The 138,712-nt window shown below is 34.3% G+C and overlaps 20 protein-coding genes, 2 long non-coding RNA genes and 2 pseudogenes across 36 annotated transcripts; 10 read left to right on the forward strand and 14 right to left on the reverse strand.

Moving 5' to 3' along the window:
* Positions 1-904: 904 nt before the first annotated feature.
* On the forward strand, positions 905-2,015 carry LOC140963081 (transcription factor bHLH149-like). The gene is made up of 2 exons (XM_073422308.1): positions 905-1,130; positions 1,266-2,015. Exon 2 carries the CDS (start codon positions 1,319-1,321, stop codon positions 1,841-1,843), a length of 525 nt encoding a protein of 174 aa, XP_073278409.1. The 5' UTR covers positions 905-1,130; positions 1,266-1,318; the 3' UTR covers positions 1,844-2,015.
* A 4,937-nt stretch (positions 2,016-6,952) lies between these two features.
* Positions 6,953-11,624, forward strand: LOC140962874 (alkaline/neutral invertase A, mitochondrial-like). The gene is made up of 6 exons (XM_073421933.1): positions 6,953-8,027; positions 8,840-8,999; positions 9,254-9,465; positions 9,869-10,362; positions 10,532-10,580; positions 10,968-11,624. Exons 1-6 carry the CDS (start codon positions 7,269-7,271, stop codon positions 11,292-11,294), a joined length of 2,001 nt encoding a protein of 666 aa, XP_073278034.1. The 5' UTR covers positions 6,953-7,268; the 3' UTR covers positions 11,295-11,624.
* Positions 11,625-12,057: 433 nt separating this feature from the next.
* Positions 12,058-12,812, reverse strand: LOC140963086 (3'-5' exonuclease-like). Its single transcript, XM_073422313.1, has one exon. It carries the CDS (start codon positions 12,750-12,752, stop codon positions 12,117-12,119), a length of 636 nt encoding a protein of 211 aa, XP_073278414.1. The 5' UTR covers positions 12,753-12,812; the 3' UTR covers positions 12,058-12,116.
* A 522-nt stretch (positions 12,813-13,334) lies between these two features.
* On the forward strand, positions 13,335-15,264 carry LOC140962408 (uncharacterized). Of its 2 annotated transcripts, none has more exons than XM_073421282.1 (4): positions 13,335-13,525; positions 13,896-14,028; positions 14,124-14,292; positions 14,898-15,264. In XM_073421282.1, the coding sequence occupies exons 2-4, from the start codon at positions 13,969-13,971 to the stop codon at positions 15,092-15,094; spliced, it is 426 nt and encodes a 141-aa protein (XP_073277383.1). In that variant the 5' UTR covers positions 13,335-13,525; positions 13,896-13,968; the 3' UTR covers positions 15,095-15,264. The 2 variants fall into 2 exon arrangements, with proteins under 2 accessions (XP_073277383.1, XP_073277384.1); XM_073421283.1 differs by having other exon boundaries at positions 13,366-13,525; positions 13,880-14,028.
* Positions 15,265-15,447: 183 nt separating this feature from the next.
* On the reverse strand, positions 15,448-18,710 carry LOC140963613 (Golgi apparatus membrane protein-like protein ECHIDNA). Its single transcript, XM_073423005.1, has 6 exons — positions 18,551-18,710; positions 17,455-17,511; positions 17,153-17,356; positions 16,982-17,041; positions 16,563-16,689; positions 15,448-15,858 (listed from the first exon to the last, which is right to left on the reverse strand). The coding sequence occupies exons 1-6, from the start codon at positions 18,563-18,565 to the stop codon at positions 15,770-15,772; spliced, it is 552 nt and encodes a 183-aa protein (XP_073279106.1). The 5' UTR covers positions 18,566-18,710; the 3' UTR covers positions 15,448-15,769.
* Positions 18,711-19,180: 470 nt separating this feature from the next.
* Positions 19,181-24,079, forward strand: LOC140962765 (ABC transporter I family member 20-like). Its single transcript, XM_073421745.1, has 7 exons — positions 19,181-19,433; positions 20,241-20,374; positions 20,905-21,024; positions 21,647-21,742; positions 21,850-22,002; positions 22,087-22,164; positions 22,737-24,079. Exons 1-7 carry the CDS (start codon positions 19,262-19,264, stop codon positions 22,971-22,973), a joined length of 990 nt encoding a protein of 329 aa, XP_073277846.1. The 5' UTR covers positions 19,181-19,261; the 3' UTR covers positions 22,974-24,079.
* LOC140962766 (ADP-ribosylation factor) lies at positions 23,846-26,856 on the reverse strand. 3 transcript variants are annotated; one of them, XM_073421747.1, is made up of 7 exons: positions 26,711-26,856; positions 25,709-25,861; positions 25,470-25,540; positions 25,082-25,201; positions 24,487-24,605; positions 24,229-24,310; positions 23,846-24,119 (listed from the first exon to the last, which is right to left on the reverse strand). In XM_073421747.1, the coding sequence occupies exons 2-7, from the start codon at positions 25,854-25,856 to the stop codon at positions 24,114-24,116; spliced, it is 546 nt and encodes a 181-aa protein (XP_073277848.1). In that variant the 5' UTR covers positions 25,857-25,861; positions 26,711-26,856; the 3' UTR covers positions 23,846-24,113. The 3 variants fall into 3 exon arrangements, with proteins under 3 accessions (XP_073277848.1, XP_073277849.1, XP_073277850.1); XM_073421748.1 differs by having other exon boundaries at positions 25,709-25,929; positions 26,711-26,835; XM_073421749.1 differs by having other exon boundaries at positions 26,632-26,794.
* A 1,109-nt stretch (positions 26,857-27,965) lies between these two features.
* Positions 27,966-29,995, reverse strand: LOC140962421 (WAT1-related protein At1g09380-like; annotated as a pseudogene).
* Positions 29,996-30,963: 968 nt separating this feature from the next.
* LOC140963534 (DNA repair protein XRCC4-like) lies at positions 30,964-42,149 on the reverse strand. Of its 3 annotated transcripts, XM_073422894.1 has the most exons (7): positions 42,072-42,149; positions 41,031-41,470; positions 40,178-40,378; positions 39,932-40,074; positions 31,895-32,023; positions 31,672-31,794; positions 30,969-31,451 (listed from the first exon to the last, which is right to left on the reverse strand). In XM_073422894.1, exons 2-7 carry the CDS (start codon positions 41,131-41,133, stop codon positions 31,230-31,232), a joined length of 921 nt encoding a protein of 306 aa, XP_073278995.1. In that variant the 5' UTR covers positions 41,134-41,470; positions 42,072-42,149; the 3' UTR covers positions 30,969-31,229. The 3 variants fall into 3 exon arrangements, with proteins under 3 accessions (XP_073278996.1, XP_073278995.1, XP_073278994.1); XM_073422893.1 differs by having other exon boundaries at positions 41,031-42,119; XM_073422895.1 differs by lacking the exon at positions 31,895-32,023 and having other exon boundaries at positions 30,964-31,451; positions 41,031-42,121.
* A 587-nt stretch (positions 42,150-42,736) lies between these two features.
* Positions 42,737-46,254, forward strand: LOC140963307 (GDSL esterase/lipase At1g09390-like). Its single transcript, XM_073422591.1, has 5 exons — positions 42,737-43,049; positions 44,180-44,365; positions 44,935-45,095; positions 45,367-45,631; positions 45,782-46,254. Exons 1-5 carry the CDS (start codon positions 42,824-42,826, stop codon positions 46,009-46,011), a joined length of 1,068 nt encoding a protein of 355 aa, XP_073278692.1. The 5' UTR covers positions 42,737-42,823; the 3' UTR covers positions 46,012-46,254.
* Positions 46,255-48,662: 2,408 nt separating this feature from the next.
* LOC140962725 (shaggy-related protein kinase alpha) lies at positions 48,663-56,750 on the reverse strand. Of its 2 annotated transcripts, none has more exons than XM_073421688.1 (13): positions 56,585-56,750; positions 53,691-53,849; positions 53,486-53,578; positions 52,687-52,746; positions 52,300-52,572; positions 51,829-51,903; positions 50,743-50,799; positions 50,522-50,662; positions 50,364-50,414; positions 49,711-49,806; positions 49,537-49,620; positions 49,087-49,189; positions 48,663-48,997 (listed from the first exon to the last, which is right to left on the reverse strand). In XM_073421688.1, exons 2-13 carry the CDS (start codon positions 53,802-53,804, stop codon positions 48,915-48,917), a joined length of 1,230 nt encoding a protein of 409 aa, XP_073277789.1. In that variant the 5' UTR covers positions 53,805-53,849; positions 56,585-56,750; the 3' UTR covers positions 48,663-48,914. The 2 variants fall into 2 exon arrangements, with proteins under 2 accessions (XP_073277789.1, XP_073277791.1); XM_073421690.1 differs by having other exon boundaries at positions 56,558-56,713.
* LOC140962726 (uncharacterized) lies at positions 53,856-56,544 on the forward strand. The gene is made up of 2 exons (XR_012172602.1): positions 53,856-54,938; positions 54,984-56,544. It is a non-coding gene; the product is annotated as an uncharacterized lncRNA (long non-coding RNA).
* A 2,472-nt stretch (positions 56,751-59,222) lies between the features above and the next one.
* LOC140962551 (uncharacterized) lies at positions 59,223-60,509 on the forward strand. The gene is made up of 2 exons (XR_012172574.1): positions 59,223-59,769; positions 59,815-60,509. It is a non-coding gene; the product is annotated as an uncharacterized lncRNA (long non-coding RNA).
* A 5,255-nt stretch (positions 60,510-65,764) lies between these two features.
* On the reverse strand, positions 65,765-72,928 carry LOC140962858 (uncharacterized). The gene is made up of 10 exons (XM_073421906.1): positions 72,569-72,928; positions 71,391-71,756; positions 70,418-70,528; positions 70,173-70,263; positions 69,512-69,580; positions 69,087-69,164; positions 68,352-68,426; positions 67,814-67,864; positions 66,447-66,683; positions 65,765-66,352 (listed from the first exon to the last, which is right to left on the reverse strand). The coding sequence occupies exons 1-10, from the start codon at positions 72,685-72,687 to the stop codon at positions 66,209-66,211; spliced, it is 1,341 nt and encodes a 446-aa protein (XP_073278007.1). The 5' UTR covers positions 72,688-72,928; the 3' UTR covers positions 65,765-66,208.
* A 3,012-nt stretch (positions 72,929-75,940) lies between these two features.
* Positions 75,941-78,824, forward strand: LOC140962835 (S-adenosylmethionine synthase 1). Of its 2 annotated transcripts, none has more exons than XM_073421870.1 (2): positions 75,941-76,087; positions 77,428-78,824. In XM_073421870.1, exon 2 carries the CDS (start codon positions 77,436-77,438, stop codon positions 78,615-78,617), a length of 1,182 nt encoding a protein of 393 aa, XP_073277971.1. In that variant the 5' UTR covers positions 75,941-76,087; positions 77,428-77,435; the 3' UTR covers positions 78,618-78,824. The 2 variants fall into 2 exon arrangements, with proteins under 2 accessions (XP_073277971.1, XP_073277973.1); XM_073421872.1 differs by lacking the exon at positions 75,941-76,087 and adding an exon at positions 76,193-76,216.
* A 1,658-nt stretch (positions 78,825-80,482) lies between these two features.
* LOC140963079 (kxDL motif-containing protein LO9-177-like) lies at positions 80,483-82,400 on the forward strand. 2 transcript variants are annotated; one of them, XM_073422306.1, is made up of 4 exons: positions 80,483-80,648; positions 80,735-80,887; positions 81,976-82,093; positions 82,189-82,400. In XM_073422306.1, exons 1-3 carry the CDS (start codon positions 80,533-80,535, stop codon positions 82,076-82,078), a joined length of 372 nt encoding a protein of 123 aa, XP_073278407.1. In that variant the 5' UTR covers positions 80,483-80,532; the 3' UTR covers positions 82,079-82,093; positions 82,189-82,400. The 2 variants fall into 2 exon arrangements, with proteins under 2 accessions (XP_073278407.1, XP_073278406.1); XM_073422305.1 differs by having other exon boundaries at positions 80,485-80,648; positions 81,976-82,400.
* Positions 82,401-84,614: 2,214 nt separating this feature from the next.
* LOC140962829 (probable receptor-like protein kinase At5g18500) lies at positions 84,615-89,049 on the reverse strand. The gene is made up of 8 exons (XM_073421864.1): positions 88,615-89,049; positions 87,453-88,141; positions 87,221-87,325; positions 86,761-86,883; positions 86,510-86,680; positions 86,021-86,150; positions 85,727-85,939; positions 84,615-85,112 (listed from the first exon to the last, which is right to left on the reverse strand). Exons 2-8 carry the CDS (start codon positions 88,118-88,120, stop codon positions 84,990-84,992), a joined length of 1,533 nt encoding a protein of 510 aa, XP_073277965.1. The 5' UTR covers positions 88,121-88,141; positions 88,615-89,049; the 3' UTR covers positions 84,615-84,989.
* A 3,056-nt stretch (positions 89,050-92,105) lies between these two features.
* Positions 92,106-94,679, reverse strand: LOC140962834 (glycosyltransferase BC10). Its single transcript, XM_073421869.1, has 2 exons — positions 93,455-94,679; positions 92,106-92,915 (listed from the first exon to the last, which is right to left on the reverse strand). Exons 1-2 carry the CDS (start codon positions 94,019-94,021, stop codon positions 92,274-92,276), a joined length of 1,209 nt encoding a protein of 402 aa, XP_073277970.1. The 5' UTR covers positions 94,022-94,679; the 3' UTR covers positions 92,106-92,273.
* An 813-nt stretch (positions 94,680-95,492) lies between these two features.
* Positions 95,493-102,120, reverse strand: LOC140962830 (uncharacterized). Of its 2 annotated transcripts, none has more exons than XM_073421866.1 (12): positions 101,984-102,120; positions 101,061-101,207; positions 100,777-100,953; positions 100,211-100,293; positions 99,837-100,035; positions 99,177-99,298; positions 98,382-98,448; positions 97,320-97,370; positions 97,050-97,102; positions 96,718-96,928; positions 96,221-96,391; positions 95,493-95,835 (listed from the first exon to the last, which is right to left on the reverse strand). In XM_073421866.1, the coding sequence occupies exons 1-12, from the start codon at positions 102,041-102,043 to the stop codon at positions 95,773-95,775; spliced, it is 1,404 nt and encodes a 467-aa protein (XP_073277967.1). In that variant the 5' UTR covers positions 102,044-102,120; the 3' UTR covers positions 95,493-95,772. The 2 variants fall into 2 exon arrangements, with proteins under 2 accessions (XP_073277967.1, XP_073277966.1); XM_073421865.1 differs by having other exon boundaries at positions 100,777-100,959.
* A 927-nt stretch (positions 102,121-103,047) lies between these two features.
* LOC140962827 (auxin response factor 1-like) lies at positions 103,048-111,334 on the reverse strand. 5 transcript variants are annotated; one of them, XM_073421856.1, is made up of 16 exons: positions 111,052-111,334; positions 110,158-110,205; positions 109,947-110,091; positions 109,036-109,151; positions 108,563-108,658; positions 108,379-108,435; positions 107,766-107,927; positions 107,591-107,675; positions 106,931-107,021; positions 106,689-106,853; positions 105,640-105,759; positions 105,452-105,527; positions 105,077-105,242; positions 104,520-104,986; positions 103,950-104,140; positions 103,048-103,634 (listed from the first exon to the last, which is right to left on the reverse strand). In XM_073421856.1, the coding sequence occupies exons 3-16, from the start codon at positions 109,990-109,992 to the stop codon at positions 103,466-103,468; spliced, it is 2,007 nt and encodes a 668-aa protein (XP_073277957.1). In that variant the 5' UTR covers positions 109,993-110,091; positions 110,158-110,205; positions 111,052-111,334; the 3' UTR covers positions 103,048-103,465. The 5 variants fall into 5 exon arrangements, with proteins under 5 accessions (XP_073277957.1, XP_073277956.1, XP_073277958.1 ...); XM_073421855.1 differs by having other exon boundaries at positions 111,028-111,334; XM_073421857.1 differs by having other exon boundaries at positions 107,766-107,918; positions 109,947-110,205; positions 111,028-111,333.
* A 1,893-nt stretch (positions 111,335-113,227) lies between these two features.
* LOC140962838 (zinc-finger homeodomain protein 4-like) lies at positions 113,228-115,442 on the reverse strand. The gene is made up of 2 exons (XM_073421875.1): positions 114,067-115,442; positions 113,228-113,435 (listed from the first exon to the last, which is right to left on the reverse strand). Exons 1-2 carry the CDS (start codon positions 114,730-114,732, stop codon positions 113,361-113,363), a joined length of 741 nt encoding a protein of 246 aa, XP_073277976.1. The 5' UTR covers positions 114,733-115,442; the 3' UTR covers positions 113,228-113,360.
* A 2,175-nt stretch (positions 115,443-117,617) lies between these two features.
* LOC140962841 (glutamate receptor 3.2-like) lies at positions 117,618-122,425 on the reverse strand (annotated as a pseudogene).
* A 1,204-nt stretch (positions 122,426-123,629) lies between these two features.
* LOC140962831 (F-box protein At3g07870-like) lies at positions 123,630-125,802 on the reverse strand. Of its 2 annotated transcripts, none has more exons than XM_073421867.1 (2): positions 125,718-125,802; positions 123,630-125,197 (listed from the first exon to the last, which is right to left on the reverse strand). In XM_073421867.1, exon 2 carries the CDS (start codon positions 125,091-125,093, stop codon positions 123,750-123,752), a length of 1,344 nt encoding a protein of 447 aa, XP_073277968.1. In that variant the 5' UTR covers positions 125,094-125,197; positions 125,718-125,802; the 3' UTR covers positions 123,630-123,749. The 2 variants fall into 2 exon arrangements, with proteins under 2 accessions (XP_073277968.1, XP_073277969.1); XM_073421868.1 differs by having other exon boundaries at positions 125,693-125,793.
* A 3,579-nt stretch (positions 125,803-129,381) lies between these two features.
* LOC140963265 (protein STICHEL-like) lies at positions 129,382-133,776 on the forward strand. Its single transcript, XM_073422553.1, has 4 exons — positions 129,382-132,158; positions 132,547-132,766; positions 132,868-133,425; positions 133,538-133,776. The coding sequence occupies exons 1-4, from the start codon at positions 130,077-130,079 to the stop codon at positions 133,774-133,776; spliced, it is 3,099 nt and encodes a 1,032-aa protein (XP_073278654.1). The 5' UTR covers positions 129,382-130,076.
* Positions 133,777-138,712: the final 4,936 nt, after the last annotated feature.

The raw sequence follows: 138,712 nt of genomic DNA on the forward strand, positions 1-138,712 counted from the left end.
TTTATAAGTATTTATTCAAACAAAACAATAAATTAATAAAAAAAGAAAAAGAAAAAGAAAAAAAAGTATGATCGAATAAAATCACGAACTTAGATGAGCTTGGTCGTAATTTACCTCACACATATTATATTATATATACTAAAAACAAGTAAAATGAAGTTCATCACAAGATATCAACGTCGTGTTCAATCGCTTCGCCATAACGACTAGCAATAAGTGAGAATATACATCAAACCATGGCCTTGAAAAATGTTACGTTCTTTTAATTTTAGAATTTAAAATAATTTTAGAATTTAAAATTTGTATTTCAATTAATAAAAAATAATCATAGAAGTGTAGCTACTCGAAAAGTAGTTCGTATAAAAACAACTATAATTCGAAAAATAATTAGAACTTGAACTCAACTCAGGATGATTTGAGTCGATCAAACGCAAGAAAAGTTGCCATCACAAACTTTCTTTAGGGTGATAATTATTTAGTGAAGCGCAAATACCATTATAAGTGTTAGTTGTCTCATATCGGTTAGATAAAATCTCTGAGAGTTGTATAGATGGACTTGGACAATCCTCCCCTCTTGAGCTAGTTTTTGGGGTTGAGTTAGGTTCAAGTTCTAATATTAACATGATATCAGAGCTCAAATTCTACCGTTATGTGTTGGATTGTCCATAGTTGTTGAAACACCCGTTCTGCCTATAATTGAGTCATTTGTTGTAAACTTCACGTTTAATATGTTCATTCTTGGACGTGAGAGGAGTTAGTTGTCCCAAATCGATTAAATAAAATTTTTGAGAATTGTATATATATAGATTTAGATAATCCTATTTTTTAAATTAGTTTTTAAAATGGAGTTATGTTAAAATTTCAATATTAACAAGAAGCAATGGGTAAAAAGGCAAAAAAGAAAAATGGTTACCTCGGCAAACGAAAACGAGAGGGGAAAAGGGGCATATGTGCAGTGCAATAAATAGACGAATGAATGAATGAGGAGCGAGCAGAGATGGCCTCCCTACACTGTTTCTCCATTCTCTCTGCCTTTTGCACCATTATATAATATCAAACCTCTCTCTTCCTCCATACCAGAACCCTCCCACCTCTCTTAGCGGGGTGTTGATTCTGTAGATACACATAAGGTACTGTACAGCTTTTTTCTGTTCAATTGCATGTTCTTGACGTTGGGTTTTGTTATTCGTGATATTCGATCAGTGAATTCTCTCAGTAGAGAACCATAAAATAATGGGTTTGTGTTGTTTTGTTTTGTCTTACAGTTCATTTGTTTTGTGGCATCGAATATCGTGAAAAGGAGGAGTCTGAATCTGTTATGGCGGATACTTCGAATCCCGATACAAACTCCGACCTCCCTCGTAAGAAGCGAAATAAAGCTGGGTCCGGCCGAATTTCCAGGGAATCGTCTCGGGCCAGGTGTAGAACCGAAACCGAGCAGCGGATATACTCCTCCAACCTCATGGATGCCCTCCGCAGTTTACGCCATCCCGATTCCTCCTCCGTACGCGACGCCGCCGACAAGGTGCTAGCGGTCTCCGCCAAGGGAAAGACCCGATGGAGCCGCGCCATCCTCACCGGCCGCCTCAGCTTCAAGCTCTCTCAAATAGACCGAAGACACAAGAAGGCGGCTAAACCAGTTGCGGCATCGAAGAAACCGGCGGCTCGGAATAATCTCCCGCCGCTGCAGAGGAAGGTGAAGGCTTTGAGCCGCTTGGTTCCCGGCTGCAGGAAGCTGTCGCTGCCGAACCTTCTAGAAGAGACGACGGACTATGTCGCGGCTTTGGAAATGCAAGTCAAAGCTATGGCTCTCATCACCGGTCTACTAAACGCGACGTCGTAGGGGATTCCACTTGGCTTGGCTTGGCTTGGCTTGGTCCACACTTAGTATTTTGCTAAGCTTGCCTTTTATTTTCTACAATATAAATTATAATGTTCTTTTTTAAATTATTTTTCTTGTAGTCTATCTTGTTAATAATTGAGCAAAATTAATATATTTTGTACTATATTGTGTAGATTTAATTCATTCCAAATTTTACTTACCGCAAAATAAAATTTAGATGGTATTTCTTTTTTCACGTCACTTTATACATTTCAATACATGAAAAATGATTGATTTTTTTAGTTATTATTTGATCTAGTAATCGATATAAAAACTTGTGTGAAACGGTATTTTGTTAGACAGATCTCTTATTTGAGTCATCCATGAAAAAATATTACTTTTTATGCTAAGAGTATTATTTTTTATTGTGAATATCGGTAGGGTTGACTCGTCTCACAGATAAAGATTCGTGAGACCGTATCACATATACTATTTTATGTTATAAAATCATCAAATAACTTTTTGAATTATGTTCTACTTCATTTAAGTAATAGAATTAGTGTAGGACCGAGCGTTTGTCGCTATACCAAAAATTAATAGTCGGTGGTAATGGTGTAATTCAAATCTTTAAAACCATATAACAGCTCAAGCGTCACGGTTCGATCGTTCTTCCAACAAGGACAATTTTTCCACTCAAGATCATTTGATATTTTATTTTAAAGTTTGTTACAGTCCTGTCAAATTTAAGATTTTTTTGAAATTTATCGGGAAGGCCAAACATCTCTCGCGTTAGATCTATCGTCAAATGAATAACGTAAAACGACGTATGATTTTGCTATTTCCGTTTTGGTTGGGAGACGTATAATTTTACGTATGAGTTGGAACAATCGCATTTGATGGAGTGGGGGCAGGCTTTAACATCACTCGTGTACTCGAATCCATGTGTAGTGGCCGGAGACTAAGGTGCATGATGGAGATCATATTTTGTCTTTGTTTCTATTTATTTATTGCGGTCTAATTTTTTTTTTTTTTTTTGGGGTCTTCATAATCACTTTTAAAGCATCCATCAGTGTCATTCATTCTTATAATGTGCCCACAAATTTTGGTTTCCTACCCTTAAAAACTCTTAACAAAACCATGCTGGATTTTGGCACATACCAAGCCATTAGATTGACGGGTTTTCGACACTTTCCGAGATGGTCGAAGGCTTTGAGTTTATATCTCAAGTATTAACCGAGTCGTCTCACTCGATTTCCTATCCCTTTGAGTTTGTTCTTGAATACGCATGATTGCCAATATGGGGGTGAATATGGCCAAAGCCTTCAACTTTGAAAGTAAGCAAAATCCGCCAAAAGAACAGCATAATGGATAGCAACCTCTGGTCATGTGCTTACATATCCAGGACTACCCCACGCACTAAGGGAGCACATGTCGTATGGTGCCAAAAGATTCAAACATTTTGCTTTAATTTCTCTATATACAATATATATATATATATATATTATAAGATAAGGTAGTCGATTCAATCAATACCCGAACTAATATAATCCTCCAAATCTATGAGTTTTTTTCAATTTCTTTGATACTTTTCTAAACAAAATTAAGTAACTCAATAGTTAAAATTTGGGATCATTTCAAATTCGTATCTTTTTCGAAACCTCCATGGAAGACAAGGAGTCCAAAGTTTAAAAAGATCCCATGTGGATTGTGTGTATGGCGATGAGGCCACGTTTTACATTTTCAGCTCATTCTCAAACCCGAATTTATCGGAAAAGGGTAAAAAAAAAAAGAAAGCAAATCTCATCTTCACTCATTGTCTTCTTCATCTTTTGCCAATTATTGCAGTTCTTAGACCATATTGGGGGGCCATCATAATTAATGGATACAACTAACGACAAAATTTATAGATTCTTAAATTTACCCTCTTCCATTATTTGATATATTTGGACTATTAAAATAATTCGATTTTTTTTATTAGGTTGTACTGGTTGAAACAATTTGAATCGGATTTTATGACTTGATATGAAGTGGATTAGTTCTAAACGACACGGGTATTGAGTAAAGTTCATATATGACCTGATATGAAGTGGATTAAAAATTTATTTTAATTTTGTCTATTCAAGCAAGTAAGAAATTTGAAACGAATCATTCGATCCAAACACAATTTTTATTTATTTTTANGGCTACATTATGGAGCATATGGCGCTATCGAAATGAGAAACTATGGAGCGGTGTGTTTAGACCTCCAGAAACCAGTGTTTCACTCGACTATGATATGTTATGGAACTTGACTCAAACACAAAATAACTCTACAAAAGGACAAGCCTCAAGTTCCCGTCGGGATGCGGATTATCGATAGACGAAACCTTCTGATCCATCTGTGAAGTGCAATGTCGATGCGGCATTGTTTAACGAACATCAAGCTGTTGGCTTTGGTGCTGTGGTGCAAGACTCGGCAGGGGGATTTATGGTGAGCAAAACAAGTGTGAATTACAGAATGTTTGAAGTTAAGGAGGCCGAAGCACTTGCCCTCCTTGACGATATCTCATGGACAACCTCTCTTGAACTCCATTATATTATATTTGAAACCAACTCAAATACGGTGGTAAATGCGATCAGCTCAAAGACTGCTGACCACACAGAGTTTGGCTCAATTATCTCCAGTTGTCGTAAATTTCTCGACGCACATCTTTCATTCGAAATTAAACATGTTAGAAGACAAGCAAATATGTTGACTCATTCTCTTGCTCGAGTGGCCACATGTTATGCAAATCCTTTTATTACGGTTCATCTTTTAGATATATTATGTAATTTTATTTCCCACGATTGTGAGGACAATATTTGATAAATGACATTCTCATTTTTTTTTTAAAAAACCATCCCTTTATTGTTCTTTATATGTTTATTTAACAAAAATATTTATTAGATTATTTTCTAAAACGTATTTTTTTACATTTTGTTTTAATTATGATACACAAATCAGAAATTGAAATTCGGGCTAAACTTACCCAATCCGTACAAGGTTTTTTTTTGTGCTAATTGGACCGGGATAGAATCGAATATAAAGTCTAGTGTGTCGATGGAAATGCAATCTTTGTTGAAGGGAGTAATTTTTTTTTTTGTATATTTGGTATTTTAAATGTCTTTCTTAATTTACGTGGGAAAAAATATGTATATATAATTGCGAAGTGCCATATAACTATTGCATACACATAATATATCATCTTTCTACCAAAACTTTCTCCGTTGATCTACAAGGTTATCTGTATAACGTCATTTGCATGTTATTATATTAGTCTAAGAGTTTATATATAGTCGGCATCAAATAGTAGTAATTGTGAGTTCGATTCTCATTAAAAACACACACACACACACACGAAAATCATTTATGAAAATTATTGGAGTGGCAACGTCCTCGCCAGCCCTGGTAGCCCCACTCTCCAATCCCAACGCGAAGTGTTTGCTGTTTTGACAAAGAGAGATGCATTCACGATTGCAATCGCATTGAATTGGAAAATGAACAATAAAAAGATGTTCGTGCCTACACACATGAAATGGGCCCGAGCACACAACAAATCTCGAGTGTAGCCCACGAGATAACACGTGCGTTTCCTTAATAGTTTTCGAGCCTATCTTTTACCACCTTTGCCTATATTGTCTGGATTTGAAATCTATCCTGAAATTCAATGTCGTAATGGTGTTCAATCGAGGACCACTTCTAGTATTGTCGGTAGGATTACTTCACCAATATATAATACACCATGTATCTATCTATACACGTATAACATTGGATATCAACCACGGTTTAGAAACGGGATTTTGGCACTATAACGCCCTTAAATTTAATATATACTAGTAAAATATGCACACACGTTGCATGTGATATTATTATTTTTAATTTGATCAAATAATATGCAAAAATTAACACGAATTTATTTTCAGTTTAGAAGAGTTGTTCGATTTAAAATAGAAGTTTTGTTTAACACGAAATTATTTTCAATTTAGAAGAGTTGTTTGACTTATTTATCTTCTGTTTGTTTCATTTTCATGGAAATAAATTTCTTTTTTTAGGGGAAAAAAAGAAATTTATAAAACACACGTCATTCATCCACACGCACGCAAGTATCAGTTTAATGACACACACGTATAATGTACAAGTGAAATAATCTTTTAAGCTTTTACACTTTGTCACCGTTTGGTGTAAATGACGACTCATTACATAATTACATATCTTTATTTCGTCCAATGTTCGACTCGATTTCTATAAATCATCAGAGTTAAATATATTCATTTATCATTTTTATATCATACATTATTTACCTTCTACTTATCATATGAGCCAAACGTTGTCTTTCAGGTTTCACAAAGTATGTGTAGTGTTGAATCTTGTTAATTGTAAGAAGATATTCAGTGGGCCCATTTGTACTCGAGGCCCGGAACAAAGTTCGAAGCATGGCCAGCCCAGTCTTGAGGCCAAGTTGGGCCAGGTTCCTAATTGTGCTAAGTTTTTAATTTATTTTCATTGTGAATATAAATCGGCAGAAGAACCCAATAAATATGGTAGAATAGATATGGACAAAAGTTGATTTTAACACACTTTATTTTAAGAGATCAGATGTTTCTCAAAACTTAGAAAAACGATAGATTTTTTTGAGTAGGTCTCTCGTGAGACATGTCAATCTTACCGATATTCATAATAAAAAGTAATACTTTTTATGTATGACCCAAATAAGAGATCCGTCTCACAAAATACGATCCGTGATACCGTCTCACACAAGTTTTTGTCGATTTTTTTTACCCAAAAAAAAATTCTCATTACAAAATATTTTTAATATTATTCCTATCAAATTTACACTATGACCCTTACTACTTTCTACAATTATGATATGAATTTTATTTTAATAAAAATCAAATTAATTAGGAAAAAAATTTGCACTAGTTTTGAGTAAGAATGTGAGCCTACTAGCCTACATTTATGTCAAATGCACCATATTCTTTGTCTTTTATTTCAATCTCAACTTTATAAAATAAAAAAATGTCCAATGAAATGATATTCCCAAATAAAAAAAGCCACACATTCCAAATTGGCGTCCAAATTCTAATATAGGAAAATATCACGCGCAAGAAATGCAATACGATACCCCACTTGTGGAAGCCGCCATTGCCCGTCTAATAACAGGGATTGCTTGCGCCACCAAAATCGACCACTGTCCATCTTTCAAGAATTCCTGTCAGTTCTTTCCCACGAAATCCGATATTGTTTCCTCGATTTTTGCTCTCGTCGCATTTCCTATATCCGTTTGTTTTGCATATGTATATATATATGTAACGGTGACCAAGAACTAGATTTTAGTTGCGTAGTATTTGATTCTTGTACATATTGTACGATCTTTTGACGGATTTTTTCTTGGTTTCGTCTCTGGTTCTTGATAGTACCAGTTTTGGAATGAAATCGGTCAGATTTTTTAACATGAAGCCCGGTTGTAGAATCTTTTTACCTTGTAAGAGCGCGCCTTTCTTGGTTGTTCCTTTTCCCCAAGCCTCCAAGTTTTCGGTTTGTTCTAATTTTCAATTTAGAACCCACAAGTTTCACACATGTTCCTCTCGGTTTTCCGGGTTTAAGACCATATTCAACAATGCTCGGAGATCATGTTCTTCCCAAAATAGGAATTGGGGTCAGTCGGGTATTTTGTCAAACGCCCACTGCCCTGATTCTTGCCCAAGAAGCCATTTTGTGATTGCGTGTGCTGCATCAAATATCAGGGATTTGTCAACTTCTGTTAAAACACACGTGAATGATAAGAATTTCGAGAGAATTTATGTGCATGGTGGGCTTAATGCCAAGCCGTTGGCGGTGGAGAAGATTGATTTGGATTCAAATGAAACGATAAATGAAGATGAGATAAAATCTGAAAATCTTGAAAATGATTTAAAAAGTGAGAGATCAGATGAAACTAAGAGTGTGAGAGCAGGTAAAGAAGAGTCTGAGGTGGAAAAGGAGGCGTGGAGGCTGCTGAGGAACGCCATTGTGTCGTATTGTGGGAGTCCTGTGGGGACTCTGGCTGCCAATAATCCTAATGACAAGTTGCCTCTGAACTATGATCAGGTGTTTATAAGAGATTTTGTACCGTCAGCCTTCGCATTTTTGCTGAAGGGGGAAGGGGAGATCGTGAGGAATTTTCTGCTTCACACCCTGCAGCTGCAGGTATTCACACTGTTTTTTCTCCTAAATTGGTCATGTTACTAAGACTCCATTTTCGATGGATTGAGGTTATGGAAAGTAAATTGTCATAGTGGATAATTTTGCATTTTTTAGAGGTATCAAATGATTACAAAATGCAAACGATAGAAAGTTAACGAAGAGTAGAAGAAATAAGGGGGTATTGGGTTCTAGAAAATAGGGCAGAGGAGTTGAATCTTGGTGTCTGATGGCATTACATAGGAATATAATTATGAAACCTCCAGTGAAATTGTTTATGGACATTGTTAAGAAACTTATTTACCTAACCATTTTTAAAGGAATGAGGCTCAATCAGTTTTCTGGAATTCCAATTCGGTGATTGGGAGATTGGATGAATTTAATCATGAGAAGATTTACAATTTTAGATGCTTTTTCTTATTTATTGCAACAGAGAAGACCTTTTACTCTATTTTTTACTCTGACATATTGGTGTGTGCAGCAGGTTTTCAGTTGATAAGAACTAAAGTGCATTTTAAACTTTACAAAAACGCATGTTGGCTAAGAAATGCAATACTAGTTTCTCTTTTTTGCAATTTCAATTTAAGTTTCAGTCTACAATGTGCTATTCATTTTCTTAGAGCAACTACAGGGTGAACAGATGATAACGTGAAACCAATGAGGTAGATACGAAAATGATCTGTTGCTCAGGCTCAGATCTTGGTTTACTCAAATATTTATCTTACTGATCTTTGTGGAGGTCACTTGGGGTGTGAGTTGGTTACTTAATTCTTTTCATTTATATTTCTTGTTCCTAATGTTCTCCTATTTGTTACTAGAGTTGGGAGAAAACAGTGGACTGTTACAGCCCTGGACAGGGATTGATGCCAGCAAGTTTTAAAGTTAGATCTGTAGCTTTAGATGATAACAAGATTGAAGAAGTTTTAGATCCCGATTTTGGAGAGTCAGCTATTGGCCGTGTAGCACCTGTGGACTCTGGTACCTGTTTCTACATAATGCTAGTGATTAGTAGTTGCACATTTGAGTTCGAGTAAATATGTGGAATTATTTGATCTCTTTTCTTATTTCTGCCCCTTAGTAGTTTCATTTTAATATCCCCCCCCCCCCCCCCCCCTTTTTTTTTTTTTAATGAAAATGAGCTTTGTTTAATTCAACTGCATATGAATTAGAACAGTAAATTGTGTCAATCGACTTGCTAGTTCTTTAAAATTAATATTTTAAGTTTTGTGTAGGACTATGGTGGATCATCTTGTTGAGAGCTTATGGGAAGCTTACTGGTGACTATGCATTACAGGAAAGGGTGGATGTTCAGACAGGGATAAAACTTATTCTAAACCTTTGCTTGTCTGATGGTTTCGATATGTTCCCTTCATTGCTTGTCACGGACGGCTCTTGTATGATAGATCGACGAATGGGTATTCATGGTCATCCCTTAGAGATTCAAGTAAGTTCTTCCATCAGTTCTCGTATATTTACATATAAATATCTTAGCCACTTTTATTTTGGGCCTTTCTTCCAGGCTGTTTTTCTTACTTTGTTGGTCATTCGAAGGTCTTTGTGGTATTCCTTTTCTGTCACTAGCTATTTGAATTTTGAGAAATTGATAGCAATTCTCATTAGCTGTTAAAGTTGGTGAAGGAAAGCTCAATTCATCTTCGGATATCAACTAAAAATTGCATATTTGGTTCACTGTCATATACATGTGATTTACTTTCAATATCAATAGGAGAGTGTGTATGATTAAGCTATAAAAAAATTCCAAGCAAATGCTTACACGCTACAATTTAGAGGTAGAAACCTTGGAACAACTATTCAAAGGTTTGCTCTTAACATGTTTCATACTGCAGGCTTTGTTTTACTCAGCCCTTCGGTGTTCGCGTGAGATGCTTACATTAGATGATGGATCCAAAAATTTGGTCAGGGCTGTCAGTAATAGGCTCAGTGCGCTGTCATTTCATATTCGTGAATATTACTGGGTTGATCTGAAGAAAATTAATGAAATATACCGATATAAGACTGAGGAGTATTCCATGGAAGCCACTAACAAGTTTAATATATACCCTGAACAAATTCCTCATTGGTTGATGCATTGGATTCCTGAGACGGGTGGTTATCTTATTGGCAATCTGCAGCCAGCCCACATGGACTTCAGGTTCTTCACACTTGGAAATCTCTGGTCCATAGTGTCATCCTTGGGTACTCCAAAACAAAATGAGGCTATACTCAATCTTATAGAAGCTAAATGGGTTGATCTTATTGGTCAAATGCCTTTGAAGATATGTTACCCTGCTCTGGAGTCAGAAGAATGGCGAATAATCACTGGCAGTGATCCAAAGAATACGTAAGTTCCCACTTCTTGTGTAATGTGTTGTTTTGAACTTCCAATGGATGTGAAGGTTTATCTATTACAAACACGTATACCTCAGTCCATATGTGTATCATGAAGTGGGCTTGAAAATTTTAATGGCTAAAATATAATGTCCTGAATGTCATTTATTGGAATTTTGCAGACCTTGGTCGTACCATAATGGTGGATCTTGGCCAACACTTCTATGGCAGGTAAGAATAGCATGGAAATTAACTTTTTTTCCATGCAAGATATTAGATCGAATGGAAACTATCCTGTAGCTAAAGTTATCAAATCTTCATTTTGTTTTAGTTGATGAACAGATGGTATTAAATAACATCAACCGATTTTTTACGAAAATGAAGGAAAAGAACCCATAAACATTAGGTTAATATTGGTATAAACTTCAGACGGTGATTTCTTGTATATTTGGTCCGTGTAACTCAAAAACGTATATTGTGAGTATGTTATGTTAATGATACCAGATTCATGTTAATTTGTGCACGTATTTCTCTTAATTGTTCCTGAGGGAGTATCATACTGTCATTGAAGTTAATCGATAAGAACCTTTCTTGAATTCTTCACATATGTTCTCTCAGTTCACATTGGCATGCATGAAGATGGGTAAGACAGAACTGGCCAAGGAAGCAATAACTTTAGCCGAAAAAAGACTTCAAACAGATCAATGGCCTGAGTATTACGACACAAGGAATGGAAAGTTCATCGGAAAGCAAGCTAGACTATACCAAACATGGTCTATCGCTGGATATCTGACATCTAAAATGCTGCTGGATAATCCCGAAATGGCATCCCTTTTGTTTTGGGAAGAAGACTACGATCTTCTTGAATCCTGCGTCTGTGCTTTGAGTAACTCTAGCCGTAAGAAGTGCTCCCGCAGGCTTGCCAAGTCACAGATTCTAGTCTGATGAAAACCAGATTCTCAAACACAGAAGATCTGGCTTATGCTGTACATACAGTAGCGGTAACTTTACGAGTAGTTCAGGATGCGATATTTATAGGAAACAACTGACACGAGATTGTTTCACACATATCGTTGCTTCGAGTAACTCGACTTGGTTAAAAAGCTTGTGCTATTAGGTGGAGGTGCCCTCAAATTTATAAGAGTGGCCTCGTAGTTTATGTTAACTATAGCCAAAATAGAAGTTTATATTGATATATTTCATTTACAAGACATTGAATTTGAGAACTTCATTATGTTATAAATTTCATAGAGCAATTGCTCTAAGAGAAGTATTAATCTTGTATCTTTTGTGTTCATTCTTCCAATAAAGTGCATCTATTTAATATAGTAGAAAGAACATAAAAAAGAAGTCAGTTAAATCCAATGTTCATTTAACAGAAATATTATATATAGGAAGAGAATTGTTGGTCTTAATCTTAAATAGAATTTGATAACTTCTAGCCACACTTACATTGCATACAAAATTCAGTACGAGGCATTAATTGAGCGTTCGATTGCTAACAAAATCACTTGTATTTTAATCTGATAAGGCTTTGCTTCTGGCATGAACATGTATAAACCATAGTTTATATGATATCGTTATGTCAATATCGAATTATATATTTCTAATCTACAACCAAAAACCAAAATAAAATTGAATCAAACTGTATTGTGATTAGTTCTCGTTTTAAAATCAATCCTTCTCCATTCTCATACATAATTTGAGATATTTAGCAGACAATATAGTTTTTTTTTTATTATTTAAAATCCATTAATTTTACCAAACTCAAGCCTCAATAAGGAGCTTGTGACCAATCTTGTAAGAAGCATAAGCATCAAGGCATGCATACTCAATCTGATATTTACTAAGCTCTCTTGCTTCCCAGTTACTCATGGACACGTGAATGGGTTTCCTCATGTTCATCCCACACACTTCGAAAGCAAGATCTTTCAATCCTGGCCGTTTAAACCTCCCCGGCCACCGCTCTTTCGCCGCCTCCCTGACATCCCTGCTGCTGCTGCAATCCAGCCCATATTCATTCTTCAACTTCAAGATATCATCACCCACTTCGACCCCCACGAAGGTGAAGTTGGGGTCCAGAAGAAAATTCTTGAGCGATTCTGGGATTTTATCCATGTAGAAGAGCTGGAGGATTAAGCATTTTCCACCGATGCAGAGTTGGAGGGTGGCTGATTTGTTGCTCATCGATCGGACTGGATGTGGCCGCCATTCGATGTCCAGACCGACCACCATGGGGCTTCCAGCGTAAAGGGCTGTGATCTCACCCACCCATTCGGCAGCGGTTGTTGCTGTGGCGGTGACGGTGGTTTCGATGGTGGCTCCGCCGAAGGTAATGTAGTACTTGGAGACTGTGGGGTTGAATGTTATGGTAGAAGGATTTGTGCTTTGAAAGCCATTCATGTTTGCGTATATCAAAGGCTATTTGCTTCTTTACACGCACTGAAGATATATATATAGATGTGTGTCACACGGTTTGAGAGATCGTATTTTGTGAAATAAATCTCTTATTTGAGTCGTCCATGAAAAATTATTATTTTTTATGCTAACAATATTATTTTTTATTGTAAATCGATAAAGTTGACCAGTCTCACATATAAAGATTCATGAGACCGTCTTACCCTATTTTTATCGAAAGAATGATAAGACTTTTGGTTGGAAAAAGAGATACTATAGCAAAGAAGACTTTTCAAGTCTTTAGATAACAATAATGAATCACTTGTCCATTAAGATGACAATTATTGAGTCCATTTTCCATGGTTTGCACAAACTTCCACTCACAATTGTTGTTTCGATGATGGTTAAAGTCATGGCATGATAACTTTTTCATTATAAAAATAAATTTTATTTTTAATTAATTTAGAATATGTTTTTGTGTTTTAACTAACTAAAAGAAAAATATATATCTAATCTGAATAAAATTTTTTTTTTTTATTAATCAATTTATTATTTTTTCATACACAAAAGCCACTACTAATTATTTGTTAGAGATTATAGATATCATATTTTTTTACAACAACATTTCAGCCCAGCCAAACAAGGCTTTAGAGTGGGGGCAAATTACGCTTGATCATTGAAGTTCACTTCCAAAATCCCAAATCCTACCCAATTGCCCATTTCTACTCATTTGCAGCTTCCGAGATCATCCCAAAATTATCTGAATTCGGAGACCATAGGTATCTTTTTCCTTGTATCTTTGTATTTTCGAGTTTTTGAATTAATGTATGAGCTTTTGCCGTTTAGTGATTTCGATTGTGGCTAATCTGATTGATTTAAATTGATTAACGGAATCTGGGTTTGCTTTTTTATTATTCGTTAGCTGAAATATTGTTATTGGAAATGGGCCACCTGAATTTTTATAATATTTTTTCTTCATTCATCGGGCAACCGACAGTACTTGATGTGCTCCCTGGAATCTTGTGGTGAATTTTTCACGAAGGTTTTATGGATGTATTAATGGTGGTGGTCTTCCTGTTAGCCTTCTGAACTTGATGAAAACCTAAGCAATTGTTGGCTCTTACCATTCACAGTTTCATTTTTGTTCAGCACAAGAGCAATCTTTGTGGAGTCTACATTCGAGATTCCGAAATTAAATCTCGATTGGAGTACCTCATAGACAATGGCAGCGATTTACAGCTTCTATATTATCAACAAATCAGGTGGTCTTATTTTCTACAAGGTTAGCACAGACATGTAAAAACTCGGTATTCGATTTGTCAAGCATTGTAAGCGATACAAGAGAGGAATTAAAAGTTGCATATTTATGTCTTTAAGGATTACGGGTCAGCTGGAAGAATGGACACAAACGATAGTTTGAGACTGGCAAGCTTGTGGCATTCAATGCATGCCATATCTCAACAGCTTTCCCCTGTTTCTGGGTGCTCCGGAATTGAGCTTCTCCAAGCCGATACTTTTGATCTCCATTGCTTTCAATCTCTCACTGGTGTGAAAACACTCTCTTTTTTTACCTCCTTTATCTTTTGTAAGGACGGTCGGTATCTCCTTTTGTGGTTTCTGTTGTTATTTGGCTTCTGAGATGTGTTTTTTCTTGTGTAGATTAGGGCAGATTTATAGTATTGGAAATTGCTTGGTCGAGTAAGTGCATAGATAACTCTGAATTGTTCGGTCTGATTCGAATTGTCTGAATGATGATGACTCATCAACACCCTGATACACCTGAAGTAAACATAGTTAAATAGTCTATTGAAATGAAGCTCCAGGCTAAGCATCAAATAGCAACTCCTGCATCGAACAAATGATTGATAACGGGTAGTCACATATGATCCCAGAACAAAATAGCTGCATATTCCTTGTTATCCTCTCTGCCAACGGTTGACTCTGAACAGAAGAAGATTGAAGTCATTATCTATTAATTTAATTCTTGTAATGTTTATCTTTTCATTCTGATTGATGATAAATTTCGGGGATGTTGTTGCTAAACCCTGAAAGCTTTCTTAATTCAAAACTTGTTTCTTAATCGTTTATGTTGTCAAAACCAACATCTTCACCTCGCGAAAAAAACTATGCTAATCACTTAGTTTCTTTCAGGTACCAAATTCTTCGTGGTTTGCGAACCTGGAGTCCAGCATATGGAGGGTCTCTTGAAATGTATTTACGAGCTATATACCGATTATGTTCTGAAGAACCCGTTTTATGAGATGGAAATGCCAATTCGCTGTGAGCTCTTTGACATAAATTTATCGCAAGCTGTACAGAAGGATCGAGTTGCTTTATTGGGAAGATGATTCAACACCCTTATTTATACTGTTCGCTTCAATACTTTTGTTGAGCTTTCTTTCGTTCATGTTTTCAACCGCGTGCGTCGGTGCGCTCATGCCATTAATGTGTCATTAATGAATTCGAATTCCATTTTGGATTATGATAAAAACTTAATGAATGATATTGTTTTTGATTACTTTATGGTCATAGATGAACTTTTTTCGTTGTCGATGATCTTTACTCACCCGTTCATATAAAAGTAAAACTTATCCCACAACATAACTGCTGCCCTAACTTCTGTCTCGTTCAAACAAAAAGATCAAATATTCGTATTATTCCTAAAAATTTCCCAAAATGTCATTCATGAAAATGCTGGAAATGAGACCAAAACCGCATATAATTTTACGTGATAAGCCTGGTAATAGTTACATTCTGAAGTACATTTACATTTACATACACCAAACGTTCTTGCGATTACAAAAATTTATCAGAATGAGGCAAAATGAGGTAAAGTAACAAGAGAAATCAAACAATTAGATCCCTAACAAGGTCTCAAATTGAAACGATACAAGATCCTCTTCCACTTACTGATAATATATAACGACACTATACCATGAAGTACGAAAAGTGTGCATGTCATAGACCACCAACTCTTCAAAACCTCGTATTTCTCTTCATCACGTCGATTATGTATAAACCATTCAAACGACGCTAAATGCGGATTGAATAGTCGATGAGAATCGAGACGCAATGGTCTGCGTAGCGAATGCTTGAAGCTGCTTCTTAGCATCTGGGAGATCAAAGACAAGTATTATTTATCAATGGATTAATCAAAATAAAAAGTAATACTAAGCTATCTCGATTAAATTTAAGTTCTTCATTGCGCCAGGATATGAACGAAGGCTCATAAGTAAAAACCTTTTCATAAGTACGGCATTGTAACTAGCTCCAAACTAATGCAAAGTAACAAACAACGAGACTTGCATCGATAGCAAAATCATGTAAACAAGGAGCACCATGCTAATAAGTTTCAAAATGAAAGATCCCTTGGAAAACCAAGTGAGTCATTTATGTGCATCCAATGAAAATGTTAGTTGGCTCTTTGTATAAATGATACAGAACTAACAGATGACAGCTTGATGTTGCAGGGGTATCATGAGCCACGAGCATTTTCTCCCCTCAAATTTGAAATTCGGACAGAACACCAAAAAACGTCACATTTAATAATGAGAGATGGAACATTTTTATGACTAGCCAGTGAGTAAGACATTTGCAGCAAAGGGTCATCTCCAGAAAAAACCTTTAAAAGAGGTCAAATCCAAAATTAATTTGGAATATCGTGGTTATTATCTCAAGTGAGGTAATGGAATTCTGTTGCCCCCAAATCAAGGACATTATAGTTAAGTTACTTTTGAGATCCATACTATGCATTATGCAACAATCGAAACTAAAACAAGAACCAAACATGAGATGCGTGTCAGTAAGTCCACATACCTTTACGGCATTTGGTAAATCCAACAATATTGGCAATGCTCAGTGTCAAACATACACCAACAACAAGAAGATAATCAGCTTGAAACCTAATGACAGAGAATATGGCAAAGAAGATCCATGCGACCGCCTACAAAGAAAAGGCAATGCTTTAGGTGGATTTCAAGATATCAAATGGAAATGGCTTCTCTAAATGCTGTCAAAATGACAAACAATTGAGACCAAATAGCAAGTAAAAATAGAAGCAACCTTGAAGTCCACCATGATGGCAAATAAGTTTAAATTCCTTAGCTTTTGAAGAAAATGGATGATATACCAAGTGTTGGCAGAATACTTTTGTTTATGCTTTATGCTTAGCAATGTTACAGCGACCACATGATATTTCAACGATTCAAAATTTTTAATTAAAATTATTTGCTTACTGTGAGGTACAAGGTCCACCAGAACAGCCATGAATCCTTCTTGTTCATCCGAGCAAGTGACTAAGAAAGAGAGGATATATGGGGTGCAAAAACATTTATTATGCACTGTAATACAACTTTTAAAATAATGAAGGAAAGATCAAATGTAAACCCGCACATAAGATGCCTCACCTCTTGGTCAAGACATTCGAATTTCCACACACTTTCACCATCGTCATTTATTTCATTCCACCACCTAAGACCCACCAAGATGCGTCCACTTACGTTCTTCACTACCCAAAAATCAAGGGCAGATAGAAGTACAGTCACCACAAAAATGATGACAAAACTATCAAAAAAAAGAGTAGAAAGAATATAAAATGCCAAAGCAGCCGCCTGTCAAAACAGAAACTTTTTTTTTATCATCAGGAAATCAACAAACAAAATTAAAATCATAAATATAAAAAAGGTGACAAACGGAAACTATGTTCAACCTTGAAAAGCACATGGAAGAAGCATATCTTTGGATGAGCATAATTCTCCCCTGGCGGCTGGGCACCGGGCACCAAAAAAAAAAAGAAGAGGTGAGCACTCCATCACTGTTTATTTAACATTATTGCGCAGAGCAGAAAGAAGTTATTTTGTTTTTATTTATGTAAATATCATATCTATATTATCTTGAGATATTCAAGGTAACTAAGATAAGAAAAATGCAATCTCTAGAATCAAAGGCAAAGACTAAATTTAACTCTTCTTATACTAGAAAAATCACACTGGAAAAGTTCCATTACACAGGTACAACATAAATTTACTGTTTTTCTCATACAAAAAAGATCAACATATGAGCATTTGCTTCTAAACATAAAATTAGACACAGAGTTAGTCTTTTATAAAGTTTTGAAACGACTGTATTGTCAAAGACATTAACATGAAAGAAATTCAATCAAATTCAGTACATACCTAGTTTTCATTTACTTAATTGGTTAGAATTGAGAAGGGATATTGAAAGCTTAGATGGGCCTGGCCAAGAAATCTATAACAAAAATCGAATACATTTTTGATAGAATGCCATTTTTAGAAAAATGAAAATATTGTTGGATAGCCACAACTTTAATAGCAACGCCAGAACTTGCAGCTTCAAATGCCATCTCACGCACTTGTGTAACCAAGCCATCGAGCAGAATTTTTTCCATCAAGAATTTACTTAGAAAAGCATCAATTAAGGGAATTTTATCAGGCAAAGCAGCTAAGACCAACTAAACAAAGGATCCCCAAATCAAATCACTTAATCAAGATGTTCCATCCGCTCACTACATCATTTGGCCCAGTATAAATCTCAACTTCTAAAATTATCCCAAATAAACAAGCTCGAGCCAAATCAAATCTCTAAATCAAGATGTTCCAACCGAATAAAAAAAAATCAGATCCCCTAAGTTTGATTCAACAAATGTAGTCGATATGATTACCAAATCACAAAATATAATAGAATTAACCACTAAATCATCTATAACACTCGCAAATAAATAGTTAGAAACACACCATGTGTTCAAGATATTCGTTTTGAAAGTAAACCAGATTACGAAAACTTACAGGATTTAGATCCATTTTCGGCTGATAGTAAATTTGGTGGAGATCTTCGATTCAGCTTCCAATTTTTTGATCAGATTTTATGTGTACATGTAGACCGAGCAGCTTCTCTTGGAGTCTTGAATTTACGAAAATGGAAAGGAAGCTCCTTGCTAATTAAGCACAAATAGGCGAAGATTCAGTAATTGCAAAATAATCCCTGGATAACAACATTTTTGAAAAAGCACCCTAATATCTTCAGATTTATTGGAAAAATTATAAGTAATTTTTGAATTATAATCCTCTATTGTAGGTGTGTATAATTCTCAGTCGAGTTAGCATTTATGATGTTTACAGTAAAATAGAATCTATCTTTTTATTTGCTAAAAAGGAAAATTTGTTTATTAATTTGTAATTTTGATAATTTATTTTATTAAACTTCAGCTTTAATAACTTGTCTCTCGATTTTCGATAATTTTTAGTCTTTTTAATCGAAAATATTGACATAACATTACAGATGAGTTTTTCATTGTTTTAACATCAACATCACGAAAAATGATCAAAATATAAATATAAAATATTGAAAACTAAAATTTGACATAAACTATCAAAATCACACATAGTTGTACATATGGGACCAAAAATGAGATTTTTTCCCCAGGGTCCTAAAAAGCAATTGAGGGGAAATGTGGAGCGAAACTTTAAGATTTTTATGTAGCTAGATCGAGGTGAGAAATGGCGGTACGGGAGGAGAACTCGCGACCCGCGGTGGTGATCAACAGCCTCAGCTTCACTTACCCAGGAATCGACGGCCATCCTCCTCCAGGTTCCACCCCTTTGATCGATGAATTTTCTCTCACTCTCCACTCCGGCGATCGTTGTCTTCTTGTTGGCTCTAATGGCGCGGGTATTTTTTATTTTCACTGAGGATTTTCAGATTTTGCTTTTAATTCGGATAATTCAGTAAAAATCGATTCTTGATTGTTTGGTTATCACTAGGATAAGCAATCACAATGAATTAGCCTTAATTTCTTGATACGGTTCTAGAGTTTGCAATGAACCGGTTGACAAATGGGCAATTGAGCAGCAGCGCCTGTTAGCATGAAATGCACATGATAGTCATAATGTCGTGTATGAAACTAATAGCCAAACTGTTGATTTACTGCGTGGGTTAAATGTACTGTTGGGCGTTGGCTACATTGATGAAATAACAATAAGCAGTAGTCCCCATGGAAACTCCTCTCCTCTCCTCTTATGCCTCCTTTCATATTGGGTAACAACCTACTGATTGTACTAATTTAGTCACAAAAAATGTCAAAAAGCAATACAACCAAGTATTTATTAATTATAACTTCATCTATATGTGTACTCATTTTAATACAGGGTGGTCAATTCTCCTCTTTTTCTTTTTAGTTCTTTTTTTATTACAAAATGTTTATTGCCAACTGCTGAATTATCATTATTGAATCATGAAATGAATATTTCTTTTTACGATCCAGTGGCTGTCAGCCAACACGTAAACAAATCTGGTGTGGCATATTTGCGATTATGTAATAAACGCTGATGTGATTGCGGTTTTTCCGCGAAAAAGTTATTTTTCTGGAGACTTTTTATGTTTCTTCTTTTTCTTTCATGTGTCTGTTGCATTTTTTCGTCTTGTGGTCATTTTATAATCTTGCAAACATTTGATTCTTATTGTATGTAATTTAATCAGGGAAAACAACTTTACTGAAAATAATTGGTGGGAAGCACATGGTAGAACAAGATATGGTAAAGGTTTTCGGAAGATCTGCATTTCATGACACAGCATTGACGGCTTCAGGAGACCTCTCTTATCTTGGTGGCGAGGTTGGTTTTAAATCTTATTTTTTCCTTCCACTATCATGTTAGTGGTTAACATCAGTCAGGATGATCTGTATTACAGCTGCTTATAGAAATGCAATTTTTGGGTAGTAAATGATGTGAGGATTAAGCAAGAGATGGAGTATTAAAACACAGTGAGGATGGGTTAGTCTCACTCTCGTGGAAACTTACTTTCAACTTCACAGTTTGGAGTGTCTTTTTGCTGATTATTTGTGTCTTCTTTAGTTTAATAGAAAGTAAGCAGTACCAAGTTATATATTGGCTATTAGTGAGTGGTTTTTTCTGGTTAAATTGCAGTTCTTCCATATCATTCCCCGTGTAAGGATAATTATCAATTTTTTATTTCATCGTTTATCATGAAATCACTTCTCAATGCTGACAATGGCTTAATTTGAAGGATTTTGACTATCCTAACATGAAGTGAATAATGTGTTATTTGATTATAATGATTTTAGTTTTGACTGTATGGATGTGACTCTGAAATGGTTTGTAGTGAAAATATATTTATTATTTAGTGGAGACGAGAAGTTGCTTTTGCTGGTTTTGAGGTTCCAATTCGGATGGAGATTTCTGCTGAGAAAATGATATTTGGGGTTGCAGGTATCCATCCCCAAAGACGAGAAGAATTGATTAAGGTATAAGAGTTTTCTTTATTTTTGGTTTTGCTCCCTTTTACTCATAATGATGACCTTAAATCTTGATATCAATTTTTTCATCCACGATCGCGTTTGCTGTCACTGTTCCATAAAATACTTCTTGCTACAGTTGTTTAGAACTCATTTTCTTTAAAGATAGCTAAGGCATCACAGAAGGCTTAAAATTGTTCTTTGACATTGACTTAACATTCACTGAATCAAGCCTTGTCTCCTGAAAACGTGGACCATGTTAATATATTGGGGTTTGATGTTAATTGCAACATGCCAACCTTGAATCGACCATCAGCACTGTATGCATATGTGAAAGAAAATTAGAGACTTTAAAATAATATGAAATAGTTGGGCAACTAGGATAACACAATCACACCCAAATAATGGGAATCAATCTCCTCCTTATTTTAATAAATGTTAACCATACATCAGTGATCAGACCTATATTGATTGGATATCCTGGAACATAGCTAGTCTCATTATTTATCATTAAAATTCAACATAATCAACATGTGTATTAATTTTATACAACATTCTGCACTGTGTTTCGATACCGCATGGAGTACATTTTGTACAGTCACAAGTGAAATGGTTGGTTCTTTTGGTGTAGGTGTTGGGTATTGACTTGTCCTGGAGAATGCATAAAGTATCTGATGGTCAAAGAAGAAGAGTTCAAATATGTATGGGCCTTCTAAAGCCATTCAAGGTATTCACTTATTATATTTTTTGGGGGAAAAGTCCCAGGTTTCCAAACTTAGAATGAGTCTATTTGCCTCTACTTCAAGCCAGTTTGGTTATGCTTCTTGTGGTTAGGTACTATTGCTCGATGAAATAACGGTTGACTTAGATGTGCTTGCACGGTCTGACCTTCTAAGATTTCTAAAGAAAGAATGTGAAGAACGGGGTGCCACAATAATCTATGCAACACATATTTTTGATGGCCTTGAGGACTGGCCATCACATATCGTAAGTTTCATTTTACTTCTCAATGTTGATTGCATTATAAGTGATATACGTCAAGTGTTGGGCATCATCTTGAATTTTTATCAGGCTTATGTGGCTCGTGGGAAGTTGCAGCTAGTGATGCCAATGAATAAAATCAAAGAGATTAGCAAGTTGTCACTGATGGTTAGTTGCTTTCTTTTTAAAATAAAGCACTTCGACTTGAGTTTTTGGTCAGGGATGGAGCAGTTCCTAAGTCATATTGGGTACTTGTGTGCTTGGGGTAAGATAATAAGTCAAGAGTTGAATTTTCTTTTTGTTAATTTGTACTATCTTGCAAATAATTATGAGTTCTATTTTTCATTTAATGTACAAAAACCGTGCGGACACCTAAAGCATTCATATTAGACATGTCAATGTGTAGTTGGTTGTTTTTCCTGTGTAGTGGTTTGATGTGAAGTTTTATTTTGAGACATAAGCATTTCAGAAACACCGCAACAAACTTGTGAAAAACTGGGTCATTTCTCGTAATACATATCAAGTCAGCAGCCGCATTCTAACAAGAACAAATGTCAAGAATAAAATTATGTTCTTGATTAATTTATCAACTGAAATAAAAACCGATAATGATGCAATCATGTATCTTGTACCTTCTATTGATTTTCTTCATAACGTCTCCAGAAGTGGAAAATATCAAATGCTTCATGATAGCGCGTTCTTACTCCGATAGTTGCTACCTTGTGTTTATGAATTTACAGAGAACTGTGGAGAGTTGGCTGAGAAAAGAGAGAGATGATGAGCGGGAGCGAAGGAAAGAGAGAAAAGCTAATGGTACTCCAGAATATGACAAAAGAGTCGAAGGCAGTCGTGTAGCTGGTGATCCAGCTCGCGCTGCTGTCCGCGTGCTAAATAACGGGTGGGCTGCTGGGAGGCTGAATTCAACTGTAGCTGGTGAAGAAAGCTTCTCCTTTAGCTCTAACAGAGTCCTCAGATAAGAAAACGGAACTTTTCACACCTCTATACCTGGCTGCAAAACTATCACCATTCACTCTATGACCGATTTTCCTGGCTTTTTTTCTTCTTGTCCCAATTAACAATGCTTATAAATTGAATTACTATAGCATATGGGCATCATTGATTCCTTAAGTTTTAATGTATCTTTTTTTGTTACGTTTCATTTCTTGTCGTCCAGTTTCAAGAGTAAAGTTTGCATTGACATGAAATACTAGCTGATCCTTATTGTCAGAAGTTTGACGATTTTATGCAGTAAAATTATGTTATTCTTGGGAAATTCGAAACCGTTGTACATCCAACAGCCCACATTTGGCCAAACAAACAATTGGATCCACGATTATTTTAAAGCATCGAATTTCTCTTACTCTTTGTTTTGTGTAATTCATGTGTTGCTTGACAAACGGAAAGTCGTTTAAGGATGAGTAGTTTAATTGGAGAAAAAAATACCCTATATTTTTTCATCTTTGAATTGTAAAAACTTTCATGCCAACTCGGAATTCTGTCGACCCAATCTACTCATTTAAAATGATAAAAAAAAATGCAAAATATATTCAAAATTTATGCAAAGCTATCCTCGCACATAGGTTTTAGGAGGAAAGTTTTTCAGAAGATTGGGTGAAAACATTTACTTGGAGTGGATGATACGTGCAAAACCATCTTAATAATTTAGCCCACTCTCTTCTTAAATTGCTTTCAGCCCGACCTTTGATCTAAAATTTTGATTTCTAATTCAATCAGCTCTTTTAATGACATAAGCCGGCCGAGGAATCTGACTGATAATATTTTTGTTCAAAATTTTAAAACATTTTGTGCAATCACTAAATAGTCCCCGAGGTGATACGGACAGCCTATATATATCAAGCATTAATTTCAATAACCAAAATGATGAAATGAAAATAGATGTACAGTTATTTCTGGAAAATAACTGCATAATAGCTTAAACCTTAAAACAACAAAAGTGAAATCTTAACCTACACAAGTCACAACAAAGATGCACATCTGTTCAAAAAAAATAAACGATCAAACACGATAATCATTTCAACAGAAAGCAAGAGAGTACGCAAATATCTTGAACAGGAGTAAGATAGCAAAGAGTCCATTAATTCTTCCATCATCTCTTCTTAAGCCTGTCACAAAAATTCAAATAAAGAAACGCGAGAAAAATTAGAATATGCAATCATGACAAGAACAATTAAACTAGTAAAATCAGCCCCTGAGCAAAATGAAGGATTGTACCTTGCTAGCGATGTTGTTGGACAGCCAATCGAGCCCTTCATAAAGGCCCTCACCAGAGGTGGCACAAGTGCTCTGGATATACCTGAACCAAATATCAAGAAAAGTCTCCATCAGTTGACTACGAATATATTCATGTGCGCATGCATTTTATTTCCCTTCAAATTTGCAACCATGATGTTGTTAAGTGCACATAGGCCAGCCAAAATTTAGACACATCTGGGGAACATGTGTTTTTGTAGAGAGAGGGAGAAAGAGTACCAATGACGTTGACGAAGAGAGTGAAGTCCAAGCTTGTCAGTTATCTCAGCTGCATTCATAGCATTTGGAAGATCTTGTTTGTTTGCAAAAACAAGCAGCACTGCATCTCTTAGCTCATCCTACAGGGTAACCAGGGCTCTCAGTCACATCATTGCTGAAATTAATGGATGATGAAAGTTTCCATACTTGTACTACGACTCTCTATAATTTGTAAAGAGAATTTTCAATCTTTTTTTCACCTCAACCAAGCATACTAGGCAAATGGTTAGAGAATCAGAGTTATAGATTATATTTTCTGATATATTTTCAAGTTTTTTACCAGAAAAAGAGGCTGGGAGAATTGCATCCCGCTTTCCCTCAACTAAAAATCTGACATCCACTATTATACAACTAAAAAAATTTCAAGACATCTTTGCTCCTAAAATCACATCATTATGCCCCACTCAATCTAAAGCTATGCGTCTGCCACTATTTAAGGGGATGGGTGAGTGTGATTGCTTCATAGTTGACGAGATAATACAATCCAGCCAGTAAGGCAGCCTACCATTGAGATACTTAATACAGGTGAAATTGTTAGATAAAAAAGTTTGATTACCTCATTCAGCATTCGGTGCAGCTCATCCCTAGCCTCCACAACACGATCTCGATCATTACTATCGACCACAAAGATCAGCCCTTGCGTGTTCTGGAAATAATGCCTCCACAATGGCCGGATCTAGATAAATGGAAATCAAAATGCATAGAGAGGCGGGCTATGAGTTATGATGGTCGAAAGATTTAAGCTCGTGTGATTGATAAATCAAGAACGGGTGAAAATATATACAATTCACAACCCATGTACAAAATACCATCTAAATTTAATCTTGCATACATACACAACTTTACACGCGTATGACGGTTTTGAAAAAGGAGGAGGAGGAGGGGGGGGGGGGGGGGGGGGGAGGGGAAGGGAACTAACAAAAACATGCTACAACACAACATGCCTTATCTTGGCCCCCAACATCCCAGACAGTGAAGCTTATGTTCTTGTATTCCACAGTCTCCACATTGAATCCTATAACAGGATGTCAACTGACAATTAGAAAGTGAATCACTTTATATTTAGATAATTCCAAGGAAGAAAACACAAAGAAAATAAACTTAAAAATGACACAATAAACATGAAGCTAACATGATCAGAAGGTTCCATAATGTTAAATAGTCATATTGGCTATTATCATACCAATAGTTGGGATGGTTGTCACTATCTCACCCAGCTTGAGTTTGTACAATATCGTGGTCTTACCGGCAGCATCAAGACCTACCATAAGAATCCGCATCTCCTTCTTGGCAAACAGTCGACTGAAAAGCTTGGTGAATGACAACCCCATATTCGCTGTTAGTTACACCCACAAAATTAATGACTCAGTTTCCCAAGGAAGGACTGATAAGTGATAATAATACCTGTGGTGTTAAAGAATACAGTGACATAGAGCACCATGGTGTTAAAGCAGTTCGGCAAAATAAACAAAGCAAAAAATGGGAAAATCTGTGGGTCTCAAAGTTGCAGAACCACTGCGCTCCTTAGACAAATGATCTATCAACTAATAAGATATGGGAAGCGGGAACACACACGTGCATTATGTAAGGACCAATTGACAGGCTAAGTCCACATCAAGTAAAAGACTTTGCTATGGTGCACTGGGAATTCACTCAGGCAAGCAATGAAACAAGCCATTCACATATTTGCCTTATAATTTTCTCCTCCTCGTCAAAACAATTTTGCAGCATTTGAAAAAGGTAATATTCAAATAAAATTTGAAGTCACTGAAAAGAAAAGTATATATGTGTTGGGCATGATCTACAAAACACTTCTTTGACCAGTTATGATTGACCATGCAAACAATCATAACCTTTTCTGAATATAAATAATCTTGAGAAATCGCAACCATGGATCAAAATTTTTTGGGAAAGATTCACACCAACGAAATAATTCCATCCAAATCACAGGAAAAAAAATCTCATTTACGTTGTAAATTCAAACGATCCTTCATTTTAACATAAGAAACCATGAAAACCGGATCAAATCGTCTAATTTCTTGTAACATACAAGGTACGCAGACATTAAAAAAAAAAAGAGAGAGAGATCGAATTATAAACTCCAACCTGCAATTTACTCGATTACGATTAACAATCACGTTGGTGAAATACGTAAAAGAAAGATCGAAGGAAAGCAATAGCTTACGTGATGCAAATTTGGGGAAAGAGGAAATGATTTGGGGAGGAAGAGGGTGAGATTGTGTTCCGGGAAGAGGACGCTATTTTATTTCGTTACCTTTTGTCATAATCAAAATTTAACTCATTTCAATTTTAAGGGTTGAAAATAAATAGAAGATCAAAATTTTGGTTTTGTATCTGTTTTTTTTTTTAAATATTAATAAATCTCAATATTAGTTTTATATTTTTCGATTCTCTATAATTTTAATTTTTGGGTTAATGTGATATTCTACTTGACTCTACGTCGATACCATATAAACGTAAAAACGTATATAAGAATTAAAATTGAAGGAAAAAACGAATTAATACTGAATTTGACAACACGAATTAAAAAATTAAAAAAAACGAATTAATACTGAATTTGACAACACATATGATTAAAATCACAAAAAATCAAATATAAATAATCGTAAAATTCAAATTTTCATACATATTTATAACAATCAAGAACTTATAGAAGGTTTTGCATAGTTTTCGTTTTGATTTTCTATTTCTATGAATCAAACAACATTAAATCGAACACATGCATGCATGTTTCCGACGTCCATATCATTAATTCGAAACACGAGTACGTTTCTCTTTAGTTTTGACAAATTTAAGAGAACCCCATCGATAATCTAATCTCGTCGGACCCATTACTAACTAAGTCGTGGAACGAACGGTGGCGGCGACATTCGATTCCAGGTCAAAATTTGGTGTCTCCCTGTGTGTCGACTTTTCTTGATCTTCTTCTCCTTCCACGAAATGACCATATGATGATGAGTATGGAGAAGAGAGCTCATCTCTTTGTTCTTGAAGTTAGTGCTCAGCTGAGGATTGCCACATGACCAGAAGTAAAGGGCTAAAAACTGACACATACAGAGGCCCTTTCCTTTCTATGCACCATGTCATTAAACATAATGCCAGCGCTGACCACACTATTCCCTGAAACATATTAGTAGCCCAAAATTCAATTAGCAATATTATATAAGATTTTCCATGATTATTAAATTGGATCTTTAATTGTGTTGTTTGTGCTTTGGAAATTTAGTGTTTTTCCTTCCGGTCCGGACATGGTATTGATGTGACATCAATACAACGTTGTCTGCATGTGTCTAGTGTCATGTCAGGACTCGACGAGAAAAAGATAAAAAAAAAAAACAGAAGATACAACAGGACTAGACGAACTGAAATGTTATATGGATATAGACACTGCATACCGCATAGACAGTAGAGACAATCCTGATGCTGTGGTTGAGTGACCAAGCTGATAAATCATGGTTGAAGCAGAACCCTACAATCACACACTGAAAGCTCGACATCAAAAACATCAACGCCGAGCTCGAGTATGGAGCCACGTACGTACTGCTTGCTCAGTCTTGTCTGAAAATATCAGTAGGCGCGGCATTGATTAAAATAGCGTATTGATACAAAATTAAAGTACGTAGTAGTGGAGAATATTGCATGGTTAATTACTTGGATGATCAACCACACGGCCCAAGAAACAGCGCTTGCAACGAGAAGCATAGGCCCCTTGGAATTGACATGGTCGATGGAATTCTTGGTTCCAGTTTTCTCTGCGTATTTCCAATGAATGCCCGACTGCCCGATGTTCACCATTTGCCCTTGGTAGAACGACAGTAGCAGCGCACCGCCCACACGTATCATGGTTCCCCATATTTTGGCCTGCCCCGCCTTGCTTCTCATTCCCAGTTTCTCTAATCTGTCAACATTATTATAATAATCATGGAAAAGATTATCAGTAGGAGCTTTTTTTGTTGAATAGTATTACCCCAAAGGAACGGCCAAGAGGAAAGTGACTGCGGGGTTTATGTTGTTCAAGGCGCACGAGATTGTCGGGGTGGAATACTTCAGTCCAAGAAAATATGTGATCTGATTCACTGCAGTAACCCTACATTTATATGTCGTAATTAACTTATTTTCATGACTAGTTAAGATAATTCATTTGTGAATTAAAAGGTGCAAATTGAAATTATTTCCCCGAGAATTTATTAAGAACTTACCCAAAGATGGAACACAAGAAAATTTGGAATAAGATGGATTTTGTCAATTTTGGCCTCGTTTTCCTGTTCATATCAAAATTAATTTGGTTTTAATAGAATAACTTCCATTTTTTTAAAAAAAAATTTAACCCTATTTTGTGAGTGAGTTGATACACATGATATACCGAAAATGTTGATGTTACACTATAAACAATTAATCTAACACATGAAAGTATTCAATTGTTCGACGCTACTCAACCATTTACACCAAAATAGCTATTATATTATAGACCAAAGTTTGAAATTTTAGAACATTATATTAGAACCAGAAATGGGATAAGTTAACAAACCAAGAAATTATTTTTCCAAATAAAATTAACAGTCGACAATGTATAATTTGACTTATGAATGAATATTTATGATTAACAGACAGCGTGACGAAAATTAATGAAGAGGCCAGCTAACTAAGTAGCACGAAACAATACTATAAAATCATGTGCATGACAAACATGTGTAACGTAACACTACCAACTTCATTAGTTCCATGACGTTTGGGTTTCATCTTCTCTAATATTTTCCTCTAAATATATATATACATAAATATATCAAATTAGCAATCACTCTATTTTCTAAATATAATACAAGATTAATTACAAGTAATAACATATAAGTATTGGACTGGAAAAAGATTTTAATAATGATTAAAGTACAAACGTAGAGAATTATCTTAATTAGCAATATACTATAAAAATTAATATAATATTATCTTTAATTAATTTACTTACTCCACTGAAAATACTTGCAAATACCACAAGTTTTCCCGACATTAATTTCAAGAATCGAATTCGAATTGTCTCGTTTGAATTTTATTCGTAGTAAATCAGTTATTTCTTTCGTCGCTCCCAATATGTCAGTCATTATTGGCGCTAATGTTACGCGAATATAAAAATTAGAAAAAAAACGTAGCATTGGTGCTCAAACATATATAAGATACGTACCTCTCCATAAAAAAGGCAAAAGGGGGCAATGGAAATGGTGGCAAAGATTTGCCTGTAAGCAACATGGACGAAAGGGTTCATCCCAGAATCCATAACAACTTTCGATATAATGTTCATTCCCCCATACCCCAATTGAACAATAACCATGTTTAAGAAAGGAAACAAATCTCCCACGGCCATTTCCTTCTTAATTTCAAGAAACAATTATGCACCCAAATTTAATATAGCTTAGCATGCATGTAAGAAATCAAGAGAAAATGAGTTGAAATATGATGGAGCTACCTAGAAATATATATATAAATAAAGAGGTGAGATGTGATTTATATATAAGAGGGTTGGATTTTGTTTATAGTTGAGGTAAAAATGAGGAAAATTAAATGTGAAAGAAAAAAAAAGGGGGGGGTGGGTGGGGGGTTTGTTTATGCATGGGTTCTGTTTTTTTTTTTTTTTTTTTTTTTTTTTTTTTTCTAATTGGGTTAACGGGATTAAATACAAAATTTTTAACTTTTTTGCATTTTATATTTATTTTTCTATCTGAACTAGTCAAACTAAATACAACTTACATCAAAATCTCAATAATAATAAAAAAATTTAAAAATAGAAAAATTCACCCAAAATACTGCGTGAGGTCATAAGGTGGACCCGTTCATGGATGGTGGAGCCCATATCTATAAATAAGGTTTATAAAAGCCATCATTTCTTCATTTAATGCAATCAATTATCTCATTAATTGATTTATTTATTCTTATTTTTCAGCTTCTTTTGGTCATCACGAATTAATTCTAAATGAATCTCATTCTTGCATCATTTCACTTTTGATTCAAATTTTCCAATATTCAAAATTCACAAAAATTCTGATGAGACTCTCACACGAGTCAATTTAACGAGAAGAAAATCAAACATGATCTAATTCATGAAAAAATATTACTTTTTATTTGGAAAAAATATTACTTTTTATGTGAACACAAAAATTCTTATGAAACGTGTCAGAAATCAATTTTGGAAAACAAATACCTAGTCCAACTCAAATCATGAAAAAATATTAATTTTTACATAAAAAAATATTATTTTTTTTCGTAAATATGAAATGAGTCAACTTGTGTCACGAATTTATCAAAAATATTACTTTTTCTCGTGAGATTATCTCCGAGAATGATACATTTATTCAGTAGTAGATTATAAGTAAGAAAGGAAAATATTTCTATATTTTCCTCGAAAGTATTCAAATGTGCATGGCAAACACGTTCAGAACTTGTGAAATTCGAGTCTTCAGGGCAAAAAACTTTTCGATAAAAGTTAAATTTTCCTATTTTTGATACTTCTATAACCTCACAAGAAAATCCCTATTTTTATTTCTCACCCATAATTTTCGAGGCAATTATTTTGGATGAGGGTAGGATAAATAAAATGTGGATGCATATTTTACAAAAAGATGTTGCAAAAGAAAAACTGGTTTGGTTGACACAGCAATAGAACTACATGAGCTCGAGTAACAACATCTAATAGCTTACTGTTTCTTCTTCCGACCACGCGAGCCAGTAGTTTGGACATCTTTAGAAGAGCTCACCTCATTCTTCTCTGGTTCTTCATCACTTCCTTCATCAAAAGTGTCAGTTTTGTCCGTGGATGCTTCTTCCTCTTCTAGCTGTTGACGAGGTGTAGCCTGTTTCGAGAGTTGACCACGAAGTTCTCTGAGTTTCACCTTCTTTGAGTTTAAGACTTGAACAAACTGGAAATAGTTACATACCGAATCAGGACCAGTATCTGACAAGATTCTACTTATTGTCTAAAGAAAGGAAAATATAAACATAACATTCTACTGTATATGAAGATGTTGGTTTCAACTTTCAAGTGATCACACATGATCGAAGAGTAATAAAGCCCACCAATGTATATCCGAGAAGAAATATCAGTGACAGAGAGAAGGGTTCCCAAGATTGAAAACAAACCTTTCCATAGATTTCTGATTCAAACTCCAACCTTTCACTGCTTAATTTCTCACTTTGTGCTAAACATTTTTCAGCCTCCACTTTGAGCCTGTCAAAGGATTGGGTTTTCCATACTACTTCCTCCTATTCATGTCGAGTAACCGAGTCATGGAGAATACACATTTCTGGAAATATATCAAACTGTTTCAAGAAAGTACAAACAAATGCAATCATGTTGTATTACACTCAATCTTATATTGGCATCCATTAGAAAGTCCAAGACTTCTGCTGTAATTTTCTTGCTATCAGCTGAAGGTTGGCACTTCCATCGCCATTCCAGCTTCGTCCCACTCTTTTCAAATGTCCATGATAGCTATATAATCAAAAGAAAGACTGAGGATAACATATCTACTTTTTCCTATGAAATACACATTCTTCCTTCCAAATTTAAATATATCTCTACAAAAATTTGTTGTTCATATGTGGATCCTGAGAACATGGATCAGCTTACCAAACCATGTATTTCTTAACGTTGGTACTGGTCAGCTAGACATTCAAAGAGAAATGTCCAACAGCACTCAGATTAAACTCTAACCTAAGAAAGTTTTTAGAGCTACTTCCTACATAGAACTGACATGCATTCTACATAGTTATTATACAGTTAACAACCAGAATCCTAATTTCATTTGTATTTTGTGCAGTCACACGTAAAATTAATTACAAACAAAATTGTTAATCCTGCCTACTGTCTATTATACTGTATTTTGTGCAGTCACAAGTAAAATTACTTACGAACAAAATTGTTATTCCTGCCTACTGTCTGTCAAGTTTCACGTCGACACAACACAAGAGTTGCACATATCCAACAAATGGTTAGTTGCGCTCAATGCAAGTCTTCACATTTTGAATTATGTGTAGCTACAGTAAACATCAACCAATTTGATCGAAGCTTTTCAGGAAACTTAACGGATTCTGCCAATCTCTAGCTTGGCAGGCTTGGGACAAAGTATACACATCTAGAAAGTATTGTTTGATGGAATTTGAAACAACAGCAAAGCCTCAATCTGACAAAGAAAGAATATCCATTTAACTCAACTATATATTCTACATAAGAGCAAGAGTCGATCATTCAAATACATAGACCAAATGTTCAGCAATCTGATAATCAATAGCACAATTGAATAAATCAGCCATCGACCTAACAGTGAACAAAAGAAATTTTGCCAGGGTTCAGCTATGTACACATTTTCTCAGAGATGGCTAAGCCAAACTTACTCTTTTGGAAAATAGTGTTCTTTGTTCGTATGGAGATAACGGCACTAAATGGAAGTAAAATACATACCAAAATCAGGATACAATTTCATTGAATTTTCCGATACATTTCAGTTTTAAAGATTACTTAGGATAATAGAGATGGGTAAACTGTATACAAACCCCTTTGTTATGTCAAATAGTTCATAACCTCCTATGAAATATCAAGAAGTTAAATCCAGCTAAAATAATAAATTGATAGCTGAAATCTCCGTTGCCGAAATTTTTTTGTGATAAAGGTATTTTTATTACATCTATGTTATGAAATTACCTCGAAATTAGAATTCTCAAAGTAGAAAATACCATTTTGAACGTAATAAAAACCCGAGTATACTTCTTTTCCTTCTGTTTTAGTGCATGTCAAAAAATCAAACACTTCAAAAAGAGATCATGCTGAAACAGAGGAAGAAGAGAAATATATTCAAATTACTATACTCAATTCAAAATGGCATTTTCAGCTCTAAGAACTCTAATTTCAGAGTTATTTAATGCATAAAACACATGTGTATCACAAAAATAATTAGTTCACCAGTCGGATCCAACACTCGTTAATTTTTTATAGAGGTATGTAACCAATCAGAAATTACAGAATGTGTGTACATGCAATTTATCCCAATAAAGAGTCTTCTCATAACATCTCAAACAAGTCTTGGTTACCTAGGGATTTTTTGATTAAGAATGAATCAATGTAGCAATATCGTACACTTTTAGAAAATTTTCAGATCAATGAAGTTTACTCATATGAAGACTGGCTTCTAGCCTTCTACTCACCGCCACCGGTGATCATAGAACAGTAAACGCTAGTGATAATCACATAATACACACAATTTGCTTCGTATTTATCCCGTTCTTCTTCTTCTACCACAAGCAAACAAATGATGTGTTCTTGGAAATTTTTCCCTTAGTTTTGCACAAAGCTTCAATTTTTCTTACGAAAAAGCCAAGAATATAAAACCAGGGCTTTAAATTTAATCCTAACACTCGCAGAACAAACTGTTGGTATGGTATTCTTTTGTTTGTCTTGGGAAATCTCGGGATAGAAATGGGTGAACCAAATGGGTAGGTTAAAATAGTCGAGGCAAGAGTTTGACTCTTTTTCCTTAAAACGATATTGCCCCGCGCCGGTGCTCACGGTTGTTGGCAATTCGTTTCCCAAGATACAACGACTACGACTTTAAAATAGTAGCAGTACAAATTTCAAAGCCACACGAACTTGAGATGTTTAGAACGCTATCAAGATGGTATGCAAACTTTCTAGTTTCGAATTCTAAGCGTTAAACTTAAAAATCCAATTTCAAGAGTTTATATCTTGCAAAACTTGGACTTAAGCGCAAATGCTTAAAAAACTCAAAACTAGAAGACAACTCTCGAATTTAATTCCAAAGTTCGAATTTAAGCATATAAACTTGGAAAATTCAAATTCAAGATTTTATATCTTGAAAATTTGAACTTTAAGCGCTAGTGCTTAAAAAGTCGCATATAGAACTAAATTAGAGAGGAAGGAGAAGAAGAAAAGGTGCATTGAATGCAAATGAGAGGGGTTCTATTTATAGTTGATGAAAAGGCTTGAACCAAGAGTCATGTCTCTTCATAAAATGGTGCATCATTTCATAATAAAAAAAAATCACATTCATCTTGGCCATTCGGCCAAGACAAAGTGAAGAGGCGACACATTCACGAAATCACACGGCCAATTGGCCGTGTGACTTCAATAAATTTTTTTTATTTTTTTATTATATATATATTATATAATATTACAATATAATAATATATTATAATATATATATATATATATAATCTTTTCGATTCAATCTTTTCATTCGATAAAATTTGAACTCAATTAATTTCTCATTCACCCTAATTGATAATCAAGAAATAATTTCGTTTGCTACGTAGCTCGTTCGAATTATTTTATCGATTCAAATGAGTACAAAACTCATTTTTCTAATAATCCCCCACATGAATGAAAATTAATGCATGTGACTATGCTGACTCGACAACTAACGTTCTAGCAAAATATTATTGCATCAGGATAGGTAGCTTTTGGCTTTGAACCTTCCTTAGTAAGATATAATCGGATTTACTTGGCAATTAGTGGACGTGATGCCTTGAACTATTCGCCGTTTTGTGTAAACCAAGACAATTATATTCACACAATAACATTTCTAACATTTCATTATGTTCTCACTGTTGGGTCCATTTCGGCCATTGACACCCCTTGGTTTCGCGAGTGCTTTTCATATTTGAAGCGGCCACACTTTGCACTTACGCCGGTGATCTCCTAGGAGAGTATCCCACTATACTCCAATATACGTATTAGTATATCTTAGGAAACATTAAAGGTAAAACCTAGCCTCATACCCCTTTGTGGGCAACACCTCTTATCATAGGAATAGGTAGGAGATTTCTCCATGTGTTTCTACAAATCTCGTAATTTAGTTGTCCCTTTTGAACCTAGATCTTGGGATCTCCAGTCAACTAGGTTGGGTATCCACTACAAGATTTAATTTTGGGGTTTTAATCCCATTCCTCTTGATAGACAATTCATTTGATCTCTCGGTATACCTTTTGTAAGCGGATCCGCTAGATTCTCCTTTGATTTTACATAATCTATGGAGATAATGCCATTAGAGATCAATTGTCGTATGGTATTATGTCTACGACGTATGTGTCGAGACTTACCATTATATATAGTGTTTTGTGCCCTTCCAATTGCTGATTGACTATCACAATGAATTATTATTGAGGACACTGGCTTATTCCAACAAGGGATATCTTCTAAGAAATTTCGAAGCCACTCAGCTTCTTCTCCAGCTTTATCTAAAGCTATAAATTCCGATTCCATTGTGGATCGAGCAATGCAAGTTTGCTTAGAAGACTTCTATGATATAGCCCCACCACCAATGGTAAATACGTAACCACTTGTGGATTTTTAATCATTTGTGTCAGATATCCAATTTGCGTCACTATAACCTTCTAGGACCGCGGGATATCTCGTATATTGTAATCCATAATTTAAGGTGTATCTTAAATATTTAAGTACCCTTATTAATGCCTTCCAATGATCATTGCCAGGATTACTTGTAAATCTATTGAGTTTGTTTACAGCATAAGCAATATCTGGACGAGTGCAGTTCATGAGATACATCAGACTGCCTATAATCTTCGAATACTCTAATTGAGATATGAGTTCACCTTTATTTTGAGAAAGATGCAAACTTGGATCTACAGGTGTTTTGATCAAAGACATATCATTCGCATTATATTTTTCCAATATTTTCTCAACATAGTGAGATTGCGTCAAAACACGTCCTTCTGATGTTTTGGTGACTTTTATTCCCTAAATGACATCTACTTCTCCCATATCTTTCATATCGAAGTTTTTTGTTAATATCTTCTTATTAGTCTTGATGATATTAATATTGCTTCCCACAATTAACATATCATCGACGTACAAGCATACTATCACATATGCTTCAGGTGTGCCTTTGATGTAAATACATTTATCACACTCGTTAATTTTGAAGCCATTTGACAACATAGTTTTGTCGAATTTTTCATGCCATTGTTTTGGCGCTTGTTTAAGCCCATATAATGACTTAACGAGTCTACACACCTTTTTTTCTTGTCCAGGAACCATATATCCTTCGGGTTGTTCCATATATATTTCTTCCTCAAGTTCCCCATTGAGGAATGCCGTTTTCACATCCATTTGATGTATTTCTAGATTGTGTAAGGATGCAATTGCTATCAATACTCGAATAGATGTTATTCTCGTCACTGGCGAGTATGTATCAAAATAATCAAGACCTTCCATTTGTCTATATCCTTTGGCTACTAATCTAGCCTTATATTTTTCAATAGATCCATCGGTCTGGTATTTCCTTGTAAGAACCCACTTGCATCCTAATGGTTTGTTTCCCGGAGGGAGGTCAACCAATTCCCATGTATGATTTTGCAATATAGATTATATCTCATTGTTCATTGCCTCCTTCCAAAAAAGGGCTTCAGGACTTGATAGTGCTTCACTAACTGTCCTTGGTTCATTTTCCAACATATAAGTTAGAAAATCAGGGCCAAATGTCTTTGCTTTTTTAGCCCTCTTACTACGTCGCGATTCTTGTTGTTCTTCTTGAACTTTATCGCTCGTAGTTTCATAAGTCCTTTTTTGAGAACTTATTTCTTTATTTTCTTTACAAGGAAATGTTGTTTCAAAGAATACATCATTCCTTGATTCAATAATTGTTCCATCATGCACATCGTTTATTTCAGATTTAAATACCAAAAATCGATATGCACTACTGTTTATTGCATATCCAATAAATATACAATCTATTGTCTTAGGCCCAATTTTTACTTGTTTTGGTTTTGGCACTTCAACCTTTGCCAAACACCCCCACACTTTTAAATATTTGTAGGAAGGCTTGTGGCCTTTCCATAATTCGTAAGGAGTTTCGTCCTTAATTTTGTGTGGTATTTTATTAAGAATGTAGTTAGCTGAAAGGATTGCTTCCCCCCACAAGTTTTGGGGTAATCCTGAACTCAATAACATTGCGTTCATCATTTCTTTAAGAGTGCGATTTTTCCTTTCAGCAATACCATTTGATTGTGGTGAATATGGCGCAGTAGTTTGATGAATAATACCACTTTCGCAACAAAATTCGTCAAATGGTGCTCCATATTCTCCACCTCTATCACTACGGATAATTTTTATTCGTTTATTCAATTGGTTTTCAACCTCATTCTTGTAGTGTTTAAACACTTCAAGAGCCTCGTCTTTGCTACGTAACAAATAGACATAACAATACCTTGTGCAATCATCAATGAAAGTAATGAAATATTTTTTTCCTCCTCTAGTTTGCACAAACTTCAAATCACATAAATCGGTGTGAATTAATTCTAGAGGAGTTGTATTTCTTTCCACAGATGGAAACGAGGTCTTTGTAAATTTTGCCTCAACACAAATTTCACATTTGTGTTTTTTGTTTACGTCTATTGAAGGCAATAAATTTAAATTTACTAGCTTTTGTAATGAATTATAACTTACATGACCCAAACGATCATGCCATAAATCACACGACTCAATCAAGTAAATAAAATTGGTACTTTTATTGCTTTCAATGTTACGGAGTACATTCATCGCATTTAGTTTGAAAAGGCTCTTTTCTAGATAGCCTTTTCCGACAAACATATCATTCTTTGTTAGTACAAATTTACTAGAATGAAACACTAGTCTAAATCCAGCCTTGACAAGTGCTGATCCCGACACAAGATTCTTTCGAATGTCCGGAACATGTAGCACATCAATAAGAGTTAATTCCTTGCCGGATGTCATCTTGAGTACCACTTTTCCAAGTCCCACGATTTTTGACGTAGTAGAGTTACCCATGAAGAGTTGTCGTCCACTAATCGGGGAATAGGTAGAGAACATTTCCTTTTCGGCACAAACATGTCTTGTTGCTCCGGTGTCGATGAACCATTCTTTTGGATTGTCCACTAGATTGGCTTCAAACACAACAGCGGAAAGCATGAGATCCGACATGTTATTTGACAATTTCTCTTCTTCGGTGATGTTCACTTGGTCCCTTGACTTCTTTTGCTTACCTTTCTTTTCTCGGCAATCTCGTGCCAAATGGTTAGGCTTGCCACAATTATAACAATTGTCTTTAAACTTTTTGGCTTTTCCTTTCTTTGGACCATTTCCTTGGTGCTTTCTCTTCTTGCTAGTGTTTTGTTCCACCAAATTTGCTCTCGCCTCAAAATTGCTCTTTCCGGCCTTCCTTTCGGATGCCCTGTTGTCCTCCTCAATTTTTAGGCGCACAATCAAATCTTCAAGATTCATCTCTTTGCGTTTATGCTTGAGATAATTCTTAAAATCTTTCCACATAGGAGGCAACTTTTCAATCATGGCCGCCCCTTGAAATGAATCACTAAGGTTCATTCCTTCCGGATGAATTTCTTGCAGAATTACTTGTAACTCTTGCACTTGGGCCATGATCGATTTGGAATCAATCATCTTGAAATCCAAGAATCGTCCAACAATGAATTTATTCAAGCCGGCATCCTCAGATCTATACTTTTTGTCAAGTGACTCCCATAATTCTTTTGCCGTTTTCACTTGACAATACACGTTGTATAGTGCATTGTCTAGTCCATTCAAGATATAGTTTTTGCATAGGAAGTCACTATGATTCCATGCATCAACGGCTGCCCTCTTTTGAGTATCTTGTTCTCCTTCATCAAGAGTAGGCGGATCTTCTTTGAGGAATTTCGCCAAAGCTAAGGTGGTCAAGTAGAAAAGCATTTTTTGTTGCCACCGCTTGAAATCAGTACCATGGAACTTTTCAGGTTTTTCTCCATGATGTACAGTTGGAGTCGTTGTACTTGTTGAGGCCATTTTGGTTCTAATATCGTTTTAAGATTGTTGGTATGGTATTCTTTTGTTTGTCTTGGGAAATCTCGGGATAGAAGTGGGTGAACCAAATGGCTAGGTTAAAATAGTCGAGGCAAGAGTTTGACTCTTTTTCCTTAAAACGATATTGCCCCTCGCCGGTGCTCACGGTTGTTGGCAATTCGTTTCCCAAGATACAACGACTACGACTTTAAAATAGTAGCACTACAAATTTCAAAGCCACACGAACTTGAGATGTTTAGAACGCTATCAAGATGGTATGCAAACTTTCTAGTTTCGAATTCTAAGCGTTAAACTTAAAAATCGAATTCCAAGAGTTTATATCTTGCAAAACTTGGACTTAAGCGCAAATGCTTAAAAAACTCAAAACTAGAAGACAACTCTCGAATTTAATTCCAAAGTTCGAATTTAAGCGTATAAACTTAGAAAATTCAAATTCAAGATTTTATATCTTGAAAATTTGAACTTTAAGCGCTAGTGCTTAAAAATTCGCATATAGAACTAAATTANAAACAATTCCCCATTTTTAAAAAAAAATAAATAAATAAAATAACAAACCCTTCTGCATCCATTTCCAGCATCTGAGAACCCGTAAACTGAGCCGGGTTGCTGAAATCCAAGATACCTCTCGGCCAAGTCCACGTAATCTGACACTGTTTGATCCCACTGTGATGCTCTCTCTTGCACTTCTTCCTCCGTAGCTTAAAACCCAAAAAAAAAAACAGAAATTCCAATATAACGCTGATTTTACTGGTAATCAATTGATTCCAAATATTACTGAAAGCGTTCCACAAATCTGAGTACCGTGGCAAGTCCAAGCTTCGAGTCCATTGGTAATGGAAAGGTCAAAGCGGGTCGGGCTCCACGTACCCTTTACGAATACAGATTCGGGTTTGCTTCCATCAATCGGTAACTTCAGCTTCAAGCATGTATACTTTTGTGCTTCCATATTTGTCTTTTTTGGAGGTGAAAGAGCTTCTTGATTTGTAGCTCGTGCAAAGGAAGCTTAGATGCAGAGAGATTTCCCGCGTTATTTCATGAAATTTGCCTATTATTATGGAGTTGAAATTGAAATTTATCCTCGTTAAAAATATCAAAATTATTAAAAAAAAAAAAAAAAACTAATAATAAATTCAAATTAAAATTAAAATTTGACTATATAAAATATCAAAATCATAAACATACCAAACTAAAATTATTTATTAAAATTTGAAATACATAAATAGTAAGCTTATATGAATCCCAATACAAACAATTATTGCACTAAAAAGAAACTTGCACTGAAGTTGATTGAAATAGAGCTCCTATGTCCTAAACCAAGTAATCGAATTGGCGTGAGATCCTCACATAATATATAGGGATCCCATAACTTGTTTTGGTTGCTTGATTAGCCAAGGAACATTCTGCAGCCGGTCGAGAATCACTGGGGCGGGGAATTGAACTGGAATAAATGGTAGGGGGAAGAGAACTGAAATCTATAGTATCTGCATAAAATTGAAGTGCAAACTAATTTCTCATATAAGCCCATATCACCCATTTTTGCCCGATTTCCTCTTATGTGAAGGTGAGTAGCCGTGTTTGTTGGCCATTTCATTTGCGGTCTCAGTAAACAGATCCTTGTACTTCTCTAGTATCCGTTCCTTCTCTTCAGGTTTACCCAGAATTTCATACACATCAGCAACTTTCTGCACCATTGCTGATCTTTCTCGAGAATCAACTTTACGTTCTTCAGAGCCCCAACTGTAAAATTCCTCTCCCATGCAACCCAAGCATCTAGGGTGCTGTACACAACTTCTTTACTGTCGTTGAGATCCTTGAGCGTCTTCACAAGAAAGGTGATCTTATCTTTTCTTGGAACATTTTCTCCTATTTGATGTGGGATTAAAGTTGCAGAATCATTTTGCTGAAAGTGAGCGGAATTATATATGATCCTGTCCTTTGGTGATTCAAGTGGAAAAGGAGTTATTTGGATTTGGTTAGGAGAATGCATCATTGTGCTGTACTTGGAAGAGAGGCTGAACTTTTTCTGTCATAAGCCAGCAAACTCGTCTAGATAGCATTGTAATAGAAGTTGATCTCGCCATCGTTGTAAGATGACTGCAAGAGAAAAAGAAGGTGAGGTTTCATGGAGCTATCACAAGACATAAGCACCCACAGTTTTATTAATTCTTGGTCTTGTCAAACATCACAAATTATAAATTTGTTGCTAAAAAAGAGAGCCTTTTTTTTTGTTCTTCTGGTTATACAAGATGCCAGATGGGGCTAGAGTCACCAATTAACATGTAATTCAAATCAAAGGTTTGTTAAATGCCCAAAAGCTAAAAATCAAGAAAGAACGAGAAAATGAAAAACATAAAAGATATACAGAGACATATAACAAGATGGAGAGCAGTAGCATAACAATCCAGAAAACACACACAAATAGGCAGGGAAAAGAGAGCCAAGAAAACAGAGAACATTAATGGGAAAACCAAAAAGAAAATACTATCCGAGGTGAAAGGAGAATACAATCCTCTCGATGGCAGCAGAAATTCTTCAAAATAGCAGCTGAAAATCAAATTTCTGCTCGATAACGCTAAAAAAACACACATCTGCCCGATAACTAAAGATAAGAGCCAAAGATTTCATGGATCAAACCCAGTTAGAAGAAGAATGGATCAATAAAATTTTCGATATCAACAGAGTGTCCTCTTTAAACCTTCGCAAAATTGCCTGTTATGCCCGCTCGCAGCTCTTTAAACCATTTTTGTTACAAAGTGTTTCTACCACCAATTTGAACCATCAACTCAATTAGATACATTCTTCAAAATTCGAAAACAAAAAGTTTATTTCCGCTTTTCATGCCACTCCATGGAAAGGAACTTGATGGATAATGAATCCATTTAATCATTCAATTTATTATCAAGATCTAAATAATTTATAAATATCCTAGTTAGCTATATATTCCAAAAAATATATAAATAAGTGATGATTCTCTTTATTAAGGGGACATTTTGATTATTTTATGCTTAAGATATCTAGTTTTCATATAGTATCTTTAAATTGTTTTCTGACTTGGACGTCATATTGTCTACGTCGAGCAACCCGACGACTATGATGTTTGTTTATGATGTATGGGATAACCCACAAAATTTGCTCTCTACCAGCTATTTGGGCTTGCTTACGAGCTAACTGGAATACCGGTCTACAACTACTTGAATCTGTCTATGAGCATGCACAGTAATTCGGATAACTACATTTTTTGGCTATATCGGAACTAATAATAATAAATTGGCGATCCTCTAATTTATATTATTCATACATTCAATCCATATAAAGTGTATATTCGCACGAGAGAATAATAATAACAACAATAATAATAGAAGATTCTTCGGGACCATGCAATAGAAAGACAGACGTCGGTGGGAGTAATCAAAGCATAATTCTACTAGCTGCTTCTCTTCAATAACCATGAATTACTGCTGCCTCGCCATTTTCTTCTTCCTTCTCCTCCCACATTCTCTTCTTTCTCACTGCATTAGGCCTCCTGTGATCTTCAATTTCGGCGATTCCAACTCCGATACCGGTGGGCTCGTCGCCGCCCTCGGTTTCCCCGTCAATTTGCCCAATGGCAGAGCTTTCTTTGCTAAATCTACGGGCAGGCTTTCAGATGGACGGCTCATTATCGATTTCCTCTGTGTGTGTTTTTTTTGTGTTTTTTAATTATTACGTACTAAATTTGATAGATTGCAGTTCGTTATTATTTTCGCGGTTTGGGTTCGATGTTTTACCGTTCTACTGTGTCGTTTGTTTTCTTCTCGTGCTCCGTGAGCCTGAGAAAAGAGAACAACGTTGGACAATCTGTAGTAGTTAAGTAAAGTATCTAGCTTTTGCGCTCTTTTTGACTCATGTGCGCTCGCAGCTGGTGCGCATTACTGTTATATTTTTCCCCGAACAGCATGGGTTTCATAGTGTAGTGTAGATAAATTATTGTTTGTTTGCGTCTTTTGATGCGGTAAAAAGATGATCCAACTGTAGCTTGACAAGCAGAGTGTGGCGTCTGAAATTGAAGTTTTTAATTTGTATTATAATGTATAAACATTTTTTATTATGTAAGTTTAGTGTACGTAAAGATTGTCAAAATAAAATATTGTTTAACCGGCACAAAAGTTTTTCATTCCGATATGGCTAGCAGGGTGGGATGGTCTGTGATGCAGGAAGAATTAACTTTGGGGATAAGGATAAGTTTTGGATAATAATCTTTCTGTTAGAACTTGTGGTCCAAAGAGTAATTATTTTGAGTGATTCTTCGTGCATGTGGTGGTTGTGCATTTTAGGGATTGGAAAAATTTTACTTCTTGATATTTCTTTAACAAGTTTGTTCGTACCATACATTCTGCAAAATTATTGGGAACATGACAAATATAAGATAAATTTTCATGGGAACATTGTATCTGTAATTCTTTTATTTTGTTCATTACGAGATTTTAAGGTGTTAGAGGTTGTTCCTGCTAGTTGGAGTGGCAAGAAGTTTTGATCTAATTACATGAGCATTGCTTTATGTTTGAATAACTGTGATATCTTTGAGGGTAGCGTCATTTTTGGTTATCTTATGATGACAGGGTGTCTCTAGTTTTGTTAAACTTACATGGATGCTCCCTAGAGCAACCTCATAAACACATTTTCATTGGGTACCGTAGTAACTGTTTAAATGTCAGGTGTTGTTTTTGTGATTAGATCAATTCAATTTATTTTACCAAGACTGTTAGAGATATTCATGTCTCATTTTTTTTATAGTTGAGAAGACGACGCCTTATTGTTTTTCAGGTCAGAGTCTAAACACGAGTCTTCTAAGCCCATATCTGGACTCATTAGGTTCCAACTTTTCGAATGGTGCGAACTTTGCTATAGCAAGGTCTTGTACGCTGCCTAAAAATGTACCTTTTGCACTGAATATTCAGGTCAAGCAGTTTACACATTTTAAGGCTCGTTCTGCCGAACTTCTTGATGCAGGTGATTTCCCCGCCTATGGTCTGTAAATTTACTTAAACTGCGATATCTAAGGAGAAAGATTTTTGTTACTTTTCTTGGGGTGGACCCGTGGCAAGATAATTTTTATAGAGTTCCAAGAAGAGAAGATTTTTGGAATTTGGCAATTTTCCGTGAAAAATGTAGCTTCTCTTATGTGGTCGGATGCACCGTACCGAGCTACAAGCATAACAGAATGGAAGAATGGACAATGGAGAATAATGGCAATAATAACCGATGAGATAATTTGAATGCTTGAAGCTTTTGTTGTTCACATTTCTCTCTTGAACTTTCATCGAAGTTTTTATCTGACTTTTAAATAAATAGATAACACGATATTCATATGCTAATATTTGGTGTATACTTTCTACGCTGTAATAATGGCCCCATAAAAGCCATTATTTCTCTCCGGAGTCCCATGAAAATTCGTGGAAACCAACAAACTCTATTCGTGCAGTGCTATTTTCTCCTCTAGGTTCTCTATACCTTTTCTTTTCTCGAAAGTGAGCAAAATGCTAACTGGATAACTAGACTCATGTTCATGTTATATTCAGGAGTCAACAGTGTTCTTGGCAACGATAGGTTCAGTGATGCTCTTTACGTCATTGATATCGGACAAAATGACTTTGCCGATTCATTCACTAAGGGTTTGTCCTATGTGCAAGTTTTCAACAAGATTCCATCTGTATTGGCAGAAATCGAGAATGCTGTTAAGGTCAGTTCATTGTTCATCTCTCTAACTAACAGTGAGGAAGAATTGTGATCCATGGTAAATATCTCACGGTTTTCCTAATATTTGAAATTTTTCTATTTGGATTTCTGATTTTTATTATTAGCAAACATATGCAGCATATAAGATGCAAAACTTCGTATTTTGATTGATGAGAATATTGGAATCCATTGATATGTTAGGGAAAAAAAAAAAAATTCCAAACTGTTGATCTCTTGTGACTTTTAGTCCTTGTCATCCTTGATAAATATTGTAGGAAATATACGATCAAGGAGGCAGAAAATTTTGGGTCCATAACACTGGGCCATTAGGATGTCTACCCCAAAAACTTGCTCTAGTTCAAAATGATTCACTCGATTCATTTGGATGCATTTCAAGTTATAATGAAGTAGCACAACTGTTCAATGAAGGATTACGCAAGTTATGTCAAGAATTAAGATCTGACATGAAGGATGTGTCCGTAGTGTATGTGGATTTATATTCTATCAAGCTTGATATCATTGCCAACTCCAGCACATATGGTAACAAACAAATTTTCATCTTTTTTCGTTAAAGAGGCAATAAAAATTTTCGAGAGAATTGTGTTTGGAACATTTTTTCTAATTTCATCACCACCAAAGGTTACTTACTTTAGCCCATTATGCTGATTCATTTTTTCCTTGATTTAATAGGCTTCTCAAGTCCATTGATGGCATGTTGCGGGTCTGGAGGACCACCATACAACTATGACAAAAGGGTTTCATGTGGCTTTCCGGGGTATCAGGTCTGCGATCAACAATCCCGGTTTGTGAGTTGGGATGGAGTCCACTACACTGAAGCAGCTAACGCCCTTATAGTCTCAAAGATACTTTCCACCAATCATTCTGTGCCAAAAGTGAACTTTGAGTTCTTTTGTCAATGATTATAATACCAAGTAAGAGTTCTAGCATGATGTTTTCGGTGGATGGACAAGATTTCTTGTCATTAGCCATTCATCCATCTGCCTACTACAGCCAAAATTTGTTGGAGCATAATTGTTTGATGAGAGGTATTTTTTCCAACTTAAATGAGTCTAGAGTATGTTTACATGTTAATTCTTCTTCAAAATTTGTATCAAACTTAAAGAGACTCTTCTCTTGATTCTATATAAAGTCGGTTTATTCAATTGCCTAATGACGGATCCATAACAGCTGTCTGAAAGTAGGCAAATGATCCACTAAAACAAAATCCATGAGTTCTTACACGATTTGTTATACTTAATCACTACAAATTGATTTTACAAATTTGTCATTCTGATAGCTTCCTCATCATACCAAGGTGATTATTGATTATTCTCCATTATCGTAATAAAAGCATAGAGTAGACTAACATATTACATCACAAATTCGAAGCCTGAATTTTGAACTTCATTATAACTTTAGGTTGAGATCTAATCCCCTCCATTCTTCTTTCTTCTCTTTTGATTTGGTTTCTTCAGAATGCATCATAAACTCATGTTTCCCAAACTCGCCCCCTCCAAACAGAGACAAGCAAACCGCTGGTTGAGTGATCTTCGCTTTCTTAGCTACCCGATTAGCCTTGTCATAAGCCTGAGCAAATTTTATCCTTCTTAGAATAGCGAAAAATGTTTCCATTTTTTCATCATCGTCATCTTCTTGATCTTGTTGTTGGGGATGTATTTTGTTACCCATTGTGTTGATTCCTTCCATTCCCTTAGGTTGGTACTATTGACTGCTACTACAATGTGATTGTGTGTGCAGACTTTGGCCTCCTAATTTGCTTTATATAAAGGTGATTGCATGACCGAATATACAAGTTGACATTTTCTCTATCATGTAATAAAATGCCCCATTATAGCATTGTAGGGACAATTTCTTTTTGTACGTAATTAACTCGCCCCACTGATTTTTTTTTCTTGTCTTTTCAGATCTCAATCTTCATATTTGAAAAATGAGTAGGTGTAATATGAGATAGTTTCATATATCTACATCTATAAGACAGATTGATCTCATCCGATCCAGTGAAAAATAATATATTTAACATAAAAATTAATATTATTTCATTGATCATGTAGAATTGAAAATTTCTCAAAAAATTGACCAACGAGATAATCTCATATGAGTTTATTTTATATGTGTGTGTGTGTGTGTGAAGTAAGATAAGTGTATCGATCACGTCACATTCAATAAAGAAACAATGCAAATACAACATTTTATGTTACCTCACATAGACATAATTACACTTATTTGTTGACTAATAATCCTTACGTCAGTGGATAACAATAAATAAGTGATTATATCAGCAAACATAGAGAAGAGAAGAAGATATTATTGTTTTAATTATGTAAGAGAGGAACTTGTCCAAATATCAAGGAATCAGTGTGGATACTTGGTCAACGTCAGAGCTTTCTTTTTAACTTAAAACTATATCTAAAGAATATTTAAATTTCTAGATATATTATACAAGGGCTTTATGTTATGTCTCGATTTGCTTTCATAATTTGAGTAAGTCTCTTGTGAGACAGTCTCACGAATTTTTATCTGTGAGACGGATCAATCCTACCGATATTCACAATAAAAAGTAATACTCTTAGCATAAAAAGTAATATTTTTTCATAGATGACTCAAATAAGATATCAGTCTCACAAAATACGATACGTGACATCGTCTCACACAAGTTTTTGCTCCATAATTTGTGCAACCAAAATGGCATTTGGTTCACTAGATTTGGATGTAATGAAAAAATCTAAAGTGAGTTAACAAATATGTGTCACCGATCATTATTACATGAAGATCTCTAGTTTGAAAATAGATTTTGATTTCAAACCCAAATTTAACGAACTACTAGTAGAAAAAAAATAACAAATAAAATGACAACTATGTCCAGTATGTCCCCCTGACACGAAGATGAGAAAAAGGCATGAAATCTACACAAGATAATGGTATTCTATTAGTACGAGCAATGCGCAATGGTTATAGCATAATTATGCAAAATTAGAGACAAAAGTACTTGTCCAACGTATATCATATACGTCACTTGAACAAGTCAAGATTAAAATTAAACAATATTTACACAATATATCTGTTCAATTTTTCCTATTACTTCGAGGTAGATTCATCAGTCATTTATTTATTCATTTTTGGATCAATCCCGAACTCAACTTGTCTGTTGATGATTCACCAACAGATATCCTGATGAAACATCAGATATGGTGTCAAGGGATTATCTAGACTATCATGCATATTTATCGGGATTGATGATCGCATCGACGGGCTCCTAGGAGTTAAAGAGGAGCGATGCGATCGCCTGTACAAGATAAATTTTGATGCAATCCCTCATTACGTAGTACTTTCTTGTTTTTACTAACAATGAGAGAGGGATCTACCTAAACTCCACCAGTCTAGACTATACCAATGGCGTTATGGGAAAATGAACTGGAATCACAAATCCTTGCATGGGCTCTTGCTTCTCAGTCAGGCAAGAGCCAAAAGATTGATGATTAGATGTGCACAAAACCAACCCACAAGCCAGTACTCGAATCCCAAGGATATTTGATATGATGCAACAAACATGTAAATCCAACACAATTAACTTTCATTCAGATAAAATAATTAGTCATCCTCATACAAGAGGTGTTAAATCACACAAAACATACGCGATTATGTTTATATCCATTGACAATGAATAGCATACAGCACTTCCCAAATCTTCTTTTGCGGAAACAAGGTGTATCTAGTACAAAACAATACAAAATGAACGAAGGGACAACAGATGAGTACAAGAAGAAACACGGTGAGTTGCGTGCATGTACGGTACTTGAATGATTTATAACCCAAGGAAGGAACACTGCTTTCGAGCATGCTCGGGTACCAACTTTATCAGGATTTCCTCAGGAACACCTTTCAACTCTGAAACTCGTATGTGACATCGATTTCAAACTTCAATAAACGAGAAAAGACAATAGAATATAAATGTTTTTGTTCATGAGAATGTGTACCATGAGGCTTGAAGTTGAACAATGGGGGAAGAAAACGCCCATTGGGTAGACGAGTGTTTGGATCACGAAGTTCATCAAAAAAGGTGTGGGTCATGGCATCCAGCTGTAGAGTAATTAAATGCATCAAATTCCAGAACAAAACCAGGGAAGGAATAATTTGCCATCAGCAAATGATGTAGCTACAAGAATTAAGATATTTATGACATACTATATAGGTCTCTATTAATCACGCGGACATTTATACGCCAGCTCTATTGAGAGCCTACTCTATGAAGAGAAGCAACATGTAAACAACAACAATAATAAGTGAGTTTCTCCTATAAAGATAATTAGGTAATCCTAGACTCCGATATGCTCATGTGTCATGGTCACAATGCAACTGCAAGGAAAAAAATAACGTCCGCAAAAATTTTCCCTGCCCCTTCCAGACTGAGGACAAAAATTACTCACAGCAGTGCAACGCAGATTAGGAGAATATTGCAGAAGTCTTGACACAAGATCAACCGCTTCTGGGGGCATGCGTTTGTGGAATACCTGAAGTGAAATCATGAAATAAACAAAATTATGAAACAAAAGCAGACAGGAGCCAGTAAATATCACATAATTCACATAGCCGACAAGTACCTTATGCCATGGATGAGCTTTAATTTGAGGAAACTTGAACTCGGTATAGTTAGGATTCATGCATTTAATTTCCTCCCTTGTTGGAGTGCCTAAAACCTGAAAAAAAAATCAGTTGGTTAATAGATTGAGAAACAGAAAATTGCTGAACCAGGTCAAAGACAACAGGGAGAGGAAATGTCAATCCACAAAATATAAGCTTCCAACCATTTTTGTTTTTTTGGAACGAGCTTCCAACCATTTAACAACACTAGCAAGTAACTACTTAAAGTACAATTATTAAATAAAAACAAAAGCAACAAAATAGTGAAATATAGAATTATATGGTCTACAAATCCCAAAAAAAGCTTCAAATATCTCCCCACATTTTTGTTCATAGATGAATTTCTCAGGATGTTAGAAGAACAAGATTAACAAACACAGAACTACTCCAAACTCAAACTACAGCTATCCAACCACCCCCAGCTCCACAACAGCAACTAAGGATGAAATATAAATCAAGAAGCTTGTGTGGTGTTAGAGAGAGAGAGAACCTTGATAATCTCAACAAGAGAGAGGGCGAGCACGCATGCGTGTGCGTGTGTGTGTGTGTGTGTGTGTGTGTGTGTGTGTGTGTGTGAGAGAGAGAGAGAGAGAGAGAGAGAGAGAGACATAACCTTGATAATCTCAACAAGCTGGTCTACTCCACTCTCACCAGGGAAAAGGGGCTGAAGAGGCAAAGCCCATCAATAACACATATAAGGGGATGAGAATCTTAGTACTATTAGTTAAAGGATCTATTATACAACACTTGGAAACAAAGTTAAAAAAGTACCTGTCCAAGAAGTAGCTCAGCAAGCACACAGCCAGCAGACCAAATGTCAATTGCTGTAGTATACTCGGTTGCTCCAAAAATGAGCTCAGGTGCTCTATAATACCTAGAGCAAATGTAAGAGATATTGGGTTCTCCTTTGACCTGCCAAAATAATGCAAATTATATCATACGTAATGCTCATTGCAAAAATGTGACCTCCAATATAATGCCATTAGACATACCAACACTTTTGCGCTTCCAAAATCACATAATTTAACCTGGTGGGTGTGTGGATTCACCTGCACAATGTATTTTATTAGCTTTGAAAGCAACACATGGGTTAACAGTTCAAAGTGATCATTAAGGTAAGATATGCATCGTCTAACTTGTACACATTTAGCACGATATTTTTTCCAGATTAAACCAATACATACATGTTTAATTACACATACACAAATTATAAGGAGGACCTGATAACTGATTTCCTTAATTTATATCAAACCAACTTATACAGCCATTATTATGGCTGAATAACAGCAAACTTTCAAGTATTTTTCAAAAGATATGAATAAATGTAACCTACTGGGAAAGATGTTGGTTTCTTTTGAGCACATATTCATCATCATAAGGCAGGCCTTAGTTGCATTTGAATGGGAACACATTTAAATAAATGTTCTTCCTTTGGAAAAACAATGTGGTTTCTTTAAAAAACTGTTTCTCAATCGGGTTTTTTAATTTCAAAACCATGTAAAAAAAGTCCAAACAAGAAACTAGAAACATGACATTTTTAGCTTATGCTAAAGATTCACTTTGAAAATTAGAACAAAAACGTTTTAAACTATGATAGTCACACAAAACTTTCTTCTCTTTTTTTTAAACAAAATTAATACTTGAAAAAACATAGCTCACTAAAAAATTTATGTAAGTATGTGTATCTAAACTCGCCATTTTTTACCCAAGTAAATGGGGGCCACTGTCGTTCTTCTCAACATACTACCCCCTGAAATTCGTATACACCCCCGTACTTCTATGAATGATTAAATGCGTGTAAAAATCATATCCCATTCACAAGAAAAGGGAAAAAAATAAAGCAAACTCCGTAGAACTTGAACCATGAGACAATACTTTGAATTTGCCAATTATTACCATAAAAAGAATCAACTACGTGGATTAAAACTATCATAAGATAGATAACATTAAATCTAGTTAGTATAAAATATTCAAAAGCGATGTACTTCAAAAGTCAATTTGTCCTGGCACTAGGATACACAAGCTTTGGCGTGTGAAGGGTAACGAGTAAACAAAGTAATCACAAAATCTTTACGTACCAACAAATTTTGAGGCTTTATATCTCTGTGACATACTCCAATACCGCGATGGATGTAGCACAATGCTCTGAAGATCTACCAAATAGCAAAATAATAACAGTACGTTCACCGAGTCACAGATTGGATATAGAATTAAACATTCTGTTAACAGGTAGTAGAACAGACAGCACAATTCCAGGCAGTATTTGTGATGATAAGACAAAAGCGATTATGCACAAAAAACTACGAAACAGAGATCCTGATCCAGATACCCCTAAAAACATCATAAATGCGTGAAACCGCAGGTCAAAACAGGTAAATCCATGTCTTGCCATGCCAATTGCAACAATACATTTGGCCTCCAGGAGAAGCAATCAAGGTTGTGGCCATTGAGCTAAGAGAACATATACAGGAGAAAACAGTATCCAAGTGGAGTGCCACCAGACAGAGATCATATATATGTGAAAGCAGTGCCAAAAGCAAACCACATACCTGGTAGCTATACAGCTTCACATATATCAGAGGCATCCGCTGGTTCAACTTATTATAATGTTTGATAACTCGATGGACAGTTTCAGGAACATATTCGAGTACCAGATTAAGATACAATTCATCTTTTTCAGTTGTTGAGAAGAAACAGTGCTTGAATGCCACAACATTTGGATGGTCAAGTAGGCGCATGGTTTGCAACTCACGGTTCTTGTACCTCTTGTCCTGAAGAACCTTCTTTATGGCAACAGATTCGCCAGTCTCCAAGCATTTTGCCTGGATAATCAACAGGGTTAACAAACAATAATATCTGTGATCATCCTCCATGATAAAACACATAATACAGTTGTAGCCATCACTTACAAGTCAAAAATAACAAAGAAATCGCACCTGGAACACTACTCCAAATGATCCATGTCCAACAACTCGTTCAGCCATGTAGCTAATTGTCTTAAAGCAACCGCAAAATAAAAGATCGAGTCAGAATACTAACACAAGTGGTACCACAAAACACAGTTCCATGACTTGCAACCAAGTACTTTTTCCCCAATCCTCTGGCTAAGACAACTTATAAAATACAATATTTTGCGGTCATCACCTCCTAAAGTTGATCGTTCAAATGAAAATGTTGCATTTGCAAAACCAACACATGTGAAACGTTCCTTGGATTTTTCCTCAATTAAAAATTAAAAATTTCAAAAGACAACATCAAGTTTGACCTCTCTTGCAGGTCTAGTCAGCATCTGAGAGAACGATCTCTCCGCGATTAATTCCCAACGGAGTGGAAGATCAATATAGCCCATTTAGATTTTCTTAAGAAGCCCTCTGCTTTATGAGCAAAACAATTAGGTTTTATTAATAAATCGAGAAAATCAACCTCTTACCCACTTCCAAATCTTTTGAGCCTTTTCTAACCATTAAGCGTTTCTTTTTTTTTTTTTTAACATTTGTTGAGGGGATGGGGGGACTGGCTCTTTTGAGGGTGTTCAGGGATCATAAGAAATGGCATGCGACAATCTTTCACTTAGGGTTACCAAATAATTTAAGTGTTTCATGTTCATTCTTTTTTTCTGATGGAGAGGGATATTTCTTAATTGGGAAGGGTGTTTTTGTATTTAGAATAGACATTAGCAAAAGATAATCACATACATATAGGAACAAAAAATCAATCACAAAAATGGTGCATCACCTGCTTTGGTTGACCATTTCGACCACCAATAGTTGTCACAATTATGTGGCCAGTCTCAGTCCCATTACCATCCACCACTGTTGCTTCCATTTCCTAGAATATCATAACCATGTTAAGCTAGGTCCAACCACACTCCAGGCAAGAGGAAAGAACACTTCCCAACAGATGTTTAATAAAAACAAAGATTCTAAGACTTTAGACGTACCTTATCATCCCGGATTTTCATCTCATTCATCTCCTCAGGCAATCTATCAACCCCAATTTCATGACTGCCAGACTCCCTTAAACCAGAAGTGGGAGCTACACCCACTGATGCCATTTAATAAAAAAACCAGCTAATTGTATAACTCAACAAGTCATTCACCTATAGAAACCAACGAGACAATGTAAACTTCTGACCAAATAGATCTGTATTTATACTATTTTTTCCTCCATCCTTCTTTTAATGAATAATATCAGGTCAACAGAATTGAGTAGATGTGATTATTCTAGCAAACACAAAAATGCCAGTGGTCGAGTGAATTATGCAAATCTAATCCAATACGACCAAATTTATAAAATTTTACACAAGCTAGCGAGAAATTTTAATTGAATCGCTAAATTTTTACCAAAAAGGAGGTTGAAAATTACACTGCATGCGTTTAAGACGGACTCAACCAGTTGGGACACACTAATACATATGTTGACCACAATTACTTTCCCACAATAAAGGAAAGGCACTGTTCTTTTTCAATATTTTCGTTAAGTACATAAAACCTCAATAAGATATTGGACTCAAGTTCTTGATGATTTCATAATCCAAACAAAACAGTGAGTCAAAAAGAAATGCAATCATAAAAATTTAAAATCTTTATCTCCATCGATTTCTACTATCGCATTTGCTCGATTAGGAAAAATTATGGTACATATATTAGCATGGATTTCATAATGAGAAAAAAGCCAGTAGGTTGACCACCACTCAATTTGCATATATAAGTCTGTCCTACCACGAAAAACACACAATTCAATGTGAAACAAGCAAAAAATAACTAAGGTTGCGCTTGAATTGATGGTTGATTTGGAGGAAGGATCTTATTTGAGGAATGGATTAAAAGTAACTATCACTTTAGGTGTATTTGAAATCCATCACAATAATTATTTAAGTTTATTAACCTGATATAAGGTGGATTTAAAATTTAATTAAATTTGAAATCCATCAAAATCCAAGCACAAAATAAGATTTCTCAATCTTTGCCCATGCCATTACAGATATTAAATCACCATTGTCCATTTCATATAACGAAAGTCCTCCAAAAAGGTCAATAAATGAGCACAAAAAGGATTCGAAAAGAGAAAAAATAAAATAAAATCCACTTTATAGCATTGCTAATTTCACTAATTTAAATATTAAAAAATCATTAATTTAAGTGTAATAGGCTCAATATCTCAAGAGTTCACAACATTTTCAACTCAGGTGACTCAGCATCAATAAATACAATTATCTACATTTTCAACTTAGGTGACTAAGCATCAATAAATCCAATGATCTCCGACTCAATTTCGCAGCCCACTTTTCATAATCTCCACAGCAAAAAAGGATATTTGTCCTTTTGCAGTATCAACAAATAAAAATGATTGAGATTTACAAATAAATAAAGCAATTATTATTAATACATAAAAGTCTTTCCGTGTCGATAAAATTTCACGTAGCCACAAATAAAAATGATGGAGATTTACAAATAAATGCAGCAATAATACAAAAAAAATCTATCCAGTGTCAATAAAATTTTCTAGAATGGCTTCCTGACACATACTTCCAAAATCAGACTAGAGGAACTTGTTTGTGCAATAATCATTAGGTCAATTTTATAGAGTTGTCAAATCCAAGGAAAAACAATAATCACAGAGAAGTAGTTCAGTTCAGTGGGTGCATAATATGCATATCCACCAAACCGTAAAATAAATCTACCATTAGATAAGTGTCACTGGAAGAAAATAGCATAACTTAGACTATCTTAGATGGTAAAGTTTACAGAATATTTCATCCTTATATGATAACCGGAGAATATGGATAGTTTTAATAACGTACGTACAGCAATTTAACGTCTTGCAAACTGGTTATAATTTACTTTATAGCCCTTTATGTTCAGCATTGAGACACTCGAAGACACGTTTTAATCCCAAATGCTAAAAAAACTAAATGTCCTACATTTTTACAAAATAGAAAATTAATCTTCCCAAGGCTGTGCAATCTTCCACCAAACCTTTCAGCTACAACACCAAGCCACATGTATTACAGGAAGCACTTGCATCGGCATGGCAATAGAAAAACCACTCGGTGTGTTTGCTCCAATACATCAAACTCTAACCGCATAATAGTTCTCTCAAATCCATCTGTTTATCCTTTTCATCCACAATGCTATATCCGAGGCATCCTTTATCACTTCAAATTTTGTCGCCCGCCCACTACTACTCTTTCACAATAACGTTGCGCAATAATATCTCCCAGTATAAAACATGCAGAGAAATTTCCCATGCATTTATCGAACATAATTGACAGAAATAATGTCCATATTAGCTTTCCGACAATTAGTAACTTTATCTTTTACTATTTAACCAAAAAATCGTTTAACTACTTAAAATTCAACAATAGTGCTGAAAATTCCATGAAAAAGCAAGGAATTAATCCACATAAAAACAGAATAATATTAAAAAAATAATAAACTTGCACAATTTCATACATGAAACATCTTCAAGATTTCAAACACACCAGTCAGATATCCTACATGAACAACCAAAGTTAAAGAAAATACACCACCAAAAACACAAATTAGATCTAACATTGAAAAGAAAAAAGTAGCCAGCCCTAGATTCAGGAAACAATCGACAGGAACAGCAAACAAAATCCAATAAACAAGTCAAAAAAAAAACCATATATGGATCCACGTCAGAGAACAAACAACATCGTGACAAATCCACGAACAGCATCTGTTCCCATAAAAATAAAAATAAAAATAGCTAAAAAAACGAAAAACCAGCTGAAAATTAAGACCAAATCAACCAAAAACAGAGAAAAATAACTTCACCACCTACGTGATCGTAATAATGCGAAGAACGTACCGATGATCATCGGTGACTGACTCCTACGATTAGTTTGTGGCCAATATTATATGACACCATCACCTTTAGAGAGAGATGAACACAAATTTAGAGCAAGATAAAAAGCGACAAATATATACAAGCATATACATACAGAAGAGAGAGAGAGTTGTCCGCTCTGAATTTCATTATTATTATATTATTACATTTATAAGAAAGTTTAGTTGAGTTTATTTTACTTTACATGTCCTCGCACATGACATGACATGACAATGTCATAATAATGGGTTGGTTTTTGTAAGACGGTTTCACGAATCTTTATCTGTTAGACGGGCAAATTTTATAGATATTCACAATAAAAATAATATACTTAGTATAAAAAGTAATATTTTTTCATGAATGACTCAAATAAGATATTTGACCCATAAAATTGATCCGTGAGACCGTCTCACAAGAGTTTTTGTGTATAGTTTTGCTTTCATTCATTGAGTTTTTTATTTTATTTTGTCTATATACATATATGATCTCACTTAATGGGATAACCACGGGCGGTAGTTTGGGTGGCTCGGTTTTTTTTTCTTATTTTTATATGTAAAATTTTATCTATTTTTTCGAATGTTCAGATATTCTATTTTTCAATATTAGTTCAATGTTAGCTTAGAAAATTTTAGTTCGTGTAAAAATGAAAACTTAACTCGATCACGAGAATAACGACTCGTGTCCGTATTGTTATTGTTATATTTATAATTTTTTTATGTATTGTGTAATAATAATTATAATATTGAATTAATTACTTGTTGTTTGATGTATTATAATATTCTTTTAGATCTACTGACCAATAAAGCTGGTAGGCGGAACCTGCCTTGTTGACCTTTATTTTAGATTTTATTTATTATACATAACTAATTATTTAATTATACCAATTGTGGAAGTACAAATTCTTTGGGGACCCTAATTTACAGGAAAGGGTATCGTGTGAGATCAACGGATTAGAAGCTCGGTCTCTTGAGTACATATTTCAATTCCATTGAATTGAGATTTTCAAATTTAATGTGGAGTTATAAAGTTGACATACATTTTGATGATTCGGTGACAAATATTTGACAACATCATAAGGAAAGAAATATTTCAATTGTAACATATAATAATTTTACTCTTTGGGAACATATAATTGATTTAAAAGATGATCGGGAAGCAAGAGGTGGATAATTAGGGGAGTAGGTATGCTTGAATTTGTCCCTTGACAGGAATAGAAGCAATTATTGTTTTAATCGATATATATTTTTTCATTATATAATTTGTCTCGTGACAGCATGTTTTGATAATATTTTTTTTTTATCTTATACATCTCAATGTAAAAAGTAATAAAAACAAAAAATTTATTCATTTATAGAAATATTTTTATGTATTATTTTTCTTAGCTATATATTTGTTATATTTGAATATATACTCTACTTCATTGTCTTAATCGACATATATCTTTACCATATAATTTGTGTCCATTAAAGATGAATAAGTCCATTTTGTAGTTTTTCATTACCTGGACTTAGGCTAACGCATTAAAATGTGATATATATAGTTATAAGAATTTTCAAATTCGATTTATTCATAATGATTTTTCATAATAAAGATCAACTCAAAATAATGAAAATTTGGATTCGTGATTATTTTAAATATGATATAAAAATAATAGACGGAAAAATTTATTGACCTTTTGGTTGCAAAAATAGAGTGATATATGCATGTAGGTGCACTATTTCATTGTGACGATTATAACTTTCTTTTAATATTTAATTTCTCACTTAATGATTAAACTTTGTTTATTTATTATTTTGAGGATGAAAAAATCCAACATTTCATTTAAATGTTTTAGTTAATAATAGTTACATGAGTTACGTTGTGTATTTCTTCAATTTGAAAAGAATCAATGGCAGTCAATCTATAACGATATTTGAATACTAAATAAAGCTTCCAAATTTGAAAATCAAGTAACATGCAAGAGACTAATTCAAAACTAAAAGTTGATATAACTTGTTTCTTCTAGTTTTACAATTTAATAATGTAGGACCGAATGCTTTCCACTTTACCAAAAGTTATAATTTGTGGTAACGAAACAAGTCAAATATTTTAAATCATACAACTCAAGCTCCACGTTTCAGTTATTGTATCGATCAGTGACACTTATTATATCCAACAATCTATCATAATAATTACACTCATTACAATCAATGAGAATCAAACTTGTGACTTTACACTCATTAAATAAAAGTTAAAAGCCTTTTTTTTTAGAGTTATAATTTCCTGATCTTTCTATTTTACTCGTGGTCATTACTTACAAATTATATATTTAAATAAAAGTTTGACTTTTGTTTAGCGTTTTTAATTTTCTAATATCTTTATTCTACTTATGATCATCAGTCATAAATTCTATGTTTAAATTGAGATTAGGTCTCTTGTGATCCTATTTCACAGATCTTTATTTATGAGACGATTCAACCATGCATATATTTATAATAAAAAATAATATTTTTGACATGAAAAGTAATATTTTTTATGGACGACCCAAATAAGATATATGTCTCATAAAATTGGCCCGTGAAACTGTCTCATATGAGTTTTTGTTTTAAATTATATANCGATTAGGAAAAATTATGGTACATATATTAGCATGGATTTCATAATGAGAAAAAAGCCAGTAGGTTGACCACCACTCAATTTGCATATATAAGTCTGTCCTACCACGAAAAACACACAATTCAATGTGAAACAAGCAAAAAATAACTAAGGTTGCGCTTGAATTGATGGTTGATTTGGAGGAAGGATCTTATTTGAGGAATGGATTAAAAGTAACTATCACTTTAGGTGTATTTGAAATCCATCACAATAATTATTTAAGTTTATTAACCTGATATAAGGTGGATTTAAAATTTAATTAAATTTGAAATCCATCAAAATCCAAGCACAAAATAAGATTTCTCAATCTTTGCCCATGCCATTACAGATATTAAATCACCATTGTCCATTTCATATAACGAAAGTCCTCCAAAAAGGTCAATAAATGAGCACAAAAAGGATTCGAAAAGAGAAAAAATAAAATAAAATCCACTTTATAGCATTGCTAATTTCACTAATTTAAATATTAAAAAATCATTAATTTAAGTGTAATAGGCTCAATATCTCAAGAGTTCACAACATTTTCAACTCAGGTGACTCAGCATCAATAAATACAATTATCTACATTTTCAACTTAGGTGACTAAGCATCAATAAATCCAATGATCTCCGACTCAATTTCGCAGCCCACTTTTCATAATCTCCACAGCAAAAAAGGATATTTGTCCTTTTGCAGTATCAACAAATAAAAATGATTGAGATTTACAAATAAATAAAGCAATTATTATTAATACATAAAAGTCTTTCCGTGTCGATAAAATTTCACGTAGCCACAAATAAAAATGATGGAGATTTACAAATAAATGCAGCAATAATACAAAAAAAATCTATCCAGTGTCAATAAAATTTTCTAGAATGGCTTCCTGACACATACTTCCAAAATCAGACTAGAGGAACTTGTTTGTGCAATAATCATTAGGTCAATTTTATAGAGTTGTCAAATCCAAGGAAAAACAATAATCACAGAGAAGTAGTTCAGTTCAGTGGGTGCATAATATGCATATCCACCAAACCGTAAAATAAATCTACCATTAGATAAGTGTCACTGGAAGAAAATAGCATAACTTAGACTATCTTAGATGGTAAAGTTTACAGAATATTTCATCCTTATATGATAACCGGAGAATATGGATAGTTTTAATAACGTACGTACAGCAATTTAACGTCTTGCAAACTGGTTATAATTTACTTTATAGCCCTTTATGTTCAGCATTGAGACACTCGAAGACACGTTTTAATCCCAAATGCTAAAAAAACTAAATGTCCTACATTTTTACAAAATAGAAAATTAATCTTCCCAAGGCTGTGCAATCTTCCACCAAACCTTTCAGCTACAACACCAAGCCACATGTATTACAGGAAGCACTTGCATCGGCATGGCAATAGAAAAACCACTCGGTGTGTTTGCTCCAATACATCAAACTCTAACCGCATAATAGTTCTCTCAAATCCATCTGTTTATCCTTTTCATCCACAATGCTATATCCGAGGCATCCTTTATCACTTCAAATTTTGTCGCCCGCCCACTACTACTCTTTCACAATAACGTTGCGCAATAATATCTCCCAGTATAAAACATGCAGAGAAATTTCCCATGCATTTATCGAACATAATTGACAGAAATAATGTCCATATTAGCTTTCCGACAATTAGTAACTTTATCTTTTACTATTTAACCAAAAAATCGTTTAACTACTTAAAATTCAACAATAGTGCTGAAAATTCCATGAAAAAGCAAGGAATTAATCCACATAAAAACAGAATAATATTAAAAAAATAATAAACTTGCACAATTTCATACATGAAACATCTTCAAGATTTCAAACACACCAGTCAGATATCCTACATGAACAACCAAAGTTAAAGAAAATACACCACCAAAAACACAAATTAGATCTAACATTGAAAAGAAAAAAGTAGCCAGCCCTAGATTCAGGAAACAATCGACAGGAACAGCAAACAAAATCCAATAAACAAGTCAAAAAAAAAACCATATATGGATCCACGTCAGAGAACAAACAACATCGTGACAAATCCACGAACAGCATCTGTTCCCATAAAAATAAAAATAAAAATAGCTAAAAAAACGAAAAACCAGCTGAAAATTAAGACCAAATCAACCAAAAACAGAGAAAAATAACTTCACCACCTACGTGATCGTAATAATGCGAAGAACGTACCGATGATCATCGGTGACTGACTCCTACGATTAGTTTGTGGCCAATATTATATGACACCATCACCTTTAGAGAGAGATGAACACAAATTTAGAGCAAGATAAAAAGCGACAAATATATACAAGCATATACATACAGAAGAGAGAGAGAGTTGTCCGCTCTGAATTTCATTATTATTATATTATTACATTTATAAGAAAGTTTAGTTGAGTTTATTTTACTTTACATGTCCTCGCACATGACATGACATGACAATGTCATAATAATGGGTTGGTTTTTGTAAGACGGTTTCACGAATCTTTATCTGTTAGACGGGCAAATTTTATAGATATTCACAATAAAAATAATATACTTAGTATAAAAAGTAATATTTTTTCATGAATGACTCAAATAAGATATTTGACCCATAAAATTGATCCGTGAGACCGTCTCACAAGAGTTTTTGTGTATAGTTTTGCTTTCATTCATTGAGTTTTTTATTTTATTTTGTCTATATACATATATGATCTCACTTAATGGGATAACCACGGGCGGTAGTTTGGGTGGCTCGGTTTTTTTTTCTTATTTTTATATGTAAAATTTTATCTATTTTTTCGAATGTTCAGATATTCTATTTTTCAATATTAGTTCAATGTTAGCTTAGAAAATTTTAGTTCGTGTAAAAATGAAAACTTAACTCGATCACGAGAATAACGACTCGTGTCCGTATTGTTATTGTTATATTTATAATTTTTTTATGTATTGTGTAATAATAATTATAATATTGAATTAATTACTTGTTGTTTGATGTATTATAATATTCTTTTAGATCTACTGACCAATAAAGCTGGTAGGCGGAACCTGCCTTGTTGACCTTTATTTTAGATTTTATTTATTATACATAACTAATTATTTAATTATACCAATTGTGGAAGTACAAATTCTTTGGGGACCCTAATTTACAGGAAAGGGTATCGTGTGAGATCAACGGATTAGAAGCTCGGTCTCTTGAGTACATATTTCAATTCCATTGAATTGAGATTTTCAAATTTAATGTGGAGTTATAAAGTTGACATACATTTTGATGATTCGGTGACAAATATTTGACAACATCATAAGGAAAGAAATATTTCAATTGTAACATATAATAATTTTACTCTTTGGGAACATATAATTGATTTAAAAGATGATCGGGAAGCAAGAGGTGGATAATTAGGGGAGTAGGTATGCTTGAATTTGTCCCTTGACAGGAATAGAAGCAATTATTGTTTTAATCGATATATATTTTTTCATTATATAATTTGTCTCGTGACAGCATGTTTTGATAATATTTTTTTTTTATCTTATACATCTCAATGTAAAAAGTAATAAAAACAAAAAATTTATTCATTTATAGAAATATTTTTATGTATTATTTTTCTTAGCTATATATTTGTTATATTTGAATATATACTCTACTTCATTGTCTTAATCGACATATATCTTTACCATATAATTTGTGTCCATTAAAGATGAATAAGTCCATTTTGTAGTTTTTCATTACCTGGACTTAGGCTAACGCATTAAAATGTGATATATATAGTTATAAGAATTTTCAAATTCGATTTATTCATAATGATTTTTCATAATAAAGATCAACTCAAAATAATGAAAATTTGGATTCGTGATTATTTTAAATATGATATAAAAATAATAGACGGAAAAATTTATTGACCTTTTGGTTGCAAAAATAGAGTGATATATGCATGTAGGTGCACTATTTCATTGTGACGATTATAACTTTCTTTTAATATTTAATTTCTCACTTAATGATTAAACTTTGTTTATTTATTATTTTGAGGATGAAAAAATCCAACATTTCATTTAAATGTTTTAGTTAATAATAGTTACATGAGTTACGTTGTGTATTTCTTCAATTTGAAAAGAATCAATGGCAGTCAATCTATAACGATATTTGAATACTAAATAAAGCTTCCAAATTTGAAAATCAAGTAACATGCAAGAGACTAATTCAAAACTAAAAGTTGATATAACTTGTTTCTTCTAGTTTTACAATTTAATAATGTAGGACCGAATGCTTTCCACTTTACCAAAAGTTATAATTTGTGGTAACGAAACAAGTCAAATATTTTAAATCATACAACTCAAGCTCCACGTTTCAGTTATTGTATCGATCAGTGACACTTATTATATCCAACAATCTATCATAATAATTACACTCATTACAATCAATGAGAATCAAACTTGTGACTTTACACTCATTAAATAAAAGTTAAAAGCCTTTTTTTTTAGAGTTATAATTTCCTGATCTTTCTATTTTACTCGTGGTCATTACTTACAAATTATATATTTAAATAAAAGTTTGACTTTTGTTTAGCGTTTTTAATTTTCTAATATCTTTATTCTACTTATGATCATCAGTCATAAATTCTATGTTTAAATTGAGATTAGGTCTCTTGTGATCCTATTTCACAGATCTTTATTTATGAGACGATTCAACCATGCATATATTTATAATAAAAAATAATATTTTTGACATGAAAAGTAATATTTTTTATGGACGACCCAAATAAGATATATGTCTCATAAAATTGGCCCGTGAAACTGTCTCATATGAGTTTNTACTTTAATAAAATATGGTCAAAAAATTTATTGTGCATCTAATTTTTAAATCTCTCTACTTCTGATCATTGGCTAAAACTTATATGTTTAAATAAAAGTTTGTTTCAACAACATTTTTTTGGGTTTACATTTATAAATTATTTGAATAAAACATGATAAAAGATCATTGTGATTAGAGCTGTCAATTTGGGTTGAGTCCGTCATATTGACCCATTCCGCCAAACAATTTAAGTGGATTGGTTTGTAATTTTGTGAACCTATTTAAAGGTGGATCTAAATGAGCCTGCACGGGCCGGGGCGAGCGAGCTCGGGTTGTCCTGTGGGTCTGGAAGGGAATTTTTTTATGAATTACGGATTTTATTGTGGTATGTGTATTTTTTTTATTGAAAGTTGTAATTTTTTGTATCAAATACTTTGTCTAAAATGTACAAGTGTGAAATCAATAATTAAGAATTTTGTTGAGATTTTTTTTATAATTATTTATTTATGAAATGATAGATTTAATTAATTATAAATATTTTTTTGTGGTTCAGCCCTCTACCCCACAACTTACCTTGGGTTGGGTTGAATTGAGGATTTCCAACCCGTCGAGATGATGGTCGGCCCGACTTGCCCAACCAAATGGCGGGTTTTTGGTGGTCAAGCCACCCTCCCACGTGTTGGCTTGTTGACAGCTCTAATTATGATATGATTTTTATAGTTTCTAATTTTCTAATATGTGATCCATTTGTTTGTGATGTTGACTCGAACTTATGTATTTAAATAAAAGTTTTTGCAAACATTATACTTTTATGATTTATATTTATAAATTACTTGAATAAAATATGATAAAAAAATCATTCTGATATGTATTTTTTTTACTTGTGATAATTAGCCATAAATTATATACTTAAATAAAAGTTATATGTACGCTTTTTTTAGAATTTCTAATTTTTTAATCTCTTTATTCTACTTGTGGTCATTAACTAGATATTATAAGTTTAAATTATATATTTAAATAAAAATATCAACAAGTTTTCGATATTTAATTGTTTTAAAGTCTTTTTCTTAATAAATCTAGAAAAAATATTTAAAAAGTTGTGTTGGTATAATTCACTGTTTATCATTATATATTTGCGACCATGAGATATTTTTTATTACATTAATGTTTATTTAACATTATCAAGAACAACCTACTATTAAAAAAACAGACGACAATAAGATGCACTTTTTTTCTAATGCATCGATATAATTGAAAAATAAAAAGTAATTAATATTCAGAAAAATAAAACGGTTAAGAACATTGATGTATCTATCTAATCTATTGTGAGTAAGAGAGTTTTATTTGCACTCTATTCATTTTATCTAACTGATTGTCAACATTACTTCTATAGGACCAAACGATTGTCGTTTTGCCAAAAACTATAACTGATGATAATGATGCAACTCAAATATTTTAAATCGTACAACAACTCAAACAACACGTTTCGATTGTTCTACTTGACAAAGATAATTATTACACCCAACAATCTCCCTCTCAATAATTACATTCATTGCAATCAATAAGAATCGAACTCGTGATCTTGTCTCACTAAACGTTTGTCGCTTTACCAAAAGCTATTGCTGATGGTTATAATATAACTTGAATATTTTAAATCGTGCAGCAGTTTAAATACCACATTTCGATTGTCCTACTCGATAGGAACAATTATTTCACTCAACACCCTTCCTAAATGTTAGTTAATTTTCAAATTTGTCATCGACAAACCAAATAAACAATACACAAAATAATTAACGAGTACTTAAAAAAACAATTAATAAGAGATTTGGATGGCGGAGAACTTTGCACCCTTTGTAGGTTATGCTGCAGAACCTAAATCCTTTGGAGTTCAATATCTAGATAAGTATCATTAAATTTGGCGTATTTATATCATTTTTTTGTTGAATTTATAACAAAAAAATTAGTGCTCTCTAATTTTGCAAACCACTTAAAAGCAACCTATGCTACAACTCATTTTTGTGTAGGCAACACGAAAATAGCAACGCCGTCGGCTAGAACCGAAAATTTCCCATCAACTGAACCATTTCCTGCCTAATACATTGAAGAGATGCATGTGAATTTCTTTGAACCGATACATCCCAATCTTTCAAACAACACCATCTTAAATCATTGTACACGGGGTTAAACCAATCGCTATTATCATGCAACAGGTTCCTCAGTTCAATGATTGTTGTATGCTGACACAATTTTCGGCCACAGATTCCAAAAGGAAACTTTTTCCAGTTTTCTTGAGTGATGTCTCGAGTGCCCCATATAGTGAACTGTTCCTAAGTTCGATCCCAAAGGGCGTGGGCATTTGCTTAATAACCATCGGCAGAAAAGAGTGAATGATTAAGGTGATGAGAAAAAGAATATACATATTAGGTATCAGACACTAGTAAAAATCAATTTACCTTTGCAAGCCACATGATATACGTGGCAGAATGAACTGCCTGCGCCTCATAATCCTCAAACACATTATCGGGGATGATTGTGCAATGACCGAGTAGCTTTAATTCAGCATTTATAAACATGAAGATGTCATCATTCTCAGAACTTTTGCACAAAGAATGACTATTTATATTTTGATTGCCGGATGTCAAATGTTTCATCCAGAACAGCGAGAGGAAGCGACGGTGAAGCCATAAACCCTTGGAAAAAACACATATCAGAAAACAAACATTAACAACCTTATCCAGGTAAAAGGCAGCGCACAAATTAGGTAGTATTTTCCTCTTTAGAGAGATCCAAGTGTCAAGGAGACAACTTGGGTAAAAGAAAACCTACAGCCTAGCTAATTTTAATGGAAAATAGTTGCCATCTCCAACCACAAAAGAAAAACTCTGCGTGGAACTTTCGGCATTTTAAAACCATCGAGAGAGCAAGTCATACTTTCCTGACGACTTAGGGCATCAATAATATATATGTTCTTGTCTAGGGTTCAGCAATCAACAGTCTTATTCCCCTTGCTTGTAACAAAATAGCAATTCAAAGGGCAAACGTAGATAGAAGTGCAGGGCAAGCCCGAAATGAACTCATATAAAGCATCCGACAAGTCAACGAGTCAATGCTTATAAACGTTGTCTTTCTATGTGCTGATTCATGAACATACAAATTTGAACATTGGATAGATATTAATCTCACTTGCTATTGAAAGGATTACACGGGTTACAATGATTATTAGATGAGCAAACCAGATTCTGGCTCGTTTAAACTTAAAACGGACGGTTTCTCTAATGGGAGTCCAGGCGAATCTTCCATAGATGGTATTCTTCTAGATCACGTGAACCCAATTAGAGCCTTTCAGTTCATTGGAGTCAGCATCGATGAAAGATGGTTTCATTTAGACTCGGAGAATATTCTTTTCGGCCACATCAAAAAGTTTTTAGCCTTTATTGGATATGATGTCCATACTTCTTCCAGGATAACTTAGTGATATCTGGTTGTCCTTGTCACCACCTAGTTCACTTAATAATCTTGTTAGGATTTGTATTTTAGTTATTGATAGGTTTTGGTCTAGTCTCCCTCCTATTTTGTTTTTTAAGCTTTCAATGAAGTTGGATTACCTTTAAAAAGAAATCTGATGTCTACATAGTTCTACTATCTTAATATTGTATGCTATATATTACAAAATCATAACAGTCCTGACACGGCGAGTCAGAAATTGAGAAAAGAATCAACCTACGAGTTCATCTGGATTGAAACAATATAAATTCGAGTAATTGTTTCTGCAAGTTCTGAGAGCCATTTGAGTTCAAAAAAACATTAGCGACAGGCATACCTCTCTTCCGAAATAACGCCTTATCAACAACTCATTCCAGTGCAGCTCCTCCTATAATATAGTATGCCAAATGAAATAGAGAATTAGATTTAAGAAGTTCATGAGAAAAAGATAGACAACTTCAAAATATAGATAAACCCATCCTGTTGATCCAAGTGATACTATAACATGAAACGATTACATGATCATCAAGCAAGCCAATGATAATGAATTCTATAAAGCTTAAGCCATCACTTTCTTAAACCAAACATGTAAATCAGATCAACAGTATATCATATTGTTCAGTGTGCCCCAAACAATTATCTAGTTGCAATGCTACACAAATCATTAAGTTGAGTACGAGGCTTTCTAGATCATCATAAACTAATTTGAAGACATTATTTTTATCGGAAGAAAGATTGACACAGCAAACATCTCAACTTTTCGCCAGATCATAAAGATTGGGCATTTTTCAAATGATTAGTGCTCCATAATTGCTATAAAAATATAATAATTTCATGAGAAATCTTTGCAATAGGTAAAAAAGGCAACACCAAACCTTCCACATTTGATGAAATTCTGCACATGAGAAAGTATCATCTTTTAAATTCTCTACCATCTGGAGTAGTAATCGCTGCATCAAGCAAAACATTTTTAGGAAGTTTTTCCCACAATATTTTTTGGTATTGTAATAGAACAAACACAAGACTTTGATAATATAGTTTTTTTTTCCACTGATATTCTTGATCAGGAGGGACTATAAAGGGTATGGTTCTATATTCCAGTGAAGCAAGAATGATGGGAGAGAGAGGTATGGTTTGATATCCCGGTCAAGCAAGAATATTCTGCATATTTGTTAATTCAATCTTTCGTCAAACCAAGGTTTCATCTAAGGTATTGATAGTGGACTCCTACGAGAATCTCTTTCTATCTTAAGTCATGTGATGCAGGTTCATGCTAATATATTGAAAATTAGAAGAAATTTAATGCTAAATGAGGCACTGGAGTTCCATTATTATATCAAATGTGTATCACTGCCAACAAACTGTGACAGCTAGACCCTGTTAGATAGTCTTGGAAATGTGAGCTGGGCACTACGGTTTCAATAGAAAATATACAAATGTCACAAGAAAAGAACATGTTGATTAGTTTTTACTTTTAACTACTTGAACACAGCCAGGAAATGAGACCAGATAAACTTTTCCACAATTATATAATCACATGAAGTTATTCACATTTCAAAAAGAGTTTTTCCACAACATCAGGAAAATATGCCAGCAAGTGTGAAACTTACAGTCTGGTAATGCAAACAAGAATTATCAGCAACATGAAGCACTGTCCATTCTCGAGAATTTTGCAACTCGAGTATCACCTGATGGACACTACAATAATTCAGGAAAAACAAATTTTGGGACATGAAAATCATTTTTTAAGGTGCACAAATAGAGGAGAGAGGTGCAAATAGGGAATCATAATTCAGCTTGGAAGAGAAAAGAAGAAACGGTTGAGCCAGTCGAAGTGCCATGGGATTATTTAGACATGGGAACTACCAAAGCCTACACTACACTCTTCTCTCCTAGCCACAAAAGAAGATTACCTATTATGTGGTAAAGAAAATTTTAATGTACATGATAAATTCTGAGTGCATGCACTCTGCACAATGCAATGAGATTAAAAAAAAAGTACAATCAGCATAAGGTGTCTTAACAATATTCTAACCTGTGCATGTGACATGTAGGAAACTAACCAGCAACGGTGATTCCAAGCACGATAGTTCATTTTTGAATTCTACAACAAAAATGAATAAATCAGGTAGAAAGTATAATCTGTAATGTCAACCAGGAAAAAGCAACACAATGCCCTTGAATAAGAATTAGAAAATGACAAGTTATAGGCAATCATCAAAGGTGGATTCTACTATGACCGGAGAGAGTAAATCCTCAATGTCTATGCCAAATCAGCCAAGGGAAAAAACATAGCGGTTAATCTGCGTTATTTTAGGTATCACCAAAAATTAGCAGATGAAGATAAATCTTCATGTTAGATGGAAAGGTGAAAGAAGTGCACAAACAGAAGAAAACAAGTGAACAGTGAGAATTTACCATTTCTGCAACAAAAAAACATAAAATGTTAAAAAGAATACTAATGCAGAGGATGCATGAAAACAAATCATTATATATCACATATATCAATGTTCTATGATGTAAATCACAACTTTAGAAAGAAATAATCCTCGTCTATAGTTTTCACTAATACAGATTCTCTTTCCACAATCTCATTATAAAGAATCCTAATGCAGAGGATGCATGAGGACAAATCATTACATATCACATATATCGATGTTCTATGATGTAAATCACAACTTTGGAAAGAAATAAACCTCGGCTATAGTTTTCACTAAAACAGATTCTCTTTCCACAATCTCTTGCAGGTTTGCACACTTGTCTGCTATCATCTTGATCACCCATCTCCTACCAGTGTGAACATCATTACAAGGTAGGCTCAAAATATGAATGCACAAATTAGTTTTAGCATCTAGATGTAGACACATGTTTATGACTGCATAAGACAGCATACAGAATGTACACACAAACACACAGCTATGTAGAAAATGATGTACTCTACCTGTGGCTCCAAGCACATTCACTCTTCGGTGCATAGGAGAGAACCAAAGTTGATAACAGTAGTTCATCCATGAACAATGGAAATTGTTGTTTCCTTAATATAACCAACTTCCTACCAGTAGAAAAGCACACAGATTATATTGTCTACGACAGAATTGAGTAATGGTTGAATGTTACAAAACACAAATGACAGAAGCCAACTGCTCTCTTCAGGTTAGAACACCACCATGAAGGTACATGATGGAAGTAAAGGCAAATTAAGATCATACACACATTCAATAAATTCTTTGAATGCTTTGTTTTGCAAAACTAATCCTTCAAAGAGATTAGGTCACCAGAAGATTCACTTGGAGTTCCCTCACGGCACAAAAAGAGAGAGAAAAAATTCAATAGGAACTCCCTTGGCATTTTACAAATTCAACTAAACTTCACAAGATGTATCCAACATGTGAGGTTCTAAAAGTAACCACTAGCATCACAATTGAGTTTATATATTGTTCAATGTAGAGGATATGGAAGGCATTCCTCTCGCTTTGCTAATTAATCCTTCAATATAAACTGAATTACTTGCAATCACAATAACTTCCAATTCCCAATTGTGAACAATGAAGTTGAAACTACATAAGCTAAAATTTTGACAAAGAAAACCAACAGGAATCAGAAGAGTACAATAAACAGAACTTTGGACTGATCATGCTCACTTCTGGAACTATTTAGAAAATTAAGGGAAAGAAATCGGTATAATTCACTTGACCTAACAGAAGTTCCAAATTTCTTAATGTCATTTTCCAGAAAAGCAATTCATGCTTCATCAGGTTGCAGAAGATCCAACAAATTGCAAGAGATATAAAAAGGTTTCATTCAGTATATCTATCACCAAGAGGAAGCTCGGAAAATTGATTGCCTTTTCTCGACATAATTTGAAATTAGGTTTTCAGATTAACACAAGTGACATCAAACAGAAGAAAATAGACCTGGAATTCCACGCCGTGCCAAAATCACAGCTCAACAGAACAAGAACCCTGCTGTGTCTCATCGCTTCACTTTCCACAATGTCTAGGTCAGACTGTGAGAACTTCAATGTTTTAACATTGATGGATTTGTTGTTCTGTCCATGAGAGTCTAATAACATTTTATATCGTCTAAAAGAATCCATGAAGGCATCTTTAGCAGCACCATATAGTGGAAATAGAGCAAGTGTTGATATACCCAACTTATGTCCATTACTCCAAAAAAATGTATCAGAATTACAAAAATGTGATGGTTTTGATACAAGTGAACCATTGGCCTCTTCATCCAGTGCAGCAAATTGGGATGGATGAACAAACCCCAATTCATCACTGAAAGAATAAAATATCATTCATATCACAAACAACATAAAAATATTTTAGTAATGATCCATTTACATGATTGCAATAAAAAGAATCCTTAAAGATAACAACTGAAGACAGTACATTGACTACATATTATAACTACACGACGCCAGATAAAAAAATCCGATAAATATACAAAATCTGAATCAATAATCTATTTGTTTCCGAAAAACTTATTAAAAGATGTATGCTTCGTCAACTTGCACCAATAAACAAGGTGACAGCTTCTAACAGTCTTAATAGTTGAGAAAATTTATAGATCAGAGTATCTTTTGGTTGATTAATTTGTGATCAACAGCAGAAGAAAAAATATGGGTATTCTTGTAAAAGGGTAAATTACAAAAATCTACCTTCAGGAGTTTGTCCAACGCATAACACTTTAATCACTATGATCAATCCACGTCCTTGTAAGTTTTTCAAATGTCTCATTGACAGGGTTCTAAACGCGGTAAATATCTAATTTTTCTTGTTGCCGCCTAGACGACTTCTAAAAATCAGGGCGTGAGTGACGTCCAGCGCCGCACTGCTACTTGAAAATGAATATTTACCATTTTAATTACGATTTCTTTTAAAGATATTTCACTTTTTTCCCTACTTCTCCCTTTAAATCACCTACCCATGAGGCCATAACCTGAATCCAACCCTCCTAAAAACCCAGCAGCGCAGCATCACCAGCTTGCCAAGTATGGCATAGTGAAAAGATGCTTCATTTTCGCAAAAACCTTGGAGAAATCGATGGAATTCACCCTGAAATCATTACATAATATCGTATGGCTTACATCCAAGGGTGAGTATCAAGAATAGCCTCCAGTTGGCTCAACAGATGAGCAGAGTCAACAGCCGTTCCATCCATTCCTCCTGTAGGAAGTGATGTATATGACAGTATGGTGTGATTCATCGGGGGAGATGATCAGCATCGGCGGGGCTCCATCGCTCCATTTGTTGATTAGCTCCAATCCTCAGCTAAATCGGAATTAAAAAAAAATCCAAAAATGAACTCATCGTATCATAATTCGACAAATATCATTTCCACTTTTTCATAAAAAAAAATATTTGAATTGAGCAATTCAAGAAATGTAAAACAAATTTGTTTCCGAACATAACGTAGTACCAAAAGCTAATGTTTTTTTTAAGCTAACAAAAGCTGATGTTATGGTGATGGTCGTGGTTGCTAGGTTGGGCACGATTTAGGTTTTATCGGGTTTGGATAGTTATAATCGGATATACGACTTGTTCGGTTTCGACCAATAAATAATTTAGTGGGAATATAATATTGTGACTGAAAATAGTGTTTATTTAATTAATTTGTAGTTATTATAGAGTAATATATTAACTCTAAGAGGGTACACGATCGAGTAAGAAAAATCATACCCGACATATATAAAATATGTGGTCCGATAATTTCCTAACCCGTTTTCTTTGAAAATAACTCTACCCGATCAGGGTATCGGATATCCATACGCGATTGTCCACATCTAACGATTGTAAATCTGATTTATAAACTATGCTTGAATTGATGTCTTAATACCACTCAATAATTACATTTTTTGCCGTCGAAATCGAACAAATGACATCAGATCATAAGAAAAACTATAATTTTGGTTAAACATGTCTTTTACATAATCAGATAATATAATCTGATTATCTTTTAGCATAAGAATCCAACGTCAGATGAAGTAAAAAAAAAAAAAAAAAAAAAAAAAAAAAAAAAAAAAAAAAAAAAAAAAAAAAAAAAAAAAAAAAAAAAAAAAAAAAAAAAAAAAAAAAAAAAAAAAAAACAGACAGAGACATCAGATTTAAAAAGCCCAAATTAAGACGGCGCACGCCACCAATTTATTAATGTACCAAATAATTTGTCGAATAAATATGTTGGGCCTACGCAGATGTGTGGCCCAATTTGTAGCAGCCCGATCTCAATATATAATACATATTACATACTTTGTTTGTAAGCCTACATCATTTCATATGTTTAATTTAATAATTGAGTAGCCGCATTTTATAATTATATATTATATATTATATATTGTGAGAAACGGGTGAATTTGTTTAAATCTCCAAAACTAAAATTAATTTTACATTTAGTCTCTGACCGAAAAAATATTTATTTGTATTATCTGATTCAAAAAAATTGTTTCTTTCACGGATGAAAATCGGTACAAAATATTGAAAGTATGATGCTAATATATAATATTTGAATATCAACTATTTTAGATCTGATACAAAAAAATAAGATTTTGAGTATAAAATTAGAACAATTTTATCAATATAAACTTTTCTCACACATGTTTTAGTATTCAAAAAACATATATTAGTATCATATATGAAACAGTTGATACTTAAATATCATATATTAATATCATATTTTCAAAGTTTTGTATAGATTTTTATATGAAAAGACAAATGTGTAGTCAATATCAATTACTTACAATATATTTTTGAGTACTCGTTAATAATATATCAATACAAGATCTGAAATAGTTGTTATTTAAATATCATATATAGCAGTACAATATTTTTAATGTTGTGTACCTATTTTCTTCAAAAAAAAACACGTGAATCCAGAGAGCGCATAAATTTTTTTTAAATCAAGGAGTACAAACATATAATTATGACATATGTTGAAAGCGAACTTAAGTTTGAACGTGGAGATTTAAACTAAATTTACTCGTGAGAAGCAATTTTGTAATTTGGAGAAGATTTTTATTTATATAAAATTACACAATGACCCCGATTCGACCCGTACTTTATATGTAGTGTAGATCCTAATAAAACATAATATATTATAAAAATGAAACTGTTGGTGTGCGCGAAACTGACCAAATAAGTAAATAATAAAAAATCCACTGCCATAAATTTTAGGTCCACGCTGAATTGAAGTTGTATCAAATAGCCGTAAATCATATTATTTTATTTCATAAAAGAGTAGGTCTTTTATGAGACGGTATCACGAATCTTTATCTTTGAGACGGGTCAATCCTATCAATATTCACAATAAAATGTAATTCTTTTAGCAAAAAAAGTAATAATTTTTCATGGATGATCCAAATAAGAGACCCGTCTCACAAAATATTCACACAAGTTTTTATCTTCATAAAAATTATCGCGGGATCATCTTATATGTTAATTTTGTGAGATAGATTTCGATCTAACTCAATTCATGAAAAAATATTAAATTTATAATAATTATAGATCTTGTAAACATGTCTCACATATAAGAAATCGTGATACCATCTCAAAATAAATTTTATTATTTTATTCAAAGAAGTTAGGTAAGAGCGCTTTTTGTGCCTTTTAACTTATGATATACTATTATATATATACAATTTTGATATCCTGCACACCTACCGTGCACACCTATGTGAGCACCGATGAGGTGTCACTCATCCATTGGATGTGCAATTTTTCTATATTTTATCACATCCAATGGGTGAGTGACACCTCATCGGTGCTCACATAGGTGTGCACGGTAGGTGTGCAGGATATCAAAACTGATATACCACCAAACATTTTTGCTAATTTTAAAACAAAATATAAAATAAATAAGAAGTTAGTAGATTTTTTCCACAATGCTTTATTTTTTAAATATAAAAACAACTAATTCCATTTTGCTATTTATTATAAATTATATAAATATAATTTTTGAAATGAAATGAGATCGTTTTTATAATGCCACATAAATCTTATCAGACAGAACCATAATATTTAATTTAAAGCCTCTCTCCATGGGTATAAATAGCAATAATGGGATCCAATACGAAACACACCGACGGCTTTGTCCATTAAAATTATTCTATACACAATCAAACATTTATTACACAACTTGTCCGATGATATTATTCATGCTAATATACGACAAATGTCTTGAGCGGATAAATCATGATAACTTATTCAATCATAATATATTGACAAACCACTATGATTCATCATTCGACATATTTGTCATGTGTTAAGTGAACGAGTATAATCATTTATTTAGATAATTCGGATGGTATTTCACCTCGATTTATTATGGTTTATTAATGAATAATTAATCTATTATTTTCCATATCAGAAACGTCATCCACGTACTCCCTTTGATCTTGACCGTAAATTCCCAAACCACATCCGACGGTGAAAACATGGCCAAAACGCACCACCCTTTGTCCCCACTCTTTAGTCAGATTGACTTGTGAATTGTAATCTTTTCTATAAATAGGCTTGCCATTTCATCTATCAAGGTGTACCAAGTACCCAATTGAGATAGAGTTAGCAACGCACCCTTCTGTCGGTCCTTGGTTCCATCTGCTGAGGCACGGGAGGTTTGGCGAATCTTTGTTTTTTGTTGTTAGTTCTAGCCTTTGTGGAGGATTCTATTCGTGGGTTTTGTATGGGCTAATTGGCTAATGTTGTTCTTGCTGATGTGCTTTGATTTGAGTGTTTTCTTCTGAGTGAGTTATTCACGGCTTCTCTGTATGTGTAGAATTTCTTGATTGTGTTGATGATTTTAAAAATGTCCTTTTTGACATGGTAATTAAGTTCATGTTGTAAATAGTTGAGTAAATATGTTTGTTTCCCAATGGATTTAATAGATCTTTTTATCCCAACTTTTGCTACTAGATTTGGGATCTACTCATGGATCTTGAATCTTTTTATCAAGTTCTTTGGTTAAGGTCTAGCAATTATAACGAGATGTGAAGTAGACAGTTGCGAGATATGAAAGATCTGAACTTGTTTTTGCTTCTGAAGGTTGGCAGGTTTGATCAGTGATAGTTACTGACGAGTTTCATCGCTTTACTGTTTACTTAATTATGATTCATATAAGGGACTATTCTCCTCCCTTCAACTCAGATCTATGCACGATGTTAAGATGTCCCAGGGTTGAATAGAGTTTCTGGAAGTTACGACCTCTTTAGCTAGATTTTAGGGTTGAGGTAGGTTCAAGTCCTAATCTTAACATGGTATCATAGCTCAGGCTCATCGTTTTGTATTGGACTGCTTATAGTTGGGCCACCTGTTAATGTCTCTAGTTGTTCATTCTTGAGTGTGAATGAGTATGTTAAGATGTCTCACATGACATCGGTTGGATAGAGTTCCCGAGAGTTGCATGTATGGACTTGGACAATCCTCTCCCCTGAGCTAACTTTTGGGGTTGAGGTAGGTCTAAGTTCCAATTTTAACACCCGATATGCTCGTTTAGCGGGGCAATAAGCTTTGATTACCCTTCATTAAAGGATTTCTGATTGTTCTTGTTATGATTATCTTATGGTTTGTTCGCTGGATTCTATTCTAACTTCCAATAAGTTGACTATTCAGCATGCTTCTCGTTGTAAAAAGAAAAGATTCTCGGGGACTTTCTGGCTTAAAGACATGTTAAAAATTTAAAATAGCTTCAAATATTTCAAAATAAGGCGATGCCCTTTATTCTATAAACTGTTGTGCAGTATATCTTGGTTTTTTGGTGCTAAACGAAGAAAACCTCAGTTGGAATGTAGAATCTGTCTTTTTGGAGTCTTTAGATATTCACATTGATATCTTAACCCAACGTTTTATATCTCGAGTGAGTCAGTGACTCGGGTTTTCTTGTGTCGATTTGGATTTTTACTGCCACTTTTCTTGTTTCAAGGACTAAAATGATGGATTTGGAATTTTTTCCACCCAGGTGTAGAAATGGAGACCTTCTTGTTTACCTCTGAATCTGTGAACGAAGGCCACCCCGACAAGCTCTGCGACCAGATATCTGATGCAGTACTCGACGCCTGCCTGGAACAAGACCCTGACAGCAAAGTTGCTTGTGAGACTTGTACCAAGACCAACATGGTAATGGTCTTTGGTGAAATCACAACAAAGGGTGACATAGACTATGAGAAGATTGTGCGCACCACATGCCGCAATATTGGATTCACATCCGATGACGTTGGTCTCGATGCTGACAAGTGCAAGGTCCTAGTTAACATCGAGCAGCAAAGCCCTGATATTGCTCAAGGAGTTCACGGTCACCTGACCAAACGCCCTGAAGAGATTGGTGCTGGTGACCAGGGACATATGTTTGGCTATGCCACGGATGAGACTCCCGAGTACATGCCTCTCAGCCACGTGCTTGCTACTAAATTAGGTGCTCGGCTGACAGAAGTGCGCAAAGATGGTACATGTCCCTGGTTGAGACCTGATGGCAAGACTCAAGTTACGGTGGAGTACTACAATGAAAATGGTGCAATGGTTCCAATAAGGGTACACACGGTTCTCATCTCGACTCAGCATGATGAGACGGTTACTAATGACGAGATTGCCAAGGATCTCAAGGAGAATGTCATCAAGCCAGTCATCCCAGAGAAGTACCTTGATGAGAAGACGATTTTCCACCTCAATCCATCTGGTCGGTTTGTTATTGGTGGCCCTCATGGTGACGCAGGTCTCACGGGCCGAAAAATCATTATTGACACCTATGGTGGTTGGGGCGCCCACGGGGGTGGTGCCTTCTCTGGAAAGGACCCCACCAAGGTTGACAGAAGTGGTGCATATATTGTGAGGCAGGCTGCCAAGAGCATTGTTGCTAATGGACTTGCTCGCAGGTGCATAGTACAAGTGTCATACGCGATTGGTGTGCCTGATCCGTTATCTGTTTTTGTTGACACTTATGGCACGGGGAAGATCCCTGATAAGGAAATCCTGCAAATTGTGAAAGAAAATTTTGATTTCCGACCTGGAATGATCTCAATTAACTTGGATTTGAAGAGGGGTGGTGGCGGAAGGTTCTTGAAAACCGCCGCGTACGGACACTTTGGAAGAGATGAACCTGACTTCACATGGGAAGTAGTTAAGCCCCTCAAATGGGAAAAATCCCAAGGCTAAACCCGAGACATTTGCTACTGGTTTTTCAGGTAAACTTGCGTTTTTTTCCATTTTGTTTGTGTTCTTGCAACACAGTGTGCTTTGTGTTATGCCTTATAGGGAATGTGTGTGTGCTAGCTACTTAAATTACAGTTTGAGTCAGCTAGTCAGCAGTCGCATGTAAGAATAGTTCACATATGAATGAATTGTTCCAAGTTATTGGATTTATTATAATTTCCTCGTATGCTTTTATTCTATGTTTCAGACAGTTATGGTGTATTACTTTTTATAACATCTTGACATGATCTCCGATCTCCCCGTAAACTTTACCTTTTTGACAATCACAAATTATGAAACATCAAGACACATATATTCCTATTGATATGTATGTTTTGAATAGGTCATTTGTCATATGAGTCAACACCAGTGAAAAATAATACTTTTGACATAAAAATTAATATTTTTTCATGAATGACGTCAGATCGGAAATCTGTCTTACAAAATTGACCCGTAAAACAGTCTCGCAGAAGTTTTTGTGCTATGTTTTTATAAAAATTAATATCATATTAAAGTTTATGGTACAAAAACTAATACATCAATCATGATTCTAATTTTATGGAATCATGGTTTGGTTCCTTCAAAAGTATCTACATTTTTAATACACAAAATCTATTTGGCACCGAAGCGTTTTCATAAAGCACCAACTGCAGATAAAAAACGATATGATACCGTGTCTTTTCTGGTAAGTGAATGAATACATGAATGGATCCAACTGTAAAAAATCACTTCATCAAATGCCTCAAATATGTCGATACTCAGTTGGTGAATGGTACAAACTATTGTTCTGCCTGTATTCGCCACATTCTTTACTGTCCGCATCACTATCGCAGCTGCTCTTGCATCTAGTCCAGTTGTAGGCTTGTCCATATAAAGATAATCGAAGGGTTAGCGACAAGTTCCACCGCAATTGTCAAGCATTTTCTTTGCTCAGTTGAAAGACTAGTAACAGCAGACATGCCAACCAATGCATCCTTGATCCCATCAAGCTCGATGGTTTCTAGAACTTCATTCACAAATTCCTGCAAAAACACCGTGAAATCATGTACTACGGCCAATAAAAAATGCAAACTATTAGGAAAATAGTCTATGTCTGATTCGGGGTCGTGTTTGTCTCTCACATTTTAATAGAAATTTAATTCGTTTTTTAAATACAAATATAATTTTCTTTCGAAGATTTCCGGATAAGGGAGCTTTCCAAAATAATTACCAAAATTTATCGTAGATGATATTTATGTGTTTGAAAGTTAATATCTATACTGTGATAATAAGTTACAAATGATAATATAAGTAAAATATTTTAAAAGTTTCCATATTTTTTTTAATCTCTTATACAAATTTAAATGTATCATATTTTTACCAAATAATTTTTTTAAATTATTTTTTATATTACACAAAACTATAATATTTAATGCACACATACATAATATGTGTGCCACAATCAATAGTATTTTTTAAAAAAATAAGGAACCTGCTTTTGCTATCCATCAACTGTATACTAAGTAAACTCTCGTGAATAACGTAATAGAAGCACATTAGTTGAGTAAACCGTAATAGGTAACTTCTGCATGTCATAATCGACCTAGAAAGTAATGACAATTTGATTTGCATACCCAATCCACCAACTCGAAAACTCGTTGGGCAGTCACTGGAATATTTTAAAATAACAAAAAAAATTAATTTTGCATATGTTTACTAGTTTATTATTATTGTCTTTACACAATAACACCGTAAAACAATTAGGAAAAGATGTTATGGGCTCAATGAAATAGCCCATACCCAATATATAAGAAGCCCAAAGATTGGCCCGATGTACTTTACTTTATACTGTTCAACTCCACTGTAAGTTCAGCTCAACACTGGATCGGTGAGATTATAAATGGCGAATCACGAAGGCGAATCGATTAGGACAGCATCCGAAGAAATTTCGAGAAGTTTTAAGACCCTAATCGACTCCCGGGACTTGGATTCCCTGAAGCAATCCCAACTCCTCATGTACGTGTAGATCTTGCACAATTTTGAATTCTTGATTCTGTAATGTGAAGTTGATTCATGTTTTTACCTTGGGAATAATGTTGCAGATTGGGGAGATTGCAGGACAGCAACGCTGTATTGTCGCACTTTAATGAATATTCCGAAAATTGTTTTACGGAGGTGTCTGCCGATTTTTCAAGGAACACCCGCCTCTTACGATCCATGAAATCTGATCTCGATTACATCTTTCAAAAGCTTAGGTACGCAATATTCATTTCCTGCAGTAGTTTTCTGGAAAATTTGTTTGAAAATCAGGCCTTACGTGTGATTTGAGTTGATTTCTTTGTATTTTTCTAATGTGTTTTATGGTCCCCGATGATTATATTTCTTCATTTTCAATGGTTTTCCGAATGGGCATTTGCTAAAATTCAGAAAAAAAGATTGTTGAGTGCAATAATCAAAATGTGGAGATTGAGCTGATATATGATTTGAAAAGATTTAAATTGCATGGTTGGCAAGAGCTGGGTCTTATAAAGATGATTTCTTGTTGGGATATGAAATGTCTACTACATCTCTTACTTGTGAATAGCTAGTTAGAAGCTCCACATTTATCATATAAACAGACAACTAGATCATATTCGGGCGGGTTTGGAAATTTTGATGGAGCCAAATGTATTTTTGCGAAAAAATTTACATGATATTTGGAGATGCAAATTTGTGGGTTGGACTTCCTTGTTTGCGCTGCCCTCTCCAAACTAGTTGAGATCGGTTGCTTGAATATCTCTTCTTTGTTTTGTTCTGTTTGAATTCATATTTAATAACTTCATTACATGTTTGTATTGGGATGATAACACTTTTCACCCTTCTTGTTTTGTTTGTTACCCTTTTTGGTCCTTTATGTAGTTAAGATTCTTTATGTATTTTCAATCCATCTGGGCATGCCTAGATGGTTCTAAATGCATGAATTTTCTGAAGATATGCTTTGAGAAAGAGATAAAGCAACGTTTGACAAAGAAAATTGCAGCCAATATATTGCAGTCGTCCATCTGTTTCCATTCCAACATATGACAGATTTCTTGTTTTTTGTTTGAGAAATTTTACACCATTGCAAGTGTTTCTATATAATTTATCTATGATTTATTTCATCAAAACAATTTTCTGAGTAATTCATTTTTTGATACTTTGCCTTATATTTTGTTCTTGGATTGTTTAAAAAAGAACGCCTCATCCATTGTTTACTCCCCATTGCCTATTGTTATTTTGCTTAGCTCTCATCTTTTCCAGAAACCAGTAAAACTTATGTGCTCGTCAAAATAGTTTACTGTTGTTATTTGTTTTTACTTCTTAGGAGCTTGAAGGCGAAGTTATTAGCTGCCTATCCAGATGCATTTCCTGATGATTCAACTATGGACGCCCTTGACCAAAGACCAGACCTCGAATTGCCTAGGTGACTGAGCACGTAACGGGTAAAATAACATCATATTCTTTCTTCTTTCTGGGATGAGTCCACAATTTCAAGAAACTTCTTGTTTATCCACCGCTGCTCTTTAAATCGCGACAGGATACATTTGTCACTACTGCATTGCTATCTCTTTCATTGTCGTTCGAGTTGTGTAGCAAATGGGTTCAAAGTGTCTAACCTTCTATTAAATGTGAGAACTTGGATTACAATTATGGGGAGGTAGTGATGTTTTACTTCTTGAGCGTCAACCAGAAATTACTTTACTGTTATTGTACAGATCAGATTTGTTGAACATGTTGAGCCATTTTGAATCCTGTGCATATTGGTTATTGGCATTATATATAAATTCATGAGAACGCTCCAATTTTTTAATTTTTTTTGGAAAAATAACTGTTCCTGAATATATAAACTGCAGAAAATAGGTTTTTTCGCATTGTAATTTGTACGAGTTAAAAATTGAAAATATATAGTGCTGGTTAGATGCCTGAATTTAATCCAACTATAATTTTAATTTTTAATATTTAAATCGGCAAAATAGCATTGCACAAACAATATAACAATTTAACATATATAATTATATTATAACATAAAACTGAATATCAGGTTCTTTTTAGAATAATATCAGGTTATTTAAGAATGCGAATTTTTTTTCACCTTATGTGACGAAGTTTTGTTTTCTATTACAAATTTTTAAAAATTATATTGTTAAGATTAAGAAACAAAGAAACAAATAAATAAATATTATACATTTCGGCCTACTTTGAAATACATGATATGATAAGTATGAGATAAATAATATAAAGATAAATCAAAGATAAGTATGATGATAAGATAATATATTGAATGTTTGACATAATTTAACAAGAGTGATTAAATTTATATATTAGATTGTTATGACAAAACTAACTTTATCATAAAAACTTTATTTTTCATTGTTATCGAGATCATGCACTTGCATATCTCAATTCTTGTATATGTTTCATTGTCAACAATTATAAATAAATTATTTATGAAATAAACATATATATTTTAAATTTTAAATTTAATTTGATGTGTGCTATACGCTAGTTCGTTTTTCACCTTTTTATATATTTATTTTATTTATATTTTACGTTTTAATATTTTTTTATTGTTTCATGAGTTTATAATTTGATTATGGATATTTTAAAATAAATTATTGACGAAATTTCGAAATATCTCAAGTTTAATAAATAGTATAGATTAATTTTAATACTAACTATTTAGTTTTACATTTTAATAACAAAAAATATATTTTTAAATTTTAATAAATTATGTATGTCATAACACAATATCAATTACAATTTTTTATCGAATGGATATCTAAAACTAATTTAAATCCCAATGCTTGAGAAATGAGGACAATAATGTCATTTCACAGAATTTATTATTTATCATGCAGATATCCCTATACATTAGAGAGATGTCTTCTCCATAGTGGACCAGTATTATCACGGGCCCATCCAATTTTTATGGGCCGCTAAAAAATGAACCAAACATAGGCTGAAGGATGATAACTTATTAATCATTTAGTTATCAAGTGTACCACTATGCTTTCGAGAATAAGAAGTATATATATGTTCGAAACAAGTGTATGGTAAAAATAGTTAAAATTAATTATTGACCGTTGAAAAAAATATTTAATTAAAAAGAAACATAATGGAATAAGTTCAGTAATATCCAAATTTCCATAAAAACATATATAAAAAATGTAATTTATAAAATATAATGCTAGAAAACACAAAAAATATTATTTGGCTATTTGCCTATGTTGATTCTGGAGAAACAAATGAACTTAGATCTACGTATATGTAAGAAATGAATCATTCATCATAAACAAAATTCAAATGTGTTGTGACATGATACACGAATATCTCAACAATGATATGATATTGTTCACTTTTGAGCTAAACTTAAGTCCTCATGGAACCTAAGTCCTTATGGATTTGCTTTTGGTCTTTACCCAAAAAACTTCGTATCAATGAAAATATCTTCCAACTTATATTAAACTATGATATTTCTTTTTATATTCAAATATGTGACTTTAGATGCATTCTCAAAAATCCTCCTTTCAAACGAAATTCAACCATTATTCTAATTGTTCAGGCCTTCCCTCAAACCTTATTAGTCCTCTAATCGAGGTCACTCCTCTTTACCATCTCAAACGAAGTTCTACCATTATTCTCATGGTACGAGTTTCTCCTCAAACCTTATTCGTCCTCCAATCGAGGTTACTCATCTTCACCGCGTTGGAGCGCACGTCTTACATGAAATAACGGGAGCATCACTCACCTCGAGAACTTATCAATGATTTTTATCGAGAGCCTCCACTTCCTTCGTTTGAGTATCTGATCATTCCATCCACATGACTTGATGTATCCACGACTCTAATACCACTTGTTGTACAATAGAGATCACATATATCTCTACAATGACATAATATTGTTCATTTTAAGCCTAAACAAAATGAATTTGACTAGCAATAAAACAAAACATACACGATTACAAAACGATTTTTTTTCATGAAACAATATGAAATAGCTAAAGAAAGAATCATCATAAATGTACACAAAACCCCTGTTTTTCTCCTAACCATCACAACTCAATCTCATCGCTAACTATTTATTTAAATACAAGAACATGAATGCTGGGAGAAGAGGAAACACATTTAAAAATGAAAAATAAAAACGAAGAAAAAACGGATACGAAATCCTCTCACCTATACATATAATATATATAGTTCACTAATTTCACCGACAGGTGCCTTTTAGACAGCATCTTCTAGAGCAAATTATGCGTTCCAGATCGAATTTTTTTGTCAGAACAAGTCTTCTTCAGCTCGAAAGATTGATGTTGTTGAATAAGTGAATCTTTGCTTATGTTCAAGAAATCCTTGTGCTTTCTGTCCTTAGGTCTTGGTTGTCACTTTTATCTGTGTCATAATTATCTTGGTGATGATCATTCTCTTGGCTACTTGATGCTCGAGTTCTTCTGTGCCTTCGATCCTAGAGAATCCAAGTAACAACGATAATTTAAGAGTGACATAGGACAAGGGATAAAACATACATGTATAAGATCAATGAACTTTACAAGCAAATCGAGTTTGGGTATTGAGATTTCAAGGAAATAAAGTCAACATCATTTAGAGCCCACCAGCTCGAGTTTATTTAGAGTGATATGAACACAACGAACAGAGGAATAACAAAATACATAAACACAGATGCATTAATTAAGTGAACAATGAAGATAATCCGATGCATTAACTATCTGCACAAACACAAGGGACAAGGCAACAGACTATTCTGAGACTTTGACACATGGTTTTCTAAAGTTAGAAGCAGTGACAATTTCATAATGATATATGGCGAGTTTGGATGCAAAAGCATTTGATGTTGACTTAAGTCCTACGTTAGAAAAAAGCAGAAACAGATTTATGTAGGAATATAGTGGTGAAAGTTGTTTTTTTTTTTTTTATCTTTTAACAAGAAGTTGAGACAGAATCTTAAAATACAATTTTTGTGGTTTAAGAAAAACATGAAATGTAGGAATATAAGCTTTTGTCCAAATAGCTGACACAAAAGTTTGAACTCTATGAGCATAGAAGAATCGGAGAACTGACCTCTCTTGGTATTGGATATTCTTCAGATTCAAGCATGCGGACAACCTGGCTCATCCTGGGTCTCTTGTCAGAATCCGGGTCAACGCATCTCAAAGCAGTCAAAAGGGCCTTTTTAAGGGCACGAGTCGATGGCCTTGTCTCAATGTTTGGATCTACCACTTCCTCTGAACGCCTACTTCCTACCATCATTTTCAACCAGTCAACTAGATTAACCTGCAATTGAAAGTTTTTTCATAAAATGCAACTAGACTGCATAGCAATAATACCATACAAGTGCGAACAGCTGATTAATACCTCCGACGAAGGGCGTCCATAGTCTACCGGATCCCTTCCAGTAATTGCTTCCAACAGTACAACCCCAAAACTATACACATCACTCTTTTCATTTAGAAGTCCGGTATTTACATATTCTGGAGCCACATACCTGAGAAATATTTGAATATAAACTTAGGCATGAAGAATGTTTGATGGTTGAATAGAGAATTTAGCGTGGAACACAATTATCTAGTTTTTTGACTCATCCAAACAATCTATAGGACCTAGGCCATGCTATTGTACTAAACGTTGTAGCCAAAAGTAATAATACAGCTCAAATCTTCTATACGGTATAGCAATCCAAGCGCTATCTTTGATTACTATGCCACGCAAACAGTGACTAGTACAACAAGGTCGACATTGCTATCCAACAATTTTGATACAATCTTTGGATGCTGAGCACAAATTGTAACAGATCAGTAGCTTCACAGTCACTGAGAAAAACATTAAAGTTATAAAAGAACTAACCCAAAGGTACCCATGACTCGTGTCGCGATGTAACTTTTCCCTGCACCAAGCAGCTTAGCCAGACCAAAATCAGAGACCTTGGCATTGAATTCTTCATCAATCAGAATGTTGCTCGACTTTATATCTCGGTGAACCACTTTGGGTTCAATTGCCTCATGCAAGTAGGCAAGACTGCAAAATGTATAACACATGTTATGAGCGAAGAAAAAAATTAAACCAAAAAAAGTAATATTACGGCTCAACCAACTTACGCTTTAGCTGTGCCAAGGAGAACCTTTATCCTAGCCTCCCAAGTAAGAAATCCATGGTGCCGCATAGCTCCATGGAGCCACTGTTCTAAATTGCCGTTGTTTACATACTCGTAAACCAGTATCCTAAAACGATAAAATTAAGTTCAGCAAGAGCAATTTAAGATGTTAAGAAAGAGTGATCATCACAAGCAAGAAACTGATATTTTGTTCTGATGTCTGCTCATGCTCTACACCATAAGTTCACTAGACTACAATGATTTTTTATTCAAACAATCTTCTAAGAGGAATCAAAATGTACCCTGCAAAAGGAAAAACATTATATAATGTATCTGCGCCCATTGAATGACCATGGACAAATTCAAAGGAGTTAAGCGAAATAGCAAAGAAAGGAACTCTATTGTGGATTACCAAGCAAACTTACAACTACAAAAACTAGGCATGATTTTATGCACATGTATACCTATGAGTTCCTTCAATACAATATCCAAAAAGCCGAACCAAGTTTTTGTGACGCACATGGCCAATAGCTTCAACTTCCACCCCAAATTCTTTTTCTGCTTGACCTCTGGATTACATAGATATAAAAACACACACACATATATAGAGAGAGATTAAAAAGTCATCTTTGTAGAAAAGTAATCAATGGCTATATATGAAGAAGATAAAAATATCACAAAAAATTCTAAACGTACAGGTTGTTGAGGAGCTTTTTAATGGCCACGGGAGCACCATGAGCGAGCTGTCCTCGGTAAACAATTCCATATCCACCTTCTCCTATAACATTTTCCTTCGAAAATCTATTTGTTGCAAGCTCAAGATCACGTAAAGTAAACCAATGACCCCAACCCAGATGAGAAAATTCAGGCAGGCCGCTTAGAGGAGATGGCACAGTTATTGGATGTGATGAAGAAGGCTTATACACGGTCAAAGTCCCCGAACTCCCTTCATCTCCAGATTGTGATCCACAATAATCTTTATCAACATTATGGAAAGAACCCGTTTGACTACTGTTATCTGAATTCTTTACTTGAGGAATTCCTAAATGGACCAAAACCTTGTCTGATTCTTTGTCACTTGATTTGTCATGAATTGTGAGAAGAATTCCATCATGTGGAACAAATCCATCGGTCGATATTTGCTCTACTCTTACTTCTTTAATTTCCTTTGAAACAGTAGGTATTTGGCTAAGAGGAAGTTTTTCCTGAGCTTTTCTTGATTTCTTACGTGAGGTAAGATAAAATGTTAATGCAAACAGGATTACCACAATCAAGAACCCAACAATAATTCCTATAACTTCCCAGACTTTGAGACCGAAGACGCCGGAACTCTTCGAGAGTTGTGTATCAAGATTAGAAGACATTCTTTAGGATGCTCAAACCACCTGTAGAATCGCACAAAAGACACCAAAATTGAGTTCAAGTTTGGTAAGCACAAACGGGCATTAAATTGAGACCATAACATGAGATAGTAATAATTCTTATTCCCGTCTTGAAAAATTTTACTATCCCTGACTTCTTTAAAGAAATATTATACCAAAGGTAGTTATTAATCAGCTAAATCCAACACATAACAAACCAATTAAGAATTAAACAGTAGTGATGGGGAGAAAAAGGTAAAAATAACTATACAGAAACAGTCAAAACACAAATAAGCACACTACCAGCGCGATGTAAACAAGATCCAAGATTATATATCGTGTCCTATATCACTGCTTGCAACATCGTACCAACACAAAATTAAGATGAGAAAATTGTTTCCTTAATTGAATTTACCAAACTAAAACTTACAACAACAAAAAAACATAAACTTGGAGAAAATATCACATCTCGAAAATCTTTTCATGATGTTACCTACCTTAGAACAGGATACACAAGAGAAACTTTGAAATCCCAGATCTTGAAATACCCATCGTTATATCATCAACACGTACAAGAAAAAAAAATGACTTCAGAAACAGATCTATATCCAAGAAAGCTTAAAAAATCCACTCTGATAAAGCCCACATTCAAGAATTCCCCAAAAATCAAATCTTTTCTCAAGAACTCTCACATGGCAAATCTATGTACATTCTGTTTGTAAGTTACAAAGAATCACCAAATATCATAGCTTTAAAACATCACACCACTCCCTGACCCAGTTGACAAAAACAAAACTGCTGCGTTTGCAAAGAATGTACTGGTGCACAGAATGCTAAATGTCACATATAAATTAAATGTGCCATTAATGATTTGATAATTTTTGTTAGTGGTGAGGAATGAATGTATATATTATACGTATATGTGTGTATATATGTATATTATATGGAAGATGAAGAGTGTAGTTGTCAGTGGTAGGCCATTGGAAAATGGCTTATAACAATCACACAAACGGCAGTAGACCGGAAGACAAAGCATCATCCTTCCACTTTTTTATTTATTATAATAATAATTATTATATATATATATATATATATATTGCTACTTTTTGTATATATCTCCCTGTACGCAAGGCAAAAAGTATATATATATATATATATAACTATCATTTTATATATATATATATATATATATTGCTACTTTTTGTATATATCTCCCTGTACGATATATATATTGCTACTTTTTGTATATATCTCCCTGTACGATATATATATTGCTACTTTTTGTATATATCTCCCTGTACGATATATATATTGCTACTTTTTGTATATATCTCCCTGTACGATATATATATTGCTACTTTTTGTATATATCTCCCTGTACGATATATATATTGCTACTTTTTGTATATATCTCCCTGTACGCAAGGCAAAAAGTATATATATATATATATAACTTTGATTTATTGAATTAAAGAAAGCATGCCACTCATGCCATGGCAGCTGGAGTTTTTGTTAGCTGGTGAATTGAATATTTTATCTGCTTAGTGCTTATATATCTTTTCAGCATATATATTTGTCATGTTGTATTATAATATAATTTATTCATGTTGGACGACTTAAGTCGGCTCTTTCGAGTTGTATACATAAAATTAGACAATATTTTCTATCGAGTTAATTTTTTATGTTGAGTTAGGTCAAATTTTTGGTCAAATTTTTTATCTAAACATTATATCAGAACTCAAACTCATCGCTATGTGTTGGACTACTATATGGATTACCTGATAATGTAAACTTCATGCTCCAGTTGTTCATTCTGAACATGAGAGGAATGCGTTAATCCTTCCCTTGAACTAAGTTTTGATGTTGAGTTAGTGCAAGTCTGATTCTTTAACAAATTAATTTATGATAATAGCAATAATAACTTTTGCTAATGTTTTAACTAAATACAAAAAATGTTGACTACTTGACATGTCGATACGGTGAAATCATATTCATCCACTACATATCGAATTACGGTAAAGAAAAATCCAAAAAATATATATATATTATTTTATTAACGACTAGGTTTTTAACATGGCTTCATTAGGGGTGGAGAAATATACATAATTATCAATATACTGAAGTTATCGTAACGAAAAATACTGAATTTATCGAAATTTTCGGTACGATATGGTATCACGCCTAAGTTATGGACTTTTGTGTAGTTTATTTTTCAATAATATATTTTCCTTAATTATTGTTGTCTGTTGTTATGATCACGTTAAGACATTTATACTTGTTTTAACTGAATTTAAATAGTGTATTTATTATCATTACCTGCTCCTAAACGCTTTTAAGACTTTAATTGTTGAAAATTTTCTTGATCAATGCTTACCATTAAGGAACTCCATCAACCATATTACCTGTATTATTATATGATGAATCATCAATACAATAGGGTGAATTTTTTATTTTTATTTTTTGTCATTAGTATAAATAAATGGATAAAAGAATCTCTTATTTTATTTAACAAAAATTACACTCAAAGTATACCTTAATAAATTTATAATCTGTCTATAATCAAGTGTTATCATTTTTTCGAAATTTTTAAATAACGAGATCTCAAGCTCAAGGTCCCGTTCCGACTTAAAAAAGCCGAAACCAAAGAAATATTGGGCTTTTTTTTTTATCCTACTTAAAACAGTGAGTCATTAGAGCTAATTAAGAATTCATAATTGTAGAAGGTAACCGGCCCGGAGACTCGCATTTAATCACCACTTAAATGCCAGTTGGGTCGGTTTGATTTGGTCAAAAAATTAGTAAATGCAAATATATTTTGAATTAACATAGTTTTATGCTCTGGTTGGTACGTGTACGATGGGATAAGTAAATGATTACTAATTAAAGTGATAAAAATGAGAGATATGGATTAATAGTATGGTGAGATAAATAACATGGTGTTTGATATGATTTTAAAATTATAGATTAATTTTGTAAATTTTATTGTAATGACCAAAATGCCCCAAGTACTAATTAAATATATATTTTTAACATACTTGGATAGATAATTAAATATTTGTAATTATAATTTATATGTATTAAAATTAATTTAAATCATTAAACAAAATAAATTAAAATTTAATAAATATTTATTTTCACAAAAGAATTAATTAACAAGATTACAAATTTATAAAAATTTAATTTAAGATAGATTTACATTACAATTTATTTTCTTTAAATGATTGAAAATAATAAAAATATATGAAAAAAATTTATAAAAATTTAAATATTATATTAATTATTAAATTTTCACTAATTTTAATTTTCATATTATATTGAAGAAGGCAATTCAAGGGTATTACTATCAATATATAATCTTATCATGATCAATATTCAAGAATTATACATTATCACACCTTTTGAGGAGGGATATTTAATCACACAAATAACATGAATAGTATGGACTTTCAATCATAATCAAAGGCCTACAGACTAAATAAAAAATGAACCAAACGTGAGATAAGATATGATTATTTAATCATTTCTTTATCTTGTCTACAAAACATAACCTTTTAACACATGTATAATCCAGTTGGTAATAATGTAATCGAACATACATGACGTTCCTTGGGTAAGTACGTCACTAGTGGATCCCTCTCATTAGAACAGGACAAACTCCTATTTAAATCACAACACCGACCCTCCGATAAACAAATTAAGACATCTCTTCGACCTTATTTAACTCGATTATATTGATTTCTTTTATTCGATTCGAAGGTTCTCAAGCCGCTCACGAACAATTGTGCTCGAACTGATAATCTATCTACTATTGCTCAAAAGAGTTAATTAAGTCGAACTAAATATACTGTACTAAATTTCAAACTAACTCGAACCCAAATTAGTTTGTTTTTCAAACTGAAAAATATGAATGAAAAAAGATGAATGCTAACATTAGGTTCGATTGGATTTTGTTTGAAATCAGTGTTGACATGATAAACATTTACATAGCTAATGAAACAGGCTTTTTTTCAGCCATTGTTGCCATCCAATTAGCAGTATAAAAATATCGGCTGTGGGCATTTACATTAAAAAAAAATATAGCAATTCAAGAGGTCTACGAAATATATTGTAAGAAAAGGGTGAAAATAGGACCCTTATCCATGTAACATAAGAACATCTAAAATCCCAAAACCTTTGATGTTAGATTCAATAAAGGTTCCAAAGCACTGGCATCAAATTTTCTTGCAAAGAGGTAACAAATATGTGTCTTCTCAGAGTTGTATGAACACAATGTGCCGTTATTCCTAATCGACTGTATGAAACTCTCTGTTATGTTAACTGCGGAGAAAGATGCAGGATGTGGGGCGATTTGCGACCAGTCAACATAGGTAATGGTTCGATTTGCATTAAGGGAACCATGGAACATGTGTAAAAAGGTCGGAATGTAATGCTCGTCAGGATAGCAAGAAGGCGTACAATACTTCTTGAAAATTCTGTAATATTTGGTGTCAGAAATAATCTTGATTGCTAGAGTACGGTGAAGTTCGAACCATTGAGATCCTTTTCTCCAGTCGGCAAACTTGATGTCAGGTCTCATGCTACGGCTGTACCGGCCACGGCCATAACGAGAAGGGTCGTCGAACGACTCCACAAAACTATGAGTCGATTCGATGAGATAACTGTAGATAATTGGGAAGTTGTAAATCGGGACACAACTCTCTGATAGGAGGATGAACCGCTCATTTGAGAAGTCGAGAAGGGCATTTGCTAAAAGTCGTTTCTCTGCATCGACTAGGGATACTGATCCCCATTCAACACCCTGCAAATAGATGGAATTTGTTGAGGTTAATACGAAGAAAAGGAGAGTGGTAAACTTTAGGAGTTGTCCTCCCTTCACCAGCATAGATAATTAGTAACTTGATGCGGCGGAACGGAAAAATGAGAATCTAACTTTTGAATTATGTTAATGACAACATATATCAGCACAAAAATTCATTCAGCTAATCTGCAAAATTCATCAATTTTTTGCATGTCACGTGAAATCTAAGAAAACTCTGCAAGATATGATGTGATTTCTCAATTATATGTTTATGACTGCATGCAACTATAAACGGCCATTGTCTATCTTCCTAAGGCTCAACGAAAAAGTAAAGCCACTGCATACTTCCGTCCCAATGCAAACTAATCTCCTATATAAACACGATATCTTGCACATGAGAGAACATAACAAACTAAAATGGAATAAACACAAATACTAAACAAACAAAACACTTGAGCATTCTCCACAGGTATCAAACCAAGATGAATTCAAGCCACAGTAATCTACTTAAAAATACATCATTTCTCAAGAAACTGTACCTGACTAGGGATCTGTCGATTGTAAAAAACAGAGTCCTCGGTCACATTTAGATCAAACCTCGGATGTGTGTGCAAATAAATAGAATACTTTTCCACATCTTGGCCCTTAAAGAACCTCTCCCACAGCGGTAGCATCGGTAACGGACCTCTTGTCAAGAACATGAATGCCACCCTGGGTACTTTCTTGAAAGGAAACTCTTCCTTTTGAGGCACCATCGATGCCCTCCAAAACAACTCCCCATCTGTCATCCCATGGTTCAAATTCCTCGGTCTGATGAAACTCTCTATGCTAAGGCAATCCTCCCTTTCGCATTGAGCCTCTATCTGAGGAGTCTCAACACTAAACTGCATGGAATCTATGTAACTATGGCTAATAGTAAACCGATCATCCTGGATGGTTAAATAACGATTAATGTGAGAACTAGAAACTAGACCTATAACTACTCCCACTACAAAAACTATCAAGGTCGTAATGAGCTTCAACAAACTGATCGATGAGTCCACCCCAGTCATCACTGATGAATTAAATCCTTTCTCCGCATCATCTTTCTCCCTGCTCTTTGCCATTTCTTCCCCTTTTTCCACTTTTCGTTTCTATTTCTAATCGCCCCACTTGATTATGCAAACTTATTACCAACCAGCAACCCAAGATTGAATCTTTCTATTGAATTTTCAAAACCCAATTATCGAAATTCAAAACCCGCTTCAGTTATAAATCCCAGCTCAAAAGTAGGCGAGGCGAAACCAGACTATGATCAATCAAGACTCAAAATTGACTCAAAATCGCACAAAGATTTGAGTCCTGAAGAGAGGATCCGACCCCCCAAAAAAAAATCAAATCTTTAAACGTGCCACCACTCCAAATTCGACTCAGATCTTCAGCAACCAACTTCGACTAGGTGAAAAGGTGGATCATAAAAATACCCACAAGAGATTTCAGAAGAATAAAAAATATTAAATCCTAACAATTGATTCTTGGGCAAAAAACACATGAATACAGAAGAATCGGAGGATGAAACGATCAAAATAAATATGGAAGGCAAGAGAGCGTAAGAGAGAGGAGAAGGAACGTGGGTATGCGAATAATCTTGAATGGGTCGGAATTGGGTATGCGCTGTACAGCCCCACGGAGAGATTTTGAATTTGTCGTAAGATATTGGATGCATTTGTTGACATTGTTTAAGTTATGGGGGAAGCGGCAGCAAAGTAGCTTTGTGAGAGGCGACAATCTCAAAGCATTAGTGGAATATATTCTTAAAAAAATCAAATTTATCCTTACATCAATGACCAATGGACCACTTTATTTTCATTCTCGAATTAAAAATAAAATAAAATCAATTCACCCATAAAAAACTGGAGGAAGTTGGTGAAAAATCCTCAATCAAAATATTTATTTGGATTAACTCTCTACCCACAAAATTGTGGTACTATGTCATACAAAATGTGGTACACTTCATGTGGAAATGTGGTACTAAAAAAGTACCCAGGGACTGAACACAAAAAAAATCGACGGCTGGGGACTGAAAGCCAATTTTCAGAAAAAACTGCTATATAAATTTTTTTTTATAAAGCGAATGTCTCAGCCTACTGATATAAATTATTTTTCATGTTAAAAATATTAATTTATAAATATAAATCAAATCGATTATTTATGCTATTTATTTTTTCATAGAAATATTGATCTAATCCGACGGACGTCCACAGCCAAAATTATCATAGAAATGTTGATCTAATCCATCGGAACAATTCAGTATAAGTTTTTTTAAAAAAAATTTGAACCCTCCATCTAAGTCGATGCATCTATCTTGAATACGCCACTCCGGACGATTAAACTACTATAGATGGTTAACAATTTTCTTGTTTGCATTATTTCGAAAATAAGACGAGATCTCGTTGTAACAAACTTCTCGTCCAATTTATAAAAAAAAATAGGAGAGGGGAAACGTAATAATTGTTTAACAAAGACCCCACTTAGAATGGTTGTCCTATACTCAGGTAGTAGATCCACAGAGCCAAGGTAGGAATTTCTTGTGCAAGGTTCATTATAATTTTAGCATTTTTTCCAAATAGCTAAAAGTGTCGAATAATCTTATTCATGATAAGTTTATTCGATATACAGATACATAGCACATCTCCAATAAAATGATGATATATACAGATTCTTGAATGGATTCCATTTCCTCGTTTACATGCACAAAGCACCTTTCTTTGATCAACTTTCTATTCCATTCCTGAACGTTTTGATCAATCTGGTAGGGAAAAGATGTTTCATACCATGAAAAGTATCGCCATTATTTTGACTTGATATTTCCATCTTTTCAAGAAACATTATCCTCCTTGAATGGACCAGAATCGCATAATAACTTCATAACATGTTCCATCTGTGTAAAAATTAATCGACAATAGTTATTACCGGAGAAACAAATTCACATAAAATCCAGAACGGGTTTGAACTTGATGCTCACAAGTCAAAATTTACATTTTTAAAATTACACTTAGTGATGTGTCATCGATAATTCCCTCACCTTCTAAAGGATCCCATGTCACCTAGTGGTATCAATGATCTCTCTGTGTACATAGATCCCAACTTCCATCTTTGAAATAGGAATAACAAAAGATATAGAAAAGGATACAACAAAATATTTTTGCCCTACTTACACAAAAGATTTACACGCGGGTGCAAACAAAAATACGGAGGACAACGTAGGATCCAGTAAAAAGTAACAAATATTGCTCCTTCACTTTCTAGATAATGTGTGCAATTACCTGAGCACTCTCTCGTACCAAGAAATTGGATATGACTTTCCTAAAGTCCTCATCCAGAATATAGTGCAAGCTGTAGGTTTCCACTGGCAGATAACCCCTCTGAATTTTATGCTCACCTTGTGCTCCAGCCTCTACCTTATCAAGATTAAGTTCGATAGCTGCATCTATAGCCTGCACGAATGAACACGAGTGAAACATGGGTTTCAATAATTCATCCTCTGAAAGCATATCTAGATTTGGAACCACTCCCCTCCTCCCCCAAAAAGAAAACTGATTATATTCGGTATAAAATCTGAAGCCATCTGTCATCTCAAAGATGCAGCAGTCCTCAACAAAAACTGTTTGTTCCATGGTTTTCAATGAAAATACTATATTTCTAGAAAAAATAAATAAATCTCTGTTATCCTAATTAAAAAATAAAAGATAAAAATAAAAAAAGTGAAACATTCCCACAGAGTAACATGATAACAAGAGTAGAGGAGAAGAAAAAGGAAAACCTGATAGTAACATGCTTCAAAATGCAAATTTGGGTAGTATACACGAGGGAGACATCCCCACAAGCGTCCATATAAGGTATCTCCTCCAATGAGATTTAGGGCTCCTGCTATAAGTTCATCCCCTTCTTCTGCGGTAACAAGCAGCACATGATCACCCATTTTTGAAGCCATATAGTGGAAGAAATCTCTGGTCAAATAAGCACTACCCCACCTGAAGCCATATTACGTTTTTTTATTACAAATAGAATTCCAAGCATAATCAACTGTCAACATCTTGAACCAGAAAGGCAGAAACTATAATACTTTATGCAAAAAAGGCTGAAAAAACCAACTTATTATCTGTGGTATTCCTGTAGAACTTATAGAAGGTATCCCAGTGCTTAGCCTGTAAATACAAGCAACAAAGACAGTGAGAATCTAAACAAGATATTTATGTGGAAAATTTGGTAGTTAGTTTATTGAATGAATTGATTCGTAGTAATTCTTCTACACGCATATTCTGGCAGGATTCACAAAATTTCAATTTATGAAAAATAGAATCCTGTAAGTCTGCACAGATGTCATTTAGTACTGAATTTGAAAGGAGCCAATTAACTTCATACCTTGATTTCATATCCTCGTAGTCGTTTCATACTCAAATTTTGGGCAGAAATCTGCATGATGGAAAACATGCACATTACTAGCAACTTTTGCATGTGAAACTAGCAATTCATGGGACCATGAGCTATCCAAACATTTTTTGGTGCTAGGTTGACATAATATGCTAGAATAAACCATTAGGCACAATGTCACCCCAATTTTGATATTAATTTACCAGGAAAAAGAAAATATCAAACAGTTTGTCCCTTATTACATGACTTGAGTATAATTGAAAACATTAAAATGGACATCATCCTCAACATGTTTGCACAGGTTTTGAAACTTTTAATAAAAAATTAGTAAAAGTTAGAGGCTTTTTGAGACATATCTGTCGTAAACTTAACACCTTACTTTATAATTTGTTTTATACAAACTGTCCTAGCTTCTAAAGTAACAGTGTAGCACAATCGCAATCTAGATTCTGCAAAAGTAATCCCTTATTATTCAAATCCTCTGGTAATATTTTTAGATATTTCAATTCAAGTTTTTGATTTCTTGATAGGTTACTGAAATTTTAAATGCACCACGTACAGGAAATCTTTTTAATGCTTCAAACTGCGGTAGCTTAAATCAGATGGAAGAACTGAAGATCAATGAGAAAAGGTTATAATTGGGAATCACAATAAATGCCAATAAATTCCTTGAGAATAGATTGTTTTACTGCATTAAGAGTTTATGAAGCAAAAATGACGGTTGCCAAGGCTCTTAAAATGAGTTCAGGATCAAATCAGATTATACTTTTATTCTTTTGCTCCCTCAGTATGTCTTTTCATTGTGCTAACCTGCGACAAATTTATCATTCAGCTGCCATACATGTTTACAAGTCCCAACTGTGTCTAACACCCATCTAAGCATCATTTTACCTTGGCATATATACCAGTATCACAAATGCATATGTGGCAACTGACTACATTTCAAGACGTAACTTTGTAGATCAACAACTAAAAATTGAATTTTAATGGTCAAGCATTCAAGACAGGATTAAAAATTTAAAGAAAGATACTAAAAATTAAGCCTACGCACACCTTCTTTCGTTCTTGACGAATATTTTTCCTCTTACTTTGCTTCATGTCCATTAAGAAATCATCAAAACTGTGAAGCAACACCACAAAATCATAACACAATATCCAGTTTCATAAATTATTCATTTAGTAGAAGTGCTATGCTATGAGGAAGTGGTACTGAGATCAGGATGACATCCCCATGATTTAATGCCTAGAACCAGGGATCATCTCAAAAGTATCATAAATCAGCTTACATCAATAACAACAAACATAGTACAAAATACTTCACATAACAATATACTCTTACAAATAATATGATGCATCAAAATAGATTATATAGCTTCTATGTACTATGTTTGTTGTGATTGATGATTTAGCTTCTAAACATTTTCTTAATAGATGTAGTACCATTTGAAAATCATATAATCTTTCGTCCACTGTTCCACACACATCTTTAAATCGTCTATTACCTTTCGTTATTTACTACAACAGGACCAATAGTTTAGTGGTGAGTTGGCGTCGCTTCGTCTTGTATATTTGTGGTTCATATGATTTATACTTTTAAGATCTCATGGTCGGACTGGAATATGAAGAAGACCTTTTACTTTTAACAGTGATATTTTTTCCTTTTTCGAGAAAAATTGTACAATAAGCAAATTAATCTCTCTCTAAGTTTAGCCTATTCACAAGAAACCATGTAACACAAATATATATTTTGAAGTTAATGAAACCTTAAATGTCCTTTTTCTATTGATTTTCCATAAGCACAGCAATTGCAATTAGCAAATAAGCAGCTACATGCATGATTCACACTACCTTCGGTAATTACGATTTTTCCAGTGATACTGCATTCCGATCCGCTGCAGAAAACCTCTTTCTTTTAATTTCCCACAATCACTTGAAGAGGGAAAAGTGATGTGCAGCGATGAAACTTGAAACTGGAAGGACATGAATCTTGTTACATTCAACACTGAGAAATAAGAAATGATTTGATTTCACTAATTGGAAAGAGAAGAATACAAACAAGATAAAAATATGACATCTAATTATCTACAGCAAAACTGTGACATAGTTTGAGGTTAAACAAAAAACTTTGAAAAGATGAGAGTAATGGTTTTTCCCTTCACTTAGTTCTGTGAATAGCCAAAATTCCATTTACAAAAGTAACATTTTACCAGTATCAGAATTAGAGTGGTCATTGAGGTCTAATGAAATGATGAGTACTAAAGTAGACACAAGAAAACACACTCATGTACAATGAAAATTTTCACGAGTACAATTTTTTGTTTCCAAAACAGATGAAACCTATTCAAAGCTAAATTCGAATTATGGGTGTTCTGTACCAGAAAGCAAGAAAATAAGATGATATCATGTGATACAGGAAAGGGATAAAAAATCCAGAAACAGTGAAAGCTGAAACGTTTAATATCAAGTAACTAGAACGTTTGGAGAGAGATGGCTAGGGCAAGTAACTACCTTAACTGTCAGTTCCAATAATGAAGAGACTAAATTATCAAAGACTTGATCTCGGAACATTGTATTACGGACTAATATCCTTGGGCCGGTAACTGGAGTGAAAGGCACACAGCATTGCAATTTTGGATAATATCTCGACCCATAACTGTAATAGGCGTCCGCCCATGAATGATCAAACACATATTCACCATAAGAATGGCTGCGAAATTCAAATAAAAGAGAGCTAGGTAAAAACACGGAGACAGTCTTATCCAATTACAAATGTAAGTAATGACAGGGTGTTTGAGTATGCATCAACCTTTGCATATAATCATATAAAACAAGTGCTACTTTGTGGTAACTGATTGCAAAACAGTCTGTGAGATAAAAAAAACCTTTTCAGGTAGAGAGGAATCACTCCCAAAATGTTATTGCTGTCATCCCTGGCAATGATATGATGTGGAACCCATCCTGTTTCCTGAAGTTGCGAAGAGACAATTGCTATGCCAATCATCCGGGCAAACACAAATGATGAGAGCGGAAGAAAATGAGCAGATTCACGATGAAACCTAATGGTTTTTTTCATATTGAAATCTCAAGATATTATCAGTAAATCAACGGATGTGACCTTTCATCAGCCACCGATGCTATCAAACACAATTGGAATCTGGTTCCTTTAATTAATACCTTTCCAGGCTCTCAAAAAGCTGAGTTAATGGCTTCAGAATCTAATTAGCTTGCAGCATGTTAATGTTTCTGATTTTACATATTACACTTTTTTTTAAAAACAGAACCTTCAAGTGCAAGAATGAAAGATCTATACTTCTAAATGAAAAAGACTCGTCGAAGGATCTTTTTATGTAGCATACAAAGCATGATTGAAGCGTACATATTGTTTACCTAAGTAGATACGAAGAAAAACCTATGCAAGAGCCAAGGCAAACAAGTTGATATTCCTAACCTTAACTGCACAGCCGGTCTCCTCCAGGGCTGAAAGAAAACCATGACTGAGAAATGGATTAAAGCTCTTGGGACCTGATGCATCAAGACTGCAAGCATCCCAATCATCCGATGAAATCTCTGAGATAGACGAAACCACCGAAACTGTTACCTTTTTGTCTTTATCAATATTTGTTGCCTGACCCTTGAGCATATCAGAGTAGAGCGGACTAAGATCAACACCATGATTATCTAACAACACAAGGTCCTAAGTACCGAAAAAAATAGATTATTACAAGTAAGCACCTCTGCCTCCAACTCTATCAATTTGAACTCTCCAAGAGATAGCTCTGATTTTGCTGTCTCCAGAGCCTTTCTTTGTCCCCAAAATAATGCTTTGATGCTAAACCCAGTAACTGAGTTCTGGATGTATCTTTTAGAGGATGATTTGCCCTGTACTTGCAGAATAGATGTGATTTGTACATAGCAGAAATACCACGCTGGGAAACAATCTCTCTCATAATGAAACAAATGGCAGAGTCTCTTCTTTCTATACATCTAAAAAATTAAGTGGTACAGTTCCAAACATAGTAATGCAATACGGATTGACGAAAAACACATTAAGTTCCACGAAGCAGGTGTTCCACGGAATGTGTGATGACACAAGTAATTTTAATAAAAAGTAAAATAGTAAGCAATTCCTATTAAACCCGTTACTCGGTGCTAAACAAATACGAAATTGGAACGGTGCAAGTATTTTATGCATACATCATCTTTATTTTTAATGCAAAACAATTTGTAAAAAATGAGTATTTGTAGATGGCAATCTCAAAATTATCGAGCTCCAAAGATATAAACTGACAAACCAAAATGGAGCTTAGCATCCACATATAGCGATAGTTCTCACCAATCAACAATTTAACGTAATCATTACATAACATCAAAATACAAATGAGAAAAAAAATAGAAGAAAAAGTCAAGATACGAACTTTTCCCCCACTAGACAGTCCTTCAGTAAGAGCACATCAAGACGACAAGAAAAGAAGAATTATGCATATAAAAAAACATCCTGAAGTAATTCTCAGCTCTACACGGAAAAAATCAAGATTCTTGAGACCCATAATCACACAATCATATCCCTCCAAACTTCAGGAGTGAAATAAAAAAATTAACACTAAAACAATCGATAATCCAAGAAAAATTCAAAAAGAGAAATCGGAGCTGCTTACAGCGTGTTGTCGGGTGTGGCCTCCTAGGAATGGAGAAGGAGCTGCCACGGCACCTGCCATTGATAGATGAGGCTTTCGTTTCTTCTGTTTTTCTTATTTTTGGCGAGTCATATTACCATTTTTTTTACGGTACACCAACATATTTTCCCAAAATTAACTTATTTTCAATATTATTCTTCTCATTTATAAATTATTATTAAATTAAACATTCAATAAAATTTAAAAAATCTTATATAAATTAGGTTATAATTATGTGTGCATAATTTACTATTTGAGATGATAGTGGCACATATCGAAACACATAAAAACAAATACGAGCAGCATTCATTCATACTCTTTGCTGAAACAATTTTTTTTTCTATAAGTATTAATTTATTTTAAATTAAATAACTTAAAAAATTAACGAGCCCAAATCTAGAGTGGGTCTCATGTGAGATCGTCTCACAGATAGTAATCTATGAGACGGGTCAACCCTATCCATATTCATAACAAAAAATAATACTCATAGCATAAAAAGTAATACTTTTTAATGAACGACCCAAATAAGAGATCCGTCTCACAAATACGACCCGTGAGACCGTCTCACACAAGTTTTTGTCCCAAATCTAATCTAGGTTCGTCAAGATAACCAAATAACAAATTCTGGACTTAAAGAATCGGATCCAAATCATGGGAATCGGGAAGGAAAAACTCGGACACAAATACAAAGAATATAGAAATCTTGTTACTAAGGAGGGGCATTTACCGAGCTAGAAGCAAGCAACGATAGGCATTCTTTTAATTTTTTAATTCATCACGTATTTTAATTATTTCTTTTTTGACAAAAAATCAAGCGTCACATGAAGATTTTGGAACTGCAAGCTTTAGTCCCCATTATTCACAAAATCTCAAGCTCTCAAATATTCGTATAATAATCAATGTCATAGACTCGATACAGAGAAAACCAAAGGAACTTAAAATCTTGTGATAATTCCCACAAGCCCAGAAAATGTAACATGAAGTTTCCATGAAAACGTGTGAAGATCAACAAATCCCATGAGGTTCAAGACTGAAAAAATGGAAAAGACAGTAACTGATCCTGTATTTATTTTTGTACAAAGAAGTTGTTTTACATTAAAAAAAAACTCATTGCCGAAAACCCAAAAAAGGTTACGAAAGTCGATAACTAATCCTGTCGAAAGATGAACCTTCATGGGATCCCCAAAAAGCATGCACCACAAGATTCCCCAAAACAAACACAATAATAATACAAGATCAGAACCCTTAACATTATGAAGCTACTCTAAAGGAATTTAAGAAATAATAACAGAATATATTGCCTCACTAGCATATCCTGCCATCGCTAACCACATGAGAATTGTCAATCTATCATGTATAGCTTCATTCGGCAGCTGGAATACAACTTTGCAAGTCATTTGTCGACTTGATCTTCAGTAGTGCATTTTTCAACATTCTTGCAGCTTAAAGATGGCAAGGAACTCATCAGTATGCTGATCCCATGGTTGATGATTGTGCCTCAGCACCGACAGACACATCTGAAAGGAGTTTGGAAGATTTAACCTCAGTGAGAGGATGTTTTATCTTGGGCAATAGCCTTCTGGCTTCCTCGGCTGTATATATATATATTTTCTTCACCATGATGCAAAATTCACTGGGGCAATGCAAACATGAAGTGTGATATTAGCATGTGAAGAAGCATACTTCTAATACATTCATTCAGATGCTCCTACCATCTCCAGTATAAGAATAACACATGGCTCGAAATACAATTGTGAATATCAGTGAAGCTGTATGTATTGAATACTGACCAGTATCCTTAAATGTTGAAGACTATCCCAAAAACAACACCGACACAATAACATCCACAGTTTGTGGGTGGCTAATTCATAAAGTGGAGAATGTACAATCAGGAATATTGATCTATAATATGCAGGTAACTGTGACGGGAAGAGTAAATTTACTCAACTGCCATGGATCGTCTCCAACCATCATCATGTCATCCTCGTCATCTGTATATACCACTTGCCATTTTTTCCCTGAACCAGTGAGTTCCCCTACGATTTCAAACATCTCTTCAAATTTCTCAAGTAGATCCTCATAGCTATCAAATCTGGTCAAATCCACAGCCCTTCCAACTGCAATGCCTTGCATGTGAACCTACACGAATCATAAATGCAAATTAATTACCTATTGTCCGTATGTGAACATTTAAAAAAAAAGAATAAAAACAACAAAATTTTCAAGAATCGAAATGAAATCCAAAACGGAGTAGTGTATGTTCTATATTAGTAGATTGACAGAAATCTGACTAGATGTGGTAACAATAAAATGTCAATCAGAAGAATAATGCAATAGGATCAGTAATATAACAAGCAAGTCGTGACAATGTGGAATGTTAAATGTCCAAACTATCCCCATTCAGTTCTTTAATACACAGGACAGTAGGGAATATTCACATTAGATGGTCAAGTTTCATTCCCAATTTTCAAATCAAGTGTTATTCAAAGAAAGAAACATGCACTGAAAATGGAGGTACCTTGGTGCAGCTTCTAATTTGCCTGTTCCGAGGCTCATGGGGAGATATCAGAAATGACTTGTCCGGATCATAAATCAATGAGGGAAAATTGGAATGATTACAATCTGATGGCTCTGATTGATGTTCAGATTCAATATCCAAGGGAACATGAAAATCCTCAACAGCTGCTCCAGTCAGGACTGCTAATGGATTGGCTTCAACTGTTGAATGGTCAACCAATTCAATTCCAAACAGCCTGTAGCCATTACCATGTCTTCTGTCACTAGCAGGAGTGATTGACTCGGCTGCAGTTTCTATATTGGATTGGTATATTGAATTGCTTGAAAGAGGCAGCAAATTTCCATTGTAACTTAAAGTGCTGATTTTGGTGACAGAGCTAGGTTTAGGTGATCGATAGAGATCTGGTCCACGCAATGGATCATGGCAAGTAAATGCTGAAGGGGAGTCCGATGGTGATTTCCACATACCTATCAGAAATGAATTGTTTTATGACATGTGGCAAAAAAAAAAGGAAAATAGAAAAGAACTATTTGCAACATCTTAGAAATAAACAATACCAAGTGAAGAAAGACCTTGCATAGGTGAAGGTAGGGCAGGTGGTCGGGCACGCTTGTTTCTTTGCTGAGCCTGTGCGTTTGGAAGATTCGCTGCAACAAGTGGCTCTATCTCCCACGGTGAAACTCTCTCTGGACGCAAAATTGTGGAGGGTTCATCCCACTGTACCTGAATGCATGAAATAAATCATTGTGTAACTAACACAATCCAAATTCTCAACTTTCTTTTAGTAAGAAGATCAATTTATATGTATAGAGAACAAAAAAGTTACAAAAAGATAAAATATAAAAAAGCTAGCCTTCTCTGCATGGAGGACAACAGCCTGTGTGAAAAAGATCTGCCCCCAAAAACTGGTATACCACAAGAATATATTTTACCTTTAATGATCTCCATTCTGAATCAGGCCACCTGGATGAAGGATAATCCCCAACACCAACAATCGTCCCACTGAACCTGAATGAACATATGCATATCTAGTGATTATTCTAAAATGATTCTGAAGAAAGAGAGCAGTTTAGAACTGATCCATAACCAAAACACAATTTATCGCAAAAAAAGTAACTACCTTCTTTCTGGAACCTCTTCACCCTCAAATTTCATCTTAAACCTCATCCCCACAGGCAGCTTGTGACTTCGAGCTTCAAGATACTTGTTTAAACTTACAATGAATTCCGATCGACTAGTTCTGGACACAAATGGTTGAAATTCAAAACAGTTAATTCTTCCAAACCACCACTGGAACAATGAGAAATTGGATCCTATAAACAAACCAGACAGCCACAACAAGGTGTTCCTAGAAAATTTATAATAACTGATGATCAAGCAGCACAATATCATCAGTTACGAATAAAATAACACAAGGATAAGGTTCAGAGGCTTGAAATATATAAAAAGTGCAAAGCATGTTAAACACATGCCCAGGGAAAGAATGGTTCAACAGGAGAATAGACCACAGTTCATAGATTTTAGAACTAAATTAGACTTGAGAGTTCACAAGGATGGAATATAATTATTTACGAATAATCTAAGATCTTCTCTTCAAATAGCACATGTGTATAAGGTCCAGAGACCTAAGAACTACATAGAAACTAGAAAGTAAAATATGTCAAAAACACAGTCAATTGATGACCTGGGAAAGAATGGCTCTTCAGACCGAATGAATATATGAAATTACGTCGATACTTCCACATATTATGGGTAACGTAGGAGACATCTCTATTTTTTTCCCGGGTAATCTTTAGAATTCCCACTGCTTAGCTTTCAATTCGCCTCTCAACAAAAGAAAAACATATCACATTTGATATTTCGCAAGGATGTGCAAAACTAGTTATTGATAACCAAAATCTTCTCCAGAATTGACGCACACATACAAGGTCTAAAAGCCTAAAACATACAACTATATAGTCAGTGTAAAGCATGCTAGACACACTTATTCATGCCCAGAAAAAGAATGGTTCGACAGAAATTATCAAAATGCTTTCACACTGAACTAGATAGTTCACAAGAATGGTTGATACAACATAATATTTTACGCAATTATAATGGTTATAGAGGGAAAATCTAATTGATATTGATTGATTCAAAATCCAAACCAGAAAAGAGTAGGAAAAGAACCTTGGTTTATAAAAAACTGAAAAAAGTGTCCCTGTCGAGATGGCATGTGATGCAGTAGCAAGAACCCCCAGATGCATACTATGACTTGATATAACAGACGATGGCATCTTATTTAGCTGTCTCATGATCCTGCGGACTCCAACTCGAAGCTCCCCATTTTCTCCTCTGCAAAGTTTAAGGAACAATTGTAATTTAAGCGAAACAACTCTATTGGATAGATCAATGTAATTTTCATATCATACCTTAGGAAAATGAAAGCATCTCCAGCAACCAACTTTTTTGCACTAACAAAGACACTCCACCCAGTGGTCAGTAAGTGGCGCCTAGGTTGACCTGAGAAAAATGTCAATCCAAAAGAGAGATCAAATTAGAAACTATATCATCTGGAATTGGATGACCTTTATTTTCCTTCTATTGCTCTCGAACAATGCAATATTTCCTCGATTATCAGATTAACTTTTGTATGTTCCCTCGTTTTAGATCAATATTGTGTTCCCATTACTTAATAAATGTGTCTTTAAAATAAAACACAAAAAGCACTCCTGTCTTCAAACATTAATCTAAAGCTCCAAAATAAACTACGTTTTTTATTCAAGTCCTTGGGGAATAAAACACGAGCTGTCCGCGTTTCCTATAACCATGGATCACAAGGCCCCACAATGTAATAGAATGATGACAAGGGAACTAATACAGGCTATAGCCTATAAGTTGCAGTAGTTCACTTAACATTCACTCTCCAAGAAATAAACAATAGATGAGTATTCGAATACTCCATGGGCAGCATGCACGGACGCCTGGTCAAACTTTTGTTGCACAGATGCAATATGATGTAACAGTGCGACTTTTGCAACAAATTAGCGAGACTAAAATTACATTCAGCTTTAAACCAGTAAATTTCTAACCTCTGAAAATGTGACGGAAATGCCACTCATTTCCATGGAGGTCAGAAGCGACCAACTCCTGCCAGGGTGGTTGCTGAGACATATCCTACAATTAGAAAGTGCAACTTCAAAACCTTGCCAAGAGGGAAAACAGAGTACCAAAGGCCGACTGAAGCTAAAAATGACATGTTATTACCAATGGAGGTAAGCAATCATCTGCATGCCTACGCAAAACCGAAAATCCTCCATGAGTGCTGGTATCAGAAGCAGTGAGAGTCTTGCAAAATGAATGGAAAGTGCACCGTTGAGGCTCAGGCAGAGGAGGATCAGGACTTGTTATATCATTTTCCTGATCCATCCGCAGAACAAAATAATAAGCATTAGATACGTGTAATCATGAATAAAAGCTAAAGTGCGAGGATTGGGTTGTGCAGGAAGCCCTGCCTGGCATGTCTAAATTGAAAGAAAATAGTAGCATTGGAAGGATTTAATTTGTCTTAATCATATGAAAACCAAACTAAAAGTGTGAAACAGACACTGATGTGTTTCTGTTGGCCTCTTAAGAAAAATGGAACCTTGAATAAAATCACTCCAGAAAATTCAATTGTTTTTGCCAGATGTGAATACGGACCAATTAATATTAATTTATTATGTTTGTCGAAAAGAAAAAAAAAACCCACTGGTTCCAACTCCAATTGACTGAACTGAATCTAAAACTAGTGTTAGCAATCACTAACTCTATTCATGAAACTTCAAAATTGTAATAACTGTTAAGATCAAAAGAATATTAAGTAAGAGAGAGAATCTACATCTTGTTCAGGCATCAGCGTTATTTGTGCATACACCTCGTCCGTCTCTTGTTCAGCCTACAATTCAAGATGAACAAGTTAACACCAAAAATACAAAGCGGGAGACTATTCTGAAATATTTAGCACCAGAAGCCATTTTGGGGAAAAAATTCGCGGTCTCATACAAAAGATTTCATGAACTAACCTTCAGTGTGACATTCATCACTTTGCAAACGATTTTATTAGGTAAGTTAAATATAGGAAGTTGCTGGTCCAAACCCTGATGTGTGGATGCTTCAAGCTAGATGATATAGCGATATCAGTAAATAACTGAGCAAAAACTCCAGGTCTACATGGTAAAATACTCATAAACAAAAGATGTTAAGAATGAAATTTCTATCAATTGAGGGAGGAGCAAAAGACAGAAACTGAGGTCAGCTCTTTATGAAACTTGACAACCGAGAAAAGGAAATATCAAACAGGATCTGAGAAGTCAGATCACATCTAAAATAGAAATGGTACAAAATTTGACAACAAAAATCATACAGACCCTTACTTGAAACAATAGTGTCAAGAAAAGAATGGATCAGTTGGAATCCTGACCATTACATATAGCAGGAAACTATATTAGCAATTTAAAGAACAGATCCGGCGATGGATAAACAGAAACAGTCCAACCTGTTCCATGTGACCTTGAGGAAAGTAATAAACTCGTTCCCCTTTACGTGGAAGGGTAACAAGGGGTCCAGCACAGGCATTCCATAATTCTTCGTATAAAGCATCAGTTGGGCCTCCTGTAACAGAACACCAGGTCATAATAGAAGTAAGGGAAAAAAATGAAAAGGCAAAAAGTAAAATAAGCAGCTTGGACACATTAAACAACAGTAAGGCATTCTAAATATCTAAAGAACATTTCATAAATAACCAAATATATAATTTACTGAGTATTGAAATGGCAATAAAACACATGCATGATATTTTACTAGCGAAAATGAATCATTATTATCTTACTTTTGACCTTAAAAACATTAATTTTCCAATACTTCAGACACACTAATAAAGAGTCTTGCGCCTTTAAAAGGCACCAAAGTTGGGGAATCACGGTTAAGCCGCATGTCTAATGGAAGAAAAGAGTTGTGTCAACACATAAGGGCTAGGTGTACTGAGTTTTGAGCCTAGGCACCCAGCATACACCTTCTTGGTCTTAATGACTTTGGACAAGCAACAGATCTAGAATAAGATTAATCACTTATTGTTATCGGCAATTGGAAAAGCAAAAATTCTTGGAGTGCTCAAACAACGCAGACTAGAACAGTGGCCGGAAGACAGAACTGAAAATCACCAAGGTTCGCCAATCAGATTCACATCATATCTATCGACTCAAAGGATCATAATTCACCAGATAATTTGCACAAATAAATAATAAAAAATGTACCAAATAAATTTGCACGGCACACCTAGTAGTTATGCCGTCCGAACACACACATAACAAACATGGAGAGACTTTGAGGGTCAGCAGGTAAAGAAATGACCAAGCACCTCACAAAATAATACATTTCCAAGCGTGCACAAACTGGAATAACACAAACCTGGTGGAGGGCCCCCAGCAAAATAATTTTCAGAGAGATTTGCCATGAGAAAACCAGCTCAAGAACTCCAACAATTTTTTTGATTGGCGATTAGCCCGAAAAATTTATGTACAACTCGCTTCAATGAACAACCTCAAACTTTGATCTGAACAAATCCCACCATTACATCCAATTGTAATAAATACTAGCTAAATTTACAAGTAACCCATACGCCAGAATGACGAATCCCTTAATCACGCTCAACCTCTGCTTTTTTTACCTGAAAATCAGTAAAAAGTTTCCCTTTATCCTCAAGTTCTCACACGCAAATCACAAAAAAGGTATTAACCCTTCGAGTTTGTTATAAAAGTATTATCTTTATGACCTATGTTCTGGAATAACCTTTAATCCAAATTGCCAAGTTAAATAGGTCGAATGTTCCACTACTGCTCTATATTGAGTTCATGACTTAATTAATCACTCATTCTATCATAAAACCAATAAACTTAATCATAACAATCACATATCGAGGAGAAGAAACTCCAAAACCAGAAACTGTGTGCATGAAAAGAACAAAGGACGGGGCAGATTGAGTTCATAATGCTACAGGAAATTTTTTCCCTCCAAATTAATAGCAATTTTGTCAACACAGACGGAATGCAGCATTTAAAGACGTAAGTCCATTATTAAAATTATTTTTGCCACAATGGATGGAATGGAGAGTTCAGAGATGAATAGACAATTGGAGTTTATTAAGCCACAAAATCAAAAAACAAATTCGAGACAAAAACAACGCAACCTCAGCCGCAATTTCATGAATCGAGCTTGAAGAAAGACAAATATTACAGTAATACAGCCTACAATTCAAATGATTCTTATATCAAACACATAAAAAACGTGATACACAGATCCATACAATAAACAAACTGTCCAGACCTTCATGTACCCGAGTAAAAATACAACCCAAACTTACATCCACATAATATTCAACAAATCCACACAAATCTCTGAATGCTCTATCGATGACTGAAACTATTACATGGACAAAAATAATCTAAGCAAATATAAAACCCAACGGCAAACGAAAAACTCAAACACGTGCCAGTATTGGAGCTATGGTTTCTACCAAACTTTAGATGCGCAGCCCGTAAACCTAAAAAATTGCGCCGTTTCCATAATCATCCACTAACCATGAACACAAGCTTCCCTTCCACAGAACTTGAGAGCTCCAAACAAAATCTCAGCTACGAATCAGAAGCTTTTCAGCTGATATGAACGAACTTTGCAGCAATTTTATGCAGAAAAAATAGAAGGAAAAAGAGAACTGGGAAAGCTAGGGATAGAGAGAGAGCGAGACGTTGGTCTTTGCCTGGTCGAAGCCGACAATACTTTCGAACTTCTCTCTCTAGAAATTTATACTCCACTATTTATATTTGATGACTTCTATTTATTTTCCCTACCTAATTTTATTTTCAATATAAATATAGCAAAAAATATTTTCAGTTATTTTATTCACATATATTAATTTCATAATAAATTAATAAAATTAAATCAAATAAATTTTGGGAAATAAAATACCACATCGATTTCCACCCACCCAAAAGATCCTATAATTTTTTCAATAATTTTAAAGTTTCTGAATCAAATATTTCATACATTCGTTAAGTAGTTATCGTAAATATTTTTTTTTTTGGTGTTTTTATCTTATTTACTCAAGTGTGAATTCACTAATTTAATACAAAAACTTAAATTCAAATTTAACCAAATTGAAAAATCTAGCGAACTTCAGTATTTTGATATATTACACAGTTAAACTATGCAAATGAGACTTTGACTCTCACGCTTTAGTAGTTGTTTTTCTTGTTGTTAATTTGAAAGTAGTTGTTTCAGCTTCAGTCATTTGAATTTTCGATATTCTTTTTTATTTATCATCAAACCAACTGCCAAAACTATTAAATAAAAAACTCAATTTGGGACAAGTCGTATTTCACATCAGTTGAGTTAAATTGAATGTTATCTAGGCAAAGTGATTACAAAAAAGTTCATAGGTTTGGCTGATCAGGAAGGATCAGTTGGACATGAGCAGTTGTGATATTTAGGTCATCTTGATCAGATCGGTTATCAGAATGGAACAATTCAGTATGTGTTGTGAAACTAAGACAATGGTCTACAAATCTTTTTTACAAGTCAAAATCTGAATCGAAGTTTAATATGCTAATAAATGACGATAAAGCTACTAATTCTGCACATGGTGAAATCAGTAATGTTGACTTCATCAGTTTGGTTCAGTCTAGCTGCCGAGCCAACGGAAATGACTGTTTCAATATCAGAAACAATACAAAAGCTTTCCAAGTGGTCATATTCTTGTGTCTAACGTATATATCACTCTTTGAGGCTAAATATACAATATATTGAAGATCAAATACAAGCTTTTGAAGTAAATTCAAAGCATGGACAGCTTACATAAATAAATTTACTAGAATGAGAGCAAACCCAAGTATGATGATGCATTTGAGATATACATACACTGTAAAATCTTCACACACAATCACTCACACATATACCTGAGAGTTGAGCTTCAAAATTTAGATGAGTGAGTCTTCGTACAAACACATTAAATATTATGTTTGTAGTATTGGTATAAGATACATTAAATATTATGTGAATTGTGAGGTTGTGACCTACAATCGAGAGCGTGCTAAGAGTTTTAATCAGGAAAGAAATAACTCTTAAGTTGAAATGAGTTTATACAAAGAGTTGTATAAATCAAAGTCTTCGAGTGGATCTTTCTCAAAAGAAAAAAAGATGACGAATGAGTTGTTAATCTCCAAACATCCAACAAATTTGTATCTATTTATTTATTGCATTTATTTATTTGTTGTAGTTAAACAAATTATTTGTTCTTCAAATACCAAAATATTGCATATCAAGAGTTTGATAAAATGCTTAACCAAAAATGTTTTTACACATTCAACTTACATATCTTTTAATTACCTTACCAAAATATTTAATCAGTTTCTATTAAAGATTATTTTGAGTGTTTTTCGAAACTCGATTTAATTAATCAGTGTTCAATATTTCAAAAATTGAGATATTATAACTCAACAATTATCCATCAGTCGATCCTTTCAGTTGTGATAAATAATTCTCAAAACATATCATTCAATGCAATAACCAATAATAATATTATAACACAAAATTCATACAAACACTCAAACTAATAACAAAAAGTTTGTAACATAAAACAAAACACACAACAATTTAAAACAAAAAAGTAAAAAAAATAATAGTTGAAACCTCAATTTGAATGTGGAGGCAACCATCTTCCATTCTTCCACTCTCGTTGAACTCTTGGTCTTTTCACATCAAAGCCGATCTCGACCCCGAAAATCTCAAAGCACGCATAATACTTTCCTTCGTTGGAATCTGATCTGCTCAGGGTCCCAATCCATCATCCGTCGTTATTGAAAGCGTCGACACAGTCAAGGTTATACTTGAATTTTCTTGGACCTGAGACGAATTTGAAAAAATAGACTCTTTTAAATGATAAAGTACGATATTTATTATATATATATATTTTTTAAAAAAACATTTAAAATGAAAATCAAATAAAAAATCACTTAAATATTATAAAATGTGTCATTTAACAAAAAAAATACCAACTAAATTTCTTTTACAATTTTTTTTTATTTGAGTGGAGCATTAAAAAAACTAATGAATCATACTCTATATTTTTTAATACTTGAAGTGACGATTTCATTAAAAAAGTTCATGAAAAAAGAATGAAATACACAAAAAAAATAACGATTGATATTTGACGTAAATTTTTGGTATACATGCTCAAAAAAATACTAGAAAGATTAAAATATTCAAATCTATCGTTAGTTAAACGAGAATTTTCACGTATCTTTGACACAATTTGCGTATAAATATAAAGATTGAAATGCCCAAATACATTACACATGGAAGTATTAGCTCAACGAAAAAGTTCACATGTGTATTTCGCGCAATTATCTCGTGAGAGAACCTCAAATATATATTTTAATTAAGGTGAAAAAAACATTTTAATTTGGTTTTGCTAAGAATTGGACGTGGGATCGTATTTTTTGGCAAAGCTGTTCTTGTTATTGTGCATCCAAACCTTGAGTACTCTCCTTTTGACGCCAATCTCTCGGCAGAACTCTTGCACCGCATCTTCTTCTTGCTTATGCATTTTCCACCCAACTTTTTCCGCGAACACGAACAATTTCTCCTTCTGTTCTTGAGTAAACTTTGTCCTGAATCTTTTCTTCGCCGACAGAGGCAAGTTCTTAACCGTCACCGCACCACCAGCACCACCACGGCCATCATTAATGCCTTCATCTTGAGATTCCATGTTGCCGCCAGGCATGAACATCTGATGGGGCCTCAGAAAAACTTTTCTTCCAATGATTCTGCTTGGATTTGTGACATTGTGGTAGCAATTACCGGGATCGTAAAAAGATGGGTCCCCTTCAATCTCTTTCCTGTGGAAGTTTCTGTGGCAACTGCAGGCTGAACAAGTGAGGGCTTCGATTGTTCCTTCTTCTCCATCAGGCATGAATTCTCCGCATCCATCGATGGCATTTCCTCCCATGGATGCTGCATGGTTCTTGAGGCATTCTTTGTACTTGATAGCTTTCTTAAAGGGTGCATTTGTGGGGATTTGGCATAGTGGAGAAGGGATCATGCCATGGTATATGATGTGGGCTTGGCCATGTTCATGACTGCCATATGTGCTATTTAGTGGGATTGGCATAACATCTTCGTCTTCACTTGGATGCTCCATTTCTTCCTCAATATTTGGTGAACAAAAGAGGAGGGAAATAGAGGGCCTACAATTACAGATATAATTGAATTAAATTCTCCGTTGTTTGTTTTTTGGGGTCAATATGCTCTTGATGAAGAAACAAACAACTTTACTAGGGAACTAGCTAATATGTTCTTGCCAACATTTCTTGAAAATCCTTCTGTCTTACATAACAATTCTGGGTCCCCATTACTCAAATTCAAAGTTCCATTCTTGGGGGAAAAAAAAGACGCAAAGATATAAAAGTTCGTTAAATTCCAAAGCGAAGCAGGTGAAGTGAGAAAACTCTTAGCCTGAAATGAGAAATTCAACTTAATTTCATCAGGGCACTTTTTTGGCTAAGAAGACCAAACCAAAAACAAGAAAATTTCAGTATGATACTTTCATCAAAATAAGCAAATAAAACCTCTCTCTTTTAACACTTGTCTATATCTATTTCTTGAAAAAAAGTATATTGGAGAGGAGTGTCAAACCTCTCAGTTTTACCTGAGAAATTGTACTTAATTTGGCTTTAAAATACTGATACTAGCTCAACTCGTGCTTTTGGACCTTGAAGTTGGGTGTTTTTTTAAGCCAAAGACAATGAAGATTTTCTTGTGATGAAGAAGAGAAAAGAGATGGAAGAAAGATGGGGGACATGAGGTGTTTGCAGGGTGGTTTGAGCTGTGATCGAGAACTAAACATGAACTTATAACAGCATCGGGCCGAGAAGGGTGGAAAGGAAACAATAAATGGATAAATATATTTAAATGATACAATCAAAAATTTTAATCGATAACAATGATGTAATTCAAATATTTTAAATAATACAAGTAAAATATGTATAATTTTAATCCAGCTTGTCTTTCCCTTTACATTTGCATCTCTTTAGGTTAAAATAAGTTTCATCCGTGTATGTATGAACGAATTATATATTTCTCCCGTGTGTATAGTTTTAAAAATATGAATTTTCATTTGATATGTTAAGATTGGAACTTGTACTTAACTTAACCCCAAAAGCTAGCTCAAGAGGAGAGGATTGTCCAATTCCATATATGCAACTCTCAGGGATTTTATCTAACCGATGTGGGACAAATAACATCATATATAAGGATGTTTATTCCAAATATTTGAGATTTTAATTTTTCATGTTATCAAATTTCAATCTTAGTTTGAAACTTTCGGTTTTCGGAGATTTTAGTTGTTTTTCAACGTAACAAAATACAAGTTAGCGCGACTTCAACACTACGTTGAAAAAAATCTAAAATTGTAAATAATAATAATAAAGATAATAGAGTAAGATCTAAATTTCACTATATAGAGGACAAAATTGCACGTTGACAAATATACCAGATCAAAAATGTAATTTTTCTTAAATTAAACTACCAATTTTAATCTTCCCTTAATTAAAATATCACCTCCAACTCATCAATTTCATAAAAATTATTATTATTTTCGAGTTCTAAAACTTAGAAGAAAAAAAATAATGAAATATATGTAAATATTTCATTGGAGAGAATACTACGTACCCTATCCTCTCTATATATGTCGGTGTTGTGTCTCATAAGTGGTTAAGTTATTACTTATTAATGCAAAACTACCAAATATAAATACCAACTTTGACCAGGAAATCCATCACTCTCTAATCATTTAATTTATTAAATGGTAAAAATAATAAAACCTTTGTCCAAATCGAATACAATTAATTAACATTTCGTTTAGACATGATTATTATGTCCAAATTTGCATTCCGTTATAGAAAAAAAGTATCTCAGTCTCGTCTAATATTCATGTGCTGCATGCGTAGGGACGTGCTTCGTCCGGACACGACATGTGTAGTCACAACAACATTTATTATAATTTTTCTAAAAAAATTTAATTTTGAACATGTGTAGTTACAACAAAAATTATTAAATAAAAAAGTTCAAATTCAAAGTTTTCTTATTTTATTTTCTATATATATATATATATAGTTATAGCAAAAACTTGTGTGAGACGGTATCACTGGTTTTATTTTGTCAGACGGATCTCTTATTTGGGTCATCCATGAAAAAGTATTACTTTTTATTATGAATATCGGTAGGATTGACACGTCTCATAAATAAAGATTCGTGAGACCATATCAGAAGAGACACTCATATATTATTAGGGTCAAATTAAGGTATGGGTTCCCATAATAATTTGTCTTTTTAGAGGAGTCAATGCAAGAATTTGCAGTCAAAGAATTGCCCACTCAGGTTACTTCTTCTGCCAACAGACTTGTAAAATGAGGAAATTCATCATTATTTTTTTTACCCTCAACCAAGTACTTTATTGGTCCTTTTTGCACTTTCTTGTAATCTTACTTTTTTATAATAAAAAAAACTATATTATACTATATTGAAATTCTTTTATTGATAGATTTGAAATTTCAAATCAATGATATATATATAATCTTTTTCTTTCTTTTTTTTCCCCTCCCTTATTAATAATATATTAAGGGAGAAAAAAAGAAAGAAAGAAAGAAAAAAGATTTCGAGGAAAAAAAACAAAAGGTAAGAGATTGGCCGCCGTCCCCATTCCGTTGCATGGCAATTTCTTATTAAATTTAAAATTTATAACTCGAATATTAAACTTTAGGTGGATACAATTAATTATTATTCTTATATAATACTAAATTCTAAAATCGCCAACGCTTTTTAATAATATATATATATACATCATCATTATCATTATATTATTAAAGGAGAACTTTACGAGAGGTCCAAACTAACTTTTTGTATTTTTAAATGTATGGACAAAAATATATATTCACTTCTTTGATAAAAACATAAAAAAAAATGTGTGATCTCTTATTTGGGTTACCCATTAAAAATATTAATTTTTATGCAAAAAGTCGACGACACAAATCGGCAAAGATTTCCGAACAAACTTATTGCAACTCCTGATATTCACGTATGCACATGTTATATTGAAGTAACAGACGTCCTATACAGATAAACAAGGCAGTAATAACAAGATAAAATATAGTTATAAATACATTTTCTTTTCTTACTTCCCTTGGCTTATCAAGAAATTCTGGATGAATTTTGGTTGCGAATATCATTCAATGAAAGCATGTATCGCCATCACGCCTCTCCAGAATAACGCTTGTGTTGTTATTTTGGATTCCATTCGAAAGTTGAATCTCTGCACTGCCCCTGGATGGCCCTTCCATGCATGTTCTTTCTTTTCAACTTGTTTTTACTTTCCTCTTCCTTTTCAACCGCAAAAGATAAAAACCTTTGGATTTGCAGGGATCATGAACTGCCATGTGTAGAGGGTTCTGATTCATGAGGCAAATATTGCTTGAACTTGTTCACGATCGAGCAACAATGTAAAAGAAGTGCTACAAAGCATACAATTCCGCATATGATGAAAAGCCCCGAAAAGCTCTGTAGTTGAAACTGATCAGAATTTTTAGAACTTTGTAGGATACAAGCTCTTGATCTATTCAGCCATCTGTCATGTATCTTTTGAAGTTCGCCATTCTCTGATAAAGTTAAGATAGCGGTTGACAAGTCGATGGCTAATGGGGAGTTCCTTGGAAATGCCTAGAAAAGTTGGATTAACAAAGGTTATCTCATATCCAAGAAAAGACAGTAAAAGAGGAAAAATTAGTCGGAAATCAATCCCTCGAAATGTTGCAGCAATGAAATGTAAAAATCCATCCATACAAGTCATGAAGAAATTATTTTTGTCACAACTATTTCGTATTTATTCTTGCTCTATGGAACTGTTAAACCAGATTGTTCCAGAAATCTGTTACGCAATCTTACAAAATGATGTGGGACATGAGCGTAACAACCTCTGCTGACAGTACAAGACGATCGAGTGTTAAAACTAAGATTTTCCATGTTTATGTTTAGTTTAGAGATACTCACAAATCCCCACCCACTTTTCGTGAATTCTCTTCCCACAACTTGGAACTTGCAGAAGTTTGAGAGAAAGAAATCCACATATGGGCGCTCATCTACAACAGCAGCAACTCTTCCAGTGCTTAGTGCATCTGCATATTCTTCGGGTGAGCCAAGTGGAACAAGCCTAGATTTAGCAATGCTGAGGTCTTCTCTGAGATAATTTTCAACGAAGGATCCAACTTGGAATCCAATATGATCATTGCTTGTCATCAAGGACTCGATTCCTCCAACGGATGGTGTAAACTGTTGAATGGTCAGGATGGAAGTTAAGCTAGCAGTGTAGCTTGACGTGATTATTAAAACCACGAAAAGCCAGATTATTAGAACCATACAACCAAGTGTGCTCACTGGTTTTTGTCCTGAAAATTGAGATATGATTAATGTGTGAGTTAGTACAGTTATTCCACCTCAAGGACACCGATCTTAAACGATGGGTACCTACTACGAGAAAAGAACATGGTCGAGAAGCCAAACCCGCGAGGTGAAAACCCAGATATTAATATTTTGCAACACCAGAACTTAATTTGCAGATGCATTATGCACGTAATATCAGGTCACAGTACCCAAAGTTAGAGCAGAAAATTATGGCACAACTCAAATATTTTGATCAGGTACCTTAACCCTTGCCTGACGTGGCATCAAAAGCTAAAGCCTGCAACGTAGTAATTAAAATCGCAAGGGACAACAATGTACGAAAATATCTTGGAGCCGAGACATTAGGCGAGGTGTGCACATAGAAAAAAATGAAAAATATCAGACAAGCTACACATTTTCTATATACTCGGGAAGTTAGGGACAGTAGTCAGCTTCTGGGCTCACTTTTGACAAAGATGCTGATGATACCGATGCTATTCAAAACTTTTAGACAATACAACAAATCATACATCACATTTCAATCGTTACATCGTATATGTTGCCACACGGTACACCAGGACAATTACTGCCACCCAGCAATTACTTACTATACCACTTACCACAAAATTGTGATGATCTGTTTCTTGGGTGGACCACGAAAATCGTCATTCAATGTGTGTTCAAGAATCCAAACCACTATTGCAAGAATAAGGAAAAATGATGCTGTGACAAGCCACATTAACAAGGTAAATGGCTGCATAAAAGTCCAAGCGCTAGATTTCAACTCCTTGACGGGTGTCAAGACATCTAATCCGGACTCTATATAAGGCTGAGTGAAGTCCACAATCTTTGTACGGCTGGTTACGATAGTAATGTCACCAACAACTGCATCAAATACCTGAGAAGTCAAATCATGTCAGAATAAACAAAAAACCTTTTTTAAGCCCACAAATATATGAAGAGCACATACTCACATTTAATGTGATCTCATTGACAAGATCTGTGTAGCTCGGATTCCTGTGTCCATCTGCATACAAGATGAACTCATGAGGTACTGCATATGGAAGTAATTTTATGGCTGCAAGAAATATGTCAATGCAATATCCTTGGATCTCATTTGTATGTCATCCTTCAAAGCAAAAGCTTTGAAACCTAACCTGTTTGGAATTCCGATTCTTGATTGGCTTCCATTGTGTGGGAAAACCCAACCCCGAGGCTTCACAGTTGTTTCTCCTGGCCATGTTACATTGTACAATTGTTGGTTTGAACTCGATCGATTAGGTTCTTTGGAGTACAAATTTTCCGGTGGCACAACAGATAGCCCAGAGTAGTTAGACCAGTAGCCAATTTACTTGTAACTCCTCCCATTCACATTGAGTATATCAAAAGATGGAAGTATCACATGTTTATCTGAATCGAATGCAAGTTGTTCAGTTAAACCTTTCATGTTGGTCTGTAGTATGTTGTTAAGAAGCTGTTCCCCTTGGACAAACGTGCTTAAGGAACCAAGATCCAATGTTCCTCCCCCCAAACCATTCAAATTTGATTCATTGGTAAAGGAAATTGTCCCACCATGGTCCAGCAATGCTTTGACAGCGTTCACAATAATCCAGACAGTATCATATGCATATAAGCCATAAGGGTTTAACCCAATGGAGTCATTGCTTAGTTTGTTCCAACGGGCCACAAAGGCACTTTTCTTCTCAGAATCTGGGGCGTGGGGCCGAACTGGAAGAACCCCTTGAATAGTTTTCAAACTTTCAGTCGAAAGTCCTGAATCTAATACAGTAGACAACCAAGTAGTACCAATCCAAACATATCCACTCTCCATCATGCCAAGTTCCAGAGCCACATCAAATATCCTAAGCCCAATCACTGAAAATGAGTGTACAACAATCACTCTGGATTCCATTGATCTCACATTAGCCAATTCATTTGTAATTTCATCCCGTGTAGCTAAGGTTTCAGGAGAAAGAATTGCTTTATAAGAGATTCTACAACGCCTCTCAAAAAGCTTATCCCCTAAAGCAATTATGCTCCCCCGGCTTTGCTCATCATCGGTGTAAATAGCTATAACCTCTTGATAACCAAAGTAACTTATCATATCAGCTATGGCCGTCATTTGGAAAAGGTCATTAGGTGCTGTTTGGATGAAGTACGGATATTGAAGACAGGAAAGACTCGGATCCAATGCCGTAAAAGACAGCAACGGGATATGAAGTTCCTTTGCTAGGTGTGATAGGATATGAGCCATTCCAGAGCTCTGTGGTCCTATGATTGCTACTATATCCTTCTTCATATTTTGCAATCCTGCATATTTCGAAGGAGATCGAATCATGTATTGGGATCTAATTAAGTCTATGCAATGTTGAAAAAATTTGACAGTCACCCCACCCCCCTATCTCAATAGAACCACAATATTTGTACGTCAACTATCTAGAAACAAAACTTCCGCACACTATTATTTCTTTCTAGTTTATCAAATTTCCCAATACCAACATGCAACAAAATATGAACATTAAACATATAATATACGACTTATTAAGCAAGGATCATATTTAGTACCTCCCATGATGCTTAAAAAGCTACTTTGATTTGCATCATAAGTGGAAAGAACTAGTTTGCTCCTGCCCAAAATGCTAGTATCAGAATTCACATCTTCAACGGCAGCTTTCATAGCAATCTTTGCCACCCTCCCGTTAATCGTACCAAACGAAAAAATGGCCCCAATTTTCACAAACTTTGGCCTTATTTCTGCTGAAATCCCCCCAGTCAAATGCACACACAAAAGCAACACTACCCACGAGAAATTCAAATCCATGCTGCTGTCAGATTATGAACCAACAAAATGCAGAAACTATGATCAATTTTAAAGGAGAATTATGATCCCATTACACAAACCCCAAAATCAATTATCAACAGCAATATCAAGAAAATGCTATTAAAGCCTGTCTAAATAAAAGAAAGCGCCAAAGTTTTAATGGGTTTTCAAGACAAACTGTTAAACCTCATCTAGGGAAGAGAAGCAAGCCCAAGAAAATTTGAACAACTCTCTCCCATGGAACAGAACAAAAAAAAAAAAAAACCTTATGAATTTTCAAAATCTCGAAGCAAGAGCCACATCAGAAGTTACTCATCAAGAAGCAACAGGTCCTGTTGAAAACATCTTTCGCAAAATACGTGAGAAAATCCTTCTCAAAGTTGAATACAAATGGGAAAAAGGGGAAATTTAGTTTACTAGTTTCATGAAACATGAATTTTGCATGTACTTAAATTCAAAGATGAAAATGAAGAAGGATGGCAAATGGACTACTGTCGAAATGAGATGAAAATCTGAAAAAAGAAATCAAGAAATTGACGTTCAGAAGTGATAAAAATCGAGTTTTAGCTATTGGATCACATAAAACATTTCACTATCTTCTGAGGTGAGTGCGTACTTGAAGACAAAATACTCACAATGAATTGGCTTGGAGGCTAAAATGGCTTAGAACAAATGAATAGTATTTACTGTAGTCTGTAATAGAGATACAATATCGATCCACTTAGTGAATGAGCATCGACAATAATTTACGTGAGATTTTTTTTGGATAATGCTAAAAGTATTATATCAGATAATGATATTTACCTCAATTATATCGTGATATTTTTCATTCAATGTAAAATACGATTTTGATAAAGTGAATTTTTTGTGATGTAAAAATTGTTGTACAAATATTATACTACATCTAGCATCACAGTAAAATATCTCAGTCGTTGAAGGACAAGATAATTCAACGTAACTCCACAGCTTTGTCTATTAGTGGGTGTCTAGCATTTATACAATGATCCTGCTGTAAATGAATCGAGCAGATTCCTGAGTTTATCCAGTAAATTCTGTAAATACTTGATTCGTAATTAAACTTATCGACAACGAGTCAAACTCATACATGTTCGATTTTTTTTCAAACCAAACTCGAGTGAAAATTATTTTGTTCGATAGGTTACGAACAGCTCACGAACTTTAATATTTTATTAATGTAATATAATTATATATTAAATATATATACATTCCGAGCTTTAAATTAGAGCTTTAACTTATCAAATGCTAAATGTATAATCGAAGTTGGAAAACTTATCATCAAATACTCGCAACAAGTGATAGTAAGGAGAAGTTGCAATTTTAGGAGTAATTACACAAAGGACCAAAACAACAATGAATCAAGTATACAAGACAAATTTTGTAATTTCCCATAAAATTATGTACAATCAATCATATTGGAAATATTTTATTTTACTTTATGATAATTTGTAATTTTTGTTCGAAAATTTGTTTCGCGTCGACAATGACATCATCGTATCAAAGAGGGTCAAAATCTTTAACATACAATATAAATTATAAATATATATTCACGCAAATAAACAAACATTGTAAATAAATTATCAAACAATACTCTATTACTATTTCTTCTAGTCTAGAATAAAATCTTCAAATATTTTGGAGATGAATTTTATATTTGATATATATTCCGTTGTATAATTTAAGCCCCAAAACAACAACAATAATAAAAAGATAAATTACATTAACCACTGGAAGGCATATAAATTAACATATATCATTAACATTCCCTATACAAAATAGTTGTAATTTTATATTAAGCAACATGCACCATGTACATTAAATAAGCAAAATCAGAAAACCGTTCACAGTAATGGCAATGTTGAACTAGGTGGGATGAAATTGCTATATCAACAAAAAAACAATACGTTTTGAAGTTTCATGGCCATCACTTGAGGACATTTTGCTCCCACGGCATCCTGGAGGGATATGAAGCTGAGATCATGTGCGGTAACCTCCATTTTCGGGCGTCCCATTGCTCTCAACTCCCTGAACGTTTTTTTGGTAGGACTAAAAGAAACAAGAGATTCTGAACTAGATATAAACCACAGATCACCATTGTTCAAGAATTTAATAGGTCGTTGCAGATCCTCAACCTGCAATTTAATGTAAAACTTCGTGTCAATGCTGACGTGTCTGGTCCATGATTCTTTAACTCCGTATTCTCCCATCAGCCAAACCTCGAAATCAGCATCCTCGTAAATGTAGCAGATGCAGAGGCAATCTTTTAGGACACCAATATTGATCCAGGAGATTTTGTTCACATATTGTAGACTGAAGTGAGCTGGAGGTGGGACAAACTTGAATGTTTCTGTTGCCAAGTCGAATGAACTTACAAGCTCACAAGGTTTATAACTGTCGGTTATCCAGTGGAGTACACCATTTAGAAGAGGATCAAATGATTTATGTTTTGGCCTGGGGGCATTTTCAATCCTTCTCCACGAATCTACACCAAGTGTGTGTATGTTAGCTACCATTCTTTTCGATTCTGCAGAAGTCACAGGGTCGAGGGATGTGAGGTACATGAAACTGATAACCTTGTACTTCTTAGTCTTTTGGCAATATCCAAATCCGGAATGGTTTGCATAAGTATAAAGGGGAGCCGAAACAACCAGGCTAGGAAGCGTTATCATTTCGCAGCATATAGGGTTGCATATTGCATAGAAGGGCTTTGGTGGCGATGCAATATACAAACACAGCAGTCCATTGCATGATCCAACAAAATCAAGTCTCTGGATGTGAAAACCAAATTGAGTACTAATCTGACACGCAATATGTTGCCTACTATAAAGGTCATGATTAAAACTTTGATCATCACTGGTGCACAAGGATATACCAACTTCATCATGATTAAAGGTAAGGAAGCGGAGAATCGCACGATTCTGTAAGTTCTCATGAAAAAACAGATAGGTTGTCGAGGTAGATGATCTGGCACAATGTAATTCGATAAAATAGGGATCCTTGAGAAGGTCGAGAAACGTTTTGCAAACACATCGACACCGGAATATACTCTCCAGCGGAAGCCTAGAAAAAATATCACACAGAATATGTACCGGCAACTCACATATAGGAAAACTTAGTTTACTTCTCACCGCTGCAGTACAATCACAAGGTTGTTCATCAATCCAGTCGTTCCCCCTTCCCTCACTATTCATAAAACGTTTGCTGCGTCTCCTGCTACCGTCTAATCCCATTCAAAGAACTAAACACAGCAGTCTGCACTGTTTTGAGAGGAGTATTTGTCCCCTCAACACTATAAATCTTGCTTCCCAATTTAAGACAAGCGCTCTAGCATTCACTGAATCAAGATAAACCGAAAACAATACATCATGGGATCGAACATGCGTAAAAATATTACATTAAAAACATTATTTTGCCCCTCGCTCCCTAAACTAAAAAAATACTACTGAGAGCAGACAAAATGCTATTTTGATGCGAAAAAACCTCTCTTTACTGTGTCACTGAAATTCAGAGCAGGTCCCACCATTTCTCCATAATCCAAATTCCAAATCCGGATCGGCAAACACAAACTTCTAAAAATTTCCAGCTACCACAAAAAACATGCGCCAAATTACAAAGGAGCGATCCGTGCATTTTTTATATATATAAAAAACCCAAATCCCGTCTAAATTCTAAATGAATGATCATTTCTCATATGCCAAAAGAATCAAACAAACATGATCTCGATGACTTCATCGCCCTTTTGATGATTTAAAAAATGGAATTATCACGAGCTCCCGACCATATGATTAATTAAAAAGTAAAACCTCAATTACGAAAATTTTGCGCGAACCTTCAACAGAAATCAAAGAGTAAACCTTCGCGTCGATTAGGTTGCAGAGAGACTTGTGAGAGAAGTATTCTGAGTCGGTGTCAGAGTGGTTGGTTGGGATGGAATTATTATGGCCAACTCGAATTTCTTTTTAATACAGAAAAAACATTTCAATAAACTTTTCCTAACTAAAAATATTTAAATTATTATTTTATAGATAAAAACTTGTGTAGACGATCTCACGAGTCGTATTTTATGAGACGGATCGCTTATTTGGGTCATCAATGAAAAAATATTACTTTTTATTGTGAATATCGGTATGATTGACCCGTCTCACATATAAAGATTTGTGAGACTGTCTCACAAGATATCTATTCTATTTTATATTATTTATATAATCTCTATTATTATATTATAAAACAAAATCCCATTAGACTTACCACTATTGATATATTTATTACACCAAATTCTTTTTCTAATTTTGTATCAACCTTATATTTGATATTTAGATTTCATTTCATGTATTTATTAATAAACTCAAAATTTTCACTAATTTTTCTCACTTTTTTTTAATCAACTAGCTTCATCATTTTTAATACGAACAAATCTTGACTAAATGTTTAAAATTATTTATTTTTGTTAAAAATAAAACTAAATCAATTATTTTAAAAATAAAATATATTATACATATGATATAATATTTGTATATTATATTATACACACCCAATATGTGTGACATATGCTTAGTATGTATAAAAGATTGCTCAAAGAAAATATAGAAGATAATATTTTTAATCATAAGAACTCATTTTGTTAAATTTCTGTCATAAAATATATAATCATAAAATAATTTTATATTATTAATTTTTTCTTTTTCACAAAAACTAATGTGAGACAGTCTCACAGGTCAATTATGTTAGACAAATATTCAATTTAGGTCATTTATAAAAAAATATTACTTTTTATTATAGATATGGACATAGTTGACCCGTATCACGTTATAAGATACATACTTTTTCTTTTTTGGTGGTGTTTGTTTACGGTTTGAAGTCTAACTTATTGTATTGTAAATGCTTTGGTTTTAAATGAGTGCTTCATTCTTAAGAAGACTCTACCCCCTGTGCTACTGGATGAGTGAGCCTGAAATTCAATGATTATCATGCCTTGGTGATACCCCCGGGTCGGGGATGGCCCTGGCCTATTCTCGGTGGACCAGACAGCTGAAGGCCCAGTGACCAGGAACTCGTGCCAAGCCAGCTGCATGCCGGGACCTCATCCGGGAGGTCATTCAAGCCGACCTCCTAAATACCCATAATCGAGGCTTAAAAGATATGGCCGAGCTCCCATGTCGAGCTCCAAGGCCGACCTCCCAAGGGTTCCCGAGCCGACCTCCCTTGTAGTCCGATCGCGCCGATTGGACATGATTTGCCGACCTCCCGAGCCGAGCTCCCAGGATCAAAGGCGGCGTTTTCACGTCTCAACAAGATAACCCACAAAAAAATATAAACGAAATCTAGAAGATATGACCAAATCTTTCACAGAATCTAACCAAATCTTGCAAGATTCTGAGGATCTAAATCTACCAAAATCAGGACTCTATTGTTCTCTTATAAATATCAGGTTTCATTCATTATTTATTCATTCAGATATTCACATTCTCTTAGCACACACATTACTCTCTCAATTTTCTATTCTCTGACTTGAGCGTCGGAGGGGCTACGCCGGAACAATCTTCCGGCCCCCTTCTAACGTTCTTATTTGTGGTTCCAGATTTCGAGAGTCTGATCCGAGCTCCCAACTGAAGATCCGACCTCCCAGCCATCGTTCCAAGGTTTGATCCGAGCTCTCTAAGCAAAGATCCGACCTCCCAGTTACCATCACTGATTTTAGCAACATCACTTGGTATTAAAAGAATTCCATGAAATTCAAAATAGTTCAAGAGGGAAGTATCACAGCGAGTTGGCAAAAAAGAAGAAGTGGTTTAATTTTATCAATTCAGTACCGATAAAAGTAGATGGAAAGGGGATGACTGACTAAATGCACCAAAGTTAAGCTACAAGAAGCAGAAGGCATTAAAAAAAGAAACTTTACAACCTGTATGGCTGTATCAATGTCACTCTACCTTGCCCGTTTTCATGCAAAAAACTGTGTTTTTTAAATCAACAATACTTCTTTTGTCAGACACGATTCTCTCTCTCTCTTCTAGAAGCTCGTCTATTGCTGATACTTCTTCTACTTCCTAAGTTTCTTGCCATACTTAACTGCGTTATATGGACTGGAATTCCACTCAAATCGAAGTCTTCCTTGAGTGCTTTTGTCAAGAATCTACAAAAGTAGGTTGCCAAGCCTTCATCTGAATGAAATACTTTATCTTCGGTTGGCAAGAATTGGCTTTCCAAGAATGCCGACTCATAACCTACACATGAATCCCACGTCTATATTATTACTTCTGAGTGTTCTGATGGCAGTGATGCAAATGAATGGGAGGATTCAGCAAAACATTGCGCAGCCAGCATTAAGGCAAGCAATCCGAGACATCATTTCTCATACTTTTCAACGACCTAACTGCACTCTAAAGTACTTGATGATAGCATTAGAGAAACAGGAAGGAAAACTTTCAAAACATCTAGTCTTAATGTTTAAACTTCACATGAGAACGAGCTAGGAGAATATTGTTTACAACATTAATGGGTGACAGTGAGTTTGAGCTCTGATATCGTGTTATTATGTACTTAGGTCTAATTCCACGGAAAAGCTAGATCAAGAGGTAGGATTGTATTAAGTTCATATATACAACCCTCAAGAACTTAATTCATCCGATATTAGTAAACTAACCGCCTCTACCCTTCAGGTGTGCACTAGACAAACCATGTTCTTCAATTTTTAAACTCGTTTGTATGTATGTCATTACGGTTTTAGTCATGTTAATTACAATTATTTGACAATCGATTTTTTAGCAATCCAAATATGAAAATCCCAAAATTTTAAAACATTTTGTTGGGAAAAAAAAAAGTTATGAAATTTGAAATTTCAGCAAAGTGAAATTATGTGGTAGGGGCCGTCGCCCTCGATCGGGATTTGCCACCAAGCGAGAGTGACTTTCTGATGCATTGGATCGACATTTAATGCTCTTACTTATTTACATTTATTACTATTTATTTATTCGTGTCCAAAGTGACTATATAATGTTAAAGGTGCTATTTATTTATTGCATAATTTTCAAGCATATTCCATTTGGTATAAAATTGGCTGCAAAACTCTAAATAATAAATGAAAATGTAAACATGGGTATTTTGTTCGAAAGGGAAGAATGCCTATTAAACACACAAAGTTTGCTGATGAAATACATATCTACTCAAATTAAATCACAAAAATATTTTTTTTTCTAATAAAAATATCTTAAAACTTATTTTTTAAAAGTTGTATCTCGTCTATAAATAATATATTATACTAAAATATCTTTTATTTTTTATCTATATTTTGTATTTTAAATGATTATATCATCGATCACATGAAATTATTATTAAAAAAAATCATTTAAAAAAATTATTATTTTGAATATAATCTTTATATTTTTTTAAAAAAATATCATTAAACAAACAAAATTTAATATGTAGGCACATATAATAGAGCACTCGCTAGCTTAATTATCATTTTTATAAAACGATTACACATAAATAAAGCAAGGCCGAGCACGGTTTGCTGAAAACAACCTGGGCGTGGATGAGATTCATCGGGCCATCTTTGTTTCTTCTTAAAATGTAGACAAACAAAAAACTTGCAAGGAAAGTGTGGAACTTGGAGAAGACAAAAAGTCTAATGGAGCTTCAAAATTTGTTCTTTCTTTGCTGGGCCCTTGACATCCTAATAGGAGGAAATGGCTTCTCGTTCCCTTGGATTTCTTGTGGAAAATATATTTATTTATTCCCTACGTACATGCAGTTCATGTTGTGGGACGCAGTTATTCATCTTCTTCCATTTTATATCTTGTGGAAATTGGAAAATATATTTATTTATTCTCTACGTACATGCAGTTCATGTTGTGGGAAGCAGTTATTCATCTTCTTCCATTTTATATCTTTCTTTTACAACATTAAAATCAGACCCTACCCGTTGTTTTCCTTCTCCTACTGAGCTACTTCTACCTCACTAGCTGTACATTCTTAATTTCAGACCACCCCTTATTAAATGGTCGTTGAGAAAAAAAAATCAGAAAGAAAGGAATTAAAATCTGTGAGATCTACCTAATCCCCTCTTTCATTGTGCAAAACGATTCATTTTCCTGGTTTTTGACTTTTGAAATTTGCCTTTACGTAAATAAGAGTGCTTCTTGTTATTTGTTACCACTGTGTGGTGGTGGTGGTGAAGTGGTTGTCATTGTCAAAATAGTGCTTTTATAGGAGGAATGGTGGGTGGAGGTGCTGGGATTGATCCAGGTTGCCTGAATTTGAAGAAAGAATTGGCTCAAATTCTAAAAGGAGCTCGAGTGTCGCGGGACCCTGGGACATCCTCGTCTTGGCGTTCACCGATGAATTCTGCGGCGTCCTTCAGCAAGCATCATTATGTGCACCACTACAAGAATGACCAGGATGATGGTAGAGCTATTCCTGATTCCTCTGTAGAGTTTTTGCAGACCACATTGCATGTAGAAAGCAATAGTAATTGTGGTAGTTGTGATAATTCTGTTAATAGAAGCAATGCGAATGTGAAAGAGAAAGAAAGAAAGGTGTTTTTGTCCAATTGGAGTTCGATATCCGAGAGTGAAAAGGATGGTGATCCTGAGAATGAGAATGATGAAGGGAGTCATGAGGAGAGTGTTGACTTGGAATGCTCAAATCGTGCAAGGAAACTTGTGGGAAATAATTCCAAGAGTTTTGCTTATTTGAGTGATGGTTCCGATTCGTCGATTTTAAAGGATAAAGATACCAGTCCTGTTCCTTCCATTCGACATACATTTAAGAAGTCGAAGAGAAGTAATCATTCTAGCAACAGTTTGCTTCGTTCTAATGATAAATTGCAGAAACAGATACTATTGAGTAGATATTGTGTCGAGAACATGGTAGAAAATTTGACAGATGCTGGTGCAAAGAGGTATGGTTCGGTTTATCATTCTGATGATACAGAGGATGAAAGTTATTCCTTTCTTGCTCGTTCTTCCATGAAACAATTTGACAGGAAAGAGGAAGATTCCGCTTCACACAGTACTCCAGCATTGTCTACGAGTTCATATAACGATTACGGCTTTAAGGATTCAAGTGCAATCATGCCCCACAATCCAACCATGGGAGATGATGCGGAAGATGAGGCAGATGATAAAATGGATTTTTCCGTCCAACAGAGGTGTGGAATTCCTTGTTATTGGTCGAAAAAGTTAACACGGAAGTCTAGAGTAGGATATGGGAGTAGCTATTCTCTATCCCTTTCTGAAACTTTGAGGAGAAAAGGAAGCAGCATTTTGTGTGGAAGTCAAAGGAGTAATCAAAGAAGACGTCGCAGGGCATCTATGGCTTCCAACAAGAGGAGACTGGCTTCTCGGACAACAGCTAAAAATGTCATATCCCTTCTTACCAATAGTTGCGACGATAGAGGAGGATCATCTATTGGAAATGAGCACAGTGATCACGAGTCCTCGTCAAATTTTGGGGAGCTTGATTTGGAGGCTTTGAGTAGGTTGGATGGAAAAAAGCGGTCTTCAACTTGTAGTTGTCGAGACAGGTTCGAGCTTGTGGCACCTGATTCGGGAATCCCGAGGAAAGAATCTTCTCAAACTGTCATAAATCTTAGTCACAAATATAGGCCGATGCTTTTTGAGGACTTGATTGGGCAGAACCTAGTTGTTCAGTCCCTCATGAGTGCAATTTCAAGAGGAAGAATCGCCTCCGTTTATCTTTTTCAAGGTCCATATGGAACTGGAAAAACTTCATCTGCAAGAATTTTTGCTGCTGCTCTGAATTGCGTTGCCACTAAAGATTCAAAGCCTTGTGGGGTTTGTAGAGAATGTGTCGATTTGATATCTGGCAAGGTCAGTGAGCTTATCGAAGTTGATGGTTCCGATAAGAAGGGAATTGAAACAATTGAAAATCTTTTGAGAAACCTTTTGAGGGAACCTCGATCTACTCTTCTTAAGTACAAGGTTTTTGTTGTGGACGAGTGTCACTTGTTGCCTTCAAAGACGTGGATGTCACTTCTTCGACTCCTCGAGAAACTCCTGCAGCGTGTAGTTTTCATACTCATAACAACTGATATTGATAATGTGCATCGTACTATGTTGTCCCGGTGTCAAAGAATTACTTTTAACAAAGTTAGCACATGCGACATAATTGCTCGACTCAGGAAAATTGATCATGATGATAATTTGTACGTTGAATCAGACGCGTTACAGTTGATTGCTTCAAATGCAGATGGTTCGCCGCGAGATGCAGAAACAATGTTAGACCAGTTGACCCTGTTTGGGAAAATAATCACCACGTCCATGGTGAATAAACTTGTGAGTTTTATTAAAATCTAATCGATAGTTATAGTGTTTTTCCTCTGATCACTGTGATGCTTTACAGTTCTTTAGTTCTTTTATGCTTGATCCCTGAACGAAAAAATAAAATTATGTATCGTTCGTAGACATAAGTTGTGGGAAGTAATAATTCTACTTTCTAGCATATAATCTAATCAGGACGTCAAAGTAGTTATAAGTTTTAAAAGATTTGAGTTGGATTATTATCATTAGTCATCAATTTTGTTGAGCAGTAAACACTCAATTCTATAACCGGTATCAAATTCAAGGCCACGCATTTCATTCCAATGGGTGCAGATGATTTCTTATCAGGTGGATTCATTGATTGAATCAAACCAAATCATGTAAATTGCTTTCTTTTTTGTAGATTGGGGCTGTTCCTGATGAGAGATTGCTGAATCTTTTGGAATTAGCCACGACATCAAATGCTACCGAAACAGTGAAAAGAGCCAGAGAATTGATGAACTCAGGTCACGATCCTGTAGTTTTAACGTCTCGGATGGCAACTCTTATTGTGGATATTATTGCTGGAACTTTCCTGAATGTTGATTCTAAGAACAATGATTCTTTCTTTGCCGGACGAATTTGTAAGTGAGACTCGGTTTATTCTTTCTTTATGGTTGTCTTGATGCTTCCTATTTTATAATATACTTTTAACTTTACAAGTGATGCCATGATGAATTTTCAGTGTCTGAAAGAGAATTAGACACACTCAAGCATGTGTTGACAGTTCTAGCTGAGTCCGAGAAGCATCTGAGGGTATCAAGAGGACGGTCAACGTGGTTCACAGCAACCCTGTTACAATTAAGTTCTGGTCCTTCACTCGGTCATGCCAACTCAAGCAGTAGTAGACGACAGAGCTTCAAAACAACGGAGGAGGACCGCATAAAAATGTTCGAAGGATCTTCTGCCCAAAAGCTGAAAACTGATGAACAGCTTGCACCTGAAAAATCAGGTTCTGAAATATCGTTTTCAATATCAGCTGACCAGAATATAGCGAGAAAAGATTATCCAATCTCATTGGTTGATGATGCCAGTGGCGATTCTAATGCCGACCAGTCTGTGAATGATGAGGCATTGCTTCTCTCTCACTATGATTGTGGAAATCGGAAAACGGCTTTGACATACATGAACTCAAAGGTGTTGGCGGATATTTGGGTCCTGTGTATTGAAAAATGTCATTTCGGGACTCTGAGACAACTGCTTTCTTGTCATGGAAAGCTTGTATGCATATCTGAAGTTAAAGGTGAGATTTTTTACTTAAAGAAAACGTTAAGACCCGTAATTTGTCAGAGAAAAATTAGCTTTTTGAAGTGGTTTTCTTCTGTTCTCCTGATCTGCATAGTTTCTGTTTGCAGGTGGATTTGTTGCTTATGTTGCGTTCGAAGATAGTGCTATTAAAACCAGAGCAGAAGATTTTCTAAGCAGTATCACTAACTTGTTCAAAATCGTTTTACAACACAATGTGGAGGTTGAAATTATCCTTTTACCAGATTCTTTGGGTCAGAAGCAGATCAAGAAATACATATTTAATACCCCACAACCCACCATTAGGCGGGGCTGGGCGGGAAAGCCAGCCATTTTCGCGGGCCTCTAAATGGCCAACCCAGCCCAACCCACTTTGGGCCGCGGGCTAGGCGGGCCGACCCGCTTATTTTTAACCTGTTTATTTTTTAAGAAAAAAAATACTAAACAATATCGCATTAAACATAGAAGAAAAATATATTTTAGTCAAATAGTTTCATAAAATACTTAAAAACATTGAAATAAGAGAAATTAAGAAAGCATCAACATAATCCATAAAAACTAAAGTGCTTAAACCAAACATGAAGATTGAGACATGGAAGAAAACAGAAAGTCGAGGAAAGAGAAGGTTGTAACTTTTAGAAAATATTATGTGTTCAACAATACACATAATTATCAAACCTCCGCTGGATCCACAAAATTTCACTACAACTCGTCGGACTTCAAACAAAACCGCTCTTGGGTTCACAAACAACTGTTATGCTTAAAAATTATTTTAAGATTCATGAATAAAATTTACAGAAATTTCTTCCATTTAAGATTCATGAATAAAATTTACAGAGATTCAGATTTTACCAGTGAGTGATGGAGGCGAGGCCAAGGAGAAAAATAAGATAAGAGAGTGATGGAGGCGCATGAGACTTATTCCAATTTTTATATAAAACTTAAAACTTAAAAATATAAAAAATAAAATAAAATTATACCCTAATTTGACGGGTCAACCCGCCCCGTTTGGGCCTGACCCATCTGGGCCCGCAACCCAAACGGGCTCAGCCCATTTGGCCCGCCTCTAAACGGGCTGCTATTTTATCAACCCAACCCAATCAATTTTCGCCTGACCCAATTTGACAAATCTACCCATATCCGCCTCATACCCGCCCATTGACACCTCTAGTTTTTAATACCAAATTTTATAAATATTACTATTATGAGTTTTTTTATTAACTCAAAAATATTATTTTTCTAAGTTGATAATGACACTTTTTTAAAAATCAATTATTGCTAAACAGAGGTGGAGATTAATTCAAAATCCTAGTCTCGTTTGGGCAGATTATTAAGAGCAAATATTTTCCTGCATCACAATTTCTAGATTCATGGCTCTTGAGACCTCTCGCTTTTAAACCAATTACAATTGCAGAATCTTCGAACAGAAATGGGATATTGGAATCGGGCATTAATCGAACAGATTTTCTAGCAAATAGATACTGAAGAATTTAGAAGGTTCCCCATCTTTGCTTTGTCCGGAACTGATAAGTTGATTTGGCACTTTACTACAAATGGAGTTTACTCATTTAGATCCTGGTATTTTTTGGCTATCGGAGATGGGGTGGGCTCTAGCGATGGTAGCTCGGGAGGAAGCACTCGGCATTTTCGAAAACTTTGGCACTTAAAAACATCCAAAGTAAGATCAACGTTTTTTTTTTATTGAAAGCCATTCAAGCAATCTTACCAATTCATCTAGATGTGACGGGTATTAAAATTGACGTAATCTGCTTGCAATGTTTTCCCAGAGCATAGCTTTCAAGCTCTTTGGCTTTGCTTTGGTGCGCAGGAGGTGTGGGAAGTTTCAGATTTATGGTCGATGTTATCTCGTTTTAAGGGCCGATCTTTCATGGATCTTTGGCAATGGGTGATCTTATTTGGGAACGATGATGAGTTGGGCAGTTTTGCCATGGTCTCCTGGAGCATTTAGGTCGCCAGAAACCAATTTGTTCACTTGGCTAAGAAGCTACAACCTAAGGAGGTCGTTTTCTTGAGCGAGTTTTTTGTGGGCACAATTTCTGTCATGTCAGCTAGTGTATTCACCAAAACCTCCGAATCCTGCTCCACCTATTTCATGGCTTGCACCACCAACAGGTACAATAAAGATTAATGTTGATGCGGCTGTTGTGCAAGGTTCTCCGAGGGTGGTGGGTATAGGTGTGGTTGCAAGGGATGATCATGGATTTGTGCTACTAGTTCAGACCAAGTTTTTGGAAGGTATTTTCTCAGCCCATTTGGCGGAGCTTTTGGCAGTTAGGAAAGGCTTGGTGTTGGCATCTCAACAACATCAATGGTACAAGGTCATCATCGAGACCGACGCGAATAATGTCGCTATATCCATAGTTGGCTCACTACATTTTGCTGAAGACGAAGCTATCGTTTCTTTTATCCATCAACTCGGTTCAACACTTTCGAGCTTCCAAGTTCAACAATATCGACGCACAGCTAATGGGGTGACTGATATCTTGGCTTCGAATGGCTTAGTTAAGGGTGAAAACATCTTGTATAAAGATTTATGTCCTCTGCTTATTAGCAAATCTGTGTATTTGGATTCAGTTCAAGTTTAATGAAAGTGGTTGATTCTAAAAAAAATAAAATGAAGCAACATTTAATATATTATCTATTATCTATCTATTATCTATTACTATTATAAATATATGCGTTTGAATTGTGAGCTTACTTTTTTACTCTTTTATTTATTTTATAATTTGTCATGTTCATTTGGTTCTTTAAGTAATTTTCTATGCTAGTTTAATATGTTAATTAATAGTATACTTAAATTTCAATTGTGAGTTTTCTTTTTTACCCTTTTAATTGTTTTATATTTTGTCATGTTCACGGAGTTCTTTAAGTCATTTTTCATTTTAGTTTAATATGATAATTAATAGTATACTTAACTCAATCAAATTAATTATTATTTTGATTTTATTTATAAATTTATCATAATGTTATACATTTAAAAAAATTGCTAATATTACTAACATCTATTTTATTTTATTTTATTATTATAAATATGTGACTTTTATTTGTAATCTTACTATTTTACTGTTTTGTTTATTGTAATTTTTCATATTAGTTTACTATTTTTATCTTTTTTGTTTTATAATTTCTATAATTTTCTTTAAATTATTTTCTACGTTAGTTTAATATGATTATTAACAGAGCAGTTAACTCAATCAAGCTATTTATTATTTTAATTTTATTTTTATTTTTAAATTTAAATTCTACTTTTATTTTTAAATTTAAATTTAATTACTTTAATTTATACAATGACATCAAATTAATAAAAAATCACTTTCATAATGTTATACATTAAAAATATTAATATTACGAACATTAAAGTAATAATAGGAAGACGAATGGAGATGAGTGACATTGAAAAAAATTAAATAATTAAAAAATATTAAAGTCATATAAAACATTTTCTTCCCATTTACAATAGAGATATTTTAAGACTACTTATGTATCAACAAATATATGTGATTGAGAGAAAATATTTGTATGTAGGTGATTTTAATATAAACATTTAAGCTATTTAGTCAATTTTCGACATATGATGTTAAATAAATATTATCTATTAAATATATGATTTTCATTTGTAACCTTATCATTTTACCATTTTTTGTTTTACAATTTGTCATGTTCATGATGTTATTTAAGTCATTTTTTATGTTAGTTTAATAAGATCATTAATAGTGTACTTAACTCAATCAAACTAATTACTGTTTTAATTTACTTTTAAATGTAATTTTAATTACTAAATTTATACATTTCCGTCAAATTCATGAAAAATATCTATCATATTGATGATAGGTAATAATGGGCAGATGAAAGGAGATGAGTCGGATTGAATAAAAATAAATTATTAATAAATATTAAGGTTTTATAAAACTTATTTCTCCCATTTAGAATAAAGATATTTTCAAATTTTTTATGTGTCAATAGAGATACATGATTGAGAGAAATGTTTGTATGTAAGTTATTCCAAACACTGTTTTTAAGCTATTAATCAACTTTTTATATATGCTGCTAAATAAATATTTAGTCAACTTTTTATATATGCTGCCAAACACTGTGTTCTTGCAATGAAATTAGTTTTTTAACATAACATTACATGTTTTGGTGTTATATGTTGTTTGTATTGATCATGTTGTGTTTGGATTCCTTATGTGATTTGTTTGTTCAACGAAAGAAAATATAAAACAAAGCCATATATCCCACAAAAATGATTATTTTTAATTTTTTTTCCTTCAGATATTTTGTTAATTCTTAAACACATAATGCATGTTTTCAGTTTGCTTAGATTACTTAGTTTGAAGCGACTTAAAAAATATTTAAAATGATGAAATGTTTCTTCGTTTTTAGCTTATATCTCAGAATATAAAGAGATAATATTTTTTTTATTTATTGGGATAAATGTATTTCCAGACTTCTGTCTATAAATCAGTATTCAAAATTTTTACAACATTATTATATTCTCTATTCAATTTTTTTTTATTTAAATTGATTGAAGGTATTTGAATTTGAGTTTTTATGTGCTTGATTATATTATTTTTGTATTATTATTTATTGTGAAATTAATAGGTGGACTAAAAAAATAGTGGATCTATGAGTCCTCTGGTGGACGACAAACATGGATAAATTGTTAAAAGAGATAATATCAAGTAGATTTTTGGCATACGATTTTGTTCTAATTAAATGATTATGCATGATTCTAAATTTTAATTGTATCACAAGTTAACGTATGTTTTGTCGTTGATAGATATATGTTGTCGACGGTCTAATATTTTTCTTTGATTTAAGGAAAATATTATGACTTCGTATTATATTTTTATTTCTTAAGGTTTTATTAAAGGATTTTTCATGATGATTTTGAGGCACCATTTTTTCCTTTGTGTGTTTTTTTAAAAAGTAAAATATTTATGAAACCATGACGTTAATAAAGCGCCTTCTCTTTATTTGAAAAAACATATTGAAAAATTTATAAAATTTTTGAATAATATGAGTTAGTATTTAATTTGAGAGTGATTTATGCTTTTTGTTGCTCGTATATACTTCAATTTCTTTGTTATTGTACTAAATAAATTATTTTTGAACTTTGAGTTATCATTTTTTTATGGAGGTTGTTTGTGTCATGAATTTTTTTAATTCATTTTGTTTAGTATAGTTAGCGGCAATTGATTTTTCTGATATTATATTATTTTTCTTGTTGTTTATATGAAAATATGTATGAGAGTACACCACTC

This window comes from Primulina huaijiensis, chromosome 17, assembly GCF_012295235.1.
Source record: "Primulina huaijiensis isolate GDHJ02 chromosome 17, ASM1229523v2, whole genome shotgun sequence".
In the NCBI taxonomy this organism is placed as follows: Eukaryota; Viridiplantae; Streptophyta; class Magnoliopsida; order Lamiales; family Gesneriaceae; genus Primulina; species Primulina huaijiensis.

Coding starts and splice junctions, on each gene's coding strand:
- LOC140963081 (XM_073422308.1), top strand. CDS start 1,319: ATGGCGGATACTTCGAATCCCGATACAAACTCCGACCTCCCTCGTAAG.
- LOC140962874 (XM_073421933.1), top strand. CDS start 7,269: ATGAAATCGGTCAGATTTTTTAACATGAAGCCCGGTTGTAGAATCTTT. Junction 10,363..10,531: donor GGCAGTGATCCAAAGAATAC/GTAAGTTCCCAC, acceptor GGAATTTTGCAG/ACCTTGGTCGTACCATAATG. Junction 10,581..10,967: donor GGCCAACACTTCTATGGCAG/GTAAGAATAGCA, acceptor ATGTTCTCTCAG/TTCACATTGGCATGCATGAA.
- LOC140963086 (XM_073422313.1), bottom strand. CDS start 12,752: ATGAATGGCTTTCAAAGCACAAATCCTTCTACCATAACATTCAACCCC.
- LOC140962408 (XM_073421282.1), top strand. CDS start 13,969: ATGGCAGCGATTTACAGCTTCTATATTATCAACAAATCAGGTGGTCTT. Junction 14,029..14,123: donor GTGGTCTTATTTTCTACAAG/GTTAGCACAGAC, acceptor TATGTCTTTAAG/GATTACGGGTCAGCTGGAAG. Junction 14,293..14,897: donor TTGCTTTCAATCTCTCACTG/GTGTGAAAACAC, acceptor AGTTTCTTTCAG/GTACCAAATTCTTCGTGGTT.
- LOC140963613 (XM_073423005.1), bottom strand. Junction 16,690..16,981: donor GGTGGACCTTGTACCTCACA/GTAAGCAAATAA, acceptor TTTTCTTTGTAG/GCGGTCGCATGGATCTTCTT. Junction 15,859..16,562: donor ATTTACCAAATGCCGTAAAG/GTATGTGGACTT, acceptor TTGATCTCCCAG/ATGCTAAGAAGCAGCTTCAA.
- LOC140962765 (XM_073421745.1), top strand. CDS start 19,262: ATGGCGGTACGGGAGGAGAACTCGCGACCCGCGGTGGTGATCAACAGC. Junction 21,025..21,646: donor GACGAGAAGAATTGATTAAG/GTATAAGAGTTT, acceptor CTTTTGGTGTAG/GTGTTGGGTATTGACTTGTC. Junction 22,003..22,086: donor AGGACTGGCCATCACATATC/GTAAGTTTCATT, acceptor AATTTTTATCAG/GCTTATGTGGCTCGTGGGAA.
- LOC140962766 (XM_073421747.1), bottom strand. CDS start 25,856: ATGGGGTTGTCATTCACCAAGCTTTTCAGTCGACTGTTTGCCAAGAAG. Junction 25,541..25,708: donor GACAACCATCCCAACTATTG/GTATGATAATAG, acceptor ATCCTGTTATAG/GATTCAATGTGGAGACTGTG. Junction 25,202..25,469: donor ATGTTGGGGGCCAAGATAAG/GCATGTTGTGTT, acceptor CCATTTATCTAG/ATCCGGCCATTGTGGAGGCA.
- LOC140963534 (XM_073422894.1), bottom strand. CDS start 41,133: ATGGGAGAGGAATTTTACAGTTGGGGCTCTGAAGAACGTAAAGTTGAT. Junction 40,379..41,030: donor TGATGTGTATGAAATTCTGG/GTAAACCTGAAG, acceptor TCTGCATCTAAG/CTTCCTTTGCACGAGCTACA. Junction 31,795..31,894: donor ATGCCAATATAAGATTGAGT/GTAATACAACAT, acceptor CGACATGAATAG/GAGGAAGTAGTATGGAAAAC.
- LOC140963307 (XM_073422591.1), top strand. CDS start 42,824: ATGAATTACTGCTGCCTCGCCATTTTCTTCTTCCTTCTCCTCCCACAT. Junction 45,096..45,366: donor AAATCGAGAATGCTGTTAAG/GTCAGTTCATTG, acceptor TAAATATTGTAG/GAAATATACGATCAAGGAGG. Junction 45,632..45,781: donor TGCCAACTCCAGCACATATG/GTAACAAACAAA, acceptor TTGATTTAATAG/GCTTCTCAAGTCCATTGATG.
- LOC140962725 (XM_073421688.1), bottom strand. CDS start 53,804: ATGGCATCAGTGGGTGTAGCTCCCACTTCTGGTTTAAGGGAGTCTGGC. Junction 49,807..50,363: donor AGCTTGTTGAGATTATCAAG/GTTATGTCTCTC, acceptor TTTTTTTTTCAG/GTTTTAGGCACTCCAACAAG. Junction 49,621..49,710: donor AAGCTCATCCATGGCATAAG/GTACTTGTCGGC, acceptor ATTTCACTTCAG/GTATTCCACAAACGCATGCC.
- LOC140962858 (XM_073421906.1), bottom strand. CDS start 72,687: ATGAATCACACCATACTGTCATATACATCACTTCCTACAGGAGGAATG. Junction 69,581..70,172: donor TAGTGAAAACTATAGCCGAG/GTTTATTTCTTT, acceptor TTTTTGTTGTAG/AATTCAAAAATGAACTATCG. Junction 67,865..68,351: donor AATTTCATCAAATGTGGAAG/GTTTGGTGTTGC, acceptor ACTATATTATAG/GAGGAGCTGCACTGGAATGA.
- LOC140962835 (XM_073421870.1), top strand. CDS start 77,436: ATGGAGACCTTCTTGTTTACCTCTGAATCTGTGAACGAAGGCCACCCC.
- LOC140963079 (XM_073422306.1), top strand. CDS start 80,533: ATGGCGAATCACGAAGGCGAATCGATTAGGACAGCATCCGAAGAAATT. Junction 80,649..80,734: donor AAGCAATCCCAACTCCTCAT/GTACGTGTAGAT, acceptor ATAATGTTGCAG/ATTGGGGAGATTGCAGGACA. Junction 80,888..81,975: donor TACATCTTTCAAAAGCTTAG/GTACGCAATATT, acceptor TTTACTTCTTAG/GAGCTTGAAGGCGAAGTTAT.
- LOC140962829 (XM_073421864.1), bottom strand. CDS start 88,120: ATGTCTTCTAATCTTGATACACAACTCTCGAAGAGTTCCGGCGTCTTC. Junction 86,681..86,760: donor CTCCTTGGCACAGCTAAAGC/GTAAGTTGGTTG, acceptor TACATTTTGCAG/TCTTGCCTACTTGCATGAGG. Junction 85,940..86,020: donor ATGGACGCCCTTCGTCGGAG/GTATTAATCAGC, acceptor TTTCAATTGCAG/GTTAATCTAGTTGACTGGTT.
- LOC140962834 (XM_073421869.1), bottom strand. CDS start 94,021: ATGGCAAAGAGCAGGGAGAAAGATGATGCGGAGAAAGGATTTAATTCA. Junction 92,916..93,454: donor ATCGACAGATCCCTAGTCAG/GTACAGTTTCTT, acceptor ATCTATTTGCAG/GGTGTTGAATGGGGATCAGT.
- LOC140962830 (XM_073421865.1), bottom strand. CDS start 102,043: ATGGCAGGTGCCGTGGCAGCTCCTTCTCCATTCCTAGGAGGCCACACC. Junction 101,208..101,983: donor GCCACACCCGACAACACGCT/GTAAGCAGCTCC, acceptor CTGCAAGTACAG/GGCAAATCATCCTCTAAAAG. Junction 95,836..96,220: donor TGGTACGAGAGAGTGCTCAG/GTAATTGCACAC, acceptor ATTTTTACACAG/ATGGAACATGTTATGAAGTT.
- LOC140962827 (XM_073421856.1), bottom strand. CDS start 109,992: ATGGCAAATCTCTCTGAAAATTATTTTGCTGGGGGCCCTCCACCAG. Junction 107,928..108,378: donor CGCTGATGCCTGAACAAGAT/GTAGATTCTCTC, acceptor TTTGTTCTGCGG/ATGGATCAGGAAAATGATAT. Junction 105,760..106,688: donor TCAGTTTTTTATAAACCAAG/GTTCTTTTCCTA, acceptor ATTTGTGTCCAG/AACTAGTCGATCGGAATTCA.
- LOC140962838 (XM_073421875.1), bottom strand. CDS start 114,732: ATGGAGCATCCAAGTGAAGACGAAGATGTTATGCCAATCCCACTAAAT. Junction 113,436..114,066: donor TCAAAAGGAGAGTACTCAAG/GTTTGGATGCAC, acceptor AATTCGTCTCAG/GTCCAAGAAAATTCAAGTAT.
- LOC140962831 (XM_073421867.1), bottom strand. CDS start 125,093: ATGGGATTAGACGGTAGCAGGAGACGCAGCAAACGTTTTATGAATAGT.
- LOC140963265 (XM_073422553.1), top strand. CDS start 130,077: ATGGTGGGTGGAGGTGCTGGGATTGATCCAGGTTGCCTGAATTTGAAG. Junction 132,159..132,546: donor CGTCCATGGTGAATAAACTT/GTGAGTTTTATT, acceptor TCTTTTTTGTAG/ATTGGGGCTGTTCCTGATGA. Junction 132,767..132,867: donor TTTCTTTGCCGGACGAATTT/GTAAGTGAGACT, acceptor ATGAATTTTCAG/TGTCTGAAAGAGAATTAGAC.